General features: G+C 38.3%; 4 protein-coding genes across 9 annotated transcripts; 3 read left to right on the top strand and 1 right to left on the bottom strand.

Moving 5' to 3' along the window:
- Positions 1-440: 440 nt before the first annotated feature.
- Positions 441-8,795, top strand: LOC121325179. 2 transcript variants are annotated; one of them, XM_041267506.1, is made up of 7 exons: positions 441-518; positions 3,162-3,386; positions 6,357-6,416; positions 7,000-7,140; positions 7,583-7,729; positions 8,183-8,243; positions 8,607-8,795. In XM_041267506.1, the coding sequence occupies exons 2-7, from the start codon at positions 3,222-3,224 to the stop codon at positions 8,702-8,704; spliced, it is 672 nt and encodes a 223-aa protein (XP_041123440.1). In that variant the 5' UTR covers positions 441-518; positions 3,162-3,221; the 3' UTR covers positions 8,705-8,795. The 2 variants fall into 2 exon arrangements, with proteins under 2 accessions (XP_041123440.1, XP_041123447.1); XM_041267513.1 differs by having other exon boundaries at positions 8,610-8,795.
- Positions 8,796-18,868: 10,073 nt separating this feature from the next.
- mlsl (malate synthase-like) lies at positions 18,869-41,055 on the top strand. Its single transcript, XM_041267549.1, has 15 exons — positions 18,869-18,899; positions 23,784-23,912; positions 25,663-25,878; positions 26,906-26,996; positions 27,606-27,682; positions 27,774-27,884; positions 27,978-28,037; positions 28,295-28,451; positions 29,084-29,282; positions 29,528-29,606; positions 32,060-32,152; positions 37,446-37,518; positions 38,673-38,740; positions 39,190-39,320; positions 40,385-41,055. Exons 1-15 carry the CDS (start codon positions 18,894-18,896, stop codon positions 40,506-40,508), a joined length of 1,614 nt encoding a protein of 537 aa, XP_041123483.1. The 5' UTR covers positions 18,869-18,893; the 3' UTR covers positions 40,509-41,055.
- A 908-nt stretch (positions 41,056-41,963) lies between these two features.
- Positions 41,964-77,899, bottom strand: LOC121325190 (N-alpha-acetyltransferase 15, NatA auxiliary subunit-like). Of its 2 annotated transcripts, XM_041267526.1 has the most exons (20): positions 77,661-77,899; positions 65,803-65,887; positions 62,464-62,568; positions 60,331-60,488; positions 59,993-60,127; positions 57,009-57,162; positions 55,411-55,530; positions 53,636-53,731; positions 52,953-53,059; positions 51,257-51,329; positions 50,870-51,036; positions 50,037-50,189; positions 49,783-49,911; positions 48,703-48,916; positions 47,293-47,486; positions 46,611-46,719; positions 45,518-45,616; positions 45,275-45,418; positions 44,182-44,279; positions 41,964-42,362 (listed from the first exon to the last, which is right to left on the bottom strand). In XM_041267526.1, exons 1-20 carry the CDS (start codon positions 77,712-77,714, stop codon positions 42,162-42,164), a joined length of 2,595 nt encoding a protein of 864 aa, XP_041123460.1. In that variant the 5' UTR covers positions 77,715-77,899; the 3' UTR covers positions 41,964-42,161. The 2 variants fall into 2 exon arrangements, with proteins under 2 accessions (XP_041123460.1, XP_041123470.1); XM_041267536.1 differs by lacking the exon at positions 65,803-65,887.
- Positions 77,900-90,947: 13,048 nt separating this feature from the next.
- Positions 90,948-111,948, top strand: LOC121325203 (protein MGARP-like). Of its 4 annotated transcripts, none has more exons than XM_041267565.1 (13): positions 90,948-91,191; positions 93,839-94,031; positions 96,108-96,214; positions 96,891-96,996; positions 98,793-98,801; positions 100,421-100,639; positions 105,931-105,987; positions 107,558-107,737; positions 108,399-108,596; positions 108,788-108,946; positions 109,049-109,168; positions 109,998-110,046; positions 111,086-111,948. In XM_041267565.1, exons 2-13 carry the CDS (start codon positions 93,959-93,961, stop codon positions 111,093-111,095), a joined length of 1,287 nt encoding a protein of 428 aa, XP_041123499.1. In that variant the 5' UTR covers positions 90,948-91,191; positions 93,839-93,958; the 3' UTR covers positions 111,096-111,948. The 4 variants fall into 4 exon arrangements, with proteins under 4 accessions (XP_041123499.1, XP_041123524.1, XP_041123507.1 ...); XM_041267590.1 differs by having other exon boundaries at positions 96,111-96,214; XM_041267573.1 differs by lacking the exon at positions 90,948-91,191 and adding an exon at positions 91,482-91,628.
- Positions 111,949-117,835: the final 5,887 nt, after the last annotated feature.

Genomic DNA, 117,835 nt, shown 5'->3' on the forward strand with positions numbered 1-117,835 from the left:
CTGTTGGTCTCTGCTGTGAAACTGATACCGCGTTGTTAGTACAGTACAGTTACTTCGTCGATTTGCTGCTCTGGCAGTACCACCCAAATACTTACATAAAACCAAGTGAACAGCTTTTTCGGAACCTGATATGTGCCGTTCTGTGTTATCAGAGACGGCGCTGCCTGGACCAATGAAATTTTTAATCTCTCTGCAATTGTGAATGCTGTAATTCTATTTCCCCGTGTTTGACACATTCAAGTGGTCCACATGGCCCCAACCTGGTAATTAATATGCTTCGTTGAATCCCATCTCTTAAAAAAAATTAAAAAATAAATAAAATAAAACATTTGTCTACAGTACACTAAACGTTGTTGAGGACCTCTGTGGCACATGAAGAGTTAAAATCAGTTTGGCCGCGTGCGTTTCACCTGCAGTCACTGATTAATAGATAACGCAGAGATCACTCGAGCATAACTATAGCCGGGAGGAAGTGAGGTGACTGCAACCACACAAAACACTGGCGTAGCACAGCAAAGGTACGTTTTCTCTGAATTGCGCTTAAAACATAAATATTTGAACTGCAATGTATTTCTAGATGGAGCTGGCTGGTTTCTTTAGTCGAAGTTAAATTGTTAATGTTTGAAAATGTCATTCGTCATCCTTTTCAAACAATGCATTGTATTCCAGTTTAAAACGATGCTTCAGGTCGTTAAAAAAATTCAAATACCATTAGAAAAACTATAAATCCGTATCTTATATTATTGAAATGTGCATTTTAAAGATATTTACAAGATACCTCTGTTGATGGGGAATCTCAGTTTTTCAGTTTACGGGGAAGTTGAGAACTTATTTAGTTAGTTTCGATATTGGAATTGTTGGCTTGTATGTGTATTTATCTGATACATCACCAAACAAAGCATCTCGGGTGAAATGTAAACTTCCTGTTCGTGAAACTGTATGGTCATAATGAGTATCTTTAAGCCAGCAGTCCATGAACGTCTTAATGGATTTAAGTGAGCAAATTAATTAACATTCATCACGTTTTAAAAGAAAAAAAGATCACTTTTTATCGATTGTTTTTATTATATTTTAACAGCGACACCTGTATTTAGGCTATATTGTTGTGGCTTTCTTTTAAAACTGTACTCGCTATACTGGATTTTAGGAAGCTTTTGATACACGCAGAACTTATTTTTAAATGTTATAGTTCGGTAAGGAAGTTTAAAGTCTCATTTTGAGAGTCGCGCATATCCTCGAGGGATGATGCAGGTGCAGCTGCACGAGGGCCCGCGCACTCAGAGGGCCCCGGAGGGGTTCGAGAGTTATTTTTTAACAATGATTCGCATTGATATTTGCAGATGTTACACATTTGTATCACTATAGCTGCCGATGTGCGGTGCCAGTAATTCAGATTGTATCCTCCCTCATTTCAACAGGTATCCATAATTATCCTTACTTTTTGCCCCCAGTGGCTGGTACGAGGCATGTCTTCCTGGTTTTGGGGTACTATTCAGCACAGATATTTGCAGTTATATTCTGTGTGCACGATTCATACTGTATTTAAGACGGAAGCTGTTGGGTGCTGCTGCGGGCAACAAAATAACCTACAGCAAATCAACATGCCTGCATTTCTGCTATAATAATAATAATAATAATAATAATAATAATAATAATAAATGTTATTATTATTGAGTTTCCAATGAGACAATTTCTGCAAATGTCTATGCAGAATTGTGAATTCTTTAAATTTATGTATCGCAGAATTGGGGAATCCTGATAGGACTGGTGATTAAACCTGTTCGTTTATGATTAAAAATGTAAAGATCTACGCAAAATAAAGTAGGCGAGTAGAACACGTTATTACCTACTGCTTCATACATGGTAACATTCTGACAATTAAATATAGTTCAATATTGAACACTTGATTTGGTATGTTTGTTTATAAATAAGGGTTAAATTAACGTTTGGGGATGGGGGGGCCCACAATAAGTTCCTGCACCGGGGTTAATCAGCCACTGATGTATTGTACAGAATTGTATTGTAATTATATAAACGGCATGTTCAATAAACGTGCCCTTTAAGTATAGTTACCCCCAAAAAGAACATGCTGCTTTGATGTATTTGCATTGGTATTAAAAGGTTCAAGTTTAAGACTTTTTAAAACGTTGCAAGCCTTGGCCTGAGGAAATAAACACAAAGACATTAGAACATGATTAAAGAGTAGTAAGTGACCCCTTGCACTTTTCTGCTCCTCAACACAGCAGAAAATTTATAATTTACATAGAATACATAAGTGTATTACTGTTTAGAATATACTGTACCGGTCATTTTCATGCTGCACATGTAGATACAGGTTCATTATAATTGTGGAGGATTTGTCTAAATTTGCATTTGTACATAACAACGTGATGAAGGGAGAGAGACTTATTTGACAGCAATTACTTTGCCTATTTAAAATTAATAAAACTTTTGAAATCCTAGAATGACTTTAATTGCTTTTTAGGGGCACTTTTTCCATTAGTCGAGTTTTGTGTGTGCAAATTTCGGTTAAAGACAAGCTGTTGGAACGCCGTTCAACCTCAGCTTTTGTTTGTGTAAATAAGAGCTGCATCCAGCCTAAACTGTCATGTTGCCTGTCTGTAGAGCCAATAGGAGTTTCTCAGGACAGGAACGCCACACTGAACACTGTTTTCAATCTTTAAAAATGGAAACTATCTGATCATCACTGGTCTTTTCATACAGTACATACAAAAAAAAAATCATTTTGTTTTAGCCAGATTTAACATTACCTGTAGAGGTTCCTCCTTTTGAACAAATTGTGAGTATGTAATCAGACAACAGTTCAAATGAGCAATTCATGAATTGCTAATGACATGGCTAATCTTAAGGATAAAATAATTCTGCTGTCTGCATAGATTGCAGTAGACTAGACAAACAAATGGGGAGAGGGGTGCTCATGTCATAAAACATTAAGTTAAACATGACATTTCAATAAACCTACTGTAAACCCCCCTGTAAAAGTGTAATGCTCTACCCTACCTAAAAATGGCAAGGCATCTGAACAATTTGTCAGCCTGTGATTTTATGAAAGTGCTAATCCCTAACACTCCACTAACAGATACCTGTGTGATGAATAGGTAATTAAACAAAATTACATGCTTCTCTTGGGCTTCTTGTAGGGTGCTGATCTCTCCCATTCATACCACCACAAGCTGGTCTGTGCTGTCTACAGAGGAGCCATGGACCGCTACAGATATTTCATATTTAACCAGAGGAGTGTTGTGGTGCTGGGGATCCTGCAGATCGCCTGTGCTGGGCTGTGTGTGGTCTGTGGCTTCATCGATGCTGCTTTCAGGAAGGACACTACTCTGAGCAACACCAGGATTCCTCTCTGGGCTGGAGTGGTAAAAACACATTCACTTATTCATTTGGTTTTGCTACATTTGAAATACAGCAGCAATATGTCCAGCTGTGTCACTCGTGAGGGTCATCAGATATTTAGTTATAATCCCAGCTTTAAACGGTACTTAAGTCCCAGAATGAAATTTGCAGAAAATGGAAAGTACCTTGAATGTGCAGCAACTGTTGTTGACCCCCATTTGGTGACAGGTTCATTTTATATTTAATTTTATTAACGCTAATAGTACTTGGTGGCACTTGGAAAACCAAAATCTTAAGTATGAAAGAAAAGAGGAACTTAATAAACCCTCGTTCATGTTGTATTGCATGCCACCACTTTCAATCTGCCCTTGTAATGCTTTGAAACTCTGGGTTTGTACAATGTTCCATGTTACAAACACAGTACAATACAGAGATGTATGCAGTGGCAGCTGGTAGCCTAACAAACTAGAGGGGGCTAGGCTATTAAAACCAACATTTACTAAAAGTAGTGTGGTATATAATAACATCGTAAGCATGTTAAATGAAAGCCTACCTTATTTGGAGAGGAACTGGCCTCATTTTTTTTGAGGTGCAAACTCTTCTGTGAGCTGATGGTTAGTCAGGAATACTGCGGACAAGCTCCTTTTTGATAAGTCTGTCTTGGGTCATTGTGTTGCACAGCTCTGATTCTGCTGTTACTGGGGAAGTAAGGGCGATCTCCATTGAAAGGTTTCTGAAATTGCTCTGAAGGTTGTTGTCCTCTAGCACTTCAGCAATGTCAACATTGTGTTTTTTTTTGTTTTTTTACACTTTTGAATTCAGCACTGCTGTACTAAACCATTAGTTCACATTGAAGTTTTTCTTTGCATAGCATTGGATAACACTTCACTATCACGTCCAGATGTTCATTTGGCAAATCCACATTAAACTGATGGAAGTGTTCTGAACCAATATGATCCAATTGCGTTTTGTCGGCTTGTACTGACGCAAAGCTTGCATTTGAAACTTCAGTTTTAATTTTCTTCTTGTTCACTTTGAGCATGCAATCTAGATCGTTCTGTGTGGTCTTCTATGTATTTTTAGGTACAGTTGCATTTGTAAGGTGATCAGCTGACTGTCTAGTTGAATGCATCGACCAAATCTAGAAACACAGATTTCTAAAGAATACTCTCTTTCATCATGACCTCTCTCGGGGGCAGCTCATGACTTCCACAGAACCTGATGCAGTCAATTATCTGGGGGGAAAAAACACCTATTTTTCTGTACAAGATCATTGTACCTTTGCACGGAGATACGGCAACCTTCAGGAGTCTGAGTTGCAATATTAACTTTTCCAGTCATTTTCAGTTTAACACAGTTCCTGATATGAGAAGCATTGCATTTTGTGGCTTTTTTTTTTTTTTTTTAAACTCTGATAGGTGTCTTAAGTCAGTGATTCCGCTTTTGGTGAAGGCTATATCTGATCCAAACAGGATATATGGAAAATAAAACATCATTTTTCACTCGTCGTCAGCCAGTCCTTCCAGTCAAACCATGACACACAAAACCTTTGGTTTCTGTTTTTTGTCATTTTGTGTAATTTTAATATCATGAGGCTGGTGTACACCCAGCCTTTTAACCTCCAACTTTTCTTCTGTTGACATAGGAAAAAAAATAGCCTTCTGAAACAAATTGTTGATGTAATTCGTTGTACTCTATTAGCAGTTTACCCTCGTCACTCACCGAATAACTAGGAAACTGGCGGGCTGAAAGGTTACATCGGTAGTTTCCGTAAATATTAGTATAAATCTTGGGCTATCGGAGATTAGCCCCATTTTATTCCCGACGTGCTTCATGTGAACTGTACGACTGAAGTAATGAACATGTAGCAAATCGAACAAAGCCGAGGGCTAACAAAATTGCTCTCTCCGGACTGATAACGGAAGACAAGGAATGTCAACAACGTCCTAACCCAAGAGGGTGCACCTTAGCTGTAAATGTAAACAAGGGACTATATTAAATGAATTCGTAATAAGAGAAACTAACAATGAATACACTATGTAACACAATTTTTGTTCCTGGGTAGTAAGTGTTATTTCCTAATTGCTTATGCCTCAAAAGTATAGAAAATGGCTATTATTCCCCACAAACTTGCTTTTGTGACCAGGACAGTGATATTTCAAAATATCACTATTTCCAATGGGAAAACAGGCAAATGTGTGTCTTTTTGTTCACATAAAGTCAGAAAAAAACAACATATGAATCCAAATTAACATGCATTTATACTAAAGTAATACAAAGATGACTACAAAAGATTTAGAAGTGAGTAGTTTTTCGAGATTTACGATTATACTGTTTTTTTCTGACTGTGAACAAAAACACACATTTGCCTGTTTTCCCATTGGAAATGGTGATATTTTGAAATATCACTGTCCGGGGCACAAAAGCAAAGTTTGTGGGGAATAATAGCCATTTTCTAGACTTTTGAGGCATAAGCAATTAGGAAATAACACTTACTATCCAGGAACAAAAAAAAAGTTACACGGTGATATTACCACTGTAAGTTAATATGTTGAACTAATATGTCCCTAGAGGGGCTTAGGCCTTAGCTGCCACTGGACGTATGTTTACTGCATGTGCAATATCAGGAGGTAGGAAATTAGCAAGGACAGTCAGTACCTGTCTTTCTGCTGGACTGGGGTAAATATAAGGCACTTAAATTGCTGCAGTATGAAAATGGTACTGTTTTGGGATCCATAGAGAAGTGTTGCTCCTAAGTAACTCACTAGGGTATAATTCTAAAGATCTAAATAATGACATCCTAAAACTTTTAGGCAGTACGTTTGAGAATTCAAGGCAGTGATTGTGTTCACAGTGTAGTGACAAGCATGATCAGTGTGCAAGGGAAGTGTTTTGACAGACTTTTTTTTCCAAATAATATACCAAACTGCTACATGCAGTTAATTGGTGATGGTCGTTTTATTTCTACTATCTCTGTGTGCTTAATTATGCAGATAATGGGCATTCCAGGAGTCCTAGCTTTGTTTTCATCGCAGAAGAAGAACCCATTGCTGGTGAGCCCTTATTTGTAATACTGCTATCCTTCTGAAAGTAATGGCCGTATTCTTGGTGTGTGCTGATGCTATTACAGGAATGGAAATAAGCAGGTTCACCTATTACAGATTTTACAAGTATAATAAGTAACAATCTTAAATTGGTAACAAGCTGTTGTCTTAAACTCGTAGTAAGACCAGATATGGATCAAATTGTTATGCAGTGGGAGTCTTATTTCTATCCCTGTAACAGTTTTCATAACTTTTGTTGTTTATGCATATTGTTGAAGCCCTTAACCCATGTGTTTGAACATTTAGACCCCTGATCAATCTTCTCTGAAAACACTTGCCACGGCATGAAAGAATCACACCGAGTCCTACAGGATTACTAATAATTGTTTGTGTAGCTCCTGGCTCCAATTTTCATTAAAAAAAATAAAATGCACACACTTCACTGAACTGGATGCTGGGCTGTGATTTATTCCTCCCCCAAGCTGTTCTGTAGTATCTAAAGTAAAGGGTTAATTATGAAGTCCTTTTTCTATAGTGTTAAGCAGGTTGTGGATGTGCACAGTCAGTCTTTCTGTGTGTCTTCTCCCTGCAGGTGACCATCATGACTGCTGCCTCTCTGTTCTCTTGTTTCACTACCATGATTATAATTGTCTACTGCTCCCTGACATTAAGCTACGGAGAGGAGGATGATGAGCTCTTTCACCCTTATTCACATATTCGGACACAGCATGCAGTAAGAAGTTTTGGTTTTTGTATGTATTTACTGCTGCCTCACTGTCCCTTCAAGCAGCGAGCAAATGCATGCTTTAGATTTTTCCAGGGGTCCAAGTATGATGTCGTTTCCTTGTGTGCATGCAGTTCTCTGATTGCTGTAAGACAGGAAGAAGCAAGCATTAGAAAGACAGTATTCAGTTTCTACCAACACAGGGGGCTATACTTAAACGGAGGTCTGTTTTTTATTTGTAATGCAGACATGTATAGCGTAATATTTAAAAGCTGCATCTCTGTTTTGGTAATGATGGATGCTTGACTGGCATGCGCTTCCATATCGGACTGCACAAAATGCTGATTTCACTTGGAACAGTCTCAAAAGGCATGACTCGGACTGCTCACAAATCCTGCAATGTAATTTTTTTTTTTTTTTTTTTTTTTTTCTTCCTTGTTGCATCACAAAGAAGTTTGTTCTCACTAAGCTTATTCAAGGAGCCAATTTGACCATGCTGATTGCCTGTACCTTTGGCATACTGCTAGCTCTGTTCATTGCCTTCACTGGCTACAGGAGCATCCCGTACTGTGCCTGTTATGACAGCGTCACTGGACTGGTGAGACATCTTTTACTATGAATAAACGCAGTTGTAAATGGGAACTGATATGTTGTGATGCTCTTAGGGAGAGCATGAATAGGTGTTCAGCTCCAGCAAAAGAGAACTATGATATGAGACATTATAATGTCCGTAGGGGTACCAAGGTGCAAGTTTTGGTTAAATTGTCTGACTTGGGAGGTAGGAACAGTAGTTTTGCTGACTGTAACAATAGGTATCGTCAGCTGAACGTAGATTCATTAATAAAATAAATAAATGCTAATTGCAATGTTATCCAAATGTTACTCTAATTTTAAAGAGCAAAATTTCTTTTTAGTATTCTTGGTGTATCTAATTGTGTGTTTAGGTGAAAAAAACCCATTTGGAAGATAGTAAGTCTAATAAGTGGTGTGTGTAAATTTTGTGTGGGTTTTTTTTTTTTTTTTTTTTTTTTTTTTGGTGTGTGTTTGTCAGGAGTCCCTGGATCCAGATGATGACCAGAATCTACAGACAGAGTTGGTTTGTACCCGGCTGGGTAAGAAAGCTGTACTCCTTGACCTCTGGGAAATTAATACAGACTATGCTTAATTGTCAAAGTTCATCTGTGTTTTTACTTAAGGCCTATACAGGTTTTGTACTTTTAATTCACTAAATATGTTAGAACTATTTGGCAAACGGAGGAATTGATAAATTTGTTACTATTTACAAAGATGTGCACCATCATACATGACAATCTGGATTGTGTGTGTGTGTATGTATGTGTGTATATATATAAAAAAAAATCTGGCAAGGAAAGATAATTCCTTTCAAAACTAGACTCTTTGTTGTGTAGAAAAGATTACAGCCAATCAGTAAACTAATCTAATACTTATTTCCTGACTTTACTTTTGATTCCCAGCAGGTGGCGACAGCAGGCTGTTCAATGCTCCTGTGCAGCTCTATGAACAAGAGGAGGAGATTTCTTCTAAACCCCCTCCCTATGTCAGACTGGTCTGAAATGCAACTGGGCACACACGCTTTGAATATGCTGTGTGCACATTTGTAATATTAGTCGATTTTTTTTCTTTTAGTTTTTTTTTTTTTTTTTTTTTTTTTTTAAGTCCTTAAGTAATCCTGTTTTATTTTAAATCAATCATGTCTACACCACGCACTCCATAAAAACTAATTTCTGGTGTCATTTACTTGAAAGCATGCATATTTTTAAACAACATAAAGCCAGAATATATATATCAACCCCAACAAAAGTACAAAACCACTTCTGTAGCGTTACCTATTAAACGCAAAAAAATAGGCAAATGCTGTATTGTTTAAGGGGAACACTAATGGCAATGTAGTCAAACTCCTACCCTGTTTTGTAATTCATTTATTGTGATATGAAGTCCTTTTTTAATAGTATTGCACAGTATGGATAGTCATTTGAGAAATTAATTTATTTGGACACTTCACCATTTATTTATTTTTTTCTATCAATAATCTATTTGTACTACAGGCTACTAGAGTTGTCAGAGTAGTGGAATGAAATGATGATTGGTACTTCATGTGGTGTGGCACATGTTCAACACATAAAGGTGCATTAGGAGGTAAGCATTTGATTAGTGTGTACACGTCAGTCTTAAATATTAGTGTCTGCTTATTCCGGTAGGTTGCTGTATATAAAAACAGAAATACACAATAGAACACTGACAGGAATAATGTTAATTGTATTTGGAATTTTCTACCTTTTTGCTAAAGGACAAATGCTTTCCAATGGATTTTAGGTCTGCGTGAACCAATAGGAAGATATTATTATTATTATTATTATTTTGTTTTGTATGATATTCTGAAAGTACTTTGCAATTTAATGCCTTGGATGTCCATGTTATAATTACTTTAGCATTGTTAGTGTGGAGTAGTTGGAGCCAGTTATGGACAGAGTGCCATCGCCTATAAGGCTACTGATTGGCCCTTGATGTGAAAGAGGTACAGCTACAGAGCAATGCAATACAGTGCTTTACTACAGCAAGATTTTACGTGAAGTGAATCTGGCTTTGTAATTCCTCTGGTATCCAGAGTATGTTACGGTGGTTTGATCAGTTTTGTAATCATGTTTTACTTGTTCAGGAATGTATGACTAATAAAGATTTAAAACAAAACAAAAAAACTTAAATAGCTTGTCATTTATTTACTTATATTTGAATGAGATAGTGTGTGTGGTTTATTCAAGGTCGGAGACTAGCACTGGCCCTGCATCCAGTCCAAGGTCTGATATAACCTCATACAGATTTGAGTTTAATAAATGCACAAGCTCTAGAAAGGAATGGTAAAATGGTGGGGAAATTTGCCAACAATGGAAGTTCACATTTGATGTAAATGCTATAGGGTATAATTCATTCTCTGCAGATTCCCCCCCCCCCCCCCCCCCCCCCCATTATTATTTTTATTTCTTAGCAGATTGTTGATAGTTCTGTTAGAAGTGAAACAACCTCTGGTAAATATTTCATATTTTGGCTGTCGCTGGTTATAGGTGGTAGTTCTTTCAGCAATCATCTGTACACACTTATTTTTTCCATGGAACTGTTTATCAAACTGTCAACTAGGGTTTAACATTAATTGGCATAAATTGAGAGGATCGGATTCTGCAAACCGATGAATGTCTGTCACAATTGCATTTTTGCATATCTCTGGAAAATTGCTTATCAAATGTTGAATGTTTAATTGCTAATTCTTCTATACTGTTCTGTACCTATCACCTGTAATGGCTATCAACTTTTTTTTATCATCGCGATGGCTCAAATTTTGAATTTACAGCTGGATATATGCTGCAGGAAAAGATATTGCTATGTATATCACTTATATTGGCTGATATGGCTATATTCATCATAGAACACAATACTACTATGAAATGCTGACAGATGTATTGCATGTTAAAACAGTAGCATGCAGTTATTTGTAAACTCACTACCTACGTGAAAAAAACTGAAAACAAAAAAAGACTATAAAATGACAAGTAATAGTCCATTTAGGCTTTAATATTCCTGCTTAAATACGCACCACAATCTCAATAGGTTTTGATGCTTTCATTATCCCTTGCTGTGTTTATCAAACACTTCAGAAAAAAAAGAGAATGCTTCCAGCAACTGAGTTCCCTTTTGAATGCCTTTAGTTATACATTCCTTGCCAAGGAGTCCACAAGTACATTAAGTTAATATTTCATGGTAATTGTTTATTAAAAGTACAGTTGGCTGAACAGTAAATAATGAGAAAGAGAAACACTTGGATGAACTGACTTTGGTGTATACCCAGACTGTAACTGGTAAATATTTATTTTTTAAAAAACATAAAGAAACATGACAGATTACTATTTTAACAATTAAGGAAGCACGTCTGAAGATTTTATCTGCAGCTACCGATCAGCGTTTGATTTGTAACGCTTCAAATATCTCACGGTCGTAATTAAGAAAACTGCTTGTAATCCATTCTTCACTAGAAAAAAAAAAAAATCACAGCACAAGTATGCCAATGTACTTTCCCTTTAGATGAGCATAACTTTAAGCTACTGATCAACAGTGCGGAGATGACTGACAGTTTTCATGATTCACAGATTGGCCCATCACAGTAGTGATGAATATTCAGGTGATTCAGAGTACCAAAAAAAAAAAAAAAAAAAAAATCTAAATTTCAGTGCATCCGCAGAATTAGAGAATGACAAATGTTTGAGACAGTGAAAAGTTTTTGGCTATTTACAGCACAGAAACAGAAATTTGAAGTCACGACAGAAGACGCTCATTGCCTGTATAGAAACACTAGCTTACTACCGTTCCCTCTGTTTAACATTTATGTTTAGGCCATTCCTCTCACATGTGACTACAGTGCTCCCTTGCTGTAACGCCGGTCTCTGGGAACACACAATATGAGCATTTTAAGCAAAGAGCATTATAAATGGGGGTAGGGGGTTGGTGCATCACTAGTATAGGGAATTGGGGGACATGTAGGAGCGTTGTATCTGAGGCACATTCTAACCGAGAGCCTTATAGCGAGGGAGCACTGTATACCTCATTAGATATGGCTTAAGATTCCTAAAGATTTAGAACTGAGTAGTTTTTCGAGATTTACAATTATACTGTATAATTGTAAATCTTGAAAAACTACACACTTCTAAATCTTGTGTAGTCACCTTTGTATTACTTTAGTATAAACACATATTAATTTGGATTCATATGTTGTTTTTGTCTGACTTTATGTGAACGAAAAGACACACATTTGCCCATTTTCCCATTGGAAATAGTGATATTTCGAAATATCACTGTCCTGGTCACAAAAGCAAAGTTTGTGGAGAATAATAGCCATGTTCTATACTTTTGAGGCATAAGCAATTAGGAAATAACACTTACTACCCAGGAACAAAAAAAAAAAGTTTTTTTGTTACAGTGTTATCATTACACGTTTGCAATTATTTTGTTTGCTTTTTTGGAGTATTTATTGAAGTGAGGTACTGTGTAGCTTTACTACAGTTGACTGTGTGATCACCCCAAAACAGGGTCTCCAATTGCTTATTGGTACAGGAACACATAGAGACCAGGAAGCATCTAAAGAAACTTGGCTGATTCTAGGTAGCATGTTTGTATCAATTGTTTTTTTTTTAACTTAACCACCAAACAACTCTTCTTAAAACCTTCAAGTTGGCCACATCAATGAAGTCTGGTTTACTTCCTTACAACAAGGACTGTGCAAAATAAACATGGCCTTAGGCCCACGCCTAACCATGCTGTATCTTTTAAGGCTACAGTGTTAACACTAGAAGCCCTGCGGCAGTCATTTTGGCGGTTTTTGGTTTTAAAATGTAATGAGTGTTCATGTACCTTTCTGTCCGTATGTATTAAATATTCTCACAAAGCATGAAACGTGAGAGTGCAGAAATAAAGGAGATATATTACATTATGGCTAAAAGTCCCGGGAGCAGTCACATTGACGGCCACACGCTGAGAGCCGCGAGACACAAATGCCAGGTTGGCAAGCGCAATAAAAATAAAACTTCGGACAGCTGTGCCCTGTGCAGAAAGGAGAAGCGCATTATCTGTGTTGATTGGGAACAGCCTTCAAGGTTAAGGAACACTCTTTTGTCAAAAAAAAAATAAACAAATTACTTTTTTTATAACTTCTTGTGCTGTGCGCTTCTGTAAAATGTTTTTATCTTATTTATCTACGTTGTTCAGTTGCTTTTGTTCATCTGATAATAAACCGATTGCTGTTGAAAAGTAAAAAATGTATTGCTATCTTTTCAGTTTGTGTATGTTGTAAACTGATGTCTGTTCAGATGTTTATTTACATTTTTTTGTTTTGATTTGTAAAATAATGCTTCAGATGTTTACGTGACGTAATCGGTAATACAAAAATAAATAAATACATAAAAACTAATTACATCCAACAGTTTCTCCTTTTGTTTTATCATTTACAGTGTTTTGAATATAGCCGTTAGAAAGACTGCTGCGGGGCTTCTAGGTATGAGTTTATCTCTGAAACTGTAGTCACGTGATAAACGCGTCATTGAACAACTGCATGATGTACTGACTCCCATCAACGGAAAGGTATAAACGACACTTGTGTTTAATATCAAAATATCTCAATAACGTGTTACGTGCTATTAACGTATTAAATAATAATTAATCCCCTTTATTTTGATGCTGTGCATGTCCTGATCTGACACAAGAAATGGAAAATAGAATATGGTACATCATGAGTACGGCTATGTACATCTTTCTGCTGTACGTGTGAAATTGATCATGCTTTTTCCATTTCAGCATGCATACAAAAAATGGCATCTTATGTACATGTAGTACTTAATAGATCTCATTCATAAGGTGTAGTCAAGTTCAATTTTAGGGACAAGCACATTATGAGTCAGTGTAAAGTGCGTGTTCAGTAGGCAGCTATGAGGCACAGGCCTCTGTAAAAATCATAGAAGTAATTGTGCATTTAGGCTCTCTTACACGTTGCTTTGTCGCAAAATAAAATGCATGTCATCTCTCGTTGTGTGCATACATGAATTTCCATGTCCCGCTGATAGCTTCTGTGCTTTTCAACATAATGTACTGTGTCGAGTGGGTGATGTGTGAGTGTGTTACTGACTGTATTTCAGTTAAATATTGCTATTTAAAGTAAATCTAGTTTGTGTTTTTTGGTTTTTATTTCTGACGAACGTACCTGCCTTTAAATATGGTTTATGACGACTCCTGTTTTTTATTAAAAAGTAAAAATAGCTGATTAACTTTTAAGACTTATTTCTACTTCGGCAAATAACTTAACGTGCATAATAAACGACGGAATAAAATTAATTACTATGCATTTTAAGTTGTGCTCTTATAATGCAAACACATAATTAATCGTGACATTCATTATTAGTTTTGTTTGACGAGTTTAGCAATGGTGAAATCTTTGTTTTATGAAACAGTTAGTATTTTAGCTACAACCTCCAAGCAGCGAGGGTAAGGCGAGCATCATGGTCATTTTAGGAATGTATAGGTAAAAAGATAGTTGAGCTTAATTTGTCATTATCATTATCAACACACACACACACACAAAAACACCTGTTAACTCAAGTTTTATATTTAAATAAACAACATATAATAATGTCCTCATATGTTTCTTCCATTATAAAAACTCAGTGATTTTTCATGGCTGGCTAAGGCCCTAGTGTTCTTATGAGAGTGAACGTTGTTTTTTGTACTTACACTTCAGACACGTGACTGTCCTCTGGCTCGGGTGTCATGAAGGAGAAGATGGATATTTATTGGAACACTGAGATCGAGCACAACGCAATGGATTTTATTACAAGCTTCCGTATCTGTGTCTCTTCATACCTCTTTGAGTCTCGGATCTTTGCAGAGTTGGGAGGTTGGGGATCAAAAAGACCTGCACCACACCCCTTCACCCCAAGAGCAACGGGCTAGTGAAGTGATTCAGTAGGACCCTCGCTGTCCAGTTCACCATATGGACCAACTGGGACCAGCATGACTGAGGTTGCCACCTGCCTCTGGCTCTGAGGGCCTACAGCACCGCCATCCAAGAGTTAACCGGGTGCACTCCAGCGCTGTTATTGTTTTGAAGGGAACTGCGCACCTCAGTAGACCTGACATTTGGCTGGCCTCCTCAGGCCCTGAATATTCCCAGAAGCTCAAGGACAGGATGGATCAAGCTCACCAGTTCACTCGCATCCATCTAGAGGAGGCAGGGAAGAGACAGAAGTGGGTGTACAATATCTGAAGCCGGGATCAGGATTTCACACCGGGCGAACAAGTCTGGGTGTACTGTCCCCGACGGACGAAGGCACTGAACCCAAAGTTGGACTTGCACTGGGAAGGGCCCTACAGGGTCCTCGACCAGAGAACTGATGTGCTGTACTGGATCCAACCGTAACCACAACTGGCAGGTAGTCATACACCGGGACAGGATGGCCCTGTACTGGCCTGGACTGGGGGACTCAGCAGCCCCGGGAGGAACGGGGGGCCTGGCCAACATGGACCCAGAAAGGAACAACGCCCGAGACAGCGTTTTCCACCTCCATCAACCAGACGTGAGTTGATTGACTTTCTTGTGGAAGAATGGTGCCGCATCCCTCCTGCAGAATTCCAGAGGCTGGTAAACTCTTTATGCCACGTCACATACAGGCCGTACTGGCCGCTCGTGGTGGCCCAACACCCTATTAAGTGACTTGACATTGGTGTTTCACCGGCAAATCTACAGGGTGGGTGAAGAAGGCATCTGGCGATTCTGCCTCTATAGAGAGTGCTGCTCTGTGCTACGCATGAACTATACAGTTTTAACTCATCATATAACTGAATATTAAAATCAGTGAAGCTCTATCTTCATTATCTAGAAGTATAAATACTCCGATCATCATAAATATAAATCACAATACTCACACTTTGACAGGTTTTGTTTTATTCCCTTTTAAAAGACGACCATTTCATCATGTATAAGTCAATACCATTAAATATCATAATGTCAGTCCCGTAAACACATAGAGAATAAGAAAGCAAATAAGACGACAATGGCAAAGCACTGTATTCTGCTATGCTGAAAAACTAAGACCTAAGGTTCTGCGCTCAAGGCGGAGCTTTCCCAAAGTTAGTAAGCTAAATTAATTGCGTATTTCATTATTGTTTAGTTTAGTTTAGTTTATTTCTTTCCACTCTAACTGCCTTTAATGAAACTATAATTAACAATTTTAAACCAGGGTCGTTTCATAATTGAATTATATTTTCTGACGACGAAGAAAAGAGCTCAGAACTATTTTTTTAACTATACAATCCTAAAGGAAATTGATCACTTTACTGTGTAAAGGATGTAGTCACTACACTACACATCGTTGGTTTCATTTAAATCTTGCAAATAACACTGCAGAATTAGAAAATAAACAACTGACAGGATTAATTATGCGTTTACATTAAAAGGGGCGCTATTTAAATTACAATCGGGTAATACATAGCAGTGAACCTGTTTTAGGGCAATGAGTCACTCAACACGCCTTTATCAGTGTTTCATATTTTATCCTGGTTATTATTATAATGCTAGTAAAACGCTAAACTGAATTTGTGCAGTACTGTGCATAGGATTACTCTCACATGACATTGCTGGACTGTTGCTAAACTGTTTCATATTTTGTATTGTTATTGTAAATGCCAGCAATAAGCTAATCAGGTCTTTTCAAAACACCTTTATTTGTAAACTGAATTACTGTGTTAGAGGAAGACTGTAAATATGATTCTCACAACTGTGCTGGACATTTGGTTTTCCTGCTTATTTTAATGCCAGCAATAAGCCAAGTGATGTCTATAAACATTATGACAAGTCTGAAGTGTGGTCAGGATTAAGCTGTTAATGATAATGGATGGATGGATGAAGTGTCCTCAGGTGATTTACTTACTATTACAGCAAAAAGAGTCTGATTGAAAAAAAAAATAGTGGTAATGTTTATTAAATGTACTTATTTTAACTAGCAACATTATATTTATGTTCAGATGCCATATTTAATTATTAATACGTTGATAAAAAGTGGGAACAAATGGAATTGGCCATTTTTGAAAAATGGAATTTGGTATTCCCAAGAATGGAATAATTAGTAGCCCTAGAAATGGTTATAATTGAAGGCAGTGCAGATGCCAGTGTTTTATACAGTAGTATAAAGCAATTTTATGCAGGCCACCAGTTAAGCATGCAGTCTATATCTATGATAACAACAGACAGGGCTGCATAGGATCAGAGGATGACTTAAAATCAGAGGCAGAGCAACAATAAATGTCATGTTTAAATTTTAAGTAAATTGTAAAATTGTTGAGATACTTGTGTTGAAATATTGTTTCAAAATTGTATAATGTAACAAAAATATATTAAAAGGGTTAATGTGTGGCCGAAGGTGTCTCTCTGATAATTTACCCTCTCAGTCAAAACGGCAAGTTTCTCAGTATCTAAAAAGCTTAGAGGGAACACTGATTATAATAAGCTTGCAAAAGATGGAGTGTAGAACCAGGTAGTACTTCTAAAATAGCAGGTTCTTGTATTTTGCATAAAAGGTTAAACAGCACACCCCACAGGGCTTATATAGCCCTAGACCCTATATATATAGTAGGGCTCTCAATTAATTGCAGCTAACTTCTGTGATTAATGAGTTAATTTCTTAGGCAATCCTTTTTTTTTTTTAACGCACATTAATTGCACTGCTGTCTTGACCATCTTAGCTATCCGTAACTCATTCCCTGCATCACCTATTTAATAATATACTGGAGTACATACAGCGCATGAGTGCACTCGACGTTTGCATTGAGAGTTTGTCATATAACTGCATTATGAAGCAAAGTACTAAAAGTGAATGGCTTTCTGACATATCTCCTGTCAAATTGAAACTTTCAGTATCACAAACATAGGCCACATCGAATCTGAAGCACCGCCTGCGTGCGAAACACACTTTCACTTCTCAAAATACACCTTTTTTTTTTTTATTTAGTCGTTGGCAATTATTTTTATTATTTTCTCCCAATTTCGAATGTCCAATTATTTGTTAAGCTTAGCTCACCCCTGCGCTGAGGAACATATGCTGTCCTCCAAAGCGTTTGCCGTTAGCCACCCGCTTCTTTACACACTGCAGGCAAACCATGCAGCCACCTCAGAGCTACAGCGTCGGAGGACAACGCAGCTCTGGGCAGCTTACAGGCAAGCCCGCAGGCGCCCGGACAGACCACAGGGGGCGCTGGTGCGCAGTCAGCCGAGGACACCCCGGCCGACCTCAGCCTTCTAAATAAATATGAAACTATAAACTATATTGTCCAGAAATAGGACAACATTTTTTTATGCTGTGTTGTTTTCTTCTTATTATTATTATTAATAATAATAATAATAATAATAATACAGAACAAATTTCACTTGTATAGCGCTCTTCATGCAAGCATGCCAGGGAACTTTACAAAAGAAATATAAAAAAGCCTTATTTTACAACTACACGAAATGCTTTTACAGGTACAAATCTTTGTTTTTTTTTTTTTGTACGAGTGTACAAATTTATTTTACACATACATTTGTTTGTTATGCACACAAGCATTTTTGCTAGTTATTTCACTCAGTGTATTTGTTTCACCGTGTGAGGTTATGGGTTATGGAAAGCAGATTTTAAAGAGAGTTCAAGTGAACCTTTTCAGTGAATTCAAGTTGAAGGAAACATGTATAACTATCAGCATTTACTAAAACTGGCTAAAGTGCGCATTGTCCACAAACAACCCCTGGTCAATTTCTGTCTGTTATATGTGCATGTTGCCAAATTAAAGACAATATGTTGTTAAGGTGTTTTATAGGGTTCAAATGATACAAAACACAAAGTCTTATCTATCCACAATTTTACATATATGGTTTAAATAACTGAATGGAAAAAGAAAACAGTAAAATTAGCACCCCAAGGTTTTTTATCTTCAAAAATCCAATTTTATTTGAATTCCTTTATTTTATATAAAATATATAGTGATCCAACACCCCCAAAATATTAGAAATAGTAGTAAATATTAATGAGTCAAATAAATACAGTTGGAGTCATGATTTCCCCCTTTCACATTATTTTTTTAAAGTCTGACCTCGTCCTCTCAGTAAAGCTGTTCAAACACAGACGGAATGAAAAAGCAACTTCCAAAGTCCAGTAGCAGCCAGACTGAGCAGAGCAGCCAACATGACTGTGAGTATATTCTTAAATAATTCTAATTATAACGTTGACAAAAACATGTATGTAATTTTATCATTACATTTCTTTGTACAGTAGTTCTACATTAACTTTACGCTTGGTGAAAATTGACACACGCTTATGTTATTTGGGTATTAACCCTGTAATTGCTATAACATTGTTTTGGGAATTTTGTTCATGTGAATTGTTCCCCATTGTGGTGCAGATAATTATAATAAAATTGCGGTTTCTGTGTATATCACTGTATTAAAGGGAACAATTTGATCAGGGCTTGCATTCACTGTCTGGTATCAGCATTAATTTCTTCAGATAAAGGCAAATGCAAACCTTTTCAGATTCCCACTTATACTCAGGTTTACAATGTGAAGGTATGTTGCTGTCATTTTATTCAATGATTTTAGAATATAGCCTTTGCACCTAAACAGTTTCTAAGCCAAGCTACTGTACACTGAATACAACCCCTGTTTAAATGTTGTGTCTACAGTTTCTTTCAGTAACACTATAGGATCAGCAGAATCATTAACACTTCAGCAGCAGACTTTTTGCTCCATATCTTGGATAATCACTGGTTATCTTACCAACCTCTTGCATTTCCAGAAGCTTCTGAGATTAGAACAACATTTTCTAATGTGTTTTCCCACATAATACAGTTCATTAAAATAGGATTGGCTGAATATGAATCAAAATACACAACCATGAGATATCTCTTATTTATGTGAGAGGGTTATCCTCTCTGAAAAAAGCCCAGACAGAAAATTTTATACCAGCATACATTTTCATCTGATTCTATTATTAAAACAAAAGCAATTGTCATGCCTACCAGCATGGCTAATACAGTACAACTCAAGAGCCTGAATACAGGGTTGATTTTAAACACAGATAAGTTATATGATCATTAATGTCTAGCTAATCTAAACCCCTCACTACAGCAATGTATATTATAGGTAGGGTTTCTGATTAGGGTTTAAACGGGAGTTTAAACACCCCCCGATACAAAAAAAGAAAAAAATGAAATCTGTAAAACGCTGTAAATGATTGCCCAATTCACCTTGCCTTGACCCCTTTCCCCGTTGAAAAAAAAAAAACAAAAAAAAAACTACAGTACAAAACCAAACAAAACAAAAAAAGAATCTGACTGCAGTTGTGCAATGTCCCTCCTTCCTGACTTGTAACTTGCATTGATTCGTTCTGGATACTTTAAACCCACCCCAACTACTGAGTGGCAGCAAATTCCTAAATTTCTATTGGAGGATTGTAACATGCGTGCGTGATTTAAAACGATATGTTCTTGCTCGCGAGATTTATTAAGTTATATTACAGTGTTGTAGGTAGTGTTTACACGCTCGTGGAATTTAAAACAGAATTAAAAATTGCGGTCAAATGTTAACAAATGCAAACACACAAAACCCCAGAAGAATATTTCTGTGACCAGAAGGATTTCGTTGTGGGAGACAGCAAAGGAAAGATGGTACAATCGAAGTGTGTCAGAAAAAAACGAATGTAACCTGGCAAAAGCAATCACTATATAAAAAGTGAAAGCCCAGAAAAAAACAAACGATTTACATATAACTTGAAAATAGTTAGAAATACGCACCAAAAAAAAGTAATTAATAAAAACCAAAAAACAGAAGCCCAAATTATAGGTTACAAAATCTAAGGATGCTGTATTACAGCAGCCATAAATAAAATTAATAAATACATACCAGGGTAAGGTTGCATAAGCACGCTTTATAAATGTAAATGTACGTGCATTTTATGCAAATACATTTATGCAGGTACTGTATTATGTTCTTGTGCATGTTGTGAGGTATATTTTTAAGATTTAATTTTAGTTGTCTGGGGCATTCAAGTCCTACACAGTAATTAATTCAATTAATTATATCTTAATAACAGTGGTATTCAAGGTTCCCGAATGCTCAGTGCAAATAAATCAAATTAAAATACCCAGATTAAAGTTTCACTCAATAATATATTTAATATACCTTTTTGGTTCAAAGATGCTAATGTCAGAGCTTTAGGTAAGACAAAAACAAACACCTTTTGAAAAGTAAAAATAAATTACTTTGTTTATTCAGAAGTTTCAAAAATTCAATAATATGAGCATTATCGGAACTGGAATTGAAAGTATAGGCCTTTTCAAACATGTATTAATAACACTTTTCATTAGAAACATTTAAACAAAATGAATTACATAATGTATGAACTATTTAATTCAATAAACTGCTTAGTTATCGTCCATGTTGAAAATGTTTTAGTCAGTTCCAGTGTAGTTTAGAAAAAAGCAATGATGCGATGACCGTTGTCACAATTTTGTAGAAATTAATTTGAAGGGGAATGCAGCAATGTTTTTGTAGACACTGCTTAGCTGTTTTGAAGAATTTAACTTGAAGAAAGTTGTCCGAAGTACTTTGTTTTCAAGCAGACTGAGATACATCTTTTTCCAGCGATTACTGGATTAGGTACAGTTTTAAACTGCAATTTTTACTAATATTTATAACAAGGCCTTACATTTATTTTATTTTACTTTATTCATTCATTTATTTATTTATTTATTACCTCCACCCTGCTATTAATTTTTAAAAATAAAAATGAAAAGGAGCATAACTCTCTCCAGATATTTTACTGTGTGTTTAGAATGTTGGTTAATTTTTCCTAAAGAAATTTCCTCTCTACTGTGTTATGGTGGCTGAATGTGCACGCACAGTAACCAAAGCGGAGACTTCTTTTTAGAGTTCCAAAACACAGTCACTCTTGTTTGTTCACCCACTCCTTACTCTCCAACTAGAGTTAGAAATAAACAGACTCTGTATACAGCTGGTTAATGAGTTAATGAGATAACCACCAGTGAACCATCAAGGAATTGTTACATTTGATTAGGATCATTGCATTGTTAATTTGACATATTTTACTAAACAGTGACCTCTAATGTACAGATACTTGTAATTACAGTTTTACTATCCACTGACAGGAAAGATATACCTTGATATTCCTAAACATATGTACCTGTTCCAAACATATAACAGTGTGTTCCAGTCTTGAAGTTTAAGCAGTTGTCTATTAAGGATGCTGGCCAATTTTCGCCTGTTACCACTTTTTAGATTTGTGCCTACAACTCCATAACTGTAGGGGTAACATGCAACTGTCTTATATCAAATGAAAGGTCACAAATTGGGCTTTCAAATTTAAAAAAAAAAAAAAAAAAAAAAAAAAAAAAAAAAAAGGAATGTTCTTTTTTTGGGTGCTGATATGCTGGAGGTTGGTGTTGCTTCCTCCACTTCTGAACTGTAATTATAAAATAAAACATAAATAAATACATAAAAGCTTATGCTACACACAGTATTATATGTTGCCATCTTGTGTAAAGAAAGGGCATACCAACAGATAAGACACACCTGCTGTAACCTGAGGCTTTGTAAACAAAATTCTTCTCAGGAGTGTCATCAGGTGCCTGTAACTCTACACCAAGCTGTGCTTACAAGCTGCAGCAGAGAAGTGTGTCTGTGCAGTAAACAAGGCACAAACATACTTTTGCACCCTCATTCACACTTTAGAATAGATCAAATACTTTTACTACACTCAACATATTGAGTTACAAGCTGCAGCAGATTTGAGAACTGTGTCTTTTCAGTAAGCAAGCAAGGAACGAAATAAAAATACTTTTCACACACACACACACACACACACACACACACACACACACACACACACACACACACACTTATTCACACATCATAAGTATAGCTGAAAGACTACCACACTCAAAATATTTATTTTATAACCTGGAAACAAACAAGAGAAAAAAGAAATGGTAACACCATGCATTGCGCACAGTGATCAGCTAAGCAAAAAATAATGCCATAGGTGCATGTAGTTTATTAAAAAAAACAACTAAACAGTAACAGTTAAATTTAGAAATAATGTATATTTACATCATATAAAGAGAAAAAACAATATGCTTATATGAACAATTAAGCAATTAAGGATCTCTTCCTTCTACAAAGTCCTATATATATAATTCAAGTCTATTCTGAAACTTCAACGCAGACTTGTGAATGCCAGAATTGCTGGAAATAAAGAAATGATGCATTATTTAAAGAAGCCCCAAGGCTCCTCCTTCCAGAAATCTTGCAAGTGTCCATAATACTGCCTGATTAAATCGCCTTTAAAGCTATGACCAACTGCTGGGTAACTTGTGATGATGTCACACCAGGAAGAAGACACAAAGTACTGCAAAGTATGAAGTGCTGATGCGCGTGTTTATTAAATAAAAGATTTAAACAAAACACTTTCCAAAACAAACAGACAAACACAGTGAATAAGTATTGTGCTGGTGTAAAGCCAGCACGAGTAGCAGTTGTTATTATATTCATACTTTTAATTTCTGTTCCTCCTCAAAATAAAACCCAATCCCTAGTGATATATCCCTGCCTCTTGTGCAGCTGTACCTGGGCTCGAGTACTTGTTAGTCATTCAGTCAGACCCAGGCACATTCTGTGTGTGAACTGTTTTGGCAGGAAAGGCAATGAATCCTTCCCTGCCTACCTAAAACACCTGTGCACCCATATATTTTAAACAATAATAACCCAACACAAAACAAAATACCCACTGGGGCAGGATGTACCCCACCTCACCCTCTTTCTGTATTTCACCACTTTTAACTGGCACACCTGACCCGTGAGGGTCCCAGCCAATTTTGGAAGACTAGTAGAATCTCTGGCCTCCCAGACAAAGTCTGCAAACAATTTGTTCCTTGGCCTGTTAGAGAACAGACTTTGCAATAAACCTTTTGGCTAGAAAATAAAAAATATTTTAACTTTATATAAGTCCTATTAGGAATGACTTATATATTTAAACATACATTGTTTTTCTTCTGCATAGATGCTGGCTGCAATGGAGTTGCAAGCCGCTCCTCAGGGACTGCAACTTGAACATGAAACTCTGTTCACTGCAGATTCTGTTTCCTTCCTTGCAGAGTTAATCTCAGCTTTTGACAAACAGGTTGATGAGGTAATTTATTTTCATCTTTATTGAAGGTCTGTAATTCTATTTCTTAGGGATCAATATACAACGACTGAAACTAAAAGCTTTCTGAAAAACAGTTTATTTCAAATAAAAAACTTAGTTGTGTGTAAATAAATAAGCTTTGAAAATAAAGAACAGTTTTATGCCCTTAATGGTTCTTTACTTTTTATTATTATTTTTACATTGAGATTTTTTTTAACGGGATCGCTGAGAATTAGAAATTTAATTTAATCAATACAAAAAAGATCTTTTCCTTCTATCCCCCTAATTTATATATTGTATATGTTATGGTAAAAGTCAGAATCTCGTAAGTCTTAAGTTTTACCGGTAATAATAAGGGGGTAAATGTCTGGAATCAAGAAGAAATAGATCGCTTTTCAGACATTTACCGGTTCGCTCATCTTATGATTTACCGAAGCGTATTGGTAAATACAGGTATGTCGTCGAAGAGTGTATTTATTCCTGCATATAAACTGGCAATTACCAAAATAATCATTAATGTCAAAGAATATATGTATTTGTGCATATGCATTTTCCATTAAGAAAAGAACCATGAATGAGCTTACAGTAATGCACAATTGAGCAATTTAAACTACAAAATAACATTCTGTTTTAAATGCAAATTAAAGCATTAGGACCTTGTGTCTTTCTACAGAAAATCACACGTTGGTTATGGCACAAAATGACACAAGTACAGGCAGTTAATAGATATATTTACTTACTTATTACAGCATGGTAGACTCTTGTGGCACCTGTAGTTACACAGGACTCAAAAGCGAGACATTCGTCACTGGCCAAAGGTACATGTCTGAAGTAAAGTGTTATCATGTTTCTTTCAGACATTTACCAATAAATCTTAATATTTTATTCTGACTTTTACCGTAGCATATATATATATATATTCCTTTTTTTATATTCTCTCTCTCTCTCTCTCTCTCTCTCTCTCTCTCTCTCTCTCTCTCTCTCTCTCTCTCTCTCTCTCTCTCTCTCTCTCTCTCTCTCTATCTCTATATATATATATATATATATATATATATATATATTCTATATAGTAATAGTCTATTGCAAAATCAGGACAGTGTCATTATTTCATTATATCCAAATGTTTTGTGAAATATGGCAGTCTGGCTCTGAGGATGTGGTATATACAGTATTTTTAAACACTTTAAATATGTAAAAGTCCTTTTCGGTTGGTTTGATTGACATGACTAGACCTAGAAAGCTTGGAGAATAGTGCCTGTCAGGGTCTGTGAAACCAGCCATTAAAGTGTGTTGTTTGCATACTTCTAACAATGATTAACTTGTGTTTTGCTTTGTAATGAGGTGTGTTTAAACTAACCTTATTGTACATTCAGCATAACACAGTAATTTCTGCTTCCATTAGTGTGATTGTCATAAGAATATCAATAATTTAGGTTTTCTTTCTTAACATCCCTGAGACAAACGGATATATCTCATAATCCAGGTTGTATTGCCACTTCAGTAACTAATGTTGTAGTTTTGAGGCCTAAATATGTTTTACTTCTTTTTTTTTTTTTTGCACCCATATCAGTGCCAAACCAAACTTTTGTGAAAATGGGTAGTTCATTTATCATCAATTACACATTTAATTTAGGATCTTTGTCCTTAATAATAACATAGCAAATCTAAATACTGAATCCAAGTTTAATGTGAAAACGTTCTCAGCCTCACTGTTGGCATACTATACAGTACAAGTATTTAACATGTTGTACAGATTTTAAGGCACAGAGTTGCTAGGAAGCTGGAGCTGGAGCAGGGAGGTCTCCCGGGGTTCTCCAGCCTCACCTCTCACCTCCGGGAGGACCGGACCTGGAGGGTGCTGCCTGTACCAGAGAGGCTGCAGAACAGGCACGTGGACATTGGAGACCTCGCGCCATCTGACACTGAGCGCTTCATTCAAGCTTTGAGGTCAAAGGCTCAGGGGATCCAGGTAAATCAATTCTGTATTAACCTCATCAAGTAATATTTTGGTAAGCACTTTAGTGCTGGGGTAAGGGGGAAAGGAGATTGGACTGCCTTGGCTTCACAAGACTACTGCAGAATGCAATGAAGTTCTGTGTCTGGGCCCCAAAAAGTCACACTTTCCAAATAACCTTCATGGTAATGCATTCTGGGACAATGCAAGGACAAGTGCTTCAACAATAGTCTGAGCCATTGGTAGAATGGTACCAAAGTGGTTAAATGTTCACATTTTGATGTACCAATGATCTGAAACACACCTGCTAGGGCTTCTTATGGTTATTTGTATTACTTTTCTGTTAAGGCAGTAATATTGTTTGAGGAAAGCAGGCTATATCTTGGTGATCAGCAATTGGTCATGGCTTTTATCTGACAGATTGTGGGCCTACCAACGTATACAGCGTGTAATGAACTTTGTTTAGAGGTTATTTCTGAATGTTAGTTTTACTTTTTCATTACACATAGTGGTCATTAGTTTGTGTTTTTTCTGGGTGTGAATTTTGTTCACTCAATATGTGTCAAGTGTTACTGTTTAATTTACGTTTTGTAATTAGTGTTTACTGGGCCTAACCACCAAACTCATATATTCAATTATTTTTTCATAAATGAGGTTATGGGGCCACACAGATGTGAATGATAGCCCTGTTTAACGAATCTGCCCCGGTTGGTTATTTTATGGTTGTGAGAGACAAATGAATAATAAATTAGTGCTTTCATGTGCCTTATATCTGATAACTCAAATCAGATTAGCAAGGATTTCAGATAATCAAAGTGCTGAGAGTGAACAAGCTGCACTTCTAGGGAATGAACTGACTTTTTGGTTAGAGTCCAAAGCGGTGCATTTTGTTAATGCATCCATGTTACACAAAGGTCAGGCTTGGTATGTATTTAAAAGAGTGAAACAATCCCTTCTGCTGTGTATTCTTTGAGTCTTGCTTTATTAACTGATCGGTTCTGGCTGAACACGCAGTGTAAATTTTACATCATTGCATCTGCAGGTTGATTTTGATGATGGAAACTGCCCTACTTACTCCAATCAGATCAAAGGCATTTTTAACGTTTGCAAGGCAGTTCGTCATCAGTTCCAAGGTAAGGTTAATTATGCCAAGTTGGTTATCCTGCATTGCTTGTTTGTCCATGTCCTTTATAAAACACAGAGTTTGAATTCAAGTTATCAGGTCAATGCCATGGTCATAGTGTTAGGACCTTGGTTAAACGCTGCTTATGTGGTTTAACTATTGTATTGTCTGCAACAAATGTTCTACAGTTTAAAGTAAAAATATGTACTAAAACTTGTACTAGCTATGAGTATGATTTTAGTAGACTTTTTTATTTTTATTTTAAAAGGAACAGCTGTACACTGTTCCAGTGGAAAGACCCATTCAATATTAGCCCAGTGTCAGTGAAGCTGAATTCTGTGAACACCACCTGTAAAACCTGGAATTATAAACAGCTCTGTTGAAGGACACATTTCACCATTCCAGTCTTTGACTCAGGAGTTATTTAAATAGTCCATGTTTTTCAAATAGTAATATAGTTTGATATTTACTGGTTGGCTCATTAAACAAGTCTAGGAAAGTGTAATACATTGCAAACAAATTGTATTCATCAAAACAGACATTGAAGAAACATTCTTTAAACAACTGTCGAGTCAGAGCTTTGTGAATTAGAGTATTTATTTTAGACATTGTTTCTCAGGTGTGCCACCCATTTCCAAAGCTCCCGTCTTAATGCTCAGACCCAGAGCGTGGAACATGGTGGAGCACAATATGATGGTACTGGCTTGTTACTCATTTGAGTTCATCGTTATAACCTTTTTTTCTATGCAGGCCAGTAGTTGTGTATGAAACTTTTTTCTTTTTTTAGGTAAATGGAAAAGAGGTCCCGGGACCCCTGTTTGATTTCGGGTTGTTAATGTACCACAATGGAAAGCTGTTACTAGAAAACAAAAGCGGGCCCTTTTTCTACCTCTCAAAGGTGGGTGGGATGTGTAGTGCTACATAAAAGGGTGTGTAGATCAATCATTTATCATTTAACAGACACAGTATTGTTTATGGGTTTGTGTTTTAGGTTGAAAGTTACCTTGAAGCCAGACTCTGGAACAACATATTTGTTTGGACTGAACAAAAGGTAAAAAAATGTTTGATCTGCTGCAGTATAAGCACACAGAAGTAAAACTGTTATGAAACAGAGAATCATGAATATATTTTACTTAAAGGAAGTAAACCACCTGACGTGTTGTATAGCTGAATGCATAGCAGTTGAGTAAAAGAGTGATTGACAGCGGTTTTGCAAATGAATGACCACGTTGCTATCTTCAAGGAATACAAGGAGTCTCTCCGTTTGATACATTGTTATTAAGGAGTGATGTGTGTTTCTTCCTGTAGCTGGGGTTGCCAGCCTGCAGTATTAAAGCCACCGTGTTAATTGAGAGCATTCTCGCCACATTTGAGATGGACGAGATCCTGTTTGAGCTGCGCGACCACACTGCAGGGTTAAACTGCGGGATCTGGGATTACTCGGCATCCTTTGTCAACAAATTAGGTGAGAGAGCTCCCAGCAAAATATCCATATATTATTATTAACCTAACTGAACGCAAGCTTCCTTCCATCGGTCCCAGTGGCTATTAAAAACTCGGAAGGCACTATTAACTAAACACAAGAATAAGATATACTGAAAAACGGCTTTCCTTACAATGAAAAAACAAACACCTTATTACTCAAAGGAGTGCTCACCAAGGTTTTAAAACACTACTTATTAGCATTTCCAGCATCGCTGATCCCCCTTTCCTTTTTAGGTTTTTAAAAACTTCCTGTGTGGAAAGACACCTGGGTTGATTGCAGCTTGACCATTGGTTGATAGTGATGTGTATGCCGGCCATAACATTTATGAACTTGTATAGCGTTGTTCTAAATTCAAAGTGAAATGTAAAATAGAAGCAAACAAAAGATTTTCAACAGAAAAAATGGGCCTGGTAAGAAAATAGATTTTAAAACCTTGATTAACAAGGTTATCAGAAATTCTGTAAATTCAGAACTGAGCTTCAATGGTGTCGTACATTCAGAGATTGCAGAAAATGGATTTGAAATGGAAAGTTCAACTCCACTATATGATTAGGTGGGAGGTGAAAAAGGTACTGAGACTAATAAACTAGTGGTGGGTTTGCTGTTCTCAGGCGATCGCTCAGCCTTCCTGTTGCCGGACCGTAGTAAGTATGTGAACATGGAGAAGCTGTTTCTGCAGAGCTACATGGACCTGCTGGTGCAGACCTGTCACAAACGGGGAGCCCTGGCGACAGGGGGCATGGCAGCACTGCTGCTACCCAGCGACACGCAGAGCGCTGACTACCACAGCGTCATGGCAACTGTGACCAGGCAAGGAGGAGGCACTGTTAACCAAAATAAAACAAATATGGGAGGAAAAAAATGAGCAATTGTCAAGTGTATCTTGTTGTTAAAGTGCTCGTAGCTGAACTCTGTTTAGAATAAATCAAGCTCTGGACAATGCATGGCACACCTAGGTACAAGTAGAAATGGCTGTGGACATACACAATAGAAAGTGATCAATCTGTTTTCTGTCCTTCTGAATTAAATGATTTTGTTTTGTCTCTTCCTCTAAGGTTAAAGATGCTAGAAATCAATGCTGGCGTGGACGGATTTATGGTGTACGATCTCAAGTTGATTGAGCCAATGCAAAAGGTAATGTGTTTGTACAAAGCTGTCCCAGTCTCAAGTAGCATTTCAATGCTCCCAGTTCTTAGCTCTCTCAAACAAGCGGACTGCATTGGAATGATTGTGCTTTTATATAGAGCTTCAGGTTTACCAGAATCACAGGTCCAAAACTACTTACAACCCTCTTTAAAACATCCAAAAAACTGTACAATCAAACCTGGGTTTGATTGACAACTTGTAATTTAACATTTCAAACGAGACACCTGGATTTAAAGTAAACAGAGATTTTATCATCTTTGATCTTCTTTGTTTTGTTTTATTTTATTTTAATCTGTTGATCATGAGCATATGAACATTCAATCACGTCTTGCCTATTCCATATACAGTGGCTTGCGAAAGTATTGACCCCCCTTGGCATTTTTCCTATTTTGCTGCCTTACAACTTGGAATTATAATGGATTTTTTAGAGGTTTGTATCATTTGATTTACACAACATGTCTACCACTTTGAAGATGCAAAATATTTTTTATTGTGAAACAAACAAGAAATAAGACAAAAAAACAGAAAACATGAGCGTGCATAAGTATTCACCCCCCCAAAGTCAATACTTTGTAGAGCCACCTTTTGCAGCAATTACAGCTGCAAGTCTCTTGGGGTATGTATCTATAAGCTTGGCACATCTAGCCACTGAGATTTTTACATATTCTTCAAGGCAAAACTGCTCCAGCTCATTCAAGTTGGTGGTGTACAGCAATCTTTAAGTCATACCACATATTCTCAATTGGATTGAGGTCTGGGCTTTGACTAGGCCATTCTAAGACATTTAAATGTTTCCCCTTAAACCACTCGAGTGTTGCTTTAGCAGTATGCTTAGGGTCATTGTCCTGCTGGAAGGTGAACCTCCGTCCCAGTCTCAAATCTCTGGAAGACTGAAACAGGTTTCCCTCAAGAATTTCCCTGTATTTAGCGCCATCCATCATTCCTTCAATTCTGACCAGTTTCCCAGTCCCTGCCGATGAAAAACATCCTCACAGCATGATGCTGCCACCACCACGCTGGGATGGTGTTCTCGGGGTGATGAGAGGTGTTGGGTTTGGGCCAGACATAGCATTTTCCTTGATGGCCAAAAAGCTCAATTTTAGTCTCATCTGACCAGAGTACCTTCTTCCATATGTTTGGGGAGTCTCCCACATGCCTTTTGGCGAACACCAAATGCGTTTGCTTATTTTTATCTTTAAGCAATGGCTTTTTTCTGGCCACTCTTTCGTAAAGCCCAGCTCTGTGGAGTGTATGGCTTAAAGTGGTCCTATGGACAGATACTCCAATCTCAGCTGTGGAGCTTTGCAGCTCCTTCAGGGTTATCTTTGGTCTCTTTGTTGCCTCTCAGATTAATGCCCTCCTTGCCTGGTCCGTGAGTTTTGGTGGGCGACCCTCTCTTGCCAGGTTTGTTGTGGTGCCATATTCTTTCCATTTTTTAATAATGGCTTTAATGGTGCTCCGTGGGATGTTCAAAGTTTCGGATATTTTTTTATAACCCAACCCTGATCTGTACTTCTCCACAACTTTGTCCCTGACCTGTTTGGAGAGCTCTTTGGTCTTCATGGTGCAGCTTGCTTGGTGGTGTTGCAGACTCTGGGGCCTTTCAGAACAGGTGTATATATACTGAGATCATGTGACAGATCATGTGACACCTAGATTGCACACAGGTGGACTTTATTTAACTAATTATGTGACTTCTGAAGGTAATTGGTTGCACCAGATCTTATTTAGAGGCTTAATAGCAAAGGGGGTGAATACATATGCACGCACCACTTTTCCGTTATTTATTTTTTAGAATTTTTTGAAACAAGTTATTTTTTTTTGTTTCACTTCACCAATTTGGACTATTTTGTGTATGTCCATTACATGAAATCCAAATAAAAATCCATTTTAATTCCAGGTTGTAAGGCAACAAAATAGGAAAAATGCCAAGGGGGGTCAATACTTTTGCAAGCCACTGTATAAGTTATTTTACATAAAAATCTCAAACTCTAGAAACATTGATTATAACTGATATTTTTTAAAATAGTTTAAGGTGCGAGTGTTGGATCACTATATACTGTACTCGCTTATAGTTCACATTTAATGTACTTCATTTAATTAATCTATTAAAGCTCCTATATGTGATTAATCAGTCTTTAAATATGATTTTTTTTTCCCTGTACTGCCAACATATCATTAATTATTATTTTTATTGTAACATTAAAGACTTGTTGCGGTAGCTTAGCAATTCACTCAGTATTAAAACTGCACACAGACAAGATGACCTAATTTGAAATGGTAACGATCCTTGGCGGTCGAGACCTCAGACATAGAAAGCACAGTAAGTTATGGTTTTACTGGGGTCGGTTGATGCAGAGTTCATCTATGCAGATGACTGTTCTTGATATTTGATCTCTGTCTGGTGTGAAGGCATCAGCACTCATTTGTACTGGGTCCAGCTTTTCCAGGAACACACGCTAGGCCAGAATCAGCTTCATGTTCTCCGGGAAGATGTGGTTGTCACGCCTGAGGACTTGCTGGCCATGCCTTCAGTGAGTACACTACCTGCTATTTTTTTTTTTTTTTTTTTTGTGGTGATTATCTAAAATAGTTCAAATATTTACATGACTCGAGTTTGTTTAAAATAATCATTTTAATGCTTGTCATTCAAACTTAGTGTGGAATTCGACTAGCAGCTTTCTTGTTCCAGATTTTAATGTAATTCACTTCTGGGCATTAAAAAATGACTAGCCAATGAATATGCCCCTAACACAGGCTAACATGTGACTAAAGTTATGTTTCAAAACTATCTTCAGATACAAGGTAACGACCCATTGCCAAACCCAGTCTAAAGAACAATGCTACCAGAACATGAATCACATGATTGTGAATGTTCACCCTTGTAAAAAGTGCTGCCTGTATTGATGTCAGTGAATGGAAAAGCTCTCCCCACACTAGTCTACCACTGTGCCTCATCCCTGGCCAAGTTTTTTTTTACTGTCCATTCTCATTCAATCATTGGCTTCTCTCGCAAGGAACACTCGTTAAAGCTAGGGTCAGGGTTAGGGTCAGTGGTGGCTCATGGCCAAAAAAAAAAAAAAAAACTGGAGAGAAAAAGGCAGAGGGATACGTTGTGAGATTAATAATTAAATACAGTGTAGTTTACAGTTAAATGTGCAAATAATACTTCTAAAATACAATATGAGGTAGGATGCAACAAGTTAGGATTACAGCAAGTTATATCTACAATGACATATTAGTAGTGCACTAGTGCAATGATATTGAGGATCCAGTAATGTGGTGCTGAGGTCCGGTAAGTCCAGTGCATCAAGGTAGATCAAGAGATCTACAAGTGCAGTCTAAACAGGGTTTTCCCCCAATTTGGCTGTTAAACATGTTTTCTCCACTAGCCAACTATATTATTCTAATATACTGAACTGTTACACACTGCCAGCATATGTAATGTACACACTGTAATGTTCTGTTCCTTTCTGTTTTCCATACTCTAATTCCTGCCTGTATTACCTGCTGTACTGGTGTTCCCCCGCTCTGTATTTCCCACCACTGCATTGTTTACCTCTTGCCTGTGTCAGCCTGCGTGTGCGTGTTCTGTGTCTCCACTGTGATTGGTTGTTGTCTGGCTGTGCCCTGTCTGTCTGAGTTGTTAAGGCAGGAGAAAGGCAGAAAAAATAATCACGCACGTCCTATTGACTTAATTTGCTAAACCATAATAAATGACCAACAAAATAATTATCTACTGTATAGGCAAAATAGAGAGTAAACAAATACACCTGGGGAAGAGCTAACATAATATAAATATGACTTTCAACAAACACTAACAGAGGGGAAAAAAATAGATTTGTTCCCAGAGAAAGGAAGTGGTATCATAATATGAAACTTTGAAAATATACTGGTATCTCACTTTACTAACGCTACCATTGTCACAATGCAACAAGCAGACGGACGAGCAGTGTCTTCTGGGAACAGTAGTTTATCTGGGCCACGCTGAAAGGTGTTTCCAATCAGCAGAAATGCAGAGGAAAACTACAACTCCCATAATCCACGCTTGTCAGCAACGCTGGCTTTGATCAACTTTGGTTTAATAGGGACTAAACAGTCATAAAATTTCCCACGCTATCACACAGTGACACAGGTTTTTTTTTTTCTACCGTCCTATATCTTTTTTACATTTTCCTACTGTTATAATGGATTTCTTCTTCTGGTCAAATTCTCCTGCCACTACTCCAAATCGTACATACTCAGCAGAGCAGTGATTCAGCAGGGGACAGGAGGGTTTGAGTTGCTCCTCCAATTAAAACCAAGAATCAGACTGCCATTGCTAGTACTGTAATGTGTGTGGTTATAGCAGAGAGGGGTGTGTAATGGAGACTTGACTCTTGAGTTGTGGGGTTTACAGATGATGTCTGAACAGGTGTGTCTTGAGGAAGCACTGGAAGGTTGAGGGATGAGAGCAGTTTCAGTGGTGTGTGCTGGGCAAAAACCAGATTGGAGGGGGGTTGAGCAGAGTGTGTTGACAAGAAAGCAGAGAGCTGGCGATGTACCGCTCGCTTGAGGGTTTTAGACAGAAACGGGAGAAGGGAGACAGGACGGTAGTTCTGGAGAGATCAAGGGAGGGTTTTTTTTTTTTTTTTGGGGGGGGGTGTGAGCGTGATAGAGTTCTCTTTGAAACTGGGGGTTTATAACTGAAGCAGGGAGCAAAGATCGGTCGAGGGATGAGGGGCCAAAGGGAGTAGAGACAAGAGGTGAGGGAGGAGAAAAGGGTGGAGGTAGCAGAGTCTACAGAGCGTCGATAGAGGGAACAGGTTTTGACGGAAGGCAGAGTAGGAAGGGGTGGGAGCGACAGAGAGAAGGAAATAAAGGAGTGACCAAGAGGGCGGGGGGAGGGGGTCTTTGGTGAAGATGAGGTCCAGTTGACAGCTGGCTATGTGAGTGGGGTGGGGGTTGGGAGATAAGGAGCGACAGAAGGTAAAGGAGTGAAGAAGGAGAAGTCCAGCAGTGGTTAGGGTTGGAGAGGTGGATGTTGAAGTCACCTAATAGAACAACAGAGGTGGAGGGAGGAGAGGAGGAAGTCAAGCTCATCGAGACCGAGTAAGGGGTCCATGGCCAGAAGGGTGGTAGAGAACAATGAGGAGAAGGCGACAAGGGTAGGTGATTTCAACAGTGTGAAACTCAAAGGTGCTAACAGAGAGAGAGAAGAGAGCAGAGGGGAGACAGAAAAGAGCAAGGATCATGGGAGAGGACATAGAGAGAGGAAAAGGTGGCCAGAGTGGTAGTGTTATCAGGGGAGATCCAGGTTTCAGTGAGAGCTAGGAAGTCAAGAGAGAGGTGAGAGTGAAGGCAGAGATGAAGCCAAGCGACAATTCCAGAGGGCACTAGAGGGGGGGGGGGGATGAAGTTAGAGGAGTTAGATTTGTAGCAGCAGGGAGAAGCCAGAGCACGAGAACAAGAGGAGAGGATTATGGATATTAAAGTTTGTCATGGTAGGAAGCAGTAGAGGAAAGGTAGTAGAAATGGTTATGGGAGAGGGTGGTGTTGAGAGGGAGGTGAAAACAGACAGGTACAGGTGGAGAGCATTAATTAATAAAAAGAAAATATGAAAACCTGGTCTGGAGTTGGAGCCTTCAGTTTGATGCTTGGATTGAAGACTTTGCAGCCAGTCATTGCTGGCCTGTCCTCGTGTGGACTACCAGTTTAGATTACCGGTCCTTCGCTGGGCTGGCTGGCTGAGTGTTGGCGCTTATATAATGCCCTGGAGGCTTACACAATAGCTTACAAATTACCCTAAATCGAGTCAGCTGTGCCCTTTTGCAAGATGCCAAGTTATTGATTCAACACAACTCGCTCATGTTACAGCATCAGACTGGCAATAACTCACTTTGCAATTAAGACAAACCAACAGTTATTTACTTACAAGAGCGATGAATCTAGTTGAATCTAGGGTTTTGGTTGCAATCTTGCATTTTAGACTATTTTTGTGCTATTGAACATTATTATAATCTAATGCTACACAACTAATTTTTTTATATATATATATATATATATATATATATATATATATATATATAATATATATATATATATATATATATATATATATATATATACATATACACACATACATACATATATACACAGCTCTGGAAAAAATTAAGAGACCACTGCAAAATTATCAGTTTCTCTGGTTTTACTATTTATAGGTATGTGTTTGGGTAAAATGAACATTTTTGTTTTATTCTATAAACTACTGACAACATTTCTCCCAAATTCCAAATAAAAATATTGTCATTTTGAGCATTTATTTGCAGAAAATGACAACTGGTCAAAATAACAAAAAAGATTCAGTGTTGTCAGACCTCGAATGAATGCGAAGAAAATAAGTTCAGATTCATTTTTAAACAACACAATACTAATGTTTTAACTAAGGAAGAGTTCAGAAATCAATATTTAGTGGACTAACCCTGATTTTCAATCACAGCTTTCATGCGTCTTGGCATGCTCTCCACCAATCTTTCACATTGATGTTGGGTGACTTTATGCCACTCCTGGCACAAAAATTCAAGCAGCTTGGCTTTGATGGCTAGTGACCATCCATTTCCCTCTTGATCACATTCCAGAGGTTTTCAATGGGGTTCAGGTCTGGAGATTAGGCTGGCCATGACAGGGTCTTGATCTGGTGGTCCTCCATCCACACCTTGATTGACCTGGCTGTGTGGCATGGAGCATTGTCCTGCTGGAAAAACCAATCCTCAGAGTTGGGGAACATTGTCAGAGCAGAAGGAAGCAAGTTTTCTTCCAGGACAACCTTGTATTTGGCTTGATTCATGCCAAAGCTGACCGATTCCAGCCTTGCTGAAGCACTCCCAGATCATCACTGGTCCTCCACCACATTTCTTGTAGGCCTCTCTAGGTCTCCGTCTAACCATTAGATGACCAGGTGTTGGGCAAAGCTGAAAATTGGACACATCTAGGGGTGCTTCAGAAAGGCTGGAATCGGGCAGATATGTCTTTGTGAAGGGCGCATGAATCAAGCCAAGTACAAGGTTGTCCTGGAAGAAAACTTGCTTCCTTCTGCTCTGACAATGTTCCCCAACTCTGAGGATTTATTTTTCCAGCAGGATAATGCTCCATGCCACACAGCCAGGTCAATCAAGGTGTGCATGGAGGACCACCAGATCAAGACCCTGTCATGGCATGCATGACAACACTGCATCTTTTTTGTTATTTTGTCATTTTCTGCAAATAAATGCTCTAAATGACAATATTTTTATTTGGAATTTTGGAGAAATGTTGTCAGTAAGTTTATAGAATAAAACAAAAATGTTCATTTTACCCAAACTCATACCTATAAATAGTAAAACCAGAGAAACTGATAATTTTGCAGTGGTCTCTTAATTTTTTCCAGAGCGCTATATATATATATATATATATATATATATATATATATATATATATATATATATATATATATATATATATATATATATACACACACACATATACATACATACATATACACACACACACACACTTTTGAGCACACTGTCTCCCTTGCCTCCTCTGGTTAGGGTACCCCAATCTGTTAGCAGTTAGCAGATCACATTCAATTTTTTTTGACTGCCAAACATGATTTGAATTTAAATTGTGAGGTTAAAAGGTACATAGCCCACTGATTTAACCTGGTATACCAAACCTATCCTTCCCTGAGTTCCCTATATTCACAGTGTGTTGGATAAAAATCGTTGTTTTTTGTGATATTAAGTAGATAAATTGTGTTGCAACGTAGAAAGTTTTTCATTTGCCCTATCTTTGTATTCCTTCAACTAGGGTGGTGTCACCCTCCATGGCCTGAGATATAACATAGCGGTGGGAATTCTCTTTATAGAGGCATGGCTTACAGGTGAGAACAACGCTCCAGTCTCTTCTTTAAGGAGCTATATGACGGTTGTTAGCAACACAGATGGTTCTTCATTGAAAAAAAATGTCTTGGTACACCCTCGCTATAACGAACCTGTTGGGTCCAAGCCTTTTGTTCGTTGTATTGAGGGGTTTGTTATAGCAAAAGGACAAGCAAAATGAACAATAAACTGTAGGAGTAAGTTAATGAGATGAGAATTACATGTATCTGTTTGTATCATGTATGCAGTATTCTGCCTTTGCTTTATCTAATTCGTTAAATAATTAAAACGCAGTACAGCAAGCACAAATCCCGAATTGAAGCTGAACGTTTACTCAAAATCAATCTGACACTAATCGTTTCAAAGTGCGCCAAAATTAATCCAACACCAAACTGAGCTTTTATTCCAAATAATCTGACACGAAAAGTTCATCAGATCCTCAAGTATTTATTTATTTAATCAATTTTGCTTTGCCATATTGTTGCTGAACAACCCAAAAAAGTGCCTTTTGACAACCTGTATGATTTTTTATTAAGAGTTGATTTCACTGTGAGGTGGCATCCCATGCGTGCAGACCGGGACGTTGACAGTGTGCATTTATATGATCTTTTTTTTTTTTTTTTTTTTTTTTTTTTTAATTTATTTCGGGTCCAGGGACCAAGTTAGTTCTAATGAAGGGCGTTCTAGCGAGGGTGTGCTGTACTCTTAATTGCTTCGAAAGTCTGATGTTTAAAGCAGATACATTTCATATGATTTAGTAACTTTTTATTTACATTTTATTATTGGTGCTTTAAGTTTTTTCACCCTCATTTCAGTTTTTTAAAAACTAAATTACCACATGCAGGCTTTTTTGTATGTAACTGGTGTCTATGTGATCATTTCAAATTAAACATAGGGTTAAATGTTGAACATTATTTTGAGACAGGCAGCAGCTTTAAGGTTTTGTTTCTATCAGGGTGACATTATTCAAATGGAATATACAGTGCTAATAGATCCTGGATTACCCTGGTAGTTGAGAAAGAAAAAAAAAAAAAGTTCAGTTTTAATCTAATTGAGCATGTGTTTTTGGAATTTACATTGGTCCATGGTCATGGCTTGGAAACTACAGTTAACTACTAGAGAGTCCATGTTTACATGCTGTATTTCCCCCTCCAAGGCAGAGGGCATTTCTTCTATCGTGGGCAGGTGGAAGATTCAGCCACTGCAGAAATCTCCAGGTCCCAGGTCTGTAACTACAATTATTTTATATAATTTGCTGAGAATTACAAATTATAAGGGACATTTAGAAAATGGGAGTTACAAGGCTTTTAAAATCAGTTGTCATACTTCTTACTAGTTTTAAATAAACTGAGGACTAAGTAAGTATAATGCTACTGAAAAAGCAACCTTTCACCTTATACCTTATTGTATGCAATTCAGATGGTCTGAAAATAGCTAGACCATTTGAGTAAATTGACCTACAATACAAGAAGTAAATAGGTATCAATAAGTTACAGTAACCTTGGACCTGAAATGTCTCCTTATCCCAAACTGGAGTTTAAAGAACTTAAACACGAGAAACAGGGAGGGCAGTGATACTGTTGCTATTGCTAACTACTGAAACTAAGCACTAAACTTGAGTGGAAGGTATTAGATATCTTTGCTGGCAAACTCATCAGCTTTTCATTCCGTAGGTTTGGCAGTGGATTCGTCATCAGGTAAAATTAGAAGATGATGACAGGGCAATAAGCAGAAGTCTGGTGAAGAGCCTAGTGGAGGAGATCAGAAGGGAGCTCCAGGACTTTCTGCAGTGCAACACAGAGAAGTAAGAGCTCTGAACCATTAGGTACAAAACACACATGCGCGTCTCAAATCAGGTGAATTTAATTGTGGTTTAATTTGATAGGATTTATGACTGACCACTTTGAAGCACACACTGTTAATGCCAGCCAGTAATAAAATGTTTGGGGTTCGTTAGTGCAACCCCTACACAAGGTTCCTTGGGGACTGTTACCAAAAAGCAGCAGTAACTGCGCCTGACGATTAACCTTAACTTTCCGGCATGGTGCGCGCGCACATGCACACACCTCCATATGACCCTGCAGTGTGTCTCCCAAAACCCTTCTGAGAATTTAACTTGTTAAACTTAGGAATGTTAGTTTCCCATCCTGTTAAAGCTATTATAAGAGAGGTGTCCAATCACAGTCCTGGAAGGCCATACCGCTCCAAGATTAACAGGTAATAATGAACCACTTCAGGGTCTGGATGGCAGTTTAAGTGGTTCAGAACAGGGTTGGAACAAAGCCCAAGAGTGGAACTTTGGCCACCCCTGCATTATAAGAAGACCTACATCACTTATTTACTATTACATATATTGGTTTATACTTACAACTATGTAAACACCAGGTTCGCACCTCGATTGGCCTGCACATTTTGTAAGGGACAATATTCTGGCACAAAAGGCAAATTTCTGAATGTTTAACACTTGGCTGACGTTTCATCTCAAACTATTCATATCCCCAATTAAGACAAGTATAGTTGTTCTTATTATTCAAATGCTGGTTGTTTAGAAACTCTCCATTTGTATTTTATAAACCTGAGAACATCTTACAAAGTAACCAAGTCTGCTCCTGATTTCTGAAGACTCACTGGGGGTTTGCAAAAATTATTTTTCTTGGGCTCTTGCAACGTTGTTTAATGAAGGTTTTGTCAAAACAGTCATCTGGCCCTCTAGATCAGACTGCCATCTGCGCATCCATGGCGTGGTGGTTTTGCCATGTGAAGTAAAATGACCAAACTATACAGGCTTAACCAATAACATCCACAGGTTCTACATCTGAGCCACAGCCAACTACTGATTTATTGCCACTAAATTTGCAATTTCCCCAGAGCCAAACAGAGACTAGAAACCGCCACTGCCATGTTCCTGGAAGTTGTACAGAAGCGTGATTTCCCAGAGTTCCTCACAACATATCTAAATTTGGACCATACATTTCTCAGCTCCAGCAACTAAGACCAGTGGATGGATGTGAGCAAAGTGGAACGAAGGCTGCTGCTACTCCTTAATAAAAAATCAATGCCGTCTAAACATGTGGTTTGTTTATGTGACCAAAATGAGACGTCAGGAATCACAGTAAATATCAAACAGCATATTACGCCAAACAAGATGCTCCCCGATTAATGTTTTGAGTATTTAATTAAAACTGCACAAGAGGGACTGGATGTAACTAAACCTTTTTGGCCAATGTTTGTATTGCACTGTATTAAACTGAATGAAATGCACCTTGTGGGTGTCCCAGGGTCTAAATTACCAGCCTGTCATTCCTTTCATCACTGAACTGAAGGCCAGGGTCTGAATTGTGCTCTCCGCAATTCCAGCAGATAAAAACTGATCAAGTAAAAATAAGTGGCGGGGGGCGGGAATACACATCCAAAAGATACTTTATCAAAACAGTTTATTGCATTGTATATTTGGTACCTCATGTGTTTGACAACAAGGGTATTAACTTTACAACTGAAAGAAGCTGGTCTGGTGCTTAAAAAAAAATTATAAAATAAAATTGGCCATTCTGAAAAGGTACAAAGTCTGGAGTTTGCCTGAAACTGCTGTGCAAGTACTATTCTCTATAGAAACACAAGGCTTCAAGTATTAAAAAAAAAAAACAAAAAACATTTACCTTACATGGTGTAACACATCCAGAGGGGTCTAGACTGAAATGCAGCTCATTGCTGCTGCATACATCTGGCTAGAACAGCCTGCAAAGGGACATCACTGCTGATCCTTGTTCAAGAAAATGAAAGGAACAATTCCAGTCCTGAGCCGCTTAATCTAAGGGGCATTCTCACAGAATTTAGTATAGTGGACAAATGCTTGTTGTAACTGAGATATTAGGCTGATTTATTACATGCAATAATTCAGTTTATTTTATTATTGTTTCTGGAACAAAAGAAAAGCAAAAAAATATACTGAATTCTGAAATTGTTCCTAAGATACAGCTGTATCACACACCGGTTTCTTTTTTTTTTTTTTTTTTTGTTACCCAAAAAACACACCAGTGCATTTGCCATCCTACTCTGGGTAACATCCTACTCTGGGTAACAACCACTTGTCTCCCCAGTTTCAGTAAGCATGGTCTTTTTCCTGTTGTCTTTCTGTGCACACTTCAACTTGGTTGGCAATTAAACAAAACCCTGGTGTTTAGCGGTTTGTGCTAGTCAGCATAGCTGGAAACCGTGATCTCTTTTAAATTTAGTTGGAAGTAATTTTGGCACGCACCTACTGTTATTTGTAACAGCCTCAAATATATTTTTTTTTTTCTTTTATAAATTAGTTTAAAACATGGGAAGCTGATACTAGGATAAGGTATGTTTTTAATATAACCAAATATTACCTCTTAGAATAACCTGTCACACATGTAATCGTTCCCAGAGAATATATATATAGGTGTTTATTATTATTATTTTTTCATTTAGAAGTTGTCAGCAGGATTAAAAAAATGTAAAATGGATTTTTTGTTCCTATTTTCTTTTTATACCCCCCCAAAACACAAATCACACAGTCCTTATTGATATAAACTTCAAAACACAGTACTGCAGGTGCATGACAAAAAAAAAAAATTCTATCGGTCAAGGTGAGAAAGAGGAAGCGAACAAGAGACCATCCGATTCACATGTCGTTGCCGATCTCCTCGGGCTCAGCAGAGGCATCTCCGTTCACAGTGATCTTCATGTTCTCCTCATAGCCGGGGGGCATGAATGCCAGCGTGTGAGGGTACATCCTGTGACAGTCCGCTCTATACAATTCTGCAGTTTCTTTATTGTCACCCAGGCTTCCGTTACATAGGCCTTCCAGCACATCTGTGGAGATCTGACAAGAAAAGAACACACTTGATGTAATTTATGGAATCCCCAGAATCACTGGTCTTAAAAGTCTCACCTCATCCTACACCCAGTCTTGGGTTTCAGAACTTCCTTTGCTTGGGTAGAATATTGAAATGACCACGTGCCAAGAGAACAGTCAGGCAAATCTGCTCTAAACTGATTGCACAAGTACACTTTAAAACTGCAAGATCACTGAAGTGTTTAGTTTTTTGAGATTTACAATTATACAGTATAATTGTAAATCTTGAAAAACTACTCGGTTCTAAATCTTTTGTAGTCATCTTTGTATTACTTTAGTATAAATACATGTTAATTTGGATTCATATGTTGTTTTTTTTCTGACTTTATATGAACAAAAAGACACACATTTGCCCATTTTCCCATTGGAAATAGTGATATCTTGAAATATCACTGTCCTGGTCACAAAAGCAAAGTTTGTGGGGAATAATGGCCATGTTCTATACTTTTGAGGCATAAGCAATTAGGAAATAACACTTACTACCCAGGAACAAAAACGAATTTTTTTTTTTTGTTACACAGTGTTATCTACAGGTGATGCTGACTACAGAAAGTATCAATGCCATTATATACACTGAACAAATGTTAAATTGTGTTATATTTGGGACTGTTTCTTGAAGTGTATGTTGCAGTTTAAAGCAAGTCTCTAAAGTCCTGTTAAGTTTAAGAGGACATCTACCACTACACAGAACCTGATTGGCTGAGACAATCCAAAACGTTTATATTAACCCCATGAGTTAAAAGTAACAAAACTATCAATTCTGTAGTGCTGGGACGAACAGAGGATTTTTACGTTTGGATATTCGCTCAATTTAAATATTTGTTGGGATATTCGTTCTTTTTTCAAAAAGTAATAAAAGCTTATATTGCTCTGAACACAGGCAGAGACAATATAGCAGCAGAGGTAGGGGGGCATGGCCCCTGTGTGCATGCCTTCATTTTAGGAGCAAGACCTTACACTATGCAACATGTTAAAATAGAAAAATATCCCTGGAGTAAAGAATACGTTGTGTAAGACGTACTTCACTGGGGTAAAGTAACTACAAAACAAAAAGATGCTGAATAGCAGTTAGTTTGTTTTGTTATACCCCAAATAAATAGTACAGGTACCATTTTTGTTATTCTTACTATTCCTTCACAGTAAACAGTGGCCATCAACACGTTTTCATTAACTAATAACACAAAGTTTACGTGTGCCTTTCTGTAGCTAAACAAGCAAACAACTGAAATTTAACTTTAAAACACTTCACAGTGCTATTTCCACGTTTTTTATTTGAAGGTGAAAAAAAATAACCGTTTTGCATCTTGTTTATTACATACTAGATAACAGAAAGTCACAACAAAGGGCAGGGCTAGACGCGAACACGTTTTTGTCCCAGGTGGCTTTCCATAGAGATCACCGAGTGCACGCCCTAATCTGTTTTTTTTACTTTTTGCTGTATAAAACTTTAATAGAGGCTCAAGAGCTGCTGTATTAACGTCACATATCACACCAAGCTCTCTTTCATTTGCCATTTTTTTTTTTTTAAACTGCTGCGCAAATTCTGGTGAGATGGTAAAAGTGCAAGGTATTTTTGTCAATTGTAACGAATACAAACATCTGATTTTTGTATCTGAATACATGTCAAAAAATATTTGTTCGGATATTTGTCCCAGCACTACAATTCCGTATGCACGTTAATGAATTAACAGAAAAAGTAGTCGGTCAATTGATGCAAAAAGTCACCGTTATTCAAACAAATGGCTATTGATTGCAGCACCAGGATTCTGGCGATTCTTTGCCTTACCACAACGCTCCTATTGTTGAGAGACTCATCAAGTGCGGTAGCTAGCTCTATAGCCTTCTTCTCTGTGGAGCTGTCCAAGTAGTACATCATTTTGGCAGCTGTAGGAAGAAGCACATTGGTAAAGCATAGAGAGAGACCCTTTGAAACTGATATATAGAGCATCAAAAAAAAAGTATACAAAATGGACACTGACAAAATGTTTTTGGTTTCTTTTTAATCAATCACTCGATCATTCATCCTTGACCACAACATATTTGAGTAACTATGACTTCAGCATATGCACTTAATACATTAATTAGTGAGATAGTTGATTGGACACTGGATATGAAGTAATTTCACCTGTTGAATTGCAAGCTTGAATAAGCAAAGAAAATCACTTAAAAAAAAAAAACAACATGCCACAATAAGACAGCAGCGCCTTCGTGCAATCGGCATGTTGGAGGCTGGACTAGGGCAGCGTACTGTGGCTCGCCGTCTTGGGTGCTCACAGCCAGCAATTTCAAACCTGACTATACGGTATAAATCAGACATATGCTGTCAATGACAGGACATGAACTGGGAGACCAAGAGTCACAACACCCACACAACATCGACAGATCATTTTGCAGCATCTTCATTATGTCAATTGTTAATCAGCACCATAAAAAGTCACTGCACCTGCTCTAATAGTTTGTCATTTTTCGATCTCATCTAGTGAATTTTATCCAAATATAAGTGATACGTTTCTTTTGATGTATTATGACATTAATCTACTACTAGTAGGTATTTTACAAATAATGTGGTTATTTCTACAAGAAATGCATATACAATATTGAACATATTAAAATGTAAAACCAAAGCAAGCAAAATGACACCAGCGAATGTGCCCTATAATAGCAAGCAGGCACACAATCAGATTTTAGAATCATACCATCTTTCAGTAGTAAAGTTACATATTACTAACCTGTCCAGCAGAGGATTTGAGTATAGTCGTCTAGTTTAGAGCACACCTTTTATTTTGCTGTGTTATAACAGAAAGCCATTTGTAGATACTTCTTAAACTTTGTGTTGTATGATTTTAGGTCATCTAAAAAAAAGCCCTAAAAGAACTTACCTGCTACTCTATGAGGAATCGAGGTGGAGTGCTTTTTGAGGAAGGCTTCATTAAAGCTCTTTGGACATGTTTCCCCAAACAACCGCCTCATTTCCTGCTTCAGAACTGTGAGAACCGACTCCGGCAAGTCTTTGTTCTCCGATACTGTGAACACAAAAGCACAAGTCAGTGAACTGGAAAGGAGTCTTCACATCCGCCACACACTGAATATATTAAAATACTAAACAAGAGAGTGGACCGTACCTGCTTTAAAGAAACGAACTAAACATTGATGGAGCCAGGGGTGGTGGGGGTCAATAGTAAAAGCCCTTTTCACTGACTGTAGCATCAGAAGGAACTTCTCTGCAAAGGAAATACACCATGTTCAATGCATCATTCACCCAGTACAGAAAGTGTGTGCAACATTTACCAGGATTCTTAGAAGTGATACATTAGCAACATTTCCTGGACACCAAGGATTGCATCATTTCATCAAAACCAGACAAGTGTGCCAGTTAGGAGAGAAAGCAGCCCACATTAACAGCACATATACATATTTTTTTTATTTATATATATATATATATATATATATATATATATATATATATATATATATATATATATATATATATATATATATATATACATATATATATATATATATATATATATATATATATATTATATATATATATATACAACACATATATATATATATATATATATATATATATATTATTTTAATATATATATATATATATATATATATATATATATATATATATATATATATATATATATATATATATACATATATATATATATATATATATATATATATATATATATATATATATATATATATATATATATATATATATATATATATATATATATATATATGTGTATATAATCACATATATATATATATATATATATATATATATAATATGCCAATAAGGTTTTTATTTTTGGCCCACAGGTTGGTTGATAATGAAATTTGTGCTTGTCAATTTATAGCTGACCATATGCCATTCATAAAAAAATAACTGAATGCGTGTCTACAGCTCTCATGTAGCACTGTACTTCCATCTGGGCCACAGAGCTTGGCTACGATTCTAAGGGACAAATCAGGACTTTGAGACAAGATTTAGAGCCTACCATGGAAAAACAAGGTGATTATTTGTCAGCCTGTCTTGTTCCAACAGACACTCATAACACACAAAAAAAAAAAAATAGTCAGCTTTCAGAAAGATTAAATATGAACCACAGAAAGCATAGCCCAGTGCTTAACTGATCTGGGTTTGCCACAGTACTTCTGCCCTGACAAGCAGCTCTCACAGTGAAATTGACTTACCTTTTCTGAAGTAGATCTCAAACGCAAGGAGATGAGTCTCGATTTTATTTTTCACTAGGTTTTTCAACGGTGTCAAGAATTTAATGGCTTCTTCAAGTGGATTTTCTACCTATATAGGTAAATTAAAAAATAACATTTAAAATAAAACATCTGTAAAATGAAACCAGAGCTGGACATCTCGTATGCATGATGCTATTTTCAGGCACCCATATCCCTGCTGCCAGAGATACTCACTCTGTACTTGGGTTGATGTTATTCTCTGCTATTGGGGTACATAATTTAAAAAAGGGCCTATTGTATTGTCTACTAAAAACATCTGCTTTGGCAAACAGAATTGTCTAAATCAAAGCAAGCTAAAATTACATGTAATGTTTAAAAGTGAAAAGTATTCCAAAAGATGTATTAGCTCTCAAACACATGCATTTGTTTTCTTACCGTACAACCAAAATCTTTGTGCCATGACTGTGGAGAGACATTTTATTTTTTACCTCTATAGCAGAGAATGACTCATTGCTCAATAAAAATTTTTGCAGGTATTTATTTAAAAAAGGAGACAATATTCTACTATGAGGTATATGATATTTAGTAAGCAAGGGTTCTGGCTGAGCATAGCTTCCCCAGTTGTTCCGAATCTTCAGTCTCAATAGTTGTTATTTGCAGGTTATTAGAGTCCCTAGTGTACCTTCGCTAGTTTGTCTGGTATGAGCTCTTCCTTGGGTCCTCCGATCTCCTCGTCATCATCCTCCTTCTTCTTCTTCTGGTTCTTCAGCTGCTTTTCCTTCTCCGCATTCTTCTTCTCCTCCTCCAGCTGAGCTTTCTTCTGTGCTCTCCGCTGCTTGTTTCGCAGCTTCTTCAGCTCCTTGTCAGACAGGTTCGCTTTGAAGATGAGGCACACGTCACAACAGGGATACAGCATGACCCCACAGGGAAAAAACTGGGGATGCTAAGCACCCAAGAATTCTTATACAAGTAGAAAAACAATGGATTCAGCTAGAAATGCTGCCTTAAATCTGCATGGGAACAAATAAAATACAAATCCCACTTCATTGTCACTTGCCTTCAGATATAAGGTGTTGAGTCAAAAGGTTTACCATAATGTGACAAACATACATTTATTAAGTGAATATACATAATGAAACCATAATATACAACCTATAAAATAATAAAAAAAAAAACTGAACCAAGAGCACACAACCATGAATGGTTTTGTAAGAACTGCTCTTAGGATTTGCACAATTTCACTCAATATTTGACCTGAAAACTCTCATCAGCTTAAGCTTAGAGAGACGTGTCTCCACTGGCGTTTCATTTTTTTGGGAGTGTCTCTCTAAAATGCTGCATTGCAACCTACCATAAAAACACCATAATTTATCTTCACTTAACATGCAGAGGTGACAAGTCAACAAATGGCAAGAATTAAAATACAGCATTAGAAAATTCTACTAGAGTAAAGAATGAATGAAATGTTACATATTATTGTTTGTCTAGTTTAGGTATAGATTGTATGAAATGTGTGTTTAGTGACATTAGGGTTTAAATATAGTCTTGTCTTGCACTGACAAACCCCTGATAGATCTGTAGCCAAAAACATTTCCTGTGTAGCACAGTCTTCTATTATAGGAGTCAATGAAATGAACTAAATACAACAAAATCCTATATTCTGTATACTGATGCCATGCAATACATGTAATAAAAATGACAACTAATAGCAGGTAAAGGAATAACAACTTTTCTATTTGGAGTACTTGAGTTATATGGGACAGCTTGTGCACCCTGACCCAGTTATCCAGTAGGATTCTGGGAAGGAGAAGCCTGAGCCATCTGAGCACGACGCAATACAACACCCTGGAGCGTGCGGAAAGCGCTGAAAATTGTGACAACCATAAACAGTACAGGACACCAAAACATTATTTTTTTTTTTTTTTAAAGAATATGCATACTCTGTACAAAAATAAATTAGGGTACATTTCAACAATTCATGAGACTTTTGCACAGGCTTAAAACAAAAAAACTGACCTATATTAGGGGTAGCCCAGTCTTGGCAGCCAGTGATTTAGTTCAGGAAAGGACAGCAGAGGGGGGTGGGGGTTACCTGTGTCCGCCTCCAGCTCCTTGTGCTCGTCAGTCAGCGGGTTGTCATGGAGGGTCAGGTAGATCTCGATGGCAGTCCTGGCAGCCTTGAAGTAGAAGGGGTGCCTGCGCAGTACATCCTCCAGCTTCAGCAGGTCCACATATGAGCGCAGGGTCATCTTCCGCATGCAGTACGTGTGGAAGTCAAACTGGTCGTCTGTGATCTCCACAAAATGCTGAAAGGAAAAATAAATAAAACTAAGCTAGTTAAACACTTTCAGCATTACCGATTTACCTCATAGAAAGCAACCTTTAAAAAAGGGTCCTCTGCTGAAAAATAAATACAATGATACAATCCATTCTCAAAACAGTACTGAAATGAGTTGAAAAAGCAGCAGGCACTAGGCAATCGTTTCCCACGGAATTCAATATTTCTAGATCAGACACGTTTAAGAGATGTTATCATTGCATAATTGGGTGGGGGGGGGCTATTTAATTCTGGCAGTCTAGATATAAACATCACAGGGCATAATCTCTTATCTGCTTTTAATGCTTTGTGCATGGATGTTATAAAAGCTCAGTCAAAAGGATTTATATTGTTCTGGGATTGTCGGTTCTTTACAAATTAATGACATTTAAAAAGAGCAGCGATTCCCTCCAGCCCAATGGAGAACAAACATGAAAATAAATCATCCAGAAGTACAACACACTATGGTATATGTTGTAATACTAACCTAAATGTATAAAATTAAAAAAGACAAAACATTTCAAATTAGATATTTAGTAAGCAAAGGTTCTGAGTAAACCAAGACAACAAAAACCCCTTCCCCATTTGTTCAGCATCTTAGATAAGTCTCAATACCTTCAATTGTCTGAGAAAGACTTCGTCAAAACGTTTGTCATTGAATTTGAATAGAAGTATTACTACATAAAACTTAAATAAGCAATATTAAATTTTATTAACGTTTACATACTTAGTTTACAATTTTTACAATTATTGTTTTAAAAAAAAAATAGATATGGCCCTAAAAAAGTACACCCATTCTAATTTTCACCACAAATTATCCCAAAAAGTGTCAGCTTTAGGAAATGGACAACTTACTCTCTCAATCTCATGGCACTTCTTGAGTGCGTCCCCATACTTGTTCATGGACTTGTAGGCCAGTGCGCACTCCGTCTGGAACCACATGCACTGCATCTCGTTGAGATTCTCCACTGCAGAGGCACCTTCCTAGAGAGGAGACATAAGACCTGTGTGAGAAAACACGCTTTACAAGGGATTAGGCTCTCTAGTTCAATATTCCTTGTGCACATCATGGTAAAACGAAGACGAGAATTTCAGTGGAAATGACTCACCCTGGTAAACTTGGAGCACATCTCCTCAGCTTCCTTGATCATGTTGGCCTTCAGCATGTACTTGGCGCACTTGGAGTTGATGAACCTGTCGGCTGTATCCAGGGCCTGGGCCTCGTCCATCCACTTCACTGCCTCCTTGATGTTGCCAGCGTGCTGTGGGCAGGGAGAGACGAGCAGGCACAGTGGTACGCCAGCAGAAAAAACACAGAAGAGATTATCAAACAAGCAGTCGTGCCTTTAAGTCACTGCACCTTAACTGATTTTAACTGATACTTTGGGCATGCTACAGAGGGAACAATTGAAGCTATTATGCAGTCTGCTATTTTCATTTTTGTATTAAACTTATCTAGATAGTAATACCAAAAAAATAAATAAATAAAAAACACCACACTAAGGTGTTGGCTGTTCTAGCTCACTCAGAATATAGAATGACTGGGCAGATATTTGTTCCCCCATCATGGTGGTTGCAAGGACTGATACAAAATTCAATGTGCAACACATGCACATTCCTGGGTTTGAGGGCAGTGTAAGGGTCAATATAGGATGTATGTTGTACATTCAAGTACATTTTATAAACCAGTTCTTTTTTTTTTTTTTAAGGCCTGAAAATCTGCTTTGCAATCACAAAACTCCTGTTAATTAACAGGCAATTAAACTGAATTACAAACTTCTGCACAACTTTGTTAAAATATGAAGTTTTTCATGAGGGACTGTTAGTCAAATGAAAAGCTTATGCTTATACTCAATGCTTTATTGACCTCCCTGCACTGACAGTACTGGAAGTTTGAACTCAGACAGTCAGGACTGATGCAAAACCAAATCTATGCATTTACCTTGTATATTTTGGCTTTGATAAGGAACAGTTCTATGAGAGTGGGTGTACTTTCAATAGCAGCATTGATGTATTCTAGTGCCAAGGACTGCTGGCTGATCTGATCGAAATGTTGGGCCAGGAAGTACTGGACCCAAAGCAGAGTGGTAGGGGGCTCTCTACAGTCATCTGTGAAATGAAGACAACAAAACTGAGATTGCATTGCAACATACTTCAATGGTTTCCTAAACAATGTCAACACATTACAATAACTGCACACTCCAACATAAAAACCATGTAGAACATGGAAGACATTATCCAAAACATATCTACTCAAAATTAATCTTACAGAATTCTACGATTTAAACTGGAAAAATACAAAACATTGTATGTTTAGCTTAAAACTTACCATTTGGATTAAACATTTGGCAGCTATTTAAACTAGTTTCATAACCAACTACCAATTCTTCTATTATCGATACCTGTAAACCAAATAAATGAATAGATTTAGCACATTTATATAAAATGCATATTACAATCAGGTTAAAATTAAATGTCATGTGTATTATTTTAACATTCTAATATTCATCATCTATGAACGAGATACTCAACTAAGCAAACTTAAGATATGCACATAATGCATTAGTTATTAATGCCATTTATTTTCTATAGGTAAGACAGACTTAGGCTTTTCTGTAACTCAGTTACACTATTGCAGGGCATTACACTTGTGCCTTGCTTTCATAGATTCAGTAAACTTAAGCAACCCTTAGATAAAAATGCATATAGATAGGGGTCTACTTAAATCTACTTAAATCACAGTAAATTTACATATTTTTCACACATTTAGGTTATCTGATAAAATTAGGATTTCGCTGACATTTCACAGACCAGTTTAAACATTAAATAAACCTGAGTAGATAACATTTCAAAGCACAATAAAAGCCTAAAAATAGAGGTACTTGCTTCCTTACTAAAACAGAGTGCTGTCATTTGTAAAGGCACGAATGCAACATCCCCCAGAAGTTGCTGCTGACATTCCATCTAGTGTGGACTTGCCCACATTGAGACTGCAAGTCTGCATCCACTGAATTAGTTGGAAGTGTAAGGCAAGGCTTAGCCAAGTTATACAGATGTGAAAATCAATTAGAAACAGCCCCAGATCTTGGTTACCCGAGGGCATCTGGCATTCTTTAGTAAAGGCAATATACAGCACATTCGTTGTCATGTTATTTGTCCCATCTAGGAATTTATTTTATTGGTACAGAGTGAAAACAAAGAAAGCGTGCCTATTCGGGTCTAAAATTCTAACTGCGTTTAAAAAGTAAGCAGCAGGTTGTTTGAAGCGAGGTGGCTGTGCTGGATGGTACCTGTAGTACAGATTTAACTTGGCTACAACCAACAGGAATACATCGAGTCTGCGCCGACTTGTTTGTTTTCTGAAAGCGGTTTGTTTTACGTTCTGTTTAGCTGCCTCTGCATTACAAGATGTGCAAAACAATTACCTCCATCTACATGTACAGTTTGTGAAATGTCTTGACACAATCCTCTGACAAAATATACTTTGCTTTGTCATCCATTTTTGGTATTTTACCTCCAATGCTCAAAACCAGATTTTAGAATCAAACTAGAATCAAAACAATGCAGCACTGAGTTTGTCCCACCCCCTACGGTACAGGTCACAGAAAAGCCAGTAGACGCACGATGGTCTGATTAAAACATTGTCATTTGAACAGTAAACAAGACAGTTAACCACTTTGGGATTTTTTTTTTTTTTTTTTTTAAATGTTGTCTAAGGATGTTTATTTTGGAAAATGCAATGCACACAGAACGGCGAAGGAATACAACAAAAAAAAAAAATAGCCTATCTACAGAAAGAAGATAGTTTACATCGCTTACGCTGTGCAGTAGTTCATTTAAACAAGGTTTCTTTTTTCTTTCTTTCCCTGTGCTTGTCCTGTATGCATTGGCTCCTAAAAGAGGTGAATTTCGCGGTGACCCCTCAATTTCCCGATTTGCACGAAATCGCAATTTAGGTAGACCCCTACATATAGGGCAGACACTGCCTTATCCCGAATGCACAGCTTGTAATTGTACACTCTTACCTTCTCTTTGTCATCGTACAAGGACTTCAATGTTGTAAAAACAGGAGGGCAGCCTTTGCTGAAGTTCAATCTTAAATATTTATCCAAGCATTCCCTAAATTTTTCACCTAACCAAAAACAAATATTAAGATTACAGTGAACATCAAGAGCAACAGAAACCAGTCAAAATGGACACACTGCAGGTCTTTAATGGTGAACTGGCATTGTGTACAACTCACTGTGACAAAAGAAAGATTAGGTTGATATTTAACTGTCACTAAACTGGTGTTTTCAATGTATATTTGTCCTTTATTCTTCCCAACAAACTATGTGCTTTGTAAACAAGTTTCTATAACTAAATAAGCAGAAGATCCTGAAAGTCTTTTACATCAAGATTTTTTTATGTTGTGCAGCACTTATTCAGATAACAGGATCTGTAGGGAATAGGGGTTACAGGGGCCTGTACTTGGATGCTCTGCTTTGTGCAAACAAGGGAACCGTCTAGTCATAGAGGAGCATTCACTCACAGCCCCATGAACTATCAAGCAGAGATGACAGACAGATTCAAACCCAAGCCTCCAGAGTTGTGAGATGGTAGGCTAGTGAATGAGCTTGCTGTGTCACTGGGCCTTCTGCTTCTCATTCACACTACACTACACCTCACACTTGTGTGCTGGAACAGACAAATGTCGACATCAATTTACCAGATAAAAAGTTTAATGGCAGTCTCCTAGGCACCAGTCCTTTAGGATATTTAACCCAAGCTTCTTCGTAGATTTTTTGCTTTTCTTCCACATTGGCTAAAAAAAAAAGTAAAAACAAAGTCAAGCACACAAGTGTTACAATATACTACACTTGTTAAACCTCTGGTTCCTGATACTAAGTAACAAGGACTTCCTGGGAATGTGTTTTGTCACTGGGAGAAAAATCTTCAAAACCAAATGCTCTTATTATGCAGCGAGTACTCATTACTACCACTAATACTTTGTAAGCAATTATCTTGAGCCAGGTGGCTCTTTAATCTCTTAATGCCATATTAGCTACATCTTTCACATCTATCTTAAGTTTACCATGCTTTAAAAACAAAGACACTGCTAAATATACGACAATGGAATTCCTGGTTACATTTCGGTTCTACAGTCTAAGGATTTCAAATACTCTTTCCATCATTATCCCTACTCAGTACAGAATTAGCACTGGCAGTATTTCAGCTGTTTTTCTTCATTTTCTTCATTGTTCTTCACATGCATTTTATACTTTGATAGGGATGGGCATTTCTGTATATTTTTATGATCATATACACCTAAACAATTACACTGTTATACTTTATATCAACACGCCACTGGTAAAAATAATGCTTACATACAGTAATACCAAACTTCAATATGTAAACAGCAATAGTGGTACTATGACACTGCTTCAGTAAGTAGCTCTAACAGAAGGTAACAGTATAACACAAATACAGCATGCAAGAAGCCCAACTTTTGCATCATTTCCAAACAGCAATATAACAGATTACAGTGGATCAAATTGTCTTCATTAGACAACTAAAATATATAAAAAAAAAGTTAACATGAAGTAACACGTCATTAAATATGGTTCATACTCATGGCCTTGGCCTGCAAGATAACTGAAAATGTCCATATTTTAAATGTATGTTTTACTTTACTGTTTACTTTCAAGTTAAAAAGAATAGCAAATTACTAAAATTTGTAAAAAAAAAAACCTAAACGTTACTTATTTCCAGACAGACAGCCCAAAGTTTATATTGTAAAGCAGTCGAAAGGTGAAAGTCGTAAATTAACAGCGTCATTCATTTTGAGCGAGTCACAAGTCGTCCTGTATTTCTACAAACAGTAGATTTTTGATTTGAGAAAGCAGTCTGTATGTCCAAAGAATAAAACCAGTATTTATTTTATTTTTACAGCAACCAACATTTCACTTAATTTAAAAGATAAATTTAAAAAAGCTTGTACAATGAGTGAAGGCCCGTCTGATGACAGACACTCACCTGAATGACTGCATGAGACTTGCTATCACCAAGTACACCCTGAACTTCAAACTGGCCGATTACCTGCAGTGCCAGCCCTCTCACAAACAGGAAGTTTCTCTTCTACAGGTTACATGAATCAGTTTTTGATTGCAGCTGATAGGTAGATCACAATGGGTAAATCTAAGGTAGCTTCTCATCAGAAAAGGTTGGGGACCCTGGGACTATATAATTAGCAATTTTCTAAACGATTAACAACCTTACTCAAAAAAAAAAAAAAAATGTTTACACCTGCCCATCCCTTGTACATGAAGACATTTAAAGGTTGTAGTTGCTCCTTGGTATGAAATAACTTACTGGTTTGTTTTCTTAATCTACAGATTAGGTGAATCTGTTCATACTGAATTAAAGCAACCTGATCTGTAGCAGCTCATTCAGATCCCTGTACCCTTGTGTAGAGCGGAAAGTCCTGCAATTTGAAGCTCATACCTGGTTTGAGGGCTTTCTCCAGGCCATGGTAGTAGGACCAGTTCTCTGGGTTCCTCTCCTGTAATCTCTGGTACACTAAAGTAGCCTCCTCCATTCTGTCCAACTTCAGCAGCACCTCGCCTACAACACACAAGAGAAACAACCAATCTTACAGCTCACTATTCATTTCATTTTTCGGTGCTTATTTTGAACTATTTGAGTTTTATGGAAATCTTTCTTTCAGGGCTTTCGCTTTTCATATACTGTACAAAACTACTGTTCTCAGCTACTTCCCAAAATGCTTGGGTGTTTTTTTCTGTCACAGTAGTAGTAACTCGACAGTAGTTGCACACTTAGTTGTACCTTCTTTCCTTTGCTTGCGGTCACGGGCACATTCTTCTGGGGTTTGTGTGTGTCTAGGCATTTTTTTACATTTCACCACAATTTGGAATTCTGTTTTAAATTCCACGAGCGTTTAAATACTCCATATGGAACTGGAATAGCTTTAAATCTCATGAGCAAGAACAATACTGTTTCTTGTAATGTTTTAAATCTAAGTATGTTACAATCCTCCAATAGAAACATCAGAATCTTTGCTGCCATCTTTGCTGGGTTTAAGTTTCAGAACGAATCAGTGCGGCGATACAAAATCAGGAAGGAGGGACAAGTTTTATTGCAGGTTATTTATTTTTCACAGGGAATGGGATCAAGTCAATGTGAACTGAGTAACCATTTCCAAAGTTTTCCCAGTTTAGATATAACAGATTCCATTTTTTTGTACAGGGGATGTTTTACATGTTTTTATTGGTTAAAACCAAAAAAAATCATTAGCCCCAGAATGAATAAATATCATATTCCTTCAAATTTGAGACAATCTAATTTAAGGACATAGCACAAATTTCCCACCCTCAATTTGATGGGAAACAAAACAAACCAAAAAAATAAACTATTAAACAAGATGATTTACAAAGACAACGTTATTTATGCATATAAGAAAACTATGTTTGGAGGCTGTCTGCTGTCACACAAAGCACTACAGTTAGGCACCGCTTCTCTGTTCAGTCTTGATTACTCGCACCTGTTCCCCCCCCCCCCCCCCCTCCCTTTGTTAACTGTGGTATTGATTGGCATGTAAAAAAATAAGGGGGTCTGACCAGCATTTCCGATCTGTCCAAGCTGGTACTGTTTGTTAAAACGGAGCCTAATAAAAACGCTGCAATTTTAAAAGCATCTCTTCGAATTCAGGAAGCTAATAACGATTCTTTGAACATGGCTGCCTGTATGTTATGGATGATTTGAGATTGGACCGTGATGTTTGTTAGTATTTTCTCAGCCAGTCAGCCACGTTGCTGTTGTATAGTCGGGCCGTCACATCTTTTGCTGATGACTTTAATACACGCATCACTATACCTGAATTTAAGACGCGCCCCATCGCATAAGAAAATTGGTTTCAAATATGTGTCTTAAATTTGAAGGAATACAGCAAGTGGAAACAGGAGATGCCACAAGTACATTTGTTTTCATTACAGTGAGTGCTGCACTACTCAACCCTCCCCAGCACTGTCATGTGTTTGAGCTTGACCTGCTGCTGTTCAAGTCAGTGGAACACACCCTAATACCTTTAGTTTCCTCCACCGCCAGCTTGTCACAGATCTGCTTCTCATAGGTGGTGAGATGTTCCAGTGCTTCTTTGTAAAGGCCTGCCTCTCTGAGGACTTGGTTCTGATACAGCAGGAGCTCACTGTATTCATAATCCACTTTTTCAGGTGAAGTCTGCAAAAACACACAGCATTACTCACAACAATTAAGTGGTATTGAAATACCAAAGTCACTTCAAAACTAACACAGTGGCAAAAGGAAGCACACTGGGACCAAGTTTGTACTTGTTATATTCCCCAAAAAACATGTTTGTTTATGCTAATAGATATCTTTAATCTGCCATTTACTGCTTCATGCATTTTTGTTTTGCTATTGTTTCAGTGTAGCTTGGTAATTGAGTTTGTTTTGGCTTTTAACTTTGCAAAGTGATACAGGTATGAAAAGGCATCTCGACCTAGATACTGTAGAATGTATAGTGTCCAGTTAATTAATGTTCAACATATAATACTTTATAATATTTGTTTATATATAAAACAGTAAACTAATTGTAGCAACTCAAATAATATGTACAAATACAGCAGATTGAAAATAGATTTAACTTCTGGAAATCTTCCAAATGATTTGCCTTGCTACAATTCAGATGGGACTTCAAGCAAAGAAAATAAAGATTCTTTGTAGTCCAACTCTGATCAAATTATTCTTTAAAATGTAATGCTGAACTTCATGTTTAATGAGACATCTCTTAAGGGAGTAACTCCATGCAGCATTAACTACAAAACTGAGAACAGTTTAATTGGCTTTTAAGCATCAATTTCTTTCGGTTCAGACAACTTGGGCATCATCCAGTCTTTCACATCACCTCTCTGCTGATAGAATTTAAGAGGATTTAAAACTCAAATACTGAAGATGAGAAATGCAGAGCGGCAGTTTTCAGAACACACAAAAGCATTTGAAACAGTTGATAATTCCCTTACCCATTGCATCAGCTAGCTGGTTTGCATATATTGCAAAGAATTACCTGCTTCAAAAACTATATACCATAAAGACTTATACTTGGCCCTCCACTGTTCACCAGTGTAATTACTTAATCAATTTCTTGCATCTGTTTCTTGTGTTCACAAGAGATTCACTCACACACCAACACAGGGTTCAAACGCAGGTTAATTTGGTCTGTGGCGGGTACGTTTTTGTATACTTAACATCTCTTGACTGTTGTTGAAAAGCACGGTGACCTGTGATCACTGTCGTGTCGTCGTGCAGTTTATACTTTCTACCAGCAATCACCCTGCTGTTGCAAATACTCACTTTCTCTAAAACTAAACATTGCTAAACAAAAGACTTTTGAAAAAGACTTCCTGAACATCTTATTTCTTGCAAACTGTAGATAAAACGAGGGGTTTATCTGTTTCTGATCTTTGTGATGCCCAGTTTCTTGGACACGATGCTGCTTGTGTGATCTGACCTTTCAACTGTTTGTTTTTATGTTTAAAAAGGGGCAGTGCTCTGTAGGCTACTCCAAAACAACCAATTTAAAACGTCTTGTTTTATTGAAGAAAAAATATGTACCGTTTCATTTTGAACAAGGTATTAAAACCATTTCACATGCTAATTTTATATATCTATATATACATTTTTACCAGACCCGCACAGAGAAACAGGAACACAATTTCACTGTTTCACTACGCCTTGTGAAAGCCTGCATCGTACAGTATTCTTAAAAAAAAATAAAATTACATTGTTCTGAAAGGACCTTTAAGTTTTGTATCTAAAAGTAACATTTAAACTTGCCAGCAGTCAAAAGCAATAGTCTTTATATTATTGGTTTTGGTGTACTATTTAAAAGCTTGTGTATGCTGATGTAGCTAAAACTACATTTGGTGGCCTTTCCGTGTATTGTTTTTTTTCTGCAACTCGTCCATGAAATGTAATAAAAATCACTGTGACAATCATATCCTTAAAGATTAATTTTCTATTTACTGGAATCAATTTTAGCTTGAACTGACTTGTTTAAAGCTTGAAAAAACATAGTAAGTTATTGCTTAGCAGATCCTCAAAGTGTGACAATAGAAAATATTTAAAAAAAAACTATTTTTAATATAAGGTTGATTAACAAAAACGGGCTACATCTAGGAAGTACTTACAGGAATGACAAACAAGCCAGAGTATTTATGCACTACATTGCTGAGGTAGAAAGAAGGCAGCAAAAATAAAAGGTGCAAAAGTTCCAGTCGGTGATGTCAGAAGAGGAGCTAGTATATGCAAGGGCTGGTGACGCTGCAGTTTGTGCGCATGCCGTCTGTGGAGAGTGCAGGATCCCAACACATCTCTGAAGCTATAACTTCACTCATGAGGCAGATTGTTTCAGACCCTGTTGAGACTGCTCATAAAATGTTGCTTGTTTTTCCATTTTCTTTTGTCGTCGTCACCCCGCGGAGCGATGCTGGACAGCAACATGTCTGGTGGCTAGTGCATGGAAAAGTTAACTTCAAGCCCTGCCAATATATCTGATGCCAACACCACTGTGGCACTAATGGAAACTTCCATAAGACATGGGGCATACAGTTAAAACATCCAGTGAAATACCAAACTTTCAAAAAGCTGCTCCATCGCTCCTCTACTAATTGCATGCTTCTTTTAAAACCCTATGCTTGTTAAACAATGAGCTACACAAACTGACAGACAGGGATGGGTCAATACCACTAGAGGAATAAATCCGTAAGATGTCACTCAGCATTCTTACAGAAGTAGATACTTTCATAAACAGTAATTCATGATCACATAGGTGGTCATGCATTTAGTCTACGACTACAAATTGTTATATGGGTTTAAGCACCTCCAAACATCACCCCATACAATTAAATATTTTATGTTCAAATGTGCATTTACAGTGGATCTGTAAACTAGATAACAATTGTAAAAGGGAATTCAACAATGGTTTACCTAGAAACTACACCAACATTAGGAAATTCAAACCAAAGACACGGTCAGATACAGCACGAGTTACCTGTTGTGTTTTCCTAAATTCTTCTAAAATTTTTGCAGCCATCTCGTAATCTTCCAACAAGTGATATGCAATAGCATAGCCGATCCATGAGGCCCGCTGGGCAGGTCGCAGCTGAAGCAACTGGTACCTGGTTTCCTGCGAAGAACACATTTTAATAAGGAATAGTCTTAGAACTAGTTAATCATTCAATGGAACTGGCAAACCAGGAAGAACACAGGAGAAGGATGCCTCTACTACTGCAAGGTATATCAAATGTAAAAGAATCCTGTATTGCGCAGGATTACCATAGAAAAGGTTACTGGGCCAGCGACTTTTTTCTTTCTTATCCGTCCACTTACCCTATAACCTTCAAGGTCCCTCATTTGAATCTGCAGCAGAGAGAGGTCCCTCAGAATCTGGAGATTGTCTTTGTCCCACTTCAGTGCATTTCTGTAACACTTGATGGCTTCGTCATACTTTTTGTCCGACCTCTGCAGCAAGCCATATACATGCCAACCTGGGAATTCATGTTAAGGAATCTACACTTCCCCATTCCCCTCCACGCCAGCATACAGCTCACGTTACGTCTTATAATATTTTACTATAATAAAAAAAACAAGTGGTGGAAATTAAACACGATTAACATGTCACTTCTATAATAGCCAGGTTTTGTTTACAAGCTCCGGCTGTGAATTATGTAATGCATCACAAACTGTGGCATCAGCTGTGACTATGATATTGCTAAATTATAAGTTAATCATTCTAGTCCTTGGTGTCTAATCATAACCAAATACATGAAGATAAATAAAATACTCTGTGAATGTAGGATTTTAAAAAAGGAAAATAAAATGTTAACAGTGATCACTCAAAAAAGGCCACATTCTATTACCATTCATAAAGCGTTAACTCAGTTAAATAATTTGTTTTCAGTCTTTATGTAGGTATGAAATAAGATTTGATATTCCTGAAACGGTTGATGGTTTCATGAACAGTTTAATAAACATCAAGCTTTACTTGATTATTAAAAAAAAACTTAAGACTTTAAAAAACAACAAGTTGAAACTTTGTGAATAAAGCTCACTGTCTGAGTAATCCCATGTATAGAATAGAATGTGGACTTTGAGAGACCACTCTAACAAAGTTTTATTTATTCTACTTGTAATAAAACCTTGCAGATTTTTCTTCCAGTCACTGATCAGTTTTATGACAGGCATCCCATAGTTTGCCCGGATTTCTAATGTAGGAATCAGGCCACAATAGGTGAGCTGCTGAATCAGCAAATGTCACAACTGCATAAACTGACATTTCTATTCTCCTTACTTCCATAGTTGGACAGGATCTATTCTCAGTTTTTTTTTTCCTTCTTTGAAGCCCCCCCCAAACTTCAACAGTTTAACACATCTGTCTCACATCCAGCAATCTAAATATTAAAATCCTGCTTCAGTTTGCAGCAAACTACTGTAAATATAAACCCCCAATACCACTACCAGTAATGTGAAAATACAGCTTCTGAATTATGAGCGCCTGCCGGATTAACCCTTTGCAGTCCATTTATTCAGCGATCCTCAGGCATGTCAGGTCCAATTTATTTCACACACGCCATTTATTTTACATGCATCATTTAAAATATTTTTTTTCAGAGTAACAGGTTTAGAAAGCATTGAATCTCAAAAGGACACTCAGTACTGCATCTCCAGCCAAGCCCCACCCCTTGTTCGCTGTATTTTTCACATACCTCTTTACAGACGTGCCTACTGATAAATCCTCTCCTGATCACTTGTTTTATCACCAAACTCCTTAATAATGTGATCCAAGTCATTATTTTATTACTATAACATCTCAAAGAGCTCTGCAAATGTCAGTGATATTCTTTGAGCGCTGGATGCAGAAGAAGCTATCTCCTTTGTTTATGTCTGTGTTATCTCTGCAGTACATGGGGCTATAAGAAACGCCCCTTTTTATTTTGGCTTCTTTCAGCTCCTATTGGTCTCACTCTGCCATTGAAAGGTTTCCTCTGCTTTTTCCAGAAAAAAACTACTAGATACCTGTGCTTTACGTCTTTTTGATGATGTCGGACAGGGTCCGACATCGGACTGGAAAGGGAAAATTGTAACGTCGGACCTGGTCCAACATAGGACCGCAAGGGGTTAATTTTTAACCAACATCTCATAAGATATACTGTGTATGTATTACAGGGTATGCATCCTAAACAGTTAAAATGGAAACCTTTACAGAGTCAGCCAAGATCACGGCCCAGCCTATTCTGCAAATCAATAAAAAAAATCAATAGTGTAAACAAAAGGTCACTTTTTTCCTGACACATTATCTACTTGTCTAGCACATAAACCGCTGTTCTTGCAAATAAGCAAGTCATGTGTTATTTATTTTGCTCTTCAATTCATGCAGTGTGTTTGTGTTTGATCTAGAAATTGAAGCTATAATCCTGCAACCAGCTGTACACAGTGACTAAACGTTTGGAGCTTGAAGGATACAGACGTGACTCTTGAGGTCGTTGCGCAGGCCTCGTCTCACCAAGTCGTAGGCTTCTTCCTTTTTGCCCAGGCAGTTCAGAGTTAGCCCCTTCATTGCAAGCGTCTCTAAAAAAGGAAACCTCTTGAAATGTAAACTGTCAAGCAGTGATCTCCACAATATGAGATTACACAATACCAAGTAGGGGTCTTGGTTTTAAAATATTAAGCTTTAACTTATAAAGCTCTACCTCCATCCAACACAAAATTAGTCTGTCTAGAACACTAGCTTGTTTTTTTTTATATATACAAAATATAAGGATTTATATAATTTTGGGTTCCATCAATCTAAGAAATGTGACCCAAGCCAAACCTGACGATTAAAAGTAAACTGTTTTCACCTCAAGGTCTGTAGCATTTCCAAACAAGCAATCACTTAAAAGGGGAGACTTAGAAATGTTAGGTTATTATCATAACCCTGGTTCCCTGAAATAGAAATGTAACCATTAGTGTATGGGTATTTACCTCCTAAAAGACCCGTAACCTGAAAATAAAATCAGAGCTGCTCGTAGAGCCTGTGACAGTCAAGGTCTGCCCCAGAGGGCACATAAAGCACTGCGGTCACAGATCAACGTCATTTTTCCTCATGGTACGCCAAGGCATCTACTGCCAGCAGGTCCCCGCCTTCTACTACGGAAAACCAGAGGGGACAGTGGGTTGATTCCTAGGAGGCAAATGGGCGCAGCAACCTTGAAGGTTAAATGGAAACATTTATTTCAGGGAACCAGGATTATGATAACCGATTATTCCCTTTCAAGTACGAAATGTAACTACTACCGTATAAGTAAGTATACCCAAGCCGTCACAAGGGCAATATTGCAGAACGACCGGAATGCTACAAGGCTAAGCCGAGAGGCTGGCTTGTGTGTTACCATTAGGAACCCCAGTAACAAGTAGCCAGAGCTACAAAATTGAGGGAGAAACTCACCTCTATGCCTGTGTTGTAACAGTCGACCGAAAAGCATGCCTTAACACTCTTGTTCCAAAAGCAGCGTTTTGAGGATCCACAACATTGCCTGTGGAACCTAGTAAAGCTATGGGGAGTAGCCCCTACTGCATTGTAAATGTCCTTGACAGACTTACTTGACTGTACCGTGACAGGTCGATGACTTTAGCACAGGGACGGTACCGGTTCGATGACTTTAGCACCAGGTTATTATGGGTACGGTAACTTCAAAACCAGGTTGGTACAATACCAGGACGTGGAATAAAAGTAGGCGATTCCTTCCTTTCTTTTTCGTGCATTCATGAGCAAAAATGGTATTCCAAGTCCTCGTTGCAAAGTTCAAAAGGTATTTAATACAATAAAGGCTCTGGAAATCCTTTCCCCTCAATCACGTTACAAAGAATTCACAAGACAATACAATGTTTGAATTAATATAGGCTTCTTATGACATCACCCCTTTTTTCGTAACTTAGCCTCCTATAATCCAATAACATTATTGATGACTCCAAGTGAACATAACTTGGAAACATCCTTAGATGTTTCACTCACAAGGTTATAAAACTACAGATGAAAGGAAGGAAGAGAGAAGAAATAAGGATGAAGCCTTTTGCCTAGATTTTCCTTTCAGTTATAACTGTGAAAGGAATGTTTAGCCAAAGGTGTCACTTCTCTTAAAACACAGAATAGAGTGCAATCACCTTTCAGGTGCCATCTGCCCAAATGGTCTTCATACTAGCTCAGTATATGAAATCTGGCAAATTTTTAAATACTACCCAGTTTCTCTAAAGTTTATCCAACACAGAACAGTGCAAGCATGGTACCGGGTCGTTGACCGGTTCACCAGTTCACAGTTAGCAATGTACAGGATGCCCACCTGCACAAGCCACTGGCAAATCCACTCAGTCAGTACAAGATTGGGGGGAAGCCTGCTTATTAGAATGAACTAACAGCCTCGTAATGGTGATGCTAAAGCTGTCACCAAAACAGCATCAGTATACTGTGGGAGAGATTGCAAGCAACCACAACCAAAGCAAGTATCTTGGTCCTGTGCAGCGCTGCTGAACCCAGCAGCATCTGTCACTACATGTGCTCAGAGCACCACATTCCAGACAGGCCTGTGCTTAGTCTCTAATAACAGAAAAAAAACACAAGAAAAACACTTTCCTCAACAAAACACAGTAATTAACATCTTGTAATCTTAGTCAAAGCCAGAAACGAGAAATAAATTAACTCCTGCTGGCGCTACTGCAGCTTGGGGGTGGGGGGGTGTTATGAGCAAGATCTTATGTTGCTTGATACCTGGGAAGAAGTGGCTGAAGCCACTGGCTTCATGCAGGGCACAAGGCCACGGCAGGACGTAACAAACAGGCTGTAGTGCACAAATACGCGTTTAGTAAAACTAATACAGCGATTATCTTTAATATCACATATAATGTGTATAAACACAATAAATGTGAAATATAGCAGAAACAGTTCCTGAACCAGCTCTCCCGCCATACCAGTTTTGAAAGGTAATGATGCCGAGATCTGTGACCGCAGTGCTTTTGTGCCCTCAGAGGCGGGTCATGACTGCGTCAGATTCTACAAGCAGCTTTGGTATATCTTATTCAGGTTTCAGGTCTTTAGGAGGTAAATACCCACGCAGTAACGGTTACATTTCGCACTTGTAAGAGAACCGGTTGGATTCACAACAGATTCACAACAGATTCAGAAAGTTCCAAATTGCTGGTACTCCAATTATTCAGGCAATAAACCTCAAGCTACTGGAACAATTATTTTTAAAACATGTATGGGTACAGGGAACGTTTTTCTCTTGAAAGCACCTTAGTGTGCTTAAATCAACCATTTTTGCTTTAGGAAAAAGAATCTGGTCTTTTACAGCACTTGCTTCGCTTCTCATAGAAAGTGACACATTTTAAAGATGGGTTGGGCTAGTTTCACTGCTGGGCTTTCACTTGTGTGTACAATAAAGAGTGAACAAATATTTCTTGTTCCATCTCCAAGATACCATTATCCAACAGTCTCTTCAAAAGCATCTGCTGATAGCAGCAAATTTTCATTTATATTCTCACCCAACTGTTCAATTCACACTTCATCTGTTTAAAAACTATTGCCAGCTAGTCCCAGGAGAGCTGTGTGCCCAGTAGAGGGTGGACTACATGCTGAATGAGACACACTCACAATAGGGAGTTTTTGCACCCCATTATGAAGCTGCATGTAGATTGTAACACCACCTGCTAATTTAGTAAAACCAAAGTTACACACATGCTGGCGGATGCATTCTCATCATGTTAAAACGGACAAAACTACACAAGTTATAAAACTAATTGTGTCCCATACTTTGCCCAAGTACTTACCTCCATGCTCAGCAAATTTGGGGTTGGAGAGGATCTGTTTACAGAATTTCAGACCATTTCTGTACTGTTTGTGTTCATAACATCTCTAAAAAAAAAAAAAAAAAAAAAGACAGAAAAAAAAGGTCAAGGTCTCTGCTTCTTATGTGCAAAATTCCAGGAAGGTAATATTTTTGGTTTGCTGTGACAAAATCAAAACCTAACCTGCCCCCCTCCATTTCAAAGAAATATTTTCAGGTAACAATTCTTGTGAAACTACTGCAACAAAACATTTAATTTGAATCCCGTAACACGACCCAAGGAATAACGCAATATCAATGGAAGGACCCCCCTCCCCCTCCCCACCTCCATGTAAAAAACAATTTAACCCTTTTAGGACCAAGCATTTCAGTGGGATGCTCCCCCAGGACCAGCCTGTAGTTGACACTCTTGCTATAAAAATTCACAAAAAAAGAAAATCAAGCATCTTGGAAATGGTCCTTTTTCCCCAGAACACTGGGGAACATTATGAAGTACTTCAGAAACCTTACACCTGGTTCTTACAATACCTCCTGAAAGTTTTGTTAAAATATTTATGTTTGGGCAAATTACAAGACATTGTTTCACCCGAGTGAGTGCAATAATATAACACACATTTATTCTCAGGGTCTTTTTAAGCAATAATGGACACTACGATTATTTTCTCAAAATGCATATTTATAAATAAGTTATTCTTTCCATTATTATCAGTAATACGGAAACAAACACACCAGATACATTTAGTTCATGAAATAGTATCATATCCACTTATTTCTTGATATGTATAAATATTGTAAAACACACAGCTACTGTTTTTACTGGACCGGATACAATTTTATCTGGCCCAATATATTTATATATTTTTCATGATGGTTTTTATTTTCAGTATGTTTCTAACTGTGTACGGCAACCAGAGAGGACACGTCTTAAAAGAAAGCAGCCAAATGAAGCCTTGCAGTATATGTTACTTAAGCCATTTAACATTCACACATTTGTGTGCTTGTCAGAAAATGAAAATAGTATTAAGATTTGAAAATGTATGTGTACACAAAAAGCCTTATACATTAGTGACTAGTAGAAGCATTTTTAATGCTGACACTTAAGTGTTACGTCAGTCTTAAACCCGTTATTTGCATATTAAACCTAAAAGAAGCCCAATTAATTCTGCAATGCTTGTAACAGCAACATTCAACAGCAATTGTATTCTGTTTGAAATTGTTGCCAATTACATTGCTTTGCTTTTAGTTAATGTTAACAGATCAGTGCTTGAGTTCCTCTGTAATGACTGTACACACAGCTTCTTCAGCTGTTGCTAGCCAGTCGTGAAACAGATGGTTACATGTATTCAAATAGGATTAGGGATGGCAATTTAGAATAGTTTCCTAATAACCACTACTAAAACAATATCCATAATATAAAATAATAATCCTTCTCAGTGTTGTCGCTTGCATAGCCTCTCCCAAGTCAGCGCCAATCTTGCTGAGTGACACCAACGAGTCCTGGAAAGACTGTGAATGGCATTTTTGACCTGAACATAATTGGACCCTAAATCAAAAACCTTGGCAATTTGATTGCATATCTGTGTCCGAGACTAGAAACGAAACGTTAAACTCACAACAAATAAAGCTGTTTTATATGAAAGTCTAGGAAACTGACGCCAAACAAGGCAGAACATTACCCTTTTCACTGTCATAACGGAACCAGATGATCTAATGTTCATCTTAAATATTTTTTTCCCATAATTACATTCTTTATGATATATTGATTTCAGCGCTTTCCTTATGGCTTATTGGTTGCTTAGTTGTAGAAAACCTGACTTGTAAAAGATTTGCCATGTCGTGGGAATGAGTACTAACACAGCACTTCGGTACGCATTCTCAGATTCTTGCTATACAGCAAACATGACGTGCAGTGGGAAAAAAAAGTTAGGATTAGTTTGTAATTATGTTTTTAAAAAATGGCTTGTAAATTCATTTTCAGGTTTCTGGCACACTGGCCCATTTTCCTGTAATTATGAAACGGGAGCCATGTGCACTGAAAATTATATATCTATATATATTATATATATTATATATATGACACACACACACACACCAGTTAAATGTAACCGGCCCAGGCTGGCCTGTGGTGCTTCATAACTACAGGCTAAACTGTGATCTCTACTGGCTCTGGGCCGCCGGGCCATGATTAATGTGGAACCCTGATAGGACCGCAATCTCAGGTCACAGTTCAAAGTAAATGCATTATATACAGGTATCCGAGTTTCTAAAACACTGAAAATATGAAGTCTGTAACTGGAAAGCTTGGAGGTAAAAATGAACAGAAAGGTGGCAGTTTGCTTTTATCAAATTATCTGTAAAAGTCCAATCATTTGGCAGATCGCACACAAAATCAAACAAACACTTCTGCTGATACTAACAAAACAAGGCCTGAAATAACAAATAGCTGCTCAAAGACTGAGCAAACAGTTTGAGCAAATGCATGCTGCAGTCTGTATCATTATGTATTCCATATTAGAAAGCATCTTAAAACGGCAATTGACGAGCCAGATCTCAAGATTCGTGTGCTTTATTACAAGGCTGACCTAAAAAGCTCACGACACTTCTACTTCTAAACCTACCTTAGTAACACATCTGGCTGACAGTTTTTTTGTTAAAAAAAAAACGAAATTGAGCTTGCTAGTATAGGAGCTAAGAAAGTTACAACAGATCTGTCTTCATCCAAATTGATTGAACAATTATATATATATATATATATATATATATATATATATATATATATATATATATATATATATATATATATATATATATATATATATATATATATACATAGACACACACACACACACACACATACATACATACACACACACGATGTGTTTATTTGGGAATTAAAATAGTTTTCATTTTCTGGTAAGTCAGGCTGCCAAACTGCGACAAATGGTAGAAACAAAACTTTTCAGATGTTAGGCACCTGTAACACAATCGTATGAATGCACTATGACATTGGTCTGTATAAACAAAAACCTGCGTATCACGTTTTACAATGCATTCCGATGTTTGGCAATTATTTGCCAAATAATAAAAGAAACATTTGGGCTATTCCGGTAACACAACTAATTTGTGTGACCATGTAATGAGATGGCACCCGACAAAACTTCAAACAAAATCCACATATATTCATCTGAACTACACCAGAGTAAAAATTTAAAAAAAAAAGACACCCAAGATCGTTCCAAAAGCTGTTTTAGTCAGAAGTATTAAGCATCCTAGTCCCTAGTGCGCAGATATTCAGTAATGCTGGGCAGATTGCAAATAAGTGCCAGTCATTGCTTAAATTAAAGTGTGGACACTGTCATGTTCCTTAACACAATTCAAATATAAGCCATGGACATCATATTCTTGTTACTAAACTGCTGTGGACAGCCACAACTTTCGACAAAGTTATCAGGGATTGAATTTCAGCGCGGGATCGCAAGAATTGTGCATTTTCCAAGTTTCTCCCTCATATCGGCAACTCAGTGCAGGTAAATCCCACAGAGATATTTTAAGACACCAAGCTGCTGTATTTTTCACCCAATTTAGAATGCCTGAAACGCTACAAGTATCTAAGGAAGTGGGTGTCAGTGACGTATACATTATAAGCCACATTCTCAATAGTTCTGTAAATAAATAAATAAACAAACAAAGTAGTGCTGTATTCACTCGTACATGATTCTAAGCCGCTATCTTTAAGATTATAGAAACTCAGTACACTGCAGTAAGTAAACAGTTTTGAAAAAAAAAAAAAAAAAATATGTTTATCTAGGTATTGTTTTGCAAGCAGTGACTTTCGCTTTAACTCTTAAAAAACTCAGCCCCATTCATTTTAGGACGCCAGTGCACCGAAGATTACGCACATATTACTCGGGCACCATAAAAGCCACCTACCTTGTTTAAGAAGTACAGATTCTAGGCTTTACAAAGACGTATTCAAGTGTGTGTGTAAATGCAGTAATCCTAGCCGGAACTAGAATCGCCTGAAGTTAAGCCTCATCATGTGACAGAGTTAACCGCTTAGGTCATTGTCGCAGCTAGACTCAAAAGGGGTGGTATCATTGGAAAGCTTAGTTCTGTTAATTACTATGTGCATAAACTGATCTACCAATTTAATATGCACAATAGTTTTTAAAGCATTACTAGCAATATTACACAGTAATCTACAGCTCCACATCTATTACTGCGTTTTACCCTTTCATAAGTGATAAAATCGATGCATCTACTTTTTTGAAGAACAATACATCAATATCTATATATCTAATTTCTGCTGAAAAGAAGTTTCAGTGTATTCAAAGGTCACTGCCACCGACTAACATTCAAATAAAACAGGTAAGAAAGTACAAAATGGTGTAAGACAGTTCTTTATGTTTTTTTTTTTTTTTTTTTTTTTTTAACGTAAAGAGAGCGCTCGCATTTCAGCCAGCTTCAAATACTCCAAATTACAAGGAATCTCTTATATAACAAAATAACACAAACACTTTCCTTGAAGCAGACGTTTTGTAACTAGGCCAAATGTTTTCCATACAAGGGTATCTTAGAAGTGCCCTAAAAACGTGAGCAATGAATGAAAAAATGAAGCACTCTTGTGGAAGCCGATTCACACGGGTACTTCAAGAAATGTCTCGAGGTTCTTGCTTGGATCAATGAAACAACCAAATGAGCAAGATAGGCCAAATGGACCTCCTCTTGTTTGTTGTATGTGACTAAGAACATAACACCCACATGAATCTATACTATTCAAACCTTTTAGAAAGTAAAACAGGTAAACAGAATAATGCTAAACTAGACTAGCCCGATTGAATTATATACACTGCAAAACACTTATTTTTAAACAAACAATAATGTGTTACATTAAGTAACACACAAACGTATTCCTTCATTTTGTTCATTCATGCCCATCTGGTTGTTAATCTTGCAAAGTAAGTAAATTATACAAAAAGACAACCACTCTGGCTACTATAATAAACTAAGTACTTTTTATAACTTTCATGCTGAACCTGTAGCCGTCTGCATTGGCGGACTTTTGCAGTGTGATGGCCACTGCACACTGGATCCGATAACGCATCCGAATTTAACGTGTGTCTAAACAGAAAAAAACGATCATGTGCATTCCCTATTGCACCTTGCACACCGATTCCGCAACTGTCGTACAACAGTGATGTGTCAACTTTGGAATCTAAACAAATGTTTGATTTGATGCGTGTTAAAAATGACATTCACCAATGAAAAACAACTGGGAAGACACGTGGGTTCGTGCAGTAATACACACACAGTGCCAAAAGAAAGTCTACACCCCCTTTTAAAGTTTTCACCTTTTGTTACCTTATAGTCTGGAATTAAACATTAAAATAGTTGTTTATTTTTTTTTCATTTATCTACATATCCTATCCCACACAACTTCCAAGTGAAAAAAATATTCTACAAGTTTGTAGAAAATTAATTAAAAATAAAAACTGAAATAGCTTGGTTACAGAAGTGTCCACCCCCCTTGTAATAGCAATCCTAAATTAGCTCAGGTGTACCCAATCGCCTTCAAAATTACACACCAAGTTAAGTGGCCTCCACCTGTCCTAAATTGTAGTGATTCACATGACTTCAGGATAAATTCAGCAGTTCCTGTAGGTTCCCTCTACTGGATGGTGCATTTCAAAGCAAAGACTCAACCATGAGCACCAAGGCGCTTTCAAAAGAACTTGTTGAAAGGCACAGATCAGGGGATGGGTATAAATATATATATCAAGGCCTTGAACATCCCTTATTAAGAAGTGGAAGGTGTATGGCACCACCAAGACCCTGCCTAGATCAGGCCATCCCTCCAAACTGGATGACTGAGCAAGAAAGAGGCTACCAAGAGGCAAATGGCAATTTATTTAAAGCTACAGGCTTTTATGGCCAAGACTGGTCAAAGTGCATGTGACAACAATATCCCAAGCACTCCACAAATCTGGCCTGTATGGTAGGGTGGCAAGAAGGAAGCCACTACAAGAAAGCCTACCTTGAATCCAGTATGAAGTATGAAAAAAACACTCGGGAGATTCTGTAGCCATGTGGCAAAAAGTTTTGTGGCCTGAAGAAACTAAAATGGAACTTTTTGGCCTAAATGCAAAGCTTTATGTTTGGCGCAAACCCAACACAGTGCATCAACCAAAGAACACAATCCCTACTGTGAAGCATGGTGGTGGCAGCATTATGTTATGGGGATGTTTCTCATTGGCAGAGACTGGGGCACTTGTCAGGATAGAAGGAAAAATGAATGAAGCAAAGTACAGAGAAGTCCTTGAAGAAAACCTGCTGCCCTCTGCAAGAAAGCTGAAACTGGGACGGAAGTTCATCTTTCAGCATGACAACGACCCAAAGCACACAGCCAAAGCTATACTGGAGTGGCTAAGCAACAAAAAGGTAAATGTCCTTGAGTGGCCAAGTCAGAGCCCCGACCTAAATCCAATCGAAAATCTGTGGCATGACTTGTAAGATTGCTGTTCATCAACGCTCCCCAAGGAACTTGACAGTCTGAACAGTTTTGTAAAGAATGGTCAAATATTGCCAAATCTAGCTGTGCAAAGCTGGCAGAGACCTATCCCAACAGACTCACAGCTGTAATTGCTGCCAAAGGTGCTTCCACCGTGTATTAACTCAGGGAGGTGGAGACTTATCCAATTATGATCTTTCAGTTTTGTATTTAATATATATATAACTTTTTCCCCTTAGTGTGGAGTGTGTTGTGTAGAGAAGTGAAAAAAAAATCCTCATTTAAATGCATGAAACGAAGAGGCACTGACAACAAAATGTAGAAAAAAGTTCAAGAGGGTGTAGACTTTCTATAGGCACTGTATATATACATACACACATATATACTGTACACGAAACAAAACGGCACTTAGCCAAAAACAGACAGACACTTACAAATAGGGACAAACACTCCACAAACAAGTACTGTGCTGGTCCTCCAGCACGAAGTAGCAATTGTTATTTTAAATTTATTTTTTAATTCTCCTGTCTCCTTCCTTCTTTCTGATCACACAACTCCAAGTGAGTGCTTCGTGCCTCATACAGATTCAATTACTAACTAATCATTCGCTACTGCTGTACTTTCCGCCGTCTTGAAAGTTCTCCCTCCGTAACACACAGTTTAATAAGAGCTAACTTATGTTATGTAGTGCCACAGTAGAGCGCTCTGCCTATTGAACAAAGCCCTGATTTGCCTTCCACCATGTTAGTCAGTGTCTCTGCTGCTAGACTTTCCTTAAAGATATTGCTTCACTTCTTTCTGCACACATGACATTAGCTCTCCATCAGAATCTTTACTGCTGCGGTTTTCAAAAGAAAACATTTAGTCTATCAGTCTTACTCTAGTTATCTTAAAGAAAAAAAAACACACACAAAACAAAATGCGACTATACTCTAAAAAAAGTTGATTAAAACACTTTCTCTCTTTCATGTAGTGGTCACAAATTATTTTTATTGTTTTCTCCCCAATTTAGTAATGTCCAATTATTTTTAGGCTCAGCCCACCACTGCCATCCCTGCGCTGACTCGGGAGGGGCGAAGATGAACACACGCTGTCCTCTGAAGCATGTGCCATCAGCCACCCGCTTTACACACTGCAGGGCTTCTAGTGTGAACTGCTCACTATGCAAGCCGCAGTTTTCAGGAAGTAGTAGCCGACTCGTTATAAGTAAGGTCACTTTTTCTAGATGTGTATTCAAAGTTTCTACAGCTTTGTCTAACCACACTGGTGACACTGTGCGCTTTCCTAAAGAACCTGACAAAGAGGGTAATGACCGACTGCTTTAAATTACGTGGTTTGCTGTAAGTCTGCTACTTGGAGCTGTAGATGGAAGTCAGATATAAATGATGTCCCATGCTGAGAATGAGCACCTGTCCGTATGTAGGAAAGGTTTTCATTCCATTAATATTCATGTGATCTGGGATGCCAATGTCTGTGATAGATGCTGTCATTCGATACACTGGGAGTACACACGACAGCTTCATTTGGGCAAATTATGATATCACAGATCGCTTTAGTGACATTGGTGATAGCTAGCTTTGGGAGACAGCGGGTTAGTTAATAATAATAATAATAAATAATTTGGTTTACCTTTTAAATATTGCTCTACTTAAGTTAAATGAATAACAAAAGACGTGGTTACTTAATCAGAAAGTGTGCTAAAGATAACTGGAGGTGCTATGCTTTCGTTTCTTCTGTTTTTGTCCAATCAGTCCTCAATACCTGCAACAGCTACATCACCAATAATATTTAGGACCATATTTTGGTTTTCACACTGCCTGTGTTTTGCTTTCCTCCTCCTTTTTGCCTCCTTTTATTTAATTCTGCATGCTAAATCTATAAAACTGCTTTTGTACTTCTGTTGCCGTTCGCTCCCCAACCCAAAACATTTATTTGATCTGTGATCATTTGACACTTTTTCTTCGCTAGTTAGAGTTCCCAACAACTTGCCAAACAGAATCGATTTGTTTTGACCAATATGTTGTATAAGTTGCATTTATTTCTTCTTTAGAAAAATTTGACTTTCTTTCACACCGGCCATTGTAAGTTATTGCAACTGTGCTTTAAAGTCAATTGCAGAGTGACCGATTTTTCAGAGCACAAATCGCTAAAAGGGATCGCAAGCGACGGTACTTCCGATGTGCTTTATGAAACGCACACATTGCACTACAAGCTCACTACAAGCTCGCAAACAGCTCCATAGCAAATCACAATTCTTTATGAAACTGGCTCCTGGTCATTTACTTTCTTATATTTAGTGATGCAGATTCAAAGTCTGTTTAGATTTTTATTAATAATAAATGATCAGATGAACATAAATGAAAAAGTTCTACTTTGATAAGAAAGTATTACTTCCGTTTTGACTTGTTTCATTCATTAATGGGAAGGGGGTGGAGCGGGCGGCAGACTGACCGTTTACAAACTGATTGCAGGCGGCACATACAGCAAGAGGTTTTCTTATGCATGTTGTTAGGAAGTGTGGGGGAAATAATAACCTGATGGAGGAGGAACAGATTTTGATCCTAGAGTAAAAAATAGGAGAAAGTGGAGCTGATAGTCTGTATATGTTTATGTTGTAGCTCACTGGAAACATTTGCCTTGTATACTAATCCTACTGTCTCTGCTTTCGCTATCTTTTTTTTCTAGATCTTTTAGCCCTGGGAATACATAGACACTTCACTAATCAGCTCCTCCACCTTTACTTTCTTGCTTGCATGTGTGTATTGGGGGGAGGGGCTCACATCACTTCTTGCTTCTGCGTGCTTGCTGTTTGTTAAAGAAACACACACAATGCGGCTGTGTGAACAAGGCTAAAGGCTGCTACTCACCAGATGCGATGCGGCAAGCGAAACTGCAGCGATGCGACAAAATGAATAGAACCTATAATTCTGATAAGCATCTTTCACACCAGAAGTGACACGACAGGCAACGCAAGAGTGGCACCGGAGCAACGCGATACAAACAGGATTGAATCCTATTTTTTGTAATTTGTCGCAAGTCAACTAGGGCGTTGACCAATCAGATTACAGCGTCAATGCATGTGGTCCAGCAGCATCCAGAGTAACAGGAAATAACACAGTTGCAAAAGCTTTGACAAAGGTCATCACAATTATAAAGACACAGATATGAAAGACAATATTATGGTAGTCAGATAAGATAATACCAAAATATATATCAAAATATCAGATAAGACATTTATAATTTCCACATCATTGTCGAAAATGTACCAGTCTTGATCATAGTTTTGTCAATAGCAATTTGTAATTGTACAGATCTGGCAGTTTTCAAAGCTATCGTATCGCCTCTGTCTCGATTCTGGCATACATGGTCATGTCGCTGAGGAAGCATCTCGTCGCCAATTAAAAAATAATCACATTGGGTTTGGTGTGTGGAGACCTTAAAGCAGGCTACCTACGATGAGGGAACGGGACGGGCAATGAATCGATGACATTCACCGATGGCAAAATTTGCAATTAATCGATGAATTCGAATAATCTTAGCAGCACTATTATTCAGCATACTGTGAATGCAGGCTACTCTGACAGGTAGACTTGTGATATTGAAATATATCTTGAACACTGCTTTTTTCATGAAAAGAAGCATGGTCATTTTTACTGCAGTTTTAGCATTTACTCTCCAGTCATATTTGAGAATTACTCAGACTACTGTGGAGGTAAAACATAAAACAACAAGGTTTCCCTATTACTGGCTTTTCAAGTTACTTTAGAAATTGTGTTTTGCTACAAAACTGCTAAATTAGTCTAGTTCAATAAAATGAAACAGGTTTAATTTGGTGATAAAAAAATAAAAAAAAACTTAGAGGCAGCTGTTTATCCCTTATGAACTTCGACTTATTTTGGGGGTATCCCGTATATAGAATGGAATTGACTGGAGAAGTCTTCAGTTCAAGTATTAAAACCTGTATTTTTAGAAATCTATAAGAAAAGACAATACATGTTTAAAAATATGATAGGCAAGTAACCACTGTGAACAGTTCAGTAAAAACATTTTATTATGGATTCTGCACAAGTAAAAGTGGGGGATAAATTTAACAATCCTATAAAATGGCCAATAATGAATTTATACTGGATGCAACTTCAAATCACACTAGTTCCTGGGCTCAGATTTGTAGGGAATTTGAAGGCTGCTAACAAATTACGGTAAATATGCAACAAACATTTGGCATTTTACACAATTTAACATTTCTAAAGAAATGTGGAAATAAATATAAAAAAGTACAACATGGACTACGACTACATCTTAATTCAGGTCTTGAGGCAAGACTACTGGTTGTCATTCAGATCTGGTTGATTCAGGTTGCTTTTGTTTTTAAAACTACATATTTATTTTTCAGCAATTATGACAACTCTTAGTACTCGCAAAAAAAATAAATGGGCTAGGCCTACTCAGTCAAATATTGTCATACGGTATTGCAAAAAAGCCATGTATTAATTTAAATCGGAAGGTTATATCACGGCAGTTCGATTTCATAAACTCGTTTAGAAACCAAGAAATTAATAATAATCACCATCAGTTCAAATGTGACATGTGTTGTAAAATAAACAGGCCCTACACAATCAGTCAATTTCCTTTTATTGTTTTTCAGACATATCAAACACTTAGGTTAAGACAAAAAACAGCGGTAGATATTACGACCCCAGGAGGTTTATAAAACATAGGACATTTTCTCTGAAAACAAATTACCAGCGGAGGCGTCGATAATAAAATGTACATCGTTGCATCTGTAGTACTAGCAGTAGTACGTGCTATCACCAGTACCCAGTCTGACACTATGACAGCTTAGATTCTGCAGCACGCAACCAACCACACCGTAGGGATCAAACACATGACACAGCAACAAAACAAAATATGCAATACACGCAACTTTAATTCAAAACGAGAAATGCCGAACTGGACGATACCAAAATCCTTAGCCCACTCCAGCAAGGTCTGATAAGGGCAACATGATCAAACAATGCATCTGGCCTCAACCAACACTAGTGCTTATCTCCCAGAAACTGTACTGGCATAACAACATACCCAGTCTGTCCGAGGGTAAGCATACTAAGGGGTAAAATGGGTTACTATGACACGCCACTATGATTTCAAAGAGTTTGCTTGAGAATGTGACTCGTAGTGTCCTAGCAGCGCCCTGCTTACGTACTGCTAGAGCAGGCCGTTTTGCTGGAGGGTGGCAGTCCTACTTATACAGCAGAGAAGAAGGTAACGATCGGAGTATGTGTATGCCGGGGGATATGATCTCAGCAGCACAAGCAGAAAATAAACATACTCACCAGAATCCTCTTAAAGAGAGCGTTCTCTTTCGGCGGCAGCATGACTGTCGGCATTGTTCGGGATGGAATTCCTCGCTCTCATGTGAATGACACTTGTGCTAATCTCTTTCTCTTCTCTTCTCTCCCCCTTTCTATACGGGTTTGCCGAATTTCTTCTCTCTCTTTTGGGGCTTTATCTCCCTCCCTCTCTCTCACGTGGTGACTAAAAGCCCCCTTCAGCCAAAATGGCCGCTTCACTTCTCCTCCGGGTCAAGCGCCACTCTGCGCCTGCGTATCGACCACGGTTTCACACAGCAACCTGGGAAGCAGGTGGAGCTGCGGGAGGGCCACAGTGGTCCTCCAAGGCGCCAGGGAGCGCAAAATAACGATAACACACTGTAGCGACCTGAGGGACTGCAGAGGGCGCTGCGCCCTGAAGGGACTCTTCTATGCTGTTTGTCTGTTTGTTGTTGAATAGGTGCATGTGTTGTCTGGGGTGGACCATGCTGGTTGGGGGTTAGTGAAGGGGGGACGGAAGGAGGGTGTGTGTGTATCTGTTTGTCTGTGGGGAAGGTTCGTGAGTTTATAGCAGTCCAGTCAGGTCACTCACCCCCCCCCCCCCGTGAGGAAAGGTGCAGCTCCCTGGGGGGTAGGTGGGGGTATAAGGCAAGGGCTATACGTCAGAGCAGGAGAGGGAGGAATGAGAACAATTGCGAGACAGGAAAGTACAGTGTAGTAAATAACCCTTTGAGGGTCAGCCAGAACCAGATCTGGGCAACCCCTGAGTCTATCCATTTATTCTGTTTAAAAGAAAACAAGAGGCACAGTGTCTCCACAATACTAAAATAAAGTGTGCAGACTGAACAATGCTCGCATAACAATGCTTATAAATTCAACCTGTCAAATATACTTTGTATTTATTTATTTATTTATTTATTTTACAGGTGGTCTTTCCTGACAAATGGTATTTAGATTACAGGTTTGAAAGCCACTATTTTCTCTAATGAAAAATAAATCATGTTTGCACCAGCTTTGCAAAGTAAATATATTTTGTATATCCTCTTATTTTAAGCCATGTGATAAAATGTTTTAGTGTAAGTGTTTACTAAAATATACAGAACCCAGCGTCTATATGGTCTAATTAATAAAACATTACCATATATTCTGGACCCTGCAATAAACCAGCGTCAAACTAAAAGTTCTGTGGTCGGAAGTTTTATTCAACAGACTTTTGGTCTACATCAAGGAACCGTTGATTATAATTTCACTATTTCCCTTGCGGAACTAGAGTAATTAATTGTAATCGCCACACATAAAAGTTGATAAAATAGTTAATTAATCTGCGCTTTTAACGTGCGTCTGAAAAGCCTGAAAAAACATGTTTAACTTATATTTCATGATACGTGCTTGTTTGTTATTAATCAATTGTATTCCAGCATTAACAGTGATATATTATTAGATGAATTGTAATTTAACAAGTTTTGTTTTGCATGTAAATGATAAATGCTTGAGTTTAACTATAGTTATATTGCCTGTGAGTGGTAGACTCGGCCACTGTCTGAAGTTGAGCTGTGGGAACTGTCAGCAGAGTGACGTCATTACCTGCTAGTAGATCCGCGCAGTTTGGACTGAGATTAAGACTGGTTAAACCGTTAATGTACTGATAGAATGAAATGTTGAACCTATACTGGATGTTAGGAAAGCAGTGGGATTCTACTGAGAAACGATATATATATATAAGCAAATGCATTCAAGGGATAAGCGTTTACTTGTTGTGCTGCATTGGTGTGTATGTGAATCGTTAGGGTTAGGGTGGTTTTTTCCTTTCTGTATTATTAGCATTATTATCTAGTCAATAGCTATGATATTTTAACCTACCTTGTTGTGGTTGAGGGTGCTTTTGTGTGTTCGTTGTAATTCCTCGATCTTATACACGACATTAAATAAAATGATTGAACTATTGTTTTCAATTATTTCAATTAATTATGGATCAAAGTAATGTAATTAGCCCCACACACCACACTATACACCCACTCCGTGTGCAGCAGGTATGCAATGAACTGTGGTACATCAACTAGAACAGTCAGCCCTAGGGATGGACACGAAAATATTATACTATTTACAAAATAAGTATTTTAAAATATAAATAGTATTTTCTTTTTTTTTTTAATTTTAAATAGCATTTTCAGAGTTTCTATTTCCATTTCATATACTTTTTTTTTTATTGGACAATTATTTAGTTTTATTATTTTATTATTTATTATTATGGGATACAAACGGTGAATATTACAACTGATAGATTGTGTCAAGTATTTAGTTTCTTTGACTATTTCGTCCATCCCTGGTCAGTCCTAAGGGTTCACTTTTGTGTCTTGTTATATTTTTGAACATCACATCTTTATTTAACTCACCTGCTCAACAGATCTGTCCGATGCAGATGCAGCCTGCTGGTTTGGGAAACAAGATGTAAACTTCATGAAATGAACTTCAGTGACAATGCACTGGCTCTGTACAGAGCTAGCACCAGCTTGTGAGTGACTGATAGAATGATACTATAGTGGAAACAAATTAGACTTGAAATGAAATAAATACAAAAAATGTGGCTAATTCTGGAATGTTCAAATATCAATAAATTACACAGACCTATTTCAGTACAATACCAATGGTATATATATATATATAAAAAAACTACACAAATTAAAAACCAAAAGATGAAAATATGTGAAACCCTTTACAGGACTCAGTTCTCAGCCCAGATCTTTCAAAGGATGTAATAAACAGATATTTCTGTGCACAATTTAAAGGCACATCTTTAAAGTGATTTTTTTTTTGTTTATTTTTGTTTTTTGAATTATATTTTGTAACTGCTGTTATATCAAACATGCCCAGTCTTTCGTTATTTTATTGAAGTCATCTGTCTCTGATCAACAAGGCAGTGATCCATAACACTTTGATGCCTGCCTTGAAACCTCTGATTGGCTGTATGTGCTTCACAAACACTCCCTGGCCTGGATGGGACCCACATTCCTCAAGCATGCAACCATCAAATTAGCAATGGATGTGCACATGAGGTTTGTATTCCAGTGATTGAATATGAAGAAGAAGAAAAAAGAGCTGTGTACAAACTTGGCTCCTGTTGTGAAGTAAATCCGTGAAACTGAATTTGGCTTGTGCATCCATCAAAAACAAATTGGATAGATGATGCTATTTTGATAACATTTTGTAAGGTATGACTTTGGTTCCTATTCATTTTCAAGGAAATATGTATGTAATGTAAGACACACAGATGCTATGCTAAACGTGTCAGAGTGATACCAAATACTGCAATGCAATACATACGCAATGGCACGACAGGATGTGGGATATACTCTAATATCCACTTATATAAATAATTTTTTTTTTTATAAAATATCACTCCACCTCTACCTGACCTTAGAAAAAATAGCCCCGTAAAACAGCAAAAAATAAAACCGAAAATGCATTAATTAAAAAAATAATTTCAGATGTTGAATTGAACATTGCTATTGAAAGTGCTGTTTTGATTCGTTACACTTCTTGTAATTCTTGGTTTATTCATTATATTTTAAAGTAAAATATTACTGCCCATTTTCATCATGACACAGCACAAATGAGTCTGCCTTTAAATCACGCAGCACAAATAAGACTGCCTTCAAATCACGCAGACCCTTCCTCACAAGACCTGCAATAGTATCAGGTGAGAGTGATTTATGCAACAGCTTCACAGTGGCGAGAAATACGTTATTTGCATGGAATACCCGGTTACTTATCAAACTGACTTTGCAATTTACAACTTGGTAACGTGGAGAACTACTGGGCCAGTGTTAAGAAACAATTTTAAACAATGCAGGGCACAGCAGAAGACATAAGAACATAAAGTTTACAAACAAGAGGCCATTCAGCCTATCTTGCTAGTTTGGTTGTTAGTAGCTTATTGATCCCAGAATACCGTCGTACATGGACAGATTTAAAAGGTATGGCAGGAACTGTCGAGATGAATTTATAAATGTTAAGCATCAGATCACACAGCTGCGCGGGGGGTGGGTCCAGTGGCAGCAGGCAGGCAGAATGGACAGCGGGAGCAACGGCAACAAAACATCTTTTAATCCCAAAGTCTCTTGTGAAAAGCTGAAAGTTAGTGAGATGTTTTTTAAACTATTTATTTTCAAAATGGGATAGGGAAACGCCGTAGTTCAGGGAGAAGACACAGAGCGATCAGGCGAGTTTTTAATTTATTGGAATACTTACTTTTTGCTTTTTTTTCACTACTTTAATTAGTCATTGGTGTCCGATTCAGATTAATTCAATATCTCATGTACACTTCGGTTTCCCAAAACTTCAACATTTACATATATCTCGTCTCATGTTTATTACGATAAATTCCAATATGTCTGCCGTTTTTGTTTTTAAATTCTAGCGGTATCTGATATCTGCCATTTTTGAAAAAAAAAGTGCCGACCCATGGTGATATGCTGTAAAACTAAAACCCCCATGTGACCTGTTTTGACCGATCAGGATAGAGTATTTAAAATACCAATTTTATGAATGGTTCTAATGCACATACAAGGTGATGTTATTCAAGTTTTAACCCTCCTTAATAATCCTTTGATATTCCTATAGTGTGCTTTCATTTAGGATTGTGCAGTATTTTGTGACTACATCTAACAGTACAGAACAGGACATTGCATAGAAAGCGTGTGCATTGTGATATTTCCTTTTACGGGTACTATAAAAGATTCTAATTTTACTAAATTAATAAGAGTGGAATTTAAAATTAAACTACAAGACCCTTTTGTCAAAAAGTTGCTCTTGTACTGACTACTTTTTCTTACATAGTAAATGTATAATATTATATTCATTTACCATGATTAGCCTCAGAGTTCTAAATGGTTTACAATACTTTTAGACTATTCTCTGTTTGGTGTTTTTTTTTTTTTTTTTTTTTTTTTTTTACTTTGGTCTTATAAGATGAAAACCCTTCTTAATGGTGTCGTGCCCCATATAGTTTTATTTTATTATCCCCTGCAGGTGATGAAATCTCTATTGACAGGATTACACTGTTGTGTATGCGCTGGAAAACCACTTAACATTATCAGCATTATTTGCCATGAGTTACATTCTGGGGTTATATGGAGGCGTTTATTTGCCCATGCATTTATCTATCTGCATATTGCACTTACATGTTTCAATGTCATTAAAAGATTCAACTGTGATGAAACTTGGTATTAACATTATTTAGCATGACTACTGATCAGATTATGAGGAGGTGGAAAACACCAGTTCATGCTTAACATGACATTCATAACCTACCACTGGTAGCAGGGGCCTGCCTGTGTATGGCAGAGTGGCAAGGAATCTTCAAGGAGGGGGTCTGCAACTCAAACTACCTTCAAGGACTGTCAACAAACTGGACAGCCCAAGCACAGCACCTGGTTTCTGCAGGAGGAGAGTGAACAAGGGCATTTGGGTACAGTATGAAACCGAACATTCACAGGCCATTTTAACGTTTAACGTTTAATATGAAAAATTATATTTTTGATATGGATCTAAAGGTCACTATTTTTTATATTAACAATTCTATTTATTAAAAAATAATATTGAGAATAATTCAACAATTATTGTTGATATAAGAAAATTAGTATTACATGTTAAAACAGTTTGCCATATGAACACACCATTCTCAATCCCAGAAAACTTACCTGTAGAATCAGCTGATCTGTGATCACTACTTCTGTCTAAATTTCTATTCTATCAATCGAGCGCCGATTCTTTCTCTTTGGGACCAGAGATCATGAATTTAAATCGGTCATTACTCCGCTCATCATCTGTTAGCAAGAGTAAGTACAGAATCCTTTTATTTCCTTTTTACTTTTTCTACTATTGTAATGATTAATCGTGCCTGGTGCGTGTCCAGATGTGACCTTAATACTATCGCCAATAACATTCAGCTTGAGGAGTGCTTTATGATGCAGAACAATAAAAGTATGTGAAATGTCCTTACTTATCAAGCTTAACATATATGTGCTTGATATACACATAGAGTTGTTTTAGGCATAGTAATTAGACACATGATACAATTATACCGGTGTTCTGACATCTGAGCCTCTTGTAGCAAAGGTTCCCTTTCAAGTGAAATGACAACCATTACCGAATGGGAAGAGCCTGACCTGTCAATCACTGAGCAAATATTAAAAAGCTGCCCTATCAGGGCCCTGCTGTGAGGAGGAAGTCCCTCCCACCTCCTGCTGAAGAGGGTCGTTCACAGTAGCATATCACCATTTTCTTTCTCACCTCACTTGAGACAACACGTAAATTGCCTTGTTCTCTGTTTGTGCTGGAAATTGGCTCATTTGTACGGTTTTTACCTATACATTGGATTCATTACGGGAAGCTACATTACTACAAGTGTTTTTGAGATTGCTAATTGCCTTAATCTCGCTTTGGTAGATTCTACTGATTAGAGTTGGTTTCGACCCGTCTACACAGATTGGCACTAAGCTTTTAATTCTCTTCTATTACCTTATGTAGTTAATATACCGTTTTCTGAGTTGTGTGAGCTATTGTGGTGCTGTAGGGTGACCCCGCGGGTCACGGCGCCGCTCCCGATGCTGACTGAACTCGGCACCGACTAGAACAGCTCGGCATGACCCTGGCGCCGATTGACTCTGCACCGACTGCTCAGCACCGAGCGCTCTCCCTTGGCACCGACCACGCTTCCTCGGAGCCAACCCCGACACCAACCCCGACGCCGATTGACTCGGCATCACAACAGCCGGGCACCATCCGTGCTCGCTTCGGCACCAATGCCGATTGGTGCGTCCACCTCAGCACCGACACTGACGCCGACTACGGTCACCAACACTGACAGCTTGGCACCGTACCGTACTGCTTGCAACGACGCCCCTGCGCCATGTCAGTGTTTCATCAGTGTGACCAGCGTGCAGCCAAGCTCCCAAAGCAGGATGGGCATACCACTTGTGTTTGGTGCCTCGGGTCAGACGATGCGGCCAGGGAGCGGGCAGGAGACTTGGACTGCTCTCCCTGTCAACAGTTCTCTAGACGAACCAAACGCAGGAGGGCAGCCCTCTCCCCAGTGGATTCCCATTCCTCGGGGCAGGGAAGGTTGCGATCCGTGGTCCAGGGTCCTTCTCAAAGGGCCTCAGGAACCCCATCTACCACTGTGACTAGGGAGTTCCCCCGTACCTGGTTCACCCTCCCCTACCCCACCAGCAGTGCGGAGGCATAGGCGCCCCTCTGTGGAATCGCGGTGGACACCGGCGAGGCGGCACCACTCGAGAGGGCACTCACCGGGAGGTAGGCGATCACATCGGAGGTACTGCTTCCCATCCCCTTGTAGGCGCAGACGCTCTGCTTCTGAGTCACCGTAGAAATACCAAAGCTCTGCGGAGCGACCCTATAAGGAGCTGGCTCAGACCGTGAGAGTCCAGCAGACCATGCTGGAGACCCTGTTACAGGCTCAGGGTAGACTGCTCCCTGCTACCGGGCAGCCCCAGCTTCCCCACTCCCACTTTCCGTCCCCAGCCCCACCTAGACCCCCAAGCCCTGGCAAGCTGTCTTTTACGGCTTCAAGGTTGGATGTGTCCGACCCCGTCACTTCAGTCGGGCAGGCCACAGCAAGGGGCTCCATACCGTGCCTTTTGTATACATCTCAGAGGGAGGAGTTCCAGGCCCTGATGCAGCACGCAGCTGCTGCCATGGACGTTCCCTGGCCTGCGGAACAAACAGGAAAGGGGAATCGCCTTTTGGAGCAAAAAGGGCACCCACAACATGCCCTTCCTCTTTGTGAGGACTTTCTGGAGTTGGTTCGCTCTTCATGGAGCCACCCGGCGTCTGCTCCCTCTGGCTCCAGAACAGCGGAGTCCCTGCTGCAAACCGCCAGAGCCCAAGAAGCTGCCCTGGGCACGTTACCTCCCATCGGGGGCACGGTCACTGTGCTGGTGCAAGGGTCCACCTTCACCAGAGGGGGTAAAGACCCTACTTGCCCATCAAAGCCATGCAGGAAAACTGACACCATGCTAAAGAAGGCATATGCTTCAGCAGCATTGTCAGTAAGAGCAGCAAACACCATGTCCATATTGGTGCTCTACCAGTCACAGCTAGCGGCAAAACTGCAGGAGCGGGCAATGGAGACAGACGCAGGGGAGCTTCAGGCGGTGACGGGAGTGATGACTGACCTGATGGAGGGGTTAGTTCAGGCATCAGGGAGGTCTCTGGCAGTGCTGGTGGCCACTTGCCAACATCTTTGGCTGACCCAAGCAAAGGTCGTAGAGACAGAGAAGGTTGCGTTGTTGGATGCCTCTTTAAAACCGGGGCAGAAATTCGGAACAACTATTGATGTGAGCCTTGAGAGGTCCCACAAGGTCACGGAGGTCGCTTCAAAGTTTTTGCACCTTCCTGCCTATCGCCAGCACTCTAGGTGGCCTTTCCAGCCTGCTGGGGCAACTGGGCCTGAACGCCGCCCTCCACCCCAGGCCAAACAAGCAGGCAGAGGAAAAGCCGGTGGCAACGGACCACCGCAGGCCAGAGGTAACTGGTTCTCCAGCTGGAGACAGAGGCCGCAGCCTAAAAAAGATGCTTCCCCTCCTAAGCCCAAAGGAGACTGCACCCGAGGGGCTCCGGCTGCCACCTTCACCCCTTACAACCGAACTGATCACTGGACATAACCCATGGCAAGGATCGACTATTGACTATGAGACACAGTTACACTCTGCAATTCCGCTTAGGCCCGCCACCCTTCAAAGGTGTGCTCTTTACAACCGTCGAACCAGCGTTCACAGGAGATCACCAGTCTTCAACAGAAGCATGCTGTGTGCTTGGTAAATGTCATGTGACGAAGTTAGGGCTCTCCATACATCAACAGAAGAGCAGTGTTGTACTGTCTCAGTCCACAGTGTTCCTGGGGATCAAATTGAACTCTGTGAGCATGCTTGCCTCACTGTTGGAAGACAGGATTTCGTTCGTTGGAAGTCACGCTCTCCCAATTCAGAGAGGATGCTCTTCTACAGGTCAGAATATTTCAAAGGTGATGGCAGCTGCCTTGATAATCCTTCCCCTAGGGCCACTGAGGATGCGCCCACTTCAAGCCAGGGTGAATACGCTCAAGTTGCACCCAGTCCACGATTGATACCGGCTGGTGCGAGTGTCCAGACAGTGCCGGAAGACATTGGAGTGGTGACTCCGCCAGACAGCTTGGAGTGGAGACTGCACCCTCAGGTTGTGAAACAGATTTGGGAGAGGTTTCTTACAGCACAAGTCGACCTCTTTGCCAGTCATTGTCCCCTATGGTTCTCTATGGAGAGAGACGGGGGTCCCCTGGGAGTAGACGCGCTAGCTCACCCCTGGCTACAGGGGTCTTGTATGTGTCCCCTCCACTATGGCTATAACCCTGACACTAGAGAGGATCAGGGTGGAGAGATACCAGGTTTTGCTGGTTACACCCAGATGGCCGAGGCACCCCTGGTTTGCTCTCCTCTCCAACATGTTGTTGGGCCAACCGTGGCAGCTCCCGCTCCACAAGGACCTCCTGAGCTAAGCGGTGGAGTTATTATGGCACCCGAACCCAGCCCAGCTCCAACTCTGGGTCTGGCCGTTGAACGGAGCCGTCTAGCCAGACGGAGTTTGCCAGATGCTGTGATAGAGACACTACAGTATGCTAGGGTGCCGAGCACTGGAGCCCAGTACTCATATAAACGGAAGGTTTTCCAAGATTGGTGCATTGCTGAGGGTCACGATCCTGTGACCTACCCTATTGAGATACACCTGATTGATGCGGGAAAATCCACATCCACTCTGAAGGTCTGCTTGGCAGCAATATCGGTGTGCCACTATAAAACTGACTCTCTGTGTCCCCTGGAGCACACTTCCTGGCAGTGCAGTTTTTTAAAAGGGCCCGGAGGCTCTGTCCTTCGATGAAAAGCATGGTCCCTAAGTGGGATCCGAAGCGGGTCCCCCATTTTGAGTCCATGGCCTCAGCAGAGCTGCGCCCTGTTTCCCTCAAAGTGGCATTTTTATTAGCCATTATGTCTGCCAGAAGAGTAAGTGAGCTTCATGCACTGTCCATCGATGACACCTGTATGGCTTTCACTGGTAATGACTCGCGGGTAACATTAAGAACGAACCCAGCCTTTTTGCCAATGGTGGTCTTCTCATTCCATAGTAATCAACCAGTGGTTTTGGAAGCTTTCAGACCTCCCTCGCATGGGTCAGAGGAAGACCGTATACAGCAGACTCTTTACCGTTCCAGGATCTGCGCTGTTACCCGGATAGGACAGTGTCCTGGAGACAGTCCAACCAGCTGTTTGTCAAGCCATATTGAAGCAACTTCTAGCGCACTGGGTGGCAGATGCCATACGCTTGACATATGAACAGATGGACTGCCCCACTGTCAGTAATCTGGAGCCACGACAGCTTTGGTACAGCTTCCCATTCGGTAATGGTTGTCATTCCACTTGAAAGGGAATGATAGGTTATTAAACCATAACCCTGGTTCCCTGAAAAGAATGACATCCATTACCCTTCAAGGTCGTGTCCCCAGCTGACCTTAGATTTTTAAAATGGCGATATGCTACTGTGAGGATGACCCTCTTCAGCAGGAGGTGGGAGGGACTTCCTCCTCACAGCAGGGCCCTGTACAAGGAAGCTCATTTGGAGAAGCAGAAATTACAGTTCCAATGGGCTACCCTGTGTTTTGACTGAAATGTACAGGTTTTAACCCACTAAAGCTGAGGTAGCTCATTGGGATTACCCGAAAATCAGAACCCCCACGTAGGCCTAAATTATATAGCTACAGTCAATGAGTTTTTCAGCTGGGGGTCCGTGATTATTATACTAGGTTTAAAAAGGAGTCAGTTAACAAAAAAGTGAGAACCTTCCAAGACACTCGGGTTAAGTTCACGTTTTTTTCAGTATTATCCTATACTGTTTGTTTGTTTTTTTTTAAAGATATGTATTTATATAAATTGACAAAAAAAAACAATTTAACGATTGTACCTTGTTATGGTAGCTCAAATTTTGGAGGTGTGTCATATGCCGTAAAAAATTGGATTTACGCATGCGCAGTTTGTAAACGTGGCTCATTTGGAGGGAAGGCACACCGGCTCAGTGCATGGTGACATTGTTTCACATAACTATCTGGCTGGATGCTTAAAACATTGTCAGTAACTTCTTTTGGCCCACAGTTGTTTTACAAAATGAAATTTCTGAAAAAAAAAAAAAATGCACTGTAGTTCTCCAGGCTCTGGTGTCCTTTTATTTACAGCACCTGTTTCAAAACACTGGATGGGTGAATTAATTTTGATATTGGTGCACTGTCCCTTGCTAAGTCTAGTTTAGTAAATCCAGACGAATTAGTGAAATTCTGAATGCAAACTTGCATGTAAATTCAGACAGATTTTTTGTATACCAGTGAGTTTAGAAGCTTAGTACAGAACAATACATCAGAGTAGACTAAGGTTCGATAAGGACATCAAAAACGAATGCCTGTCAATATTTCTGTTTTCCCTCTTGGAAAATGAAATTAGGGGATTTTAAATTATAGGACACACAAATATTGTTAATTTATTTTCTTTGGTCAATTTTTGCCATTCTTCTTGATAAATGTTACAGGATCTCAACTTTAGTGAATGGGTTAATTTATAATATAACCCTTTTTGTATTTGAAATTTTCTTTTTAACAAACTGCATTCTGAAATACTTAAATGTCCGTAGTTGTTCATGCAACACAGTGATGAGAATGGAATGGACTTCAGCAGTGACCCCAGGTTCAATAGTAAGTGTGATTCTCTTACTCCCCTGCCTAGCACAGATTAAAATACCTTTAAAAGAGCTTGATTAACACAATGTAAGGTATCCCAAGATTACTGCTCGTTGGGGGAGAACAGCAGTTTAAATGGATTTAAGTTAACACCAAACTGTTTGTGGTGTTCTAATGGTGGTACTGTTCTGTGACCCTGAGAAATGTCCTTTTGAAAACAGTGTTGTTTACACTAGGCTGTTTTTGATGTTTTTCCCATGGTCTGGAGAGATCAAGACAAGTCAAACACGAAAGTAACATTTGCAGCATTACAAGTTGAAAAGGTGCAGATGAAGGGAAAATGTGTCTCCTTCAATCCTAGTGATCCTGAAAGTAACCCTTTGGGATTATATCATTGGGTTATTTTTACAGGTTATTTTCCCAGATGCTTTGCAGAACTGGTCAACCACTGTGTCGTTTCTGATGAAGCGTTGCATGAGGTTCTATCTCAATTTCAATCCTGCTCTGTCTCAGGCAGGGTGTAATCAATAAAGTTCTATTTGTATTAAATCTCTTATTGTATTTGGAAAAATCTGTGCTCGCTTAAAATATTGTTTATAGCCTGAGCTAATTCTTTACCAGCTTCTTTACCACTTTTAACTGGCATGTGTAAAAACTGAACAGACTTGTTTGTCTGGGTGAACCTGATTTTATCATAGCAAGGCCCTGATGCAGGGGCCTTGTACAAATTAATTTCTCTGAGTTATACTCCAATGTTTAAATTACACCTTTTGTAATGGAAACAAAAACAAACATATTTTTTGTTAGACGGATCACCATTAAAAGGCCTGTTACACCAACAACATGTAGGTCATTTCACCTCAGCTGTGTCTTTGAGATCAAACTGGCTGAAGCATCTCAGTCATAAGGTGAAGCAGCAGCTTATGTAATGATAGGAAATCGGATGTTTCAGGGTTGTTTGCAAGTTCACTTTCCAGGTGAAACTGTGTCGCACCAGCTACATGAATGCAGCATAAGTAATTTGCTGCCTGCTGCTCTTAATTGAGTATCAGAATACCTGGCCAGGTTATTTTAATTCTCTGTTCAATTGCTAAATAAGTAATTTTGTTCTCATTTTTAAAGGGGGCCTTTCAGATTCCATAAGGTAAAATTAGGTGAAGCTATTTCAATTTACTGTTAAGTTTTGGTAAGGGGTTTATCTCTGCACTGGACTTTCTCTCTTGTTTTAACTATATGATCTTTTCCTTAATTTCCACATGGAAATGCTAATTAGATTCAGATGTTTTGCTAATTGCCTAGGCAAAGGTCTTGTTGGGCTTGATTTATTATTAAGTTTAAGTATCTTAATTGGTGGCTCTTTAAATAGGACTATTACTGCGTGAGAAAGGGGTGGTTCTTTTTTTTTTTTTTTTTTTTTTTTGGCTGGGGTAATTCTTTTTTGGGTGTGTTTTTTTGTGGGTGTGTTTTTTTGTGGATGCAGAGTGTTTGAAGAGGGAGGTTGCTGGTCTGTAAAGGAGAAATCAGGAAGCAATAATCTTTTGGTTGTTAGAAACAGTGTATTTTCTCTAATTTGCCATTTTTCCAGTTTGAAAGTAATGTGTTATCTATTCTCCTGCCAAATTGAAACTATTCACATCTTTCAAATAGTTTATTTGGATCCTAAGAACAACAGTGACTAATCCATTTATTATCCAAATCATCACCTTTTGTCTTCTTACCTGGTTGGAAACTCCAAGCTCTACAGGACCAAGGAAGAACTGGGTGAGATCCCCTAATGGGGAGGAATCTTATTTTTTGCTGCTGGTTTATCTGGGCTGTTCTGACTGTTTTGGATTGTTATAATTTTTGTTTATTTATTGGGGATTAACAAGCACCCAGCACAGAAGTCTCATTTTTGTTTTGTGTTCAAACTTTTCTGGTTCAACTGCATTCTCAATACGGATTGGATATAACATCTTGGGACTTTTACAGTATTGGTGGTTGTGGTTGTTTCATGGACTTTTTTTTCTATAAGGACAGTCTGATGGTCTCAGTGGTAAACACTTTAATCAACATTGGCTATGTTAGGCTGTACATTACAGAAAGCTTTGATCTGTCCTATATGACTGGTATTATGTTGTGTTCTGGTGAACATTTTGAATGGTTCAAATGCTGTCTGATAAAAACTCACGTACACCAAATGTTTAATACATCTGTCTGTAAGTATAATATTCAATAACATCTGCTATTTGAACTCTGTTGTTGTCTTCTGGTTTAATTGTCTTCCTATTTTCTATTTGTTGTAAACAATCTCGACTTACCCAGCAATTGTTCTTGTTTCTGTCGCGCAATCCTACTGCTTTGGAGAGTTATATTGTTCAGGGTAGTTTATTTGTATTTCCGTCACAAAATACTAGTTATTGGATGTTGCTTAAGGATTGGGTTTGTTGCAACTAAGCAAAATGGACTTCTTGAAAGTAAGGTTTGCAAAGAGAGCTTAAACTGAGAATACTGTACATGTTTGCTCTCATGTGTTGCCCTTAAAACTGCACATGTGAGACGTACATAGCAGTGGAAGTGCATGTCAGGTAAGATGTGTAGAATAATTTCACTATGAAACATTATCCCCTGCTGGGGAGGAAATGTGAGGGATATAGTGGATTTGGGCATCCATGCGTATGTACGTTGCACAATACATTTCATTATGTCTGGAGAGCATCTTATCCAATTTTCATGAAACTTATTAATACTGTTTAGTTATGTTCTGGGCATATATGGGTATGTCTGTTTATACACCGTCCATCTATATATCCCCCTACCTCTTTTTAGGTGTACCAATACAATATTGTAATAGTGAAATGTGGGGTAATGTACTGTCTGGAACAGTTTCATGAATAAAACACTATCAATTACTTTAGTTTGTGTTAGTTCATATCCAATGCTATTAAGAACCTTATATACACACAGAGTGTACAAAACATTAGGAACACCTTTCTAATATTGAGTTGCACAGCCTCAATTCGTCGGCGTGGACTCTACAAGGTGTTGAAAGCGTTCCACAGGGATGCTGGCCAATGTTGACTAGAATGCTTTCCACAGTTGTGTCAAGTTGGCTGGTAGTGGACCTCTACGCTGAATAGCTTGTTCCATCTTATCCCACAGATGCTGAATTGGATTGAGATCTGGTGACTGGGCAGGCCACTGCAGTAAGATGAATTCACTGTCATGTTCTTGGAACCATTCCTGGACAATCCTAACCTTGTGGCATGGGGCATTATCCTGCTGAAAAATCCATTAGCAGATGGATACACTGCTGCCATGAAGGGATGCATCTGTATGGCAATGATTTTCAGATATCCTGTGGCATTCAAATGTTGCCCCACTTTTATCAAGGGGCTCAGTGTGTGCCATGAAAACACACCCCACACCATCACACCACCACCACCAGCCTGCAATATTGACAAGCGGCATGATGGATCAATGTACCCATGTGTTTTTCCATACCCTAGTCCTCCCATCAGCGTGAAACAGCAGGAACTGGGATTCATCAGACCAGGCAATGTTTTTCTAATCCTCCACTGTTTTCATTCCTTAGTCCACTGCAACCGCAGTTTCTTTTTGCTGAAAGAAGTGGAACTCTGTTAGGTCGTCGGCTGCCATACCCCATTCGTGTCAAGGTACGACGAGTTGTGCATTCTTTTATGGGTCTTTCGGCACCAATGTTGTACTGGACTGTCAGTTGACTAACTGTAGCCCGTCTTTTGCTCTGCACAATTCGCGTCGGCCATGTCCTTTGATACACATGGGAAACTGAGTGTTAAAAACCCAGCAGCGTTGCAGTTCTTGACATGCTCAAACCGGCGCGCCTGGCACCTACTAACATACCCCGTTCAAAGGCACTTAAATCTTTTGTCTTGCCCATTTACCCTCTGAATGGCACTCCATGTCTCAATTGGGTCAAGGCTTAAAAATCCTTCTTTAACCTGTCTCCCCTTCATCTACACTGAAGTGGATTTAACAGGTTACATCAATAAAGGATCTTAGCTTTCACCTGGATTCACTTCGTCAGTCTATTTCATGGAAAGCGGGTGTTCCTAATGTTTTGTGTGTGTGTGTATATATATAATATAATATATATATATAAAAAAATCATGTGTATATATTAACATTTTAAAAACGTTGCCAAATAATTGAAGTTCACAAAAAAATTCTGCCCTAGACTTGTAAAATAAACTTTACATTAAAGGCTGTAAAAACTAGTTGTATTTATCAGCAGACCGATTTTTTAAAATTTATTTATTTTGTATTTATTTTAATATAAATATTAACAACCTTCAGCTTCTTTGTTAGGCTACTGCTTGCCTAAGTTACTGCTTGCGTAAGTGTTCTGGATGACCTTTTTTTTTTTCCCTCCCCCCCCCCCCTGTAGCAGTGACGTGTACAGTGGGTGTTGCGTTTCTGCAGTAGACAAGCGAGTTCCCCACTCAGTCAGGACACTCGGTGCATTCTACACCGCCGCTTTGCAACCGGATTGTTCAGCTGTGCAACAATGTATCTGTGCAGGGCCGTCTGGCAAAAATTAGCGCCTGTGGCACGGACTTCTACCAGGTTTGCCAGAAATGGTATGTTTTTTTTGCCCACTTCCAGCAGTGTGGGTTTTTAAAAATTAAAATGCTCTTTTATGTAAGGGGTGGTATTTAAAGATGGATTCAGTAAAATCCATGAACCTAAGTTTATTATATATTTATGTATTTTTGAAAAACAAATTTCACTAAATTTTTATAGCATAACACTATAAACTAATTCAAACTGTAATGCTAGCAAGGCGCATTTAAGTCATGCATAGTGATATTTCTTTTCTAATGAAAGGAGATCTGAAGGTCACGCGTTTAGAATGAAAACCTGCAGAATGCAAGAATTTACCCCTGCAGTAACACACATTTATCATAGCTAATGGGGGGGAGGGAATTAAGAAAAGATTCCTGAGGTTGTTGGTAGTCCTCACCTTTAAAGCAACCCGTGTTATACAATACGTTGGTCGGTGTGTGGTTATGTAAAATATGTTTGGTCTTTTACAAATTACTGTTGAAATGCCTTTGTCGTACATATTTGACCACATTTTTAAATAATAAAAACAGGATCACACAAAGCCGCTCTAATAAGGTTGATATGATAGCGTGGCACTATATGCGAACTCGGCAAAATTTGCTGTTTGCATTGCAATGAATCAACCATGCGTATGCACAGATTAGTTCAGGTTGTTACGCTTGGGTTAGGTGATGCGTTCATTATGCGTCTGTCAAAACATGCATACAATTGACCATTTCGTGTTTTTTTTTTTCCAGTCTGATAGCAGTATATTTGCTTCGTTTCGTATTTTGTTTTCAGCCTGATAGCAGTATATTTGCGTTGTCACAAATGAACCATACCAGTGTGGGAATTTATTTATTTATTTTTTTTGTGACCGTGCATGCATACATATTGGAATTTGAAAACAAAATGACCTCTGTCGTTCGTGTGTAGGTTAGAGGACTAATGTAAGGCACGGCCCATATGTAGGGCTGTCACGTGCCGTTAAGTGTAAGGTTAGGGTAGCTGCGAGGTCGAAGTAGAATATGGTGTGACAGAAAGCCCTTTCTCAAGCACTTGCAATATGATGCTTATTATAATTTCGGAGAGATAATGTTTTTGAAAGATGTGAAACAGTTTTCTAGTATTTCAGATGGAAATATGAAATGTGCTGTGTTGGTAGACTATTGCATTTTCCACCAAAATGCTGTCAATATGACCTGGAGAGATTCTTGGTGCTTGTGGGGTGGGGGGCTCCTGCTTTGGAATATGTATGGTAAATGTTGGCATTTGTAGAGTAGGCTAACACATTTTACATACAAGGTGACTTGAAATATGCCTCCTAAACCACCTTTCCACAAACATGTTTCAATACAAGGAGATTTGTAATGTATGCTTATAACATGTTACATTCTATTTATCAAAATTTATTGTTGGCAGTGGTGTTAGCAAGGGAAATCCAGGGAAATGATCACAGATTTATTAATTTTTTTGCAGACGATCACACCTCCCTCAGTTTTCTAATAAGACACGACTTGTCATACTTGCGTCTTCTTTTGTTCTTGATTTTACAAATCTCTTGTTAGTCTTAATAAAGCCAGTTCTGTTCAGTTTGCATAATGTTGGTAAAATTGAGAAAAAATAGGTAATATACTATAATATACTTGTGTGTATTTGAAAAATATTGCTTTTATTGGCAAAGTCCGTTCTATTAAGCATGTTTGAGGCCTAAAATATCAGAAAGCCTTGCAGACGCTTACTGAGGCTTCCTGTTATATTGTCCTGTCCAGACAGTGTAGATTGCAATATCCACAAAGAGGCCTTTCCTCACAGAACTGACCTTCACAAGAACAGGTTTCAAACACGTAGTCAGTAACCTGTTATCAGTTCACGTTTGGACCAACTCCCCTTGGAGGCTATATTTTTCTTGCACAAGACGAGTCCAGCAGTAACTAGTTAACATAATTAGTTTCTCTGTCCCTTTTTCTTTAATTTGCTAAGTATATTGTTGGCTTAACAGATAGTATTTGTGTGTGTGATAAAATCCATGAACTGCACAGTTTAAGGGGGTTAGGTAATTGCATGCACATCCAGAGTTCCGGATAAATCTGCCCCTTTTCTTGCTGCAGCAGCCCCCGTGCGGCAGATGTCCTCCAGCGGCGCCCCAGGTTCGACTGGTGATAACCTGGTGTACGTCATCCTGTGTGGTGGCTCGTTTGCTGGCGCGGGATATTATGTAAGCATGATTGACTTTAAAATATGCATATCCATTTGTTATGGTATGATGGCCATTGTATTGAGTGTCTTTTTAGTTGTTTTTAGTCCACGGCCTTCCTCCATATCTGCGTCCTGCCTTTTATCTTTTACCTTTTAACTATGGTATAAGCCACAAAAAAGAAATACATTAAAAAAAGAACTGTTGTAGTTTTATTTAACACTTTCTTGAAAGATATACAGTAAATACAAATTTAATCAATAAGCAAATATATTGTGTGTATTTTTAGATACCTTTCTCCTTTTAAGCTTGGAGAACAAATGCTTTGAGGTATTTTGTGTAACTCTTGGTTGCTTAAGTAGGTGTATTATCCACTGGAAAATTGTCTTTTTTCATGGTTATGTGTTTTTTTTTTGTTTGTATTTTGGGTCCCCCAATCATTGAGACCAAAAGCTATTGGCTTTGAAGATTACACGCTTGTTTTCTGTGATTGTCATTTTCTACAATGATTGACGGTCATGGTGACCAAGTTTTTCACAGTGACATCTGATTGGCTTGAAATGTGTAAATATGACGCTTACAATTATTCAGGATAGGGTGGGCTAATTCACTACACTGGGACATAGTAGTGTTATGTTTAACAGTGGACTTGTATTATGGATAGCTCTCACTATCTAACACTTGTGTTTTTCCAAAGGTCTACAAGACTCTAACTACTGACTCAGCCAGGTACCGGGACAGAGTCACAGAGATCAGCAGCAGACCAAAGTCAGAATGGACACCAAAGCCATGGCCATCTAACAGTGAGTTCTGCATCATTCAGCTTGTCATCCATTCAGAGATCAATATCAGAGTACCCAGTACTGTGCAGTGGTCCATGCAATACAAGATATTTCTGCAATATTCATTTTGGAACCATCATGTTTTTTTTTTTTTTGTGGTTTCGTTTATTACCTTTGGAAATGTAAAACAGTTCTGCAATACAGAAAAGAATCAACTCTGTAGTAAAATACAAAACAAAATCAAAACTGTGTGAAATTGTGCTAAAAAAAGCTATATGCTCCTTGCTGGATGCTTGTATGAGTTAAAGTAGATACTGAAAAATCAAATGACTACCTTTTGATTAAGAACATAAGAACATAAGAACATAAGAAAGTTTACAAACGAGAGGAGGCCATTCGGCCCATCTTGCTCGTTTGGTTGTTAGTAGCTTATTGATCCCAAAATCTCATCAAGCAGCTTCTTGAAGGATCCCAGGGTGTCAGCTTCAACAACATTAAGAAGTATGGAGTGACAGAGAAAGCTGTAATATGGCAGGAATGTAACAATAAAAAGGCATTTTGAAACCTAGTTAGGTGTGATAAATTGGTCTTGGCCCACACAGTAGTTGGACATGCTAAATGAGGTTAGTTTCTGGCTTTGAACTAGTGGTCTGGAATGGCAGAGAGCAGACAATTGCTGTGGGGCAGGCTTTCAGGATTCCTAGGGATCACTCCCAAAACTAAGTGCAGCCTACGTATAACATGCACAGACACAAGCACGTACACACACATGCACAGACATGATGGTGAAAGCCATATGGTACAACAGCAAAAAGCAACTGTTCTTAGTTTTTACCTCAAAATGGAATTCTGCAATGGTGACAGTCAAGACAAGATATCTCATTGAACTCCGTACCAGATTTACAGGTTAAAATGAAGAGCATTGGAGATAATGAGTATTACTTTAGCAAATGCTCTTGGATATCAGAAACAAATCATTTCTGTATTCTCAAATTATGAATCTATAAACTGATGGTTTACACTACCATATATTATTGGGCATCAGACCTTTTGTTGAGAGGCGTTCAGGTATTTCTCTGACTGGACCAGACCAGTATTGTCAAATGTTAAGTTTAGGCAAGATTTCAATTTTTCTGAAGTTCGTCCCAGTGTAGCAGTCATGAACAGCTCTGCAGGGTTCAACAGGTTTAATGAAATAATGAATTGCTTTTGACCTGGATGGAGGTTCAGTTAAACAACTAAGAACATGCCAAATATCTGCTCTGGAGGAGCATAGCAGCCATTCCCTGCAGTGTAGGGTTAAGTCCATAGCAAAGCCAGGAATGATTCAAACTGCAATGCAGTGGAAATCCTGTGTTTAAAAATAGGGTAAGCCAGGGTAACAGTATATATTTAAAGAAATGCATTTCTTTATTAAAAGTCATAATGCCATACCACACACACATTCACAGTGGACAGCTGTTAATAAAGTGACAGGTGGCTTGGAGTGTATTACAGGCTGACAGTGTCTCGACCAAGGGGTTGGATCTATATCCAAGCACCTCCCTGCCAGCTGGAGACTGCTGAGGGGGTGGTGATTTTGTGATGTGAATTATAAACCCATGGTTACAATCCTGCATGTCGATTGGTCAATAACCATATGTGTATTTGAGAGGCAAGTGAAAAAACCTGCTGCTTCCCTACTGTTAAGCTTGTATAGTGTACATCACTAGAGTATACAATTATTAACTGTTGAGTGGTATTGATCCCGCCTGTAGTTGCTGCTCTAGTCAGTGCACACATTCCATTAATTCTTTCTTTCTTTTTTTTTCTTACAGAGGAAGATGGTAAGTACCTACAGTAATTTTTGATCAATATATTGCATGTGTTTTAACTGCATTTAACAAATGCAGTTTAAAGGTAGGCCTTTTGAAAGGGCAGTGGTACATTATGCAATAAATTGTCTTTACTTAAAATGTGTGCTAACTGCTTCCCTACTAACTAAAATGGGGCTTAGTTGAGTTCGATGCACCTGCACAATTAAGCATTTCGATAATTATAACCCTATTCTGATTAACAGTGGTAGGTCTTTCATTAGCTATAAGCCCTATAATACGTTATGAACACACTTTGGATCTTGTTTGTTGTAATAATAAAATAAAGACAAAGTTGGTTTTGTTTTTCTGCACACTGGCTATTAAAGATGAACACTGGGCATAGGCATGTGTAGAACACATGTTTGCTGATCATTCTAGTAGGCAGTAGGTGTTCCAAAACAAATGTAGCCTAATCCTGGGTAATTCAGCAAAACCGAACACAATCTCAACATCTTAGCTTAAAATAAAACAAATTAAGTGACTTTTTGCAAATGCTTTTATAATTAGAGAAGACATTTTAAGCAGCGAACGTGATCTGTGAATCAGAATGGGGTTCAATCCTGTAGACTGACAGATCCTGTTCCCCTGACAACAAGAGCACTGTTTGTTCTTTTCCTCTTTTTTCATTCTGTCTGTCTCCTTACCAGTGTTACTGGGTACATAAACACTTCCATTGTTTTATTAGTAAAGCTAGGACTAATATATATACACACATTTTTAGAATTAAATTTTATTTTACAGTATACAGCACTTATTTTTCTAATCCTCGCTCTATTTTACACTTTCCAGAATAAAAATCAAGAAAGCTTTGGATGACAAAGGCCTCTCCTTCTCCTCTTGAATGTGTTCAAGCTAGGATTCTATTTTTTGGAAACTTTTTTTTTTACAGTTGACATCAAGCTACCTTTTATTAAAATGCACAATGTTATTTATTTGTTATGCTTAAGGTTATCTGTTACTGAAAAACAAACAATTGTCTTTAACACGCCAATGTCGACCCTCCTCTGTCTATGAACCTTGTTTACTTGAAATCAATACAATAAACTGCACAGACTGCCACTGTGTCCGTGCTTTATTAGACTTGAAGTTTTGAAGGCCCTGATACCTCAGAACTGATGGTAAGCCATGCCATCTGTTTCTGCTTCTTGATGTTTGTGTCTCATGTCTGGACTATTTTCCTCTTATTTCCTTTTCTGGATTTCTAAATGTCTCATAACTGCACGCTATTTTAGCATTTTGCTGAAAACTGCTTTGCTGGGCAAAAAACAGCATTTTGTACATATTGCTTTGGCATGGTTTTGATTTGATGCAGATATTGCTTGCTGTCTTGCACAGATGCCACTCGAATGATGATTTTAGCAGAAAGTAAATTAACATTTGTATCAACTTCGTTAATGTTGCTGCACTGATGTGATCTCATAACTAGCAATTTTTTTATTTTTTTTTGCTACTGATGCCCTTTACAGCAGCTTTTTAAACAAGAAATAGCACAGTGGCAGCTACTGGGTTGTTAAAGGTGTTAGATGTCGGAAGATTTCTATTTTTTTTTTTTTTTTGTGTGTGTAATGTTATATTCAATGCAATGCTAGAATCTGAGGACTCTGGAGAGGAAGAGGCTGCACCGGAGCCTCTAGCAGAGTCTGCAGAGGCCCTGGAGGAGGCACTAGCCGAGGCCTCAGCAGAGTCCCCAAGCCCTGCCTTGTTCACAGAGGCTGGGGTAGCTGACGCACCTGCAGCTGAGGAAGAAATCTCATCACTGGTGGAAAACTCTCAGGAACCTGCTCCCACAGACGCTGCCCCGGTCCAAGGTTAAATCTCTTTATAAAGAAATTGAACAAAACTGGGCAACACCTTACAGTGAGGGCCATGAATTCCTATTTTGTTCAAGATAGATTCCACACGTGCCCATTCCTAGACAGACTGCTATGTACATATAGCGCCACCTTTTAAATTATATAGGCAATATGTCATTCTGGCTCTGAGTTTGTATAAACAACTTTACTTCAGCAGTCATTCATATGAACATTTCATTGTAAAGTATTATCAAAACCAGTCTTCCTGAATCAGATCAACTTTTCCTAAATGCTACTGTTTTCCATACTTGTAAACTATTTAGATATCCCGTATTTGTACCTGTCCATTTATGCAAGGTAACTATTTAATACGTTTCTCCTTTTGATGGTAGACATGCAGTTGCTTACCTGCTAGAAATTACTTTAAAATTAAAAAAAAAAAAAAAAAAATCTTTAACAGCTTTATCTTGCTTTTGAGTACACATTCTGTAAAGTACAAGACTGGCAGGCAAACTATATGTAAGTTTAAAAATGTAAGATTTACATTTAGTTTGAAAGAAGTTACAATGTTGATACAATGGTAATTTAACAATATTTTACATGCAAAAATAACTGTTCAGAATTCTTGCTGTACAGACTCTCACAATGTAAGTAGCATTGTCACAATATTGATAAAGGTTAATCTTATGCAGTATGTGTCTGCGTTTACAAAGTACTATAGTAATTAAAAGTAAAATCTGATATTTATTAATAAAAATGTTTAATATGCAAGAAAGATTTATGTTAAATGCCAACCCAAATGTGTATTCTAAAACAGTCAATGGAAATAGCTTAATGAACAATGATTTGTTAAATACAAGTTTGTTTGGCAGGTAGGCAAGTCTTTTATGAGTTCCATTTAGTTGGTTTTAAGAGAATGCCCCTCTAAGCATTCCTTATAAACTGCTTGATTAAATAAACTGACTAGGGAGCATTTGCTTGACTCCATTGGACTTCAAAACATCCATTTAGTACAGCACCCCTTGTGCAATACTGTACTTTTAATGTGTGTTTTGAAAAAAGTTTGAAATCCCTTTTTCCAACAGTACAAAATTGAAGTGAATTGTATAGTACATATATCTAGAAAGGTAACTACAAGTTACCACAAAACAAATCATTTTCAGCTTCTCTACTTTTGAATGTAATAACACTAAATGCAGTGACTTTATAGTTAAATGTTCAGAAACTTTGTTCTAACCAATGCTACTCCATTTTGTTATGATATTAACGTTAGTACTGGTCCCCATTTTACTGTGTTGGGAATCTTTTTCTTCAGGATAAACATATTAGGCCATCTTGGTGTATATTGCCCCCTCCATAGTATATGAATTACATGGACAAATTGCCTTCAGTATAAAATAATGAAATCTTTAGTATGCTATTGGAGTTTGAACTACAATGCATAATTATTAGGAACCAGGAAGTTATTTATCAGCACAGCCCAAGTTAACAGTAGTCAGGGCTGATCAAACCCACTTGTCCTGCACCCTGTCATTGTGTAAAAACACAAATGCATGCTGTTACTGTTCAGTTTACCAGAGTCTGCTAAATTCCATCCCTTTTCCTCCCCTTTATGTACCATTGCTATGGAGGTTGGGACCTTCTTACTGGGCATGTATTTTCAAGCACTGATATGTTGTATCCATGTTTACTGTGTAAGCAGCATTCCATAACTTCACTAACACCTTGCCTGTTAACCTTCATCTCATTAAACTACTGATTTACAATGCATGCCTCCATTTTTATTGAATAACTGGATGCAGTAACCATTTAGAAATTGTGTGTGTTTGTGTGTACGGGATTGTGTTTTGGTACCATAATTACACTCTTGGGAGCTAAACATAAAACACATTTAAAGATTCAGTGTCCCACAGCTTTACATTTTACACATCAATTTAATACAGAGTAATTTCACTGGCATCTTTTTAGTTAATTCTTCCACGGTCCTATAATTTCCCAAGTGGCCAGCCATTATAAGCAAGGTTTTTTTTTTTGCTCGCAGCATTGTTGCACTAAAATCATGACGTTCAGACAAACAGAATACACAGCAGGGTTAGGTTTTTTTTTTTTTTTTTTTTTTTTAATACTCTGAAATTATATTTTATTTCAGCAGTTTATGAATAAAAACAGTAGAAATAAAACCTTTTATTCTACATTTGTTGTTAATTTATAAAATGTGGAACAGGTGAAAAATCGACAATATCGAAATGTTTGTTTTTATCACTTCTGTATGTGTTAAGAAAAGTAGAATATATAAAATAACATATGGGTTAGAATATATTATCACACAATAATATATGTATGCCTCTTGTCGGTTTTGGCCTGGCAATGTGCTCTTGGCTGTGCCACTCCTGCATTATTGCCCCAAACAATCTGGAGGGATTATACAGTATATGTAGGTCTTTTTAGAATTACTTAACTGCCTAGTAACACCTGTTCATATTTTTGCACATGTGTGTTCATAGTTGTTTACATGTTTCTAGTACTACTAAACTGTAATGTGTGTGTCCTGTAATTCTAAAGTTCACTTGGTACTTTAAAAAAATCACTAACTTCAGTTACTAAATAGCTTTGCTTAAACTGGACATAAGTTACAATATTGATATTTTAGTTCCCAAAGAAAGCTTGGTAATTGCTATGTGATAACTGGTAATCTGGTTTTATTTTGTTAAATTGTGGCTTAATTGCGATACCATCTCACCATTGAATAGTGAATCAAGGCATGTTTGTGCAGTTGCAACAGGACAGGGCCTGGGCGAGAACCAGCAACCTGCGCACAGCAAGCGAGTGTATTAACCACTAGAGCTTTTAACCTCATCTCGCAGACGGGACAGAATTCGTAACAGCAGTGTATCGCTCAATACTGCCTTACCCTGTGGAGTACAGTGTGTGATGTGTTAAACTAACGATTGACTTAAAAGATGATGCATGAAATCACAACAGTACCACTGCAGAGCCAGTGGCCTCTCTGTTTTTGTATGACCGTGTAGTAAAGTGTTTTGGAGGTACACAAATTCATAGCATGGTGTTACTGCAGACACACATCCTTAATGAGGTGACTGGCGATTCTGTCGAACCTGCACATCTCAGTTTCAGGGGATCAGTGGGGGTTGCTGTTGCAGGTGTTTTTCTTTGGGCTTCATCCCTCAGCAAACTCATTCTTTCACCATTGCAACAGTTATTAACTATAAGATTACAACCTCTTGATGGCTTTTGACAACCTAACAGCTCAGCTCCCAATCTGAGGTGGAGAAAGCTACTATAATCTGCATGCAGCTGTGCATGACACTAAGCATGTTTCAGAACATACAGTAGGCTGCATGAATACATGTACTTGTTCTGCCTCTAATCCAGTTTTCAGTCATATATTTCCACAATAATAGAACTGTAGGCACTGTCCCAGGGAAACCAATGTATGTAATTGACCTGTTTTTACAGGAACAGATTTTAGTCTCAAATAATTGAAAAATCAGACAGGCACATGAGGCAAATTAAATTAAGTTTTAGATGGGAATATAAATCCATGCAATAAAAAAAGCAAATTTAGATGATGGTTATTATTATTTTATTGGATTTGGTACATTTACAATTATGATATTGAATCAAAGACCAAACAATATATAACTTTGAATTGAGATATTGGTTTCTGTAGCTTAATTGATAGGGCATTATCTCTGAATACCAATAATGGTCCATACACTGTAACAGGTTTGCTCCAGTGCTAAGAAAACAGAATTAAGCCATAGAGTAGAACTATGACTGAGTGTAAATGTTTATCTGATACACTGTATAAGACTCTGAAGTGCTGTGTTAGCCCATGTATGGAAGCACTTAGGATGAATGGTGTTTATATTGAGCAGATATGCACACTTAAATAAATTAAGTTCCAGCATTCACTTATTAGCCATGGTGTTAATCCAGTAATCATTCTATACAAGGTCTGGTGCCACACCTTCTTGCCCAGCAGTGAATAGTTTTTGCACAGCAGCAAGCATGAACACGCCAAGTGACTTTCTAAAAAAACTACATGCACCCACACTCAACAACACAAAGCTTACGTTTTTGGATCCATTTATAATTGCCACTTAAGCAGCATTACTGTCGCCAGCTTCAACTTACAACCTACAAAGGACAGCCTTATAATATCTATAAATCTGACAAAATGATGTAGGGTTATGATGTAAACCTCATTGTCTTTTAGCAACAAAGGCAATCGTGACTCTGTATTGAAACATGTTTTTACATGATGGTAGAATTACTGTAGTCAGATCCGTCCTGCAGTAGATTCCAAACCATTCAGGTGATGGAGCAATGAAAAGAATAATAAATACTAAATAATAAATACATATTTTAACAGTGGAGGTTGTGAGTGACAAATGCAAGAATATTCTGAAACATTCCTTAAAAAGGAAATGATATCAGAATGTCCTTGACCATTGTAATTTGTACTGCCACCTAGGTCTGCTCTAAAGCAAAACACTTAAATGTTTTTTAAGCCATCAAATATAGTAAATTAGTACTCTTCTGTTTGCACACACAATACTATAATCTCTGGAGCCACTAGCTGGCCTTATAGAACGTTTGACCATTATTGTTTTAAAAGTCATGTGTAGCGCTGGCAACAATATGTTCCATTCCCTGCAGCACAACAGTCCACATTCCACCACGACTGAGCTTGCTGGAGATCTTATGCATTTAGATTTGCTTGGAGTTCAATGGGAACAGTATATTGGGGGTGTAGCTCACTATAAGTCACATTGCAACTCAACTAGCATTACTGTAAATGTTATACTCTCACAAGATGTAATTTTAAAACTAGTGAGCCAAAATGTTTGCTTTCATTTTTTTCTTGTTTTCAATTGTACCTCAATCAAGCTTCCAGGTATAGGATTATATTTTCCCAACTGTGCCACTGAAACAGTTGTCTTGGCATTTCCTAATCGCTTATTTGAAAACACATTTGACATTCACTTTATTCACAAATACGTTTTAATACATGATGACCACACATTTTTTAGGCAGTGTGAAAAGAGTATAAGTGTAATACCAATTACTGCTCAGTAAGAAACAAAAACAGCCTTCAAAAATATTTGCCCAATTTAGTCTTATACAAGTCCATACAAATTGCAATTTAACAGTAACACTAGGGAGATGTACAATCAATAAAACAGGATAATTGCACAATTACAAAACAAAAAAAGTGTAATATGAAAGTAAACCAATGCCAATTTCACCATGAATAATTTCTTAACATTTTTTTTTTACAGAAACCGAGCCTGTGGCAGAGATGGGAGGGCTAGCAGCAGCATCAGTTGAAACAGAAGGTGCAGTACTTGACTGCTCTGTGACTCTAAAAACTCCTTGATGTCATCTCTTCATACACGCGTTTAGGCTCTTTACAGGAATATAATTAAAGTTATCAGGATATTTACATATTTATTCTCTATTATTTTATGCTTTGAGATTTAAAAGTGCTACATAAATAACCAATATTTAACCAGTGGACCTGGTTTTCAAAGAGCTTACTCTAGCGTAGCGTCACCGGTTCGAGTTCAGGCTATTCCACTGCTGACCATGAACGGGAGTTCCCAGGGGGCAGCGCACAATTGGCCGAGTGCCACCATGGTGGGGAGGGCTCAGGTCGGCCAGGGTGTCCTCGGCTCACCATGCACCAGCAACCCCTGTAGACTGGCCGGGCACCAGCGAGCTTGCCTGTACGTTGTCCAGAGCTAGGTGGTCCTCCGACACTGTAGCCGTGAGGTGGCTGCATGGCAGGGCCTGCAGAGTGAAAAGAAGCAGATGGCTGTCAGCACATGCTTCAAAGGACACGCGTCCGTCTTCGTCTCTCCTGAGTGAGCAAAGGGGGTAGCAGCGGTGTGCCGGGTTAAAATAAAAAAATAACTGGGCTTTCCAAATTGAGGAGAAAATGAGAAAAAAGATAATTGCCGATTCCAAATAAAAAAACAATACAAATAAATAAATAAATCTAAATTAAAACAACTTTACAATATTATTCATAGTCATTAATTGTACTCCTTTCAAAAGTAATAGGAATAAATAAAGGACCAGGGAAATTGCTTTAAAATGAGGCCCCAATACATTTAATCAATTTGTCAAGAAATATAGAATTTATGTTATAATTCATTGCATTCGCTATCCTTACCCTTTTGTTGCTAATAAAATAAAGAAAGACATTCCTAATCAGTGAGGGTGTCCTAATACATTATGGAGATTTGTCTACTTTGGCCCCAAATATAGACATACAGTAAGTACACATGGCTAAATCACAAGGACCCTTAAACAGCGGGGAGGATTCTGCATAATTTCCAGCTCTTGCTCTTACAATGATAATTCAGCTTATCTGAAAATCTGTGTGTCTGGTTTTGCTTCTATAAGCAGACTTCCTAAGTTACTGGCACATGTGTGGCAGAGGTTTGGTCTGGGTTAAATGACAGTTTGTAACCAACAGCACCATGGCATCTGATGTCACCCTCAGAGAAAATTTATACTCATTAAACTCCAAAGTGTAGTTCGCATTAAAAAGAGAAAAGCATGCTTTAATGTTACAAAACTACAAATAAAAAGCTTATCAGTGCCTATGAAACCCATGAATTAAATTCAGGAGTTTCATTTCATGTTTTTCACCTTTGAAAAAAGAAGGTCCTGTGCTCACCCAGAACAAGCAATGTAATGAACACGTATTGCCCATTGAGATCAGCCCTACAAACTCCTGTTCAATATAGATATTAGGAGGATTTGTGCTGTGGCCACTAGATGGAGACACAGAATAAGCAAACGCCTCCATCAGTTTAGAACTATCGGAAAACTTAAATTCATTAAAAAGGGAATACAAATCCTGATGCTAACTCATGACTCCCTTGTTTATCCCCTCAGTTTCAGAGGCTGTAGCAGAGCTGCCAGAGGCTGCTTCCGCAGTTGCCATTGAAGTGGTTTCTCCAGTGGTGGAGAAGCCAGAGAAGATAGCAGAAGCTCCAGTGGAGGTAGAGACATCTACCCCAGAGGATGTGCCAGCCAGCCAAGCTGCTGAAGAAGAAGCCATTCAGAATGTCAAAGGTAGGCATCAGTGATCTTCACTAGCAACTCCGTTTAGGGAGTCAAAATCTGCAGGGACTATTTCTCCTCAAAACGCTACAGGCGCCCGGTGAACTGAAAGCAGACATCTACAGTGCTGGCTTTTATCTTCCAAGTGGCAGTAACTACCCAGCATCCTCTGTGTGTAAAGAGGCAATTAGCTTGGTTGTTGGATCAGAGGAAGCCCTCTGACCTCTTGAGCTTTTGCGGTGAGTGAACATAATTGGAAATAAATGGAGGGGGGGGGGGGGGGTTAAGTAATTCCACACACCAAATGAAAAGAAAAAGAACAGTAATCTACACTGATATTGATGAACAGAAGAAGTGACTTTAGGACATCACTGGGGGTCTTATGCTTGCAAAAATATTTTTGCATGAATGAAAAAATAAAGAAACACTAAAACCTTACAACCTCTTAACCTTTCACTAATGTTCCCAAAGATCCCATGCGTGTGTAGGTGAATTGAAACGAACAAACCACTATATAATTGACACCACTGTCTGTTAGCTGAATTGGACAGGTCCACCCAGGCACTCAGGAGAGCCGAGGAAGTGTGTGAGAGCTTGTACAGTGACACCTGAAGAGCCAATGCTCTCAGACTAGAACTGTTCACCACTTAATGCTTGCTTTCCATTCTCCCAGTTCCAGAGGCAGAAGCTGAGCCAGTGGAGGCTGCATCCCCGGTAGTTGTTGAGGTGGTTGCTCCGGTCGTTCAGGTGTGTCCTGTGGCGGAGGAGCCGGTTGAGACAGCAGAAGCTCCTGTGGTAACAAGGACTCCGCCCACACAGGAAGTGCAAACTAGCCAAGGTTCGACACTAGAAGCCAGCCAGGAGGTCAAAGGTAATGCTATCTGGGACAGCACTATCGAAATCTACAAAAACAAATGCAACTTGATTTTAGACTGTTTTAGACTAACATAAATCATTTTTCAACCTTTCATTTAGTATTTTGGCCATTTTTTGCTTGTAAAGGGTATCTAAGGTACATTATTGGCTCTCTGTACACTGATTTGTCCATCCTCTCATTTACAGTGGGAGTGACTGAGTCAGTAGAGGTCGTTGAGGTGGCCTCTCCTGTTGCTGAGGCGAGTCCAGCAGTGGAGAGCGATTCTCCAGTGGTGGCAGAGACATTGTCTGCAGAGGTTCCAGTCAGCCCCAGGGCAGCTGAAGAAGTTGTTCATCAGGTTGAAGGTATCCTGTTTGTGTACAGACTATTCCTCCACTTACCCATGGCATTACAGAGCTAAACATGTCCTTACACAGGTGTGCTGACATTAACTGTCTATCCTACAGAGATCCTTGCAGAGGTGACTGCGACAGCAGCTGCTGGTTCTGAGGAGGCGACCCCAGAGGGTCCTTCTGAGGGTGCCCAGGTTCCACATTCAGAAGAAGACTCTACTGTTCAACAGCAAGGTAAGAGATCCACTCATTCTGTATCAGCTGCACTGTGTCAAATATTGACATCATTTAAGCCATTCAAATATGAACCTTTCTTTGTAGAAATATCAATCCATAACTATTAAACAGTCAATAGTTCTGAATTTGGAAACACTAAAAGAAACGTAATAAATACGATGACAACCATTTCCACTTGAAGTCATCAAGAAATGCCATTGAATTCATTAAGTTTCTCATTTGTATTCATATCAGTGATTGTAAATACAGACGCAGACAAAGCTAACTTGCTCTGATGGGTGTTTATTTTCATAGCCTTGGTCCCTTCATTAACTGTTTAAATATAGGTGGAATTCAGTCAGCATTTAGATCAATTGAATATTCCCCATCTTCTTCCAATACTGCTATAAAATAAACCGAACACACTGTAAGCATCTTACAGTGTTTCTAAAAATACCACTATTGAGGGTTTGACAGTTATGGATAGAAAGTGTAGACTTTTTTTGGTGGAAAATTGTAATTTTTAATTAACATTTACTAACAGTAAACAACATAGTTCTAAACAGTGTCATAGAACAAAGGTAAAGCTTGAGTGGTTATTGGAAGATAACATGGCTTTTCTAAATACTCTTGCAAAGGTTTCTGTTCATTTGATTTCATTCCCCTTTTGAACAATTGATATTTGATACCTAAAGAAATCAACTCATAAATTTTAGCAAATAGTAAGGACCAGTGGAAAACAATGTAGAGTTCAATGTACCAGCACCGCGTCTCAAGAGGGTCTACGTATGTACTGGAGTATTTGTACTCCAGCTGTTTACCTTATGGTTTCCTTTATTTTGTACAGAGCCTGCTCTTGTGGACGCAATTGAAGAGGTTGCAGCAGATTCAGAATGGCAAGTCAAATTACCATGACACCTTCAACATGATTGACAGCACACGTGTTCGATTACCACGTTCGTACCCTTGAAAGAGAATGTACTCGGAGCTTGCTGATTTAAGTTTAAATATCATGTAAACCACAATGTTACAGCACCATAAAGTAAATAGTGCTCTGCGGTTTGGGCATATATATATACATGTGAAAAAAACAACTTATGCAAACAGTACATGCCTGCGAATTGTATAGACATCAAGCAATCTTTATTTTACTATATAATGCCTTTCCTAGTGGACCACCATCAGAAAGTGCTTTACAACATGCAGTAACAAGAAAATCCATAATACTTCAAATACAAAGAAATGCATAATACATTAAATACACTAGAAAGTGCATAATACATGATAGTAGCATTGTACATGAAACAGTACATTAAATACAGTGGAAATACATTATGTTACTACATTACATGCAGCTAGTAGCAGATATCAGGCTTAAATAACATGGAAAGTAAGAGAGAACAGGTGGGTCTTGAGAGTTGATTTAAAGCGAGAGACTGTGCGAGCATCATGCACCAAAGCGGGAAGAGAGTTCCAAAGAGTCGGAGCCATGAAGCTAAATGAGCGTTCTGCAAGTGTGGTGCACTTTGTGATTAAGGGCATTGTAGGTGAGCAGGAGAGTTTTGAAAATAATCCTGAACTTTACAGGTAGCCAGTGTAGCTGGGCAAGGCGAAGGGTGATGTGCTCCAATTTTTTACATCTGGTAAGGATCCTGGCAGCGGCATTCTGAACTAGCTGCATTCGGTTTAGGTTGCATGCCGGGAGAGCACCATATAGAGAGTTGCAGTAGTCGAGTCGAGAGGAGAGGAGAAAATGCATGACACAATTTCTCCGCATCTGGGAGGGAAAGGTAGGGATGGACTTTGGAGATGTTTCGAAGTGGTAAAAGGAAGATTTGACCACGGAGGAGATAATATAACATAATGTCACCCTAGAGCTCTTTGCAAAAAGTAGGACTGATTGATTGTTATCTTTTTTGTTTTTGTTTTATGCAGCCAAGATTGAGACCTCTACGATGAAGTGGCTGTGACAATCAACGAAAGCTGTGAAGTGCCTTTCCCTTTATGTCCAGAAGCACAATGTGGCTGTGTGTTCAACAGCAGAGAAGATAAAGCCCTTTTATGTCTATGTAATAATGATTCATTTTGCAGTCTAAGCATGTGAAGATCACACCACACGTGGGATAAAGTCACACAATTCTACAGCCTTATTTTATAGAAAGTCAATAGTTCTGAAAGGAATAAACTAAAGAAATGTAGTTGTAGGCAGTGGCAGTGGCAGTTATGCTTCAGAGGGTAATCTCTTGGAATCGTTTTTCCAGAAGCATTCTGTAGATGTAACCATCCAGCTGAACAATGGAGAATGTGTGGGAAAAAAACAAACAAAAAAAACAAAAAAAAAGTATTGTGCAATGTACTGATGTGGTCACGTGAGGTGTCATGTGATCTACTATGTTGAGATATGCATTGTGGGCTTCTGTAGCAGGTCACTCTAATTTGTTTGGCTTGCTACTGTTAAAAAGGCACTACAGTGTAACAAAATACTTTAGAGGATGCTTTGCTAAAGTCCAGTTCTTTGCAAGGTTTTTTTTGCTGTCTTGTTCTTAATCCCTGTTTTTCTACCGACACCCCTTACAGAAAGGTTAGAAAAACACCACTGGGTATTGCATTTGATTTCCTGTAGTGTCAGTACCATTGCTATTTGTGATCTAATTGTGTAAATGTTGTCACTGTGGTTTGGTACCATTTCAACGTTATCCATGTACTACTAGTGCTACTGTGGTGATAAATCATTGCCATTAGTGGTATGCAATTGTAGTGCAAACCAATCTGGTGTAATATAAAATAGCCACATGATATACTGCAACAGTGGTGCTTTTGTTGATCTGTAAGCATTGCCTTTTTATTCAAGAAAGATTAAAAAAAAAATGTATAGAAAGTTTTATGACTTGCATAAACACTGAACAAATGTGAGACATGTGATTTGTAGCCTTGACTGGGTATAGTTATGGTTTCAGCTTACTGTGACGAACCCATCGGAACCCTTTAATGATAAACCGAGCTTGTGACCATATAGGGTTATGGTTCAATAGTAAGTATATATGGCAAGTACAGTATACAGGTATCAGTGTGAGAAATTGAAGTGAGACCATAAATTATAATTCTGGTTTTCTGTTCCAAGCATAGCAAATAGTACTGCATCGTTCAAATGGTAAAACAAAAATATTCAGAGGTGAAGATATATATATTTACAGTCAAGACGTTTAATTAATGTTATGATGTGTTCTGTATCCAGTTAATATTGTAATTTTCATATTTGTTTTTTAAAAAGGAAGCTCAGGTTCCTGCTGATTTCGTTCTGTAACTCATACCAGCAGTGTTATCAAAGAGAGCTGCAGCCTAAAAAAGGGACATTATGATTGATGGCCATGAAAAATAGAGGGATGGTAAACACTGCCTCTGTTTTCTTTATTGCTTTTTTGAAATACAATTTGACATGTTCTTCCCTTTTTCCTACAGCTCTGATGAACCTCATCACAGCACTACAACTACAGTTGCTTGTTGCAATTGTTTCTTTTTTTTTTTAAAAAACAGCTTTTACCTCCTCCTGGCCGCAGCCACATAAACACCCAATTCTGCACCAATGAGAGCTCATAGACAGCTGGCAATCCCAGTAATGATCCATTTTCACTCAGTTAACTCAATCAGCACAGGTTTTGCCTGTCTCATTTGCCCAGCACAGTGCATGCTGGTAAATGAAGTCTTGAGCCCCTGGCTTCAGACTCACAACTACATTTTCCTCTGCATCTAGTCAAAAAGGAAAAATACTGCGCTGGGTTTTTGGGCTTTTACCTCCTATCTATTATTCTTCCATCCGCTCTACCACAATATATAAAAATACTTCAGCTGCATTTACTACCAACAAACTGCAGCTGCAGTGATATTGAAGATTCTCAGTGCAATTCAGTGGAGGTTTGTGACAGTAAAAGACATGGTCTTCCTATTCACATAATAGAATAATAATTGATTTTCATCATTTTGAGACAGTTCTTATCTGTGATAACTTCAAAAAATAGATCATAAGGCAATACTATTAAAAAACATTTTGACATGAAGACATTGATAACATTGACATCTTTGTGTGCATTGTTTCCTAATGCCTATTTAGAGCCAGTCATATTAATGTTCACAAATGTAAACATTAATTAGTTTAAAATGCCATTCCAAATTGTTTGGTATTTCATTCAGTTAAATTTGATGTTGTTGTCTTGTATATATACACATTACACAACTTTGATATGTTTTTGCTTGTCAGGGAACATTTTGTGATAAAATAGTAATGGACAGTTTCTTCAAGCAAATGCACAAATATTAGTACTACAACTTTAAAAGACTCACAAGTGTTTAAACCAGATCTCCTGATTCTTGTGAGTTGTAGGTTTAAAAAGTTATCTCAATATGAGACTTTTCGCCTTGTAATCTTTTAAACTAAGACCAATACCAAATTTGGATTAAAAACACCTTTTTATATTTTCATGTGCTTCTCCTTTATGTAAATCATTTTTACTATCAATCTTCAAACCAAAAATTATTAAGTTAAAGAACAACTAGCGGGGTTCCAAAAAATCTAACGCCACTACAGCTGTTTAAATAACGTACCTGTAACTTTTCTTTTCATTGTTAACATCCTGACAGCTTTTATACACTTTAAAGTCTGTTTCAAAGCTCTTTTCAAAATGTCTGCGCTAGTTCACTGGGGTTTGAGATCTGTCCTCTAAATCACTGCAGGAAGAACGACAAAAAAAAACAAAAAAAACATAACAACAAGTACTCTGGCTTTTCTGTTCCGTACCACATCATGGATTGCTATCGCTGTGCTACCTGTTTGACAATGTTGGAAATAATCCTTACACTATCGATACACTTGAGTGGATATTTGAAAAGAGCTTTGAAACAGATTTTAAAGTTAGAATGCGAAAAAGTTGTCAGAATGTTAACAATGAAAAGAGAAATTACAAGTCTGTTATTATAACAGCTGTAGCTGTATTTCTTAGAACCCCCCTAGTTACTCTTTAACAGGGTAATCTCTAAACGTATCTTTTAATGTTGTTTAATGAAACTTGAAATGATTTATTTAACTACGTAGGGCCAACTAAGAAAAGACGAACCAGGAATATGAGGGTCAGGGCTAGGGAGGGTTAAGCTAGGCTTCCCTTTTATGGATCTTGACTGGGCAATTCCATTCCTGCTCTTGCTTGCAATATTATGGTTTCTTGTTCATTCCAAATGACAGCACCTCTTACAGGACAGTTCCCCCAAAAATCATGTTGGGAAATTGATTGAGCTCAGGCAGTCCCAAAACACCAACCAACCTGGTTTTCCATGGAGGCACCAATCCAAGCACTCATCTGCCTCAATCTTTCTTAGCTTTTGTGATGTGACAGGGTTAGGCTTCAGGGTGGTATGCTCTGCAAACAAATTTTGCCAAGGCTTCTCTGCTCAGGTTGTGGGAAATTCCAAGACTTGCGAAAAATAATTAAGTGAAATAAACCTAATGTAATATTGAATTACACCCCGCTTTGTAGTTTTCCATTTACTTAACAAAAAACTGAATATGAATTGATGCACAGTGTCAATGTAATAAAACATAAGGGCTAGATTTTTTTGTAATTAATATATTGAATATATACTTCAATCAAATGTTGAAGTTGGAGAATACTTTTTTGTAGATGCTACATTTAGCATTAAAAAAGCAACCCATGCATCATGTCCCTCCTTCAGCAGCTGTAAGTATCATTCAGTCATAAAACGCAATGTATTTAGCAGGCGCACAACCTGCTTCCAAACCAGGCATGTATGTACTAGTGTAAACGCTTGGCTTGCTGTCAATTCAATTGGTATTCAGTTTCATACATAAATATTTCAATACATATTTTAAACTTTCAGTTTTTGAAAACAGAATTGGGAATATTCAGTCTTTATATTCATAGGCAAACCCAGCTTGGTCAGCAACCAGCAAGACCAGTCTGCTACAATAACTGATGGCTTTTGGCAATTTGATTCCCAATCTGTAAGGAGGAGAGGATGAGGTGTGTAAAGGCCATTTCCCAGGCCAAGCAGGAAGAAGGGATGAGATGGGAAAGTGTGGAACAACTCAAGATCGGCTGGCAAGACCCATGGACAATGGAACAGAGCAGGATCAGTTTCCTCATCAGATCAACACATAATGTTCTTCCATCACCTCAGAACCTAAACCTCTAGGTGGGTGAGGATCCCTCACGTCCTTTGTGTTCATCACCTGCAACATTAAGGCACATTTTGACAGGATGTAAGGTGGGTCTTAGGCAAGGACGGTTTACTTGGCGCCATGACCAGGTGCTGTGATGTTTGGCCTTAGCATTGGAAGACAAGCGCAACCTGACCAATAAGTTGCCACCAGTTTCATCAAAGTATTACACACAAAAGACAATATTCTTCCATCCAGGAGAGCAAGAAAAGGTGTTAAAACCAAGCCTCACTCAGGCCAACTGGAAGCTGCTAGAGACTGGAAAATGCTGGCAGATGTTGGTCAATGGCTTATTTTTCCACCTGAGATTGCTACCGTCAACGTTTGACCAGACATTGTCTTGTGGTCTGGATCAGCACGCCTTGTTTACCTAGGAGAGTTAACAGTGCTATGGGAGGATGCTGTGGATGAGGAATATGAGAGGAAGAAACTTTGATACGCTCAACTAGCTGCTTGAGAAGAACAGCGAGGATGGAGAGTCTGAGTTTACTGAGTGAAGGTGGGTTGTCGAGGATTTATGGCACACTACAACCCAGTTTCTCAGAGATGTCCAGTTCAGTAACCAAGAGTTGCATTGCACTGTGAAGAACTTATCTGAAGCAGCAGTAAAGAGGAGCAATTGGCTGTGGCTGAGATGGATAGATTCTGGCTGGTGATCTCAAGCACAATAGGAAGAAAGCAATGCTGATGTATGGGTAAGTAAGCTGGGCTGAGTTGAGTGAGGGTCGGAGGGGAGTGATGGTGGGATGCCAGAATCACTGTCGAGGCCTCTTGAGGTGGTGTGGGCTAGTCAATGAAACACAGAGGATGGAAGTTGCCCACTTGAAGACCCCAGAGATGGACCCTACTTGGCTCAATCCAAACGGTTGTCCTGCTGATGCGCTGGGGAGACCGCACTGGGTTGATCCCTGGAGCCAGCATCACTGCCGTTGTGTGTGCTGATGCGCTGGGGAGGCAAAATAAGCTGATCCCTGGAGCCAACATTACACTTCAGCCATCAACACCAGGCAAAGGATATCAACATCATCAGATGGAAAGAAACGCAAATGGATGGAGTTGCAGATGGATCACATTAGTTTACTGTAAAGCTACGTCTTAGTTGGTGCTTATCTTGGCGAGAGCTGAGTTCAAATCAGCATGAAGTTTTAACATCTACTCTAATTTAATGGAACTCATAATTGCACCTAAATACTAAGGGACTTTAATATTATTTATTTGGGATTTATTTATGGGGCACGTGGCAATTATCATGGTCAAGATTCTGGATTGTAGAAAACACAAATTATTTATTGTGCTTCATCCTATATTGATTTTGTAGTTACATAAAAACAAAAATAATAATCATTTCTAATTTATTAACATGATAATTAGAATTCCAATAAGTTTATAAAACCCCTAACCTGAAAGACAAATATTACATTTTTATAAAGTTAGGAAAAGCCAAATGGAAGGCATGTGCTAGAAAATCTAGACAAACTGAATGTAAATGCATTTTACATGTATCTCCATGCTCTTCAAAGTACACAGAACAATCCAAATAAACCCCCAATATCTAACCTAATATGTATGCCATCTTTTTGCAGGTCTGACATTTACACATTATGGTAAAGGTGATTTGTTTTTTTAATTGATTGTTTGACAGCATTCTGCACATAATGAAACATAGTCAACTTTGAAAACAGTCATGTGAAAAACTATGATTAGAGGTTGGAAGAGAATTATGATATTTTTTTATAAATGTGTTTGACTGTTAGGATTTCGGATGTCAGCACTCATAAACAAAAACTGATTGCTCTGCTCTTGATTTTTCATCGCAGAGGGCATAGGTCGACATAAAACCTGAGAAGAGTTTTTTCACGATGGACACAATCCTTCAATAGAGAAGTGGAATGGCTATGTCATTCAACAGTGGCCCTGTACCCATTCACCAAACAGTAATAAACAAGTGTCCAGGATTATGAACCTATTAGCACCCTCACCACTGACTTCAGTGGAGTGGGGGTGGCTTTCAAATCTCACATGACCCCTTTATACACAGCCAGGTCCACTTGACATGCTTTTGCAGGTTCCCAGAATGCTAGTGGACTGCCTGTGTGACATCCACGCCCATGCTCACATGCAATCGCCTACTATGGACAGCAGCCAACAACACAAACACTCAGGGTGTTTCCTATCACTGCTGTTCTATATAGAGTTTACTCCCAAGGCAGGATCACCGTTTTTTTTTTTGCCAATCTCACACACAATGTAATTAACATCTACGGTTTTAAAAACATTTCATTTAACGTGATTCTGGATGCAAGAAATACATTAGGGTTAGCAGCTGTGTTTATGTAGATGACAAGCCTCTAAGAACTAGAGTACACAGTTTTTTTTTTTTTTTTTTTTTTTAAGCCTCAAACCATGTGTAAAATGTGTAGTTTATTTTTGGTATAAGCCTCTTAATAGCAATAGCAATA

This window comes from Polyodon spathula, chromosome 1, assembly GCF_017654505.1.
Source record: "Polyodon spathula isolate WHYD16114869_AA chromosome 1, ASM1765450v1, whole genome shotgun sequence".
Lineage (NCBI taxonomy): Eukaryota > Metazoa > Chordata > Actinopteri > Acipenseriformes > Polyodontidae > Polyodon > Polyodon spathula.

Coding starts and splice junctions, on each gene's coding strand:
- LOC121325190 (XM_041267526.1), bottom strand. CDS start 77,714: ATGCCGACAGTCATGCTGCCGCCGAAAGAGAACGCTCTCTTTAAGAGG. Junction 60,128..60,330: donor GGGACCTTGAAGGTTATAGG/GTAAGTGGACGG, acceptor TGTTCTTCGCAG/GAAACCAGGTACCAGTTGCT. Junction 55,531..57,008: donor GGCGGTGGAGGAAACTAAAG/GTATTAGGGTGT, acceptor TGTGTGTTGTAG/GCGAGGTGCTGCTGAAGTTG.
- mlsl (XM_041267549.1), top strand. Junction 29,607..32,059: donor TGATTGAGCCAATGCAAAAG/GTAATGTGTTTG, acceptor TACTGGGTCCAG/CTTTTCCAGGAACACACGCT. Junction 32,153..37,445: donor ACTTGCTGGCCATGCCTTCA/GTGAGTACACTA, acceptor TCCTTCAACTAG/GGTGGTGTCACCCTCCATGG.
- LOC121325203 (XM_041267565.1), top strand. CDS start 93,959: ATGTATCTGTGCAGGGCCGTCTGGCAAAAATTAGCGCCTGTGGCACGG. Junction 108,947..109,048: donor AGTTGTTCATCAGGTTGAAG/GTATCCTGTTTG, acceptor TCTATCCTACAG/AGATCCTTGCAGAGGTGACT. Junction 109,169..109,997: donor CTCTACTGTTCAACAGCAAG/GTAAGAGATCCA, acceptor TATTTTGTACAG/AGCCTGCTCTTGTGGACGCA.
- LOC121325179 (XM_041267506.1), top strand. CDS start 3,222: ATGGACCGCTACAGATATTTCATATTTAACCAGAGGAGTGTTGTGGTG. Junction 7,730..8,182: donor ATGACAGCGTCACTGGACTG/GTGAGACATCTT, acceptor TGTGTTTGTCAG/GAGTCCCTGGATCCAGATGA. Junction 8,244..8,606: donor GTTGGTTTGTACCCGGCTGG/GTAAGAAAGCTG, acceptor TTTGATTCCCAG/CAGGTGGCGACAGCAGGCTG.